Source organism: Aulostomus chinensis, chromosome 15 (genome assembly GCF_037954235.1).
Source record: "Aulostomus chinensis isolate RoL2024-O1b breed Wild chromosome 15, RoL_Achi_v1.0, whole genome shotgun sequence".
In the NCBI taxonomy this organism is placed as follows: domain Eukaryota; kingdom Metazoa; phylum Chordata; class Actinopteri; order Syngnathiformes; family Aulostomidae; genus Aulostomus; species Aulostomus chinensis.
The window spans coordinates 4,972,565-5,094,017 of record NC_141334.1 but is presented as its reverse complement, the minus strand read 5'-3'; the positions used below and the strand labels follow the sequence as shown (position 1 = coordinate 5,094,017).

The window sequence follows — 121,453 nt, the reverse complement described above, 5'->3', positions numbered from 1 at the left end:
AACATTCACCGGCTCTCTCAGCGCCGTCCTCCTGTTCTCTCCTCAGTGAAATTCATCTCCCTGCTCTCCCAAAAAGCCCAAACTGCTGGATGGATAGAATAAAGCCAGATTATGAGTGGGGTGACATGAGGAGTCTTTTTATAGAAAGAATGTGGAGGACTGCTCACTTTTGTAAAGCTGTTTATGTAACAGCAGACAGCACTGTTCCACATGAAAGCCCTGTTATGGCATCACATCACTCCTCTGCTGCTGCTGCTGCTGCTGCTGCTGCTGCTGGCGGCGGCGGCGGTGGCGTTTCACTCTCAATGTGAAAACACTTTGTGTGCTTTCTTATTTGCTGCCTGCGGGGACTTTATGACTTCCTGTTGATCCCGGGGGGGGAATGTTGATTTTCAAAGCCCTGGAGCCTGTTTGATTGGGTCAGATTAAAGGGTCAGCATGCAAACCTTTGCTTTATAGCGCACTCTCGCGTGTTTAGCTCACTTTTATAGTTTGAGAGTTTCAAGGGATTTTTTTGTTTTTTTTAAGATTTAGATGTAACATGTAGCTTGGTTAGCCGTCCTAGCTAGTTCTGTTTTATTAGTTCCAAAAATTTCTGGTAATATTACCACGCAAAAGTTCTAGTCATGCTTTCAGCTGGAAGATGATTTTTTTTTTAATAGTTTTTCTTTTAAGTACAAAACCCCAGATTCACCATAGAGAGAGAGAGGGAGGGACAAAGAGAGGCCACAAAACCAAACTTGTTCCTGCAGTTTGATTTGTGGCAATGAGAAAAAAAAGATAATTCTTCCCAATGCTTTGATTCATTTGTAGCTCCAAGCTACATCTCGTATGCACAAATTTCTCAAATTGTGGGAACAAGTCACATCTTGTCAACTCTTAACAGTCGTTCTATGCAAAGTTAATCTCGAATCTTGCATCTTTCCATGGCAACTCTGGAGCTCTGTGTGTCCACGGCTGGTTAGGGGAATGACGTGTGGCAGAAAGTCGGATCAGCCAGGAATTGAATCGGGGAACCCCGACCACCTGTTGCTCCATTTGTAAAATGATTAATTCATGTTCCCATTATGTTAAGAAAACATTTCCAGATCAACATGATCCCTGGTGGCAGGTGTGTGCGCTGTCGCCTCACACCAAGAAGGTTCCGGGTTCAAGTCCTGGCTCCAGCACGGGATCTTTCTGTGTGGAGTCTCCATGTTCTCCCTGTGCCTGCGTGGGTTCTCTCTGGGTACTCCAGCTTCCTCCCACAGTCCAAAGACATCAAGAGGGGACGAGGCTGATTGGACCGTGGGTGTGGCTGTGAGTGTTAAATATTTACTGGGTGAAACACTGAACTGTTTTGAAGGAGAAAACTTTGGTGCCTTTTAGAGACGACCATCCTGCAGATTTCTGAGGTTTTCAGCTTTGGTTTTACCTCCAAACTAATTGTGCTAAATTACAGTATAAACTATTGTGTAGAGCAATGGTGATTTTTATTTACAGAGCACCTTTAACAAAACAAGGATTCACACAGGGCAGCAAATTCAAACAATGTGAAAATCATTAATAGATTAAAAAACAACAACAACACTCATTGACAGTGAAAATAAAACACAAAGACTGACACACTCAGATCAATGTAAGTTCACCAGTTTTCCTAAGAGATCTGAACCTGCTTCAGTTTTCCTGAGTGTCAGTCCTGGTCTCAAACCTTCAGTTGTCAGATAAGCTCCTGCAGGAGGTTCTCCGGTAGCTGTGGAGATGCTGGTCTGGGACCAGGAGTTCTACCTGTCTGACCCTCTCCTGTCTCCTCTGATTCTGGTGTAGTTACGTCGCCGTGTTCCCACAGCTCTGCGGCTCATTTTAAGCACTTCCAAGGTGCCAAGAGCAATAATGTCCAGACTCTTGAAGCCTTTATCCTCACGCCTGAAAATAATAATTAGAAATGCAAAATCAATCCTAGTTTACACAACTCTTTTACACTCTCAGAATTCTATGGGAGTGGCCGCAGATGTACACCCCCCCAGAGTTTGATTAATTTATGGTGACTAGATATAATTTGTTCCCTCAGTTTGATAAATGTGAGGCCAGGAGATACGATACGAACCATAACCCAATGTTAAAGTGCTGTAAGGAAGTTTGTTAAAGGTTAAAAGTCCAAGTTTGTTAAAGTAATTACGGTGATGTGCTCATCACATTTCAAAATTCTTGTTTGGCATCAGTGGCAGCGTCAATGAGACACCAGAAAATGTAGAAACCAGGTATTTTTTACTGCAGTTTCTTTATACTTTATACTCCCCAGCTAGAGAAAAACTAATTTTGCAAACCTTTGAAGACTGAAGAGTCCTAACCGGATTTGTTTGAAGTGGTTAGAAAGTAGGAACAGGCACGGCTTTGATTATTGAATTAAAAACGTGTTTAGAATGTGGCGCCAGGACAGCAAAAAGGGTGGAAAGTTTCCAGTAAGTTTCCAGAAATATGAGAATCAGTGTAAACATATGGGAATTTATAGATTCACGCTCATCTGCTTATGACAATGCAAACCGTTTAGATTTATGTGTGTATATGACAAAGTAAACCCCGCTGGTATGAAGTGACCCACATTTCAAGTTAATTCCTGTTTATTTCAGTGGAAATTTAAACTTGGAATATTCCAGGTACTTTGCAGACTTGCATGTCACTGCTCTTATAAATGTACTTGGACTGCCAGTCAACCACAAAAATGTACCGACCCGACTAAAAGGATTCTGGGTAATTCCATCGGGGTGTCAGGAGAACAATCACGTGAAGAAAACAGGCGTCAGCCAAAAAACTTGGTCTAATCTTTATATACATGATAATTAGTCACCAGTTACAGTACACATATTTATATACTACAGGAACACAGATAATACAGGTACTCAACATGTGTTTTACAGATTTTTTTTTTTTTTAATCCTAACCTGCATGTTGAAGAGGAGTCAATCATGGGGTTTGTCTTCCAGCCTGCAGGGCAAGAAGAAGAGAGCTGGCCAATCACTGCCAGCCCTCTGGGATCTTGTCCCCTGCTGGCCTACATCTCAGCAGGCCGCTGAGGGAAGTGAGATGTCCTGCCTCCTTTATCGGGAATCTTAACTTTAAAAGAAGGTTCCATTTTCCCCACAGACAAGTTTCGGTTGATCCAGTGACGTCTCTGCGGGACGTTGTGTCATAACAGACATTTAAATTGGGCTGATGGGTTTATCGGGTTGTCTGTGGGAAACTGTGGCCATGAGTGCGGCAGGCAGAACCACACTTTTGGTGCATCCCTCAGCAGAAGACAAACCCTCAGAGAGCCTTTTAATGCAACATCATTATTGCTTACAGAGAGAGAGAGAGAGAGAGAGAGAAAAGCTTTTGTGTACATAGACACAGAGTGCAGGTTGATGAAGGGCCCTATAGTTAGACAGTGATTATGGGAGAGCAGAGTTGTTCTGCCGCTTGCTGTCGTCATCAGGGGAGGGAGGGGCGGAGGGAGGGAAACTCAGAGGAAGCTGCAGTGCATGAGCGAGGGACTTAGGGAGGGGATTTACCACGACGAATGATGGTAAACTATATTTATTGCTCGTACAGTGACAACATCTGCTCATGTTCAATACGGTGAGTAACACTGTACAGCTGATCCACGGAACCTTTGTTACTGCTGTGACACGTCTCTGCCTCCAGAGCTGTGGAACGACATCAGTGATTTAAAAAACAAAACAACAACAACCCAACAGTGAATCACAGGCGACGTCAAACTACCGCTGCACTTCGCGCCTGAAGGTTTCAGTGGCTCCAGAGAAGAAGGAAAAAAATAAAAACGCTAAAACTGTAAAAAGGATCTCCCTATTGGACCAAACATCTTATTACTTGTTGAAAACAGAAATGAAATCTTTTTAGAAGGAGTTGTGATTTATACGTTGGCCCCACATTCTTTAAAGATACTACAGAAGCTATAATAATAATAATAATAATAAAGGAAATACCATGAAATTGAATATGGACTTCAATAGTTCACCCCAACTTTTTATCAGTGCTGCATCCCGTCTTGGACAGGAGGCTCCAGAGAGATTTTTAATCTCAATGAGGTTTATCTTGGTAGAATAAAGGTCAAATACTGTACATCAAAAAGTAAAGGATAATCTCCAAAATCTCATATGTATCTCCTGATTTTGAAAAATATTTGCTCACTGATGAAATCCATCATCAACTGGAAGAATTGGCAAACATAGTTTCCAACTTCCACTGCTCCCCGTTGATTAACTGCTCTGATTTGCACGATTCCCACATTTTTTCCTGCAAGGTTGGACATGCGTTAAGTTACATTTGTTGTTTGTGTCGTTAACAAGTCTGAGCGACTGACTGTCATGAAAGGCATCACCAGGATAAACCTTTATTTATCCGATACTTTGGTTTATACGGAAGCCGAGAAGAAAATTAATTCTGCTATTGCAGGCTTACCACAAATTCTTCCATCCAGTCCTGATTTGCAGTTGTCAGCGTGCTTAGCTCAGAGTTTATAAGTTTGTTTTTGATTGCACTGAAACTGGTTCTTTTCCAAAGACCAAAAAAGAACACATGCATATCACAGCCTTGTTAATTTTTTGGGGGGGATACTTCTGATGATTCTGGCTTTGTGCGCAAGGGAGTTAAGGCCACAAATAATATGGTTTAAAAAAAAAAAAAAGGGTTACAGGAAGATTGGTAGGTCAGAGGAGACCCCCAACCCACAGCTCCGTCCTCCGAACAAGATCCTGAGAAGATCCTTTGTGTGGCAGGTCTGCTTGATCGCTGCATGATCTATGATTTAAAAGTCCTGCAATGCAGCTGCTCACTTTCACTATGGTTTCCAATGGCTAATTATCTAACGCTTGAATATTTGAAGGAACGTGCAAACTTTTTTTGGAAATATCTTCATCTGACATTCTCCCCAGAGCCGGACTCGAGGATAGATACCCTTCTTTCTTCTGTCCGCTGAGCGTAGCGCGATGGAATCCACAGAGAACAGCAGACCGGGAGTTGGCTTAGCGCAATGAATCAAAGTGGGTGGTCAGCGTTAGCGTCCCTCAATCTCGCCCACCCAGCTTCCAGAATCTTTAGTTCTTCTTCTGTGTTTTCTGGTTCTATAGATCAAGTTGAAGGTCTTGGTTGGTCCAGACGCAGTCCTCCTCATCCTCTCTAAAGTCATCAACAAACATTTTAATAGCTAAAAATTTGAGGTGCTGCATCAAATCACTGCACCCAGTCAGGAAGGCAGTCCCAGCACCCTGCGTCTGATTCCCAAATGACAATGTCATGGTTTTAAATTGTTATTTCATCTCTGAGAAGGATGGCAAGGAAGTGAATTTCCCCTCAAAAAAGTTTGCTTCCTCTCCTGAGTGGAATGAAAACTTACAAACTACTGATACAAATTGATTGGCAAAACGTTTGGTTAAGGCTGATATCGACTGTGAGTTGAAGCTGCAGATTGGTTACAGTATTTTACAAAGGTGATTAGTATTATTATAATGCTTTGTCTGTTGTCCCCAGATTTTTATATATCAGAGTGAGAGAGCAGGATGAAACGGTGACACTGCAACCCTCCAGAACCTTCCTCCATGTGCAGACGCCTGCTCCAAAATGTCACATTCTCAGGTGGTGAGTTTCAGTTCTATAAGAAACCCGTCAGGCCTCATGAAGCAGAGGAAAACACTGATTTACGAGACAGAATTATTATATGTACACTCTCCAGTACTCACAATTAGTACTCAATACACACACACACACACACACACGCCTTGGTAAATACTTGAAATGACAGTGATTTTTCATTGATCGGTGCCCAATGAGTGACAGATTTGGAGAGTGAGGAGGACGACATGTTTTGCTGTCAGGAGTTGGTGATGGATAGAGATGCCATGGTCAGTTCTGTCTCCACAAACATAATCTACATGACTTAACGTGTCAAGAGACAACGAATGCAGCGATGCCTGCTTCCATAAAACAACCCAGAGTTGTTGTTTTTGAGTGTGTCTAGAGTACATTCCTCAACGCCAGACATCCCCCAGAATGACAACGTTCTGGCATGTTGACGAGGAACCCTTCTTCCACAAAGTCGAAAAGGGGAATGTGATGGTTCTCAGTGTCGTGACCTCTGAGTGACAGAGCTAGGAAGACAGGCGGGATTCACCCAGCGAAATTCAGCGCATTCACCAAAGGAGGGACTTGGTGCTGGAAATGTTAGGAAAAATCTAACAGATCCAGATGAACGTAGCTTAGCAACTGGGACTAGTTGGCAAGCGGCAAATGTTAGAATGTTTGGATAACTACTGCACGACCCACTGTGGTAATGCTAACGTAGCAAACTTACAACTGAAATTAGGCATGTAGTCATACCAAACCCCCCCCCCCCAAAAAAAAACCCAACCGTGACTTTTTATTGTCTCAAACAGCTGACACAATCTTTCAGCAACAATCATCTTTTCCACAAACTCGTCAGTTCACCCGTGAACTGGAGGACTAAGTATTAAAACACTGTTGATAATTTGGAGCTACAAATATCTCACTGTTGTGTTTAAGTGGTGACAAATGAAAGGTCAAAAGGTGAACAAGGCTTCTGCTATGGTATCATAACAGCGTCATGTTTACTGTTTTCCTGAGAAGAATTCCTCCCTCTGGTGGTATTTATGATTTTGGAGCTCAGTTAATTGTTTGTGGACGTGACTTCCCACGTCACACACTCACACACACACACACACACACACACACACACACACACACACACACACACACACACACACACACACAAGCTCACAAAGTGTATTTGAATGGAGCATAATTGAACCGTCACTTGCTCCTACAAGCAAATTGTAGCCGTTTAAGTGTGTGGCAGGGGCATTTTTAAGAGTTTTCATCTAAATTAGCACAGTATTGCTGAGAGTGGTTTGTTACTGTAATGCTTTATTAAGTCTTAATGCTAATGACAGGAATATTTCATAGGCTTATTAGACAGGGATTAATATGCATATAATATTAAATATTAAATTTGGAGGATTATTATTTGACGATTATGCAGCTGTACGGTAATTATATTAGGTAATTAGCATTCAAGAGGAACCCTACTGAACTGACTACCAACTATATTTGGTGATAGGTTTGTGAAACCAGTATTTTATTTTATTTTTAGTTATTCTTTTAGTTAGGTGATATGGTGAATAACTGAGTTTGAACATTCCTATCTGTTGCAGACATGACTCGTGCTGATACTGTCATTGTCAGATCAGAGAGAGATGTAATTATTAGAGGGGGGATTACACTGAGAGGGAGCCATCTTGCTCCTGCTGAAGGTGATGACCAGGATGTTTGCTCTGTGGTATTCTTGCAGAAGGGAATATTAACGGCAGCATTTTATTCACAGGTAGAACACATTGCTCTCTTAACTACTGAGCTACAAATTGTGCAAATGATTCAGAAAGGAATAAATTAATATTTTAGGGGAAATGCTTATTCCCTTTCTTTCTGAAGGTCAGATGAGAAGTTTGATTCCACCTACACGTCTGTATTCAAGGAAACAACAGCCGGTTGGCTTAGCTAAGCATAGCTTAGCTTAGCTTAGCGTGAGGACTGGAGACAGGAAGAAACGGCTCGCTAACCTCATCATTTAAAATATTGCATCTCGCTTGTTTGATCAGAATTTTTCATCTTTTTATTGCACAAGCTGAGCTAGCTGTTCCCTGCAAATTTGATGCATTCATGAACAACCGGGGAGTAGGAAAGTTCCATCCGCAAAGGTGGGAGAACACATGAACTAAGTGTCACCCTCCCACAAGGAGAGAGGAAAGTTTAAGAGACTTGAGATGGCAGTGTTTACGGTGAAAGATGAATAATGTATTTCTCATTCTCTCTCTTCAAGTAAATCTTTTTTTGTTAATTTCGGTCACAGCAAACAATACTTCAGTTTACTTATGTAAATTTGTCATCTTCATGTAGCTTTTTTTTGTGTGTAGCAAATATAATGTTAGCCTTCTGGCTAGCAAAGCTACCAAACGGTCAATACTGTAACTGAGAAGAAGAAATTTGACCAAGTGAGCTTTGTTTCTTCTTGTTTATATTGCCTGACAGCAGAAATTGATCTATTTTTCTGGGGGCGACCGTGTTGCCTGTTTGTTGGTGTTATGTGAACGCTCGTTTCCCAAAAGTGATCTTCCCTGCTCCCCGGCTACATGAACACAGTCCAGCTGACTCCGAGCTGTTTATTCTACATAAGCAAAAGTGGTGTTTTCTCATCAAACTCTTGCAAGAAGTAACACACACGGAAGGCACGTGTTCTGCAGCTTGCAACTCTTCTGGCCTAACGTGGTTGTGCACAATATTCAGTGAGTTTTGCGTAACCGACTTGTAACTATGTGGCCCTACATGAACAAAATATTTACCACCTCCCCCCCCCAAAAAAAACAAAAACAAAAAAAACATTATCACATGAGTAGATCTCCATCTGAAATACTGGACTACGTGAAGCATTTATTCAGGTAAGAGACTGCTAATCTTTTATAATCCAGTGTTAAGTGCTTTTATCTGTAGACAAATTGCGGCTGGATAATGGCTGGGTCACTGACCGTATGAGAGGGGCAGGACAGCATGTGCCTTCAGTCCCAGAAACCTGCTGAACAACTGTTCTGGCCTCCCCTCTGAACTTCATCATCCGCCAGCAAAGGACTGCTTAGGAGACACAGAGGCGAGCTCGGCCATTAGAGCTTAATTGAATGTTTGGTCGCTTGACATCCTTGACAGTTCTCTCCAGACAAAAGCTATGTGTCACCTCACCCTACACTTGTACTTGGGGCAACGTTAAGTAGAAAGAATAAGAAGAAATCAGCGATGAAGCCGCCTGATCGCAGTCAAACACTTTCAGGTTTCCAGCTCAAGTGATGACACATAAAACAAGAACAGCCAAGGGTGTAGAGAGACCGATCATAAACCGTCCTGATGTGCGTTCAGACTGAAAGCTGAAAGTGAGTGGAGGGTTTTGCCTCTAAACCCTCGACCTTTTCCTCATTCACAAAGTCACACGATGTGAGATGAATGGCAGCTGTTTGCTCAAATATTTTTTGAGCTCCATACAGCAAATTATGTCTGTCCTTGTCCTTGTGGGGGTTTTCACCATCAGTCTGAAGACACCTGATAAACCTGCGCTCCGAGCTCTGCACGGTTTCATCCTGACTGATCAGTGGTCACGAGGGAGGGGATGCAGTTTTACGCTTCACCTACTGTAATAAGAAGCAGGGCTTGTGTTAACATCGAGAAACATTTCATTTCTGGACACAGGACCACTCTTCCCACAGAGATTCAATAATCACTTATGACTGCAGGAGCCACAACTACCTAAACTATCAACAAAAAAAAAAAGATGTGTTGTTGAAGGCAGAGGCGGGTGGGTGGGTGGGTGGGTGAGTGGGCTGAGGGTGCAGGACGGAGTAAATGAAGGAGATGGTTTGGTTCAGGTCACCTCTTCAGATGTTGGCGTCGTGGGGCAGGTGAGGCACGGCCACTCCAGGCCTCCAGTTGGAGGAGCGTTGCATGTAGGGCAGCAGGTGGCCCGGTGGTGACATGCCTAGCAGCTCTCTGAATCTGCCTGGCCATCTCCGGCACCACCTACGAGTACCGTGACCAAGCCTGCGGCTTTGCCTCACTGCCTGGCCCAACAGCATGGCTGTCTGGGGACACAGAGGGTCCGTGAAGCTAGCAATGCTGGACTCCTGAAAAGGGAAACAGGGCCTGCGCCTCAGTGGGCGTTGCTCTTGGGAGATGTAGGAGGTTGTGAAGAGGTTGGGGCTAAAGTCGGAGCAGAGCTGCTGAGAGCTCCGGGTCAAGGAGATGCGGCCTTCCAGCGAGGGCCCCAGAAGGCTGAGGCTAGTTCTGTCCGTGAACGAGTCCGTTCGGTCTTCGTATCCGAGGTCAGCGGGAGCTGAGCACTGCTGCAGGGGCCAGCCGCCACGACTTTTCCCCCCGATGTCCGCATTGCTGCCTCCCTCACCACCACTGCGTTCTACCCTTACTGCCTCCTCTTCCTCCTCCTCCTCTTCCTGTTCCTCCTCCTCCACCTCTGTAACTTGATCCTCCTCCACCTCTCCTTCCACCACACCCTCCTCCTCATCATCCTCAGTGCTAGTGGGTGGTGGTGAGCGAGGGTCCCGCAAGAACACCACTATGACAGTGATGTTATCACTAGAACCTGCATCACGGGCCGAGGCCACCAGCTTGTGGGCTACCATGGTGGTGTCACCGGCGTTTTCTTGGAGGTGGTCGCTAACCACCCGCACTGCCTCGTCTGGACTCACTGTGTCCCAGAAGCCGTCACAGGCCAGGATTAGGTAGTCTTCTGAGCCGTCCAATGGGAAGATACTATGGTCTGCATCGCCACAGATGTAGGGTTTATGCTCTGAGTCGCCTGTTAACAGAGGAGGCTGGTTGCAGTATCAGTCCAGTATAAATACACTACATGATGACTACCGAGTGTCAGTCTGAGCAGGTAGTTTACCTATCGCTCTGGATACTGAAAGACTGCCATTAACCCTCCATGTCCCGAACCAGATCACACAGCCTCCCAGAGCTTCGATCCTTTGCTTCTCATCCTGCAGACACACATGGAGCACAGTTGGCTTTAGAGGTGGCGATAATGTGTTCAAGTGCAGTGCGGCACTGCCATTTCCTACAATATCTGCTTTACTACACCATCCATCCATTTTCTACCGCTTATCCTGTTAAGGATTGTTGGGGTGGAGCCTATCTCAGCAGCCTTCAGGCGAGAGGCGGGATTCACTCTGGACAGGTCGCCAGTCCATGGCAGGGCCAACACATAGAGACAGACAACCATCAGCCCCCTAATTTAGTCTTCCCTCCTCTACCATGAAAGCTTTTGCATGCCCGGGTGATTGCCAGGCATTAAAAAAAAAATCACAACAGACATCAGGAGCAAGGCGCTGCAAATAGTCCCTGTCTGTAAAAGTAAACTGAGAACAAATATGAGCATGAGAACATTTCTCATGAGATTTCTCCCATCACGCTAGTTTACAAGGGAAAATAATTGGGACCAAAAAAAAATCAGTTTAAGACCGAATTTTATCAGTAAAATCACTTGCTGAAGAGCTTTCTTTGTGTTTACAGTGACATATGTTATACTGTATCTTGGTTGTTTAATGTGTTAAAAACATCTGAAAAAACATTTCAGGATGTGTTATCATTCACACTACTTTCTTGGTCACGATCAGTAATTTCCTGGAGTCTCTCTTTGTTGCCTGGCAACTGCTAAGAGCGTATCGTTTTACATCACCTTAAAAGCTCTGATAGCTCGTTAGTGTATTCAAACAATGCCAGAATTGTGCTAAAATGAAAAGCATTTTGGTAAATTATTCCCTGCACGGCTCCTTTATATCTTGGCTTCTAGGGATGATCAGCTTGTGACTTGGAAATTTGCTTCGGACGTGTAACTTTAACTGAAGTCTACACACACACACACACACACACACACACACACACACACACACACACACACAGCAACACACACACACACACACACACAGCAACACACACACACACACAGCAACACACACACACACACAGCCCTTTAAGAAAGGTCAACATTGCTGTGTTATGTCAAATTATATGGTGTGTATTTTATGTGTTTCTGGTACAGTGTGTTTTTTAACATTAAAATAGGCTGATATATTTTAATCAGAAATTCTCCTTTAAATTATGTATCAATTTTTTTTTTTCATGAGATTCCAACAAGTGACTGTGGATGGAATCATTTAAAAGAAACTCAAATTCATAAACTCATTCATTAATCAGGTTTTATTCGTAAATATTTACCAACACACCAAAATGAATCAGTTTTGGCCCAATTAACCAGATGTGTGTTACCTCTCTGTCTGGTTTGTGTGGCTTCATCAGCTCCACCACTTCTCCTCTCCGCACCAGAATGACCTGGGAGTCTCCCAGCCAGGCCACGTACAACGTCCGGCCCCGCAGGAACGTCACCACGCCTGTTGTGCCGCAGCGCAGGTTCTGTCAAAGTAAAAGTCACAGTATTTGTAGTAGTCGCAGAATTGATAGCAGTATTATTTGTAGCAGCAGCAGTAGTAGTAGTAGAGCTATGAAGTAGTCATGGCACACAGTACTCTGGCTTGTCCCAGACCAGGTAGACAAGAGTAGACGTGGTTACCTCTCGCGAGGCTTTCTTCACAAAGCGTTCATCGGTGACTTTAAAGGCTCTGCAGAGGGCCTCGGCCGGGTCCTGGCTGAGGGATTCCTGATGTGCTAAGTTGACGTGGAGATGGTTGGCGGCATAAATGGCAGCGTCCACCCCACCGTGTCCGTCAAACACGGCAAAGAAAGCCTGCTCTTCCAGATCCTGAGAAACCATGAAGGTTATAAGGTAGTTGTTTTTTTTTCTCTTTAGATTTCAGCATTTGTAGCATCTTGTGTTTGAAGAGATCTGAGATTTGAGAGGTGACTGCCAACTGCGCTGCCATGACACAAATCAGACCTGGACAAAATATGTGTGCGGTGTAAATGTCAGCGTAAACTGTTGCATTCAACAGCAGAGTCTGGATAAACTCGTGGTGGTGATCGTGAAGGTTAATTGTACCTGCGCGTTTGGATTAACCAGCACCAATGGATCCTTTTTAGAGGCACCTCCTTCATGTTATTTCAGGTTGATAGGATTAATTTGTCACGGGGAAACATTTTCATTCATTTTTGGTCTCTAAACTCCTGGAGAAAAACATCTGGCTCTGCAACTGCAAAATGTGCCACTGTGTTCACCTGCTGGCTGCTAACAATATCTGGTGCTGAGCGGGTAATGTACAGTGGCCTTTTCTCTGAAAATAACACAGTGAGCGCAGTGAGAAAAAGGAAAATGACGTCAATGCATACCCTATATTATTATTACTTGAAGGGCACTCTGTAGATTGCATGCCCCTGCGAAGGTGAATCTAAAGAAACTGCTATTTTTTGCTGTGTTAAACCCCCCCCAAATATAATGACTTCTACCTTGGCCCATAGTCGACTCCTCCCTTAAGTTTGTCCTGGTACAACCTGAAAAATTAAAATGATTAATGGCAACCTGCCACTCGGTGTTGCTAAGATGTCTCCACCTGAACGTTGAAGAGCGTGTTGAAGTCAGGGATGATGACATGCTTGTCCTCCATCTTGCGCCTCATGTTCTTGATGGCGTGGATGGAGGTTTCGTAGTACGGCTGCGGACGGCGACGGTAGGGCAGCTCCTTCATCCACAGGCAGCACATCTCAAACAGTCTGTTAAACACCAGCCTGGCCAATTTGACGGACTCCATTTCTGAGACACACACACACACACATAAATTTAAAAATTAGTATAAAGTAATTTAGGTCAGAATCTCAAGGCAGGCTACAACTTTTTTGGGGGGTTTTCATGTGATGAACAGCTATACTTTGGCACTTTTGCATATTTCAGGAAAATAAAAGGCATCGTAGAGATTCGATATTTTTCTGTTTGCCACCAGCAAATCTAAATCTGGCAAATTAAATTGCAGTGGTAAATGAGTTTCTACTTTTTAAATGTTTAAAGTTGCTTACATTTTCTACATCACTGGTTTCAGGTGGTATGAACTGCACAGATACTGTTTAGAAATATTTGAAGGAACAAATCACAATAAACCAGCTTCAATTACTTTTTTTATGCTGCGTCATAATTGAATTTAGAAAAGTCCCCGTCCCCGTGTGGATGGTGAGACCCCCCCAGGAGGCGTTTGACTTTTTCAGCAAAGCAGATGATAGAAACCCTCAATGAGAGTGCATTAGAGAAGTTGGTGGAAGAGAAAGAGCCTGGCGGGACTGTAAAAACCCAGACCAAGGCTGTGTGTACACAAGCCTGCCCGACCTAATAATCTTAGCTGCAGGTAAAATGGTCAGATACAGTGAGATGGATAAGAGAGAGGAAGAGACAGTCCGACCTTCGCCGTGTCTCATTTTCTTGAAAATCAAACTGTCGCAACACTAAACTTCACCTGCATTTGGCGACAAAGACCACCCAAAATACCTTACAAATACCTGAAGAACAGAAGGGCTGTTATTTTGAGCTAAAACTCTGTGGTTCTTCAAGTGTAGAGTTTGGGATTTCATGTTGTTCCTGGGTTGATGGTTTTTTTTCCCCTTGTGTGTCATCCATAGCTCTACCAGTGTATATTCCCCTGTCTTAGGTTTTGTATTCCTTACTTCCTGTTTTATTGAGGCAATTTTGATGCTCATGTGACACTTATTAGTTTGTGACTTCCTGCTTTAGGTGTTTTCCCTCCTTTTTCTGTGTCTTATCGGTTTATCTTCGTCTGGCCGTCTTTCTTTTGTCCCGCCAGCTCAGAAATGTCCTTGTCTCCTGTTACCTTATTCGTTCTGATGTATTTTGATCGTATTGTTCATTTCAGATCCTGTCTGGTTTGGCCTACTGTTGAAGCAGTCAGTTTAGTTTTTGTTTTTTTAAGGATTAAAAAGATGTCTCTTCCTCCTTGTTTCATTGTTCCCTCGAACTGCAACAGAGAAATTATCATTGTTATTGTGAAGCATCCTTTTTTTTTGGTTGTTTTACTCTCCAACACCTCCTCAAAAAATGTCTCTGCCTCATTCGTGTCCTAGTTACAGATCACCGTTCAGGTTATTCAAGGTCACCTTATATGTTAAATGTAGTGCAGGTTAAAAGCAGTTCTGAACACGTGTGTTTTGGTAGGTGGTTTTTAATTTTTGGACAGATTGCTACAGTGTGTTTGGGGAGGGAGTTCCAGCGGGAGGGGGCAGCTATCGCCCCAGGTCTTCTCTTTGGTCCAGGAGGTTGGCATCAGTGGAGCGGAGGCTGCAGGAGGAGTGTGGCAGCGGAGCCGGCCGGTTAGGTAGGAGGCGGTGAGGACAACTTTGAAATTGAGCCATTGTTGGATAGAGAGCCAGCGGAGGTTCTGGAGGACAGGGGTGACGTGGTCATGGGAGTGGGTGAGCAGGCGAGCTGGGGAGTTGTAGCTGTTCACATCATCATCTCTGAGGGGATGGTTTCAAACAGGGCTGTTGTTTTTAACTGCTTTAATTTTATGCCTGTTCCTAACAAAATGACGAGTGAGTGATCGCTGTCCTTGCTCAGATTTTTTTTTCATTCTGCCCTCTAGTGGTCAAATACCACTTAATGCAGCTTTGCGTGGGAGAAGTGGGACAAAGCCCTGGTGGCTTTATGCACATGTATGTGTGTGGGATGGAGTGAGAGAGAGAGAGACCTAATTTGTCTGTGCCTCTGAACGTGTGTATGTGTGTGTGTGTGTGTCTCACGGGACTCACGTGGTAATGGGTCAGCTCCATCTTCTACGGTCTTATTGAGGTGGTGGATGGAGAGGTCGGTCTGCAGGATGCTGTCTGTTGTGGCTCTGGCCAGGGCTGCAGCCAGGGAGCATGGACAGTTACTGTGGGAGAGAAAAATAATCCTGTGTTTTAATTGATATTGGAAGTGGGCGCTTCAGTCCTGATGTGAAAGCAGATGACATTCATTGTTGATCTACTATGCACAGTAAGTGTTACAATCACCAGGAGATTTTCACAGATGGATGAAGCAATCCCTGCGATTTCAAACTTCATACCACATTTCAGACTTCCCCAGCAGTCGCTGTTATCCTGCAGTGAACTGGTGCCAGTATTCTACTTTGACGGATGTGGAGATACCACACAGCTCTGTGGATCTGCAGCAGTAAATCTCCACATCTGGTCAGACCGCGGCGGATCTGTGGTGGAGGAGGCGTGTCGCTCAATAAGGTCAGCGTGAGTTGGAGGAGGAGGAGGGGTCATTTGAAGGACTGAAGACTTGCCGTACATGAGTCACAGAGATAACTAGGCCACCTCCAGATGAAGGTAACCATGGAAACTCAACTTCTCTATTCACCAGCTCAAATTAGGTTGGATATCAACCTGAACTGAATTCATGTTCGCTTATGGCCTCTAAATTACAGTAGGACGTGAGGGATGAAGTCTCAGGCCAGTGGAACAGTACAACTTTTACCTCCTACCTTCAAAACTTTCTGGAAGAGGGAGCCAGGGAAGAACCCACTACATTTTGGCGCAGATCCAAATCATGGCGTGAATAGATGAAGTGTTCCCTGCTTTTACTCCCCCCCCCCCCCCCCCCATTTTGCTTTTGCTTTGCAGACACAGAGCATTTAAGTGTGTGATGTCATAGAGAGTTGGAGGCAGTCGGGGTCAAGCTGGTCTATAAAATGTCAGTTGAACTTGTCGTCATGGCCACAATTTTCCTTCTTCACACAAAGATGTTTTCCTTAGGATGTAGGCAAATTTGTCCTCTTTCACACACTCACACACACACACACACACACACACACACACACACACACACACACACACAAGCGGGTATAATGTTCATAGATGTCCATGTCAAGAGAGAGCAGGAAGGTTTCATGATGGAAACTGAAGACTGGACTATTTTTTAATGTTAAGTTACTCATTTACAGGATTTTGGCAAATCTCCAACCAAGCAGTGCCCTCTGACTGCAGTTGAACCCTTGTCAGTGTAACTACTTTATGAAGTGCTACTCTTTAAACACATTCTTTAGCCCTGTATTACTCTGAGTGATGAGCTGCATTCCTGCCACTCATGCCGGTCCCAACGGTGGGATTAGCAACAGTCCGCTAATCATACAGATCGGTTAAAGAGCAGGTCAAGATGTATTCGGTTTCACAAAAATATGTTTGAGCATTTGTATTGATTTCTCAGGACGCCTCATGGACCTTGGCAGAGACGTGTGCACTTTCGGCTGATTAAATTGATGTCCAGAATGGGCCCCTCTCACGGCAGCCATTTTGACCTGTCGCTGCAGGAAAAGCAGGGGCGCGTATACTTACATCAACAATGGCTGCGTTCCGTTAAGAGTCCCAGTCAGCCATATTGTTATCAGGATCAAGATTTTCCTCCTTTGACCAATGTAGCAATCAGACCTCTATTCGTGAAGCTTGTCATTCAAACAGCAAAGCTCCCACACACATACATGTGCTTATAAACACAATATCTAATAATATTCACGGAAATCCCTCCAGTAGGTGTTGAGAGAAAGCCCGGCACCAGCCTGGCAAAGTCACCGGCCAAAACAGAGCCTGTACTTGAATAATATGGTGTATCCTTTCACAAAAACAGAACAAATCTTGTCTCCATTCAGGCCTTCACTTTGTCGCTTTCAGTTTAAAAGCTTCTCTCTGGAGGAGTGTGCGGTTGTACATGTAACTATAATAAATGTAGATTTGTGCTGCAGGAAATATTATTGCAGTCCATGTGCTGTTTTTTTTTTTTTCCTGTCATTTTTTTTTTTTAACTAAAGCAACCGACTCCTAAAGTTCGATGAAAACCTAACAGTTTATCAGGTACGCATGGAAGAGATGCAGTAGCTTCTGAGGATTTCAGCTTGAGGTTCTCTCACATTTGTGTAGATTTTTGGAAAGTTTCTTCCATTGACTTCATCTGTTTTTCATTTTTCTCCATAAATGCCATTTACACAACATGTTTTATATTCATAGTTAATAGACTAGCCTGTATGAGCCACTTCACAAGTTCACAGTTCAAAACAGCTGAGTAACTTTTTAAAATTGCATTTGATTTGTTGCCTGCTTCAGGATCCCAGCACGTCAAGCATTTTTCTCTAAAATACACTGCACTACCTTAACATAAATCTTATTTATAATCTAACCCTAATCTATGTCTATATACAGATAGATAGATAGATAAATATTGCTTTATTCTTGTTGTCTACAACAAACGGACTTTTTCTTTTTTGCAATTTCAATTTGCTTCTTCTATTCTTCTGCACTCAAGTTGGAATAAAAATGCAAATTTCCATTTACAACACCACAGGGAACAGTCCTGTTTCCATGACAACCACAGTAACCACAAATATCCTCACTGGCGATCAATCATCTTGCACTCATAGCTCAATGTATAAAACTAGAACTCCTGCATCGTGGCGGGTTACTGTAATATTAAATGTCCAGGGCGGCGGTGGCGGCATGGCTCGGAGGTGGAGTGGCTGAAGGGTCGCTGGTTCCATTCTTAAATCCCCCAGTTACCATGTGAAAGATCCACAAATTCTTTCTTTTAAAATTCTGATCCGACTGCAGTACACACCTGCCGGTACCGCTATTGATTCCTCTACCAGAGCTTTTTTAATTTTCAATTAAATTAATAATTTTTGCTGTTTTTATTGGCGTCATGAGCCAAATGCTTTAAATTGAAAAGTATTCCAAAGCAATTCATTTGAACTGTGTGCATGGAACAGTGACATGTCTCGTGCTACGTGAGATAGTTTCACAATCCCGTACAAATAAGTGCATGGCACACGTTTGGATACGTGGATTGGTGCAGTCATCCCGATATATAATCTTTGCATACATACAGCTGATTCATGAATAACGCGTCAGCACCTGACATTCCCAATCTGGTATTCATTTCAAAGCGCTACCAGGCAGGAGGGATTTTGTATTTACTTGCACAAAGAAGTCATGAATCATTCCACACGCTGTCAGAATTAACAGACACGTGGAACAACTGGAGCACAAAAAGGAAGTAAAGACAGACAGGGGAATGATAGCGACAGAAAGAGACATCCGCGTGCTGATGAAGACGGGGGTCGAGTTCCTGGTATTTGGGTTTGTCCATCTCCAGAGTCCTCTCCTCCATGTTCCCATTCATAGAAACCCACTACGTTCTCTCTCGCTCTCTCTCTCTCTCTCTCTCTCTCTCTCCTGACTCACTCCACCACTGGTGGCCCAGTGGGGGTGGATGCTGAGCGGAGGAGCTCTGATTGGCTGCAGGTTACACAGGAGAACATGCAGCACACCAATGACAGCTTCCACTGGCTTGTGCATCACGGTGAGGTCATGTGGAGCGGAGGAGGATTAAAGGAGAGCTTAATCTCAGTTCACAGCATTGCACTGCAACAACACGACTGCCCTGATAAAGCAGCACTGGTTAAACTGGTGATACTGGTTTAAAAAAAATGATGAATTCATTTGTAAAGTTGAGATGTACTGAAGGAGAACAACCGGCTCACCATATAGAGTACACAACTAATAATGTAGTACACCAGTACCACAAAATGAGGCCCAGCATGCCACTTCCTCTCTGTGTCTCTGCTTTGTATTGCAGGTGTGATGGTCACAATTGCAGACTTTGCTTGAAACAGAATAGTTTAGAAATGTACCAACATAATATCACAGTGACAGCAAAAAAAGGAAGTTAAAACCAGCAATTTGGATGTTTTTACCTCCCGGAGGTTACAGCTGCAGTTTTCTTTCTGTGCGTTACATGTTTATCACTTCAAACCCGTGAAAGTTCAACACTTTAGAGCATTTCTGATGCCGAATACTGACGAAGCTCACAGTGTCACCGGGTGTTCTCCATTCCAGAGAATGGGACAGACTTTCCACATCTGAAAAGTCAAGTAAATGTGCCTTAGAGCTGCACTGCGCTCTGAGAAAATGACCAAAAATCTAATATATTCCTTCAGTTAACATTTCTATGTATGTATGTATGTATTCCATCTATCAAGGATAGGTCTTAATTGATAGTTTCAAGTCTTCTTGAGTACGTAATGATGTTCATTCTTTTTATTTAAAGATGATTAAGCAGCCTGGCTGCGTATCAAATCTCTCCAGCTTCTCCTCCTCCTCCATATTGTCACCCCCAGTTGTGAAGAAAAAAAAGCCAAAATGGGAATGTCCAAACTTCAGGCCTTAAAACAGGAAGAACCAGTGGATGACATCACATCGGCTAAGATTACCATCCTCTTACTTTACAGAGAGAAGCATCCTGGTCACAGTAGATCTACCCAAACAAATCTGCTGGAGACTCAGAGGCCAAAATAAATCAATATTTGAACAAGCAACTGGGCTGCTGGTTTGCCTGAGACACTCAGTAAATCTTAGAGGCAGCTCCTGGAGAACCTGAGGGATGGAGCCCTGAGGGTCATTCAAACACAAAGTTTTGTCTCTTCAGTAAATGATGATCTGACTGTCAAAAGTGATATTTCTTTGAGACTACATGAATAATCTGCAGATAAGTGGAACCTGAGCATGGATTCTAAGAGACGTGTGGGGCACCAGGGGCGTATCTGAATAACAACGGTTCGAAATGTTGTTCCTGATAGGGATAATCAGTTAGAGGAATCTCTGGAATGGCAGGGCTCTCAACTCTCAACACAATAGTTGCATATGCGACTACCTTTCGTGAGTGCATTGATACACGATGATCATCTGCTTTGCTGTGCCTTCACCGGGGTTACTGTGCAGCATTTGTTCTACCGGACCTGGGCTGGTTCTGAAAACATGTCAGGGACTCACTGACTGAGTTAAAACAGATGTGAGTGTTGAGTACTGGTAAACCAGACTAGGGGGTCTCATCGTGAAGTGTTGAGATGATGGGAGTAATGATGAAATGAGTAGGGAGACCAGGGAGCCCCGTGTTATTATAGTGTTTATGTGTGTACAATTCACATGTGCTGAACCTTCGTTTGTGTTTTGGACGGTCCTTTTTTTTTTTTTTTTTTTTTACATCCGTAGAAGTGATTAATGAAAAGGTTGCGTAGACTAGGAGTTGTCCTGGTAGAACCTTTACGAACACCCTCACTTCTGATTTTGAGCAGCAGCAGGTCCAGATCTTTGTCTTAACAGAACTACATGCATGTATGCAGATGACGGAATACACATTATTACCAATGCTTTCGCTCCAGTGGTCCAGTGAATTGCAGGACAATTGAAAAGGTAGCAAAGAGGAATACAGGGTATTGTAAAAATAGATGAAATAATGCTTCGGACATCCTTTAGGTATGAAGTCAGTGCCTTCTCCATAACTATATCCACTGTGAAAACAACGTTTATGATTGTAAGAAAATTCACAGAGCACCTTTGACGGTGTGACTATGAAGATCAGCAAGAACAAGCAAAGCTGTGTTCATCTCCCAGCAAAGATGTAAAGATTGGACGGTGTTTATTGAGGCGATGGTACAGGTTAGTGATGTGGTCAGGAGCAATGATACTGCAGCTGATCCGCCATGATGGCAGCAGGGTCGGGAGATCGTGTTTCAGAATATGCTTTTGCTCTCTGCATAAACAAATGGAAATTCAAATGGAAACCAGAACACATCCAGTCTCCCCAAATCTTGCCTGCTGATCTGGAGTTTTATTTAGCAATATGCTTGACACAGAGGTGATCACCACCGTATCCCATGATCCTTTGTTCTCCCATGGTGTCTTCTCTGGCTGTGTTTAGCTAAAACCATGCAGGGAGCTTTGACAGGCTGCTCGTACTGATAAAACTGGAGAGCTGGGTTTGTATGTGTTAGCAGATGACTCATGCATGCAGCCATGTTTTTTTGTTTTTTGTTTTTTTCTCTCTCTCTCTCTCTCTTTTTTTTTTTTTTTTTTACCATTGCTTTCTACAAGCTTCTCTACAGATTTAACCCTGGAGTGGAGCAACAAGGTTGTTGCCATAGCAACACAGAAGCCATTGACTGACAGTCAATGGTGTCAGTTGTCCTGTTGCCAAACACACGGAACAAACTCCCACTTCATTATTCTAAATATTGAACCTTTTCTGTGCCAAGTGGAGGTGAGAGTGTCGATCCTCCGGGGCTCACGCAGCTCTCATGACATGTTCTGTTTTGGGCATCAGTCCCTTGAAACAGGCATTCCTCATGTTAAACCTAGAAACCAACAAAGCCTTTTCTAGGAACAGAGGGAAAATCCTCCAACTGCTTCCGTCCATCCATTTGTCATTTCTATCCGAAAACCAAATAAAAGTGGTCAAGGAGAATCTGATGGTGTTTCTAGCAGCTCGTGTTATGTGAACACACTATTCTCAAGAGGACATAACAGGATTACATAATTCACGGAGCGCCAGTAACCCTTAAATTGTGGCATTTTACGGCTGCGTTTCCCTTAATAAGGCTTTAAAATGACTTTGATGAATTAATTTGTTTCCTCAGACCACACACACCATGTGGCGCTTGAGTCTGTTGCTGGGCTCTCTGGTTTCTGATGTGAGTGGCAGGAAGACACTGCTGCTGAACGGCTGCAAATAGAAAATCAGTCTTTTTAAACTCAACCAAGGGTGAAAGTAGGGCTCTGCCATTTGGAAAGAAATGAGTTTCACCAAAATGTTTCAACATCAGAAGATCCATTTTGTCAAATTATCCAATTCCTGTTCATCACACTGGTCCACTATGGTAGTGAGATTAAAAATAAACTGACGATTCCTTTATCATTTGTGAACTATTCAGACATCAAAAATTGTATATTACAAGTTTAAAAAATATCCTAGATATGGTATGACACATTTAGTCAATAATAAATACAAGAAAACTTGACCCGACTTGACGTGAGCCACAATCTCTTGCGTGCCTGACTGTGTTGTAAAAGCGTTTCTCCACATCTCAGTAAAATCGGAACTGATTAGCCGACAGCTCCGCTCTGACCTGAAGACCAGCAGATGTCAACAAAAAGTGTGGTGTTTTGCTCTCTCAGCAGCGCTACCTTGTAACCTCAAGTACACCTCTGGGTTTTGTGTTTTTGTTTTTTTCAGAGCATTGCTGATGTAACGCTATGCACATCAAATAGCGTGGAAACGATGGACCAACAGCGGCTGCTGACATCACAAAGTGCTGCTGTATGCATTTGTGATGCCGTGTTCCACTTGCGAGGAAGCGCACAATGTTGGCTGCATAGAGGCATGTCTAATCTGGCAGGAAATAAACATTAAAAACCCCCATGACTGCAACATCAACAACCTACACATGAGTTTACTATTTCAGCGGGAAATACTAACAATCGCTTTTGTAAAGCCATGTGAAATGTGTGTGTCGTCGTCTCCAGATCAGCTTCCACCCTACAGAGAGGCCAGAGATCTTGCATGTAATTCCCTCTGAGGTTTTTGAGCAGGCCGCTCTGCACAAAGCCTTGAGGCGGTGTTACGTAATCTACCAGCTGGATTATCAGGGAATTGGTGAGAGTCTATAGGGGACCCACATCACGTCCTGACCTGAACAAACTCTGGTAGCTCCCTCAATTGATCAAATTTCATAAAATCAATAGCACTGTCAGTGTGTGAGTGTGTGTGTGTGTGTGCGCATGTCGTGTGCTTTGCTGCCACATCTTGAGGAATGCGGCGACGGACTCGCCACCTTTTGCTGTAGCGTCTAAAATCACTCAAATTAAAAGTAACAGCTCCATCTGCTTTGACTTGCTCTTCACCGACTGTTTCTTCAAGCCCCATTTCATGTTTCCATATTTAGTTCCTGCACTTTAGAGGAACATCTGAGCAACGTGAGAAGTAGCAAGTGGAACAAACGCTAAGCGACGGCATGACACGGCTGTCTGTTTTGTGTCGGTTCGTCACGGACACTTTCTTATAGATTGTGTATATGTATCTAATCAAGAGGGACAACACTGGCAAGCTGGCTGCAGCTGATCAATAGATGAAGCCAGTTTGCCAGCAGACAAATGTGCAGAAATAATTTACTCTCAGATTGATTGAATCAGATCACGGTAGTGATACGAGTCATATGGTGGTGTTTGTGTGAGGTTCTAAACAATCGATCAGCTCTTTCCAGATGCTTCTTTCACAACGGGAAAAGACTCGACCCTTTTTTGCCACGAAGCGAGGGGTCAGAGAGAGCATTTTCATTGGATGCAATCAAAAGATAAACCAACTGGTGGAAGTAGTAGACCTTCTCCAACATTTCTCCTGTTCTGTTGACAGGTAAGACAGTTGCTTATCTGCAGCGCCGCTGTTTTGTTTTGTGTTTTTTTTCCTCCATACCCACTTTTTTCATTGGTCCAATGAAATCTGAGGGATTTTCATTGATGCATTTTCACTGACGGTCACTCCAAAAATGGTCAATGTTGTAGTTTAATGCACAAAACAAAAAGGCACATTAGTTTTCTGAGGAGGTGCGGCATGGCTCAGAGGTAGAGTGGCCGTTTAGCAACCGACAGGGTTGCTGGTTCGATCCTCACTTCCCCCGGTGACCACGTTGAAGTGTCCTTGAGCAAAATACTGAACGCCTAATTGCTCCTCATGGCTCTGTGATGAACTGGTGACCCATCCAGGGTGAACCCTGTCTCTTGCTCAATGTCAACTAGGATAGGCTCCAGCCACCCCCCCCCCCCCCCCCCCCACCGTGACGCTTAACAGATAACCGGTATAGTAAAGGGATGGAGGGATGGATGGATGAGAGCGATATTTGTTTTATTCTCAGCTCTCTGGCTGCAGTTCTGCTTTTCTGTCTGCTGCCTTTTATTAAATCAACTTGAGGCGTTTGATTAATATCTTGAGCTGCACTGTAACTTTTACAGTCCTGTTTTATCTCTGACTCAATGTGAGCCCCCCCCCTCCTCTTGAACTCTTTAGAAATATATTTAAATGGATGTGAGATGTTGTGTTTTATGTAAAGCACTTTGATTTGCCTTGTTGACTAACTTGCGTGTGGATCAAATCTTTATCAGGCTTAGGATAAACTACGAGTAAATGTAATGGGAATGGTTGAATATGAAAGACTTAATAGATTTAACTAAGCCCCCTTCTATGCTGCCGTGTTGCCAAAAACAGCAGACCTGCATCTTTTCTCTGAGACTCATTTATCATTTATCATACCTTGATATTCAGTGATGTAACCCAGGACACTCAGGGAGATTTCCTCCGCGACAATACCGGCGAACCACTTCACGGCCGTCAAAAGGTACATGCGAGTCTGGACATGCTTGCCTGATCCGATCCTGACCATCTGTTTTCACGAGTATTGAATTGCATTGAAGATGAAATGCTGGTGATTGTGAAGCGCTCGCTGCACGCTGGCATGAAAGCAGCTGTTGTGAAACCGCTCCTAAGTAAATGTAACCTTAACCCTGTAATACTTTTATTACATTTAGAATCTTTCAATCATGAAAAAAAAAAAAAAAACTGAAGCAGCATCCGTCTTACATAATCTTTTCAGCGTTTTAGAGATTTTTCACTCAGCTGCACAGAACCAGCCTCACTGGCAGAGATGACCTCAGAAAACAGAGAATTCAAGGCGTCAACCTTTAGACATCAAAGCTTTTGATTGTTGCTAAGTACAGCATCTGAATTGTTAAAAATTCTGCTTGTTTTTGATGAAAATGCACATTGGTCGTGTTGTATTTTTAGATTTGGTGCAGTTTTAGTGAGCAACTCAACACTTTCACTTTAGTTTTCATCAGTTAATTTGATTTTCTTTGGTGCTTTTAGGTGATGACATTTACAGAGAAACACTGATGAGCTGCAGAGGATGTAATCTTTTCACTTCAGATCACATCAAAATGTCTTATTTAATTGTAGACTGCCAGAAAGGGTTATGTTCCGTTCACGCTTAAAATAGGCGCAGAAACAAAGAATTGTTGTTTTTTTTTTTGAGTTAGGAGATCATCGCAAAGTTACTCGTCAACAAGTTTGAGGCCTTACTTATTCGATTTGATCAAACATATAAAAATACAATATCCATGAACAAAAAGTCTCTCTACACAAGCGTATCGCCGTCCATATGAAGGTACAAACAGATTAGTTTGAGAAGGGGCAGATGGAAGCATAAGCTTATCTCGTCCTGTCTCTCCTTACAATTTTAATCATCATATGAATTCAAAACACCCAAAAATATCTTGCTCTACCTCTAAAGTCTTTTTTTTTTGCTGAATAATAAAGCAGTTTACGGACATCAGCTTCAGCCAACTGAATGACAAATTATCATCAACAAATACGGAATTATTAGCAGTGCGGTTTGGTAAGTGCGGCTGGTGTTCAGTGTTACGGTTTGTTGCATGCAGGTTGTTCCTCAGGCCTCGGATGCAGCAGACTATGCAGGCACAGGAGAAAATTAACATCTGTCATAGCATCGGTATGTTGACAATTTTAGAAAGTAAAATGCTGGAAAAGGAAAACAAAAATGTGTGAAATGTTTGGTCTAGCACTCATTACACACAAACACATCTTGGTCTTAATCATGAACTGAGAAAATCACGATTTCTGACCTATCAGTTCTGTTTTCCTCTACTTGTTAATGTACACTTTCCATTTCAGTGTAGTACACCGACGTGTAACTCTCTACAGAGATGGAGGAGGATTAGTGACCCTCAACTCTAGCCCAGAAAAATATGATGTTTCAGGGTTTTGTTTTGTTTTTTTTTATCGTTTGCCTTATAGGGGAAATGAGATGAGAGACTTTGAAGGCTGATGTTTGCCCGGGGCAACTGGGCAATCCCCAAAGCTGAGGCCCACTGCAGCCTCAGCTCACCCTGCTCTCTGATAGTCGGCGGCTTACTGCAAAAGCGTTTTTCAAGGTCAGGCAGGTAGGATTCTCGTCTATAATGTGAGAGCAACTGCTTTGCATTCAGTTTATCTGCCACGGATATATGACTCATCATTTGAATTATGGGCAGCTTGTGTGAACACTGAGGCCTGACAATCTGGAGCCTCAGCAGGCAGGAATAGCTTCTGCAAAAGCGGCCATAATGCTGTACGAGGGAAAGGAGGACACTGCACACTTTTGAAGGTCACTGCACTTCCAAAAATGGGGCCTCTCCAGAGCTGAAATTAATTAAGGCGCCTCTTTTAGAGGCATCAATGTGAGCCACTGCTGGAAAGACTAGTGATTCTCCATTCTTTACAGCCCAGCTTTGCACCCATCAGGCAACACCACCATGAAACCTGACTGTGGAACATCCATCTTTACTATTCTATTCATTTTAGCTTTAGGGAAAGCAATGCATACTTTATAATTGAGAAAATTTAATGTCCGTATTTCAACATTTTACTAAGCCACAATACAAACCATGCTAATGTGAAATACACATCAGCCCTGTCAATTTTTATTCTAAATATGGAATGATTCTAAGGTCAAAAACTGAAGCAACTATTCAAGCCATCTTTTAGTCCCCTTTTTTAAAAAATAGCTGTTGATCAATATGGGGATGTGAAAACTGATTTCCATAAGGTATTGGGATGCTAGAATTGAAAAAAAAAAATCCGAGTTATTGATCAGCAGTTAATTTTTCGATCAGTGGTTTGGGATATAATGCTTTAAAAATATCACTCACGATTTCATAAAGTACAAGATGACTTTGTTCATATTAAAAAAGTTCAAGCTTTAGAGACAATGTGCTCGTCGACATCATTTACTCTGATCAGGCTGAATACTTTGTTTGAGAAGTAGTTGGGCTTCTAAAATGTATTGATGTGGTACAATCTGCCTCATCGATGCCATTTAGTGAAGGAGGGTTTCTGTTAAACACTCACCTACAGTAGCCACCAAAGCAATGTAATGCTAGCTGTTAGCAGCTGCGTTTTAACATGTACACATCTGCTGTGGTTCCAGGTCAAAGGTCACGGTAATGAGATGAAGAACAGCGGAATGTCAATCACAATCAGTCTTTTGTCTTCTTGCCTTGTGTTAAAACATGTGTCTGTACCTTTTGTCTCGGTGTTGCGGTTCAGATCAGTAGTTTCACTTCATATCGAGCTACAATTGTGTTGCTACTCCGCCAATTGTCCGACTGATTTGAATGCACCAGCGTCCTGTCTTTTACCACTTGTATCAGTAGGTGGCACTGCTGCTCAGTAAAATTGCATTGTGTTAATTCAATTAAAGGAAAACATCTGTATTTAGATGCTGTAATAAGAGGTGATTCAAAACTAATGTGGCGTAGGGCAGGACAGTTGCACTCGGAGGAATTGGTTTCTTAGCAGGTAATTGTTTATTATGCTGGCATCACAGCGGGTCAAGGTCAAATTTATAATGTTATATATATGTATAATGTAATTCTGAGAACTACTTTGGGTTTTTTGTTGTGCAGATTGAGGTGCTACGTAAATATATCTGCCATGACCAGTTAATGGAACGCTGCGTAAATCAAATATTACTGTAGAGGCTCAACAATTGCCGGCAGCGTCGAAGGGCAGAAACTGAGGCTGCCCTCAGTGGTAATCCCAGTGAGACACTCTGATTAAGAGATTACTTCTGTGACTAATTTCAAAGGCTGGGAGAGCGGGGAGCACAGCTATAGGAGCCAGGAAGTTGTCTGGATTACTAAGGGAAACTACCAAGACAAGGATGGATTGATGAACTGAGATCCTACGCCCAAGGCATGATAAAGCTCTCACTATTTTTCCACCGTGGAGTTCATTTGGTCCGGACAATAGTCTTTTACAATATTACTGGCATTATTAGGCCTATGTTTTCTAAGACAGGATGACTCAAAGTCACAGACAAAAAAAAAAAAAACCCTTAGAGGAGAAACAGGGGCCTCAAAAAGCTAGAGTTTTCGAAGGTGCTCTAGAAAGCCGTACAGTGACTTCCCAGAAGCCTCGGAGGGTGTAGCTCTATCTCCTGGGGGATCAAATCTCTTGGCTTCACATTGCTCTGATTAAACAGTGAAAAGCCAGTAGACAGACAGATGGTGGCGTGGAAAACTGGGACTTTCAAAAACTCCACAGAGTTGTTTTTTTTGTGTGTGTGTGTGTGTGTGTGTGTGTGTGTGTGTGTGCAGGAGAGGCGTCTGTTGACAGTTATTTAGAGCTTTGAAGGCTCGACGTCATGCTTTCTCATGTGAACTGCTAGCATGACGGTTTGTTTCACTGCTGGTTTAACTACTTACACACTATGAATGTGTTGAAGAGGTGCATCTGTTGTTTCAGGTTCTCAAACTAGTTCAACTCAAAAGGAGGTCAGTTCATTCTGAGACAGTACATGTGGGACTTCGGTGGATGGTCTGATTTGTCTGCTGAAAAGTGACTACATCGTTTGCTCACTGCAGATAAAACCCATTTCGAGTGCTGGACTGCAGCTCAATGGTGGATCATTGCAATGGCGGTAGAAGATATTCCTCTGTGACACAGCAGCACCTTCCTGCTGCCTGTGACCTTTGATGTTCTAATTAAAAAGCAGAGAGAGGAACATATTGTCAGACATGCTCAAGAGTCTGTTCTATGAATACAGCTTCATCCTGCTGGCTCAATGCTAATGGACCTCTTTTATTAAATTAAAAAGCTCTGGGCATAAGGTGCTTACATTGAACCATGATGTCCCACAATGTGGGGGACCTTTGTTGCATGTCTTTTCCCATCCGTTTCTCTCCTCATTTCCTGCCATCAGTGCTCTACTAAAAAAATGAATTCCCCCGAAATAACACTTGGCCGAGGCAAAATCCCTCCCTCAGATCCCACCCTCCCCAGACACCCAGACCACAGTGATGAAAGACCTCACTGCTTCCCACCAGCGAACGCGACAAACGTCAGCAGATAAATAAGGATGAATCCAGTGCAAACATGATGATTCATAATCAAATTCAATGCATTTTTATCACGACTTTCAGGTGCTGATTAATCCGCAAATGGATGCCTCGATGTGTTTGAAGGGGTTGTGATTAACTTTTAGAGGATCAAATCAAATCGTACACGTAGTCATCCTCACCGCTATTTCCCCTCTGAGCGCAGACTGGGGAGGGATGGATAACAGTGGGGGTACTGTCTTTTGATTTGAATGGTGAAGACGGCAATGATGATGATGATGAGGAGGAGGAGGAGGAGGGTGGGCCCACATCAGAAACTAGGTCTATATTATTTTTGGTTATATTTATAGGGACGTCTGTTGTATCCATCACGTTCAGTTCAATTTATGAAAATCTCTTGTATTTCAAGTGTTACTGTTTTTTTGTTTTTTTTAATTCCCTATTAATGTTTAGTTCCTTTCCAGGGACCAATACAGTCGAGGTTGAGTCAAATCCTGGATCCTGAGGACTGCTGTAGGCCACTGTTGGTGTTTTCCTCCTTGGTGGGGGTCTCTGGGCGTTTTCTAGTTGCAGCCTATTACGGTGATACGTTTTGTCTGAATTTACGGCGTGTTTTGTAAATGCTGCCCGTGTGTTTTAAAATGATGCATTGTGTGCTCTTCATTAGCTTGTGTTTTGTGTGTTTCCACATGTACCCATGGGCTGGAACAGTCTTAACAATAGCAGCTGTCTTCAGCGGGACAATGAAAGTGAATTACTTTAATTTGAACTACAACCACATCATAAATAATGACAAGCTGTTCACAAGGAGGACATGAGACATGATTCATATTCCAGAGGGATGTTGAAGATAAAACTCACTCCTCTGTAACTAAGATATGTTTGCCAGCTCCAACTCACAAGAAGTGATTCATACGACATAACACTTTCTACTCATAAAACCAATTACTCTTTAATGACACCTCACACAAGTCCAGCTGAGATGATAGAATTCACAAGATGAAATAACCCAACTGCAGAGAAGCCCCTCGAAATAAAAGTCTCCTGCCTGCATGAGACCAAAGTTAGAGGACCAGGGAAAGTCCTGAAAATTTGAAATTGATTCAAAATGGAGGAGAATCACACGAGTGTTTGCTCAGGATTAAAAATCGTTTCACACAATCCCGGAGACAAAGTTCGCCGCATTTAAATTAATTGGTCACTAATCGTTATGTGTTTTGGTTTCATGCATCCACTTTTTATTCAAATATTAGTCATCACATTTACTGCACTTGAAATTTAGTTATTGCTAATCAACTGACCATGTTCATTCGGTGCAGCTCCATTTCGAAGGTCACCGCTATCGCCGTGTGGATGTGAAAAGAGTGTGTGGGCAGGTGCACTTTAATGCTGCTGAACGCTCCTGTATTGGCAGTATTTCCTCTCTCTTGTGCAGCATCCTACTTCTGCAGGACGGCCCGAGGGAAGTCCTCATTAATAAAGCCCTTGAGGTCTTTGCTTGTTTCCAACAAAGCAAGCTCGTCCTTGAACCAGAGGACGTGACTTTACAGGTTTGGCCAGGTGGAGGAGGGATACCAGTCAGTGACAGCTGCCATGACTGATCATCTTAATGAACCAGGAGAGGTATTATAAAGCTGTACGACCCCTTTTCAGCCAAAAATATCTATTTTTCATAAAAACAAACTGATTATCAAGAAATTTGCTTTCGTATTTGTAATTTCAGGATGTCGCCCCTGAGGTGGATCAGTGCAACGATGAAGTTCTCAATATACCTGACGTTTTCGATTCTAGCCTTGGCCTTTGGTCAGGACTTTAGACCAGTGACTGGGAGTGAGATTCTGGATACAAGCTGCTGAAATTAGTTCTCTGTGAAACGCCTGGGGTTGGTCTTACGACCGTTTACACAGCCTGTTTGAGTCTGTAATACTGTAGGATGACTAAGCCTCACTATCTGTTGAAGTGTACCGCGATGGAGCGGGGGGACATTTGACTGAAGGCAGAGGAACATTAAAAACCCAGCAGTTGTTGAGTTAAAATGTCGCACCTCTGTTGCAGAATGCTATTTAAATTCACATGCTTGAAGCAGCATTTTTGGTTCTGTGTCAACAACCGGGGTCATAATTACAAACACGGTGCAGAACCTCTGTGTGAAAGTCACTCTAGAGGTAGAGCGAGGAGCTCAGATTCCAGCCGAGGCTACTTTGCATCGAAGTGACTCACGATCGCCTCTTGTTTTTTTGTTTTTAAATTTATGAACCTTTACACCTGATTTAAACACACCTCCAGCAGTTCGGAAGATCACACGGAAGAGAACACGAACACACCGTCCTCCAATTATGCTCGTTGGATTTGCTGATGGGTTTGAAGCAGCCTCATGTGAGTTTAAATTGAATTTGCATGTTCAGCAGGTGCAGTCAAATCCGAAGACAATGTGCTTTTAGATATGACAAAAATCATGTTAATTATATATACATATATAATTCATATACACCGGTGTTGATGTTATACAGTCAGCATGAGCACATGACGGTGGATCCAAACGTCAGGAGGAAAAACCACCTGTTCTTCCACACTGTGGTCAGATGGTTGTCATGACTCCACAGAAGCTCCATCAGAGAGACTGACTCATCCGTGATGTCGCAATCGCTGTGTTCTTTAATATGTCTGTCACCAGCAGCTCCTCCAACACAACCGACTCCCCTAATTGTGTGTGTGTGTTTGTGTGTGTGTGTGTCGGAGGAAGCTGGATCTACCCCCTACGTCTCTACAGCTGTGGGAGACATTTCTGTTTAATGAGGTCTAGAAAGGCTCCCCCCTCAATTACTATCTTTCAGCTTCCACTGTGTGTGTGTGTGTGTGTGTGTGTGTGTGTGTGTGTGTGTGTGTGTGTGTGTGTGTGTGTGTGCGCATGTGTTTGTATCCTTGAGAACATTGCTAGTTTGAAAGGACATCTCAACAATTTGAAGATGCTGGTGAGTCCTCCACGCGTCAAAGGGCAATTTGAGGGTTATGTTGTGGTTTTAGGGTTAAACTTTGAATTTGGTTGAGAGTTGGATGCTTCGTTGTGAGGTGCAATTGAAGTTAGGGGCTAGAGAATGTGTTAGGTTAATACATTTCACTCTTTGTGTGTGTGTGTGTGTGTGTGTGTGTGTGTGTGTGTGTGTGTGTGTGTGTGTGTGTGGCCTACTTCATCATTATCAAATCAGCAGTCCATAGAAACAGCTTGTGTCTTGTCTTGATTCAGGATTATTGTTATTCTCTTCGTTTGTATGTAATTTTGTGGGCTATGATGTGATTTTTGCTCTTGTTTTTATCTCAAGTCATTAAATGTGACAAATCAAAAATAAATCATCGAATTTGCTTCATGTTAAACTTTTTTTTTTTCCCAAGGAAAAAGCCCGAGTGGCTTTTACGTACACATTTATTAAGAGTCTCCACTTACGTATTCAAAGGTTTGCTTTAATTTGTCGGCTGCTTGTGTAGAAGAGTATTTCCATTCAACAGTTTCTATGCATTTTTTTCTAATTTGCTCAATGGAAATATCACTGATTTTTTTTTTCCTAAACTTGGCTGATGAAGCAACGGCGGTTAATTGACAAAAGCAAAATGCGACTAAGTGCCATAGGAACACACCTGAAACATGCATGACGTCCGCTAAAAGTTCTGATCCACTAAGGAGACAAGAACCATAGCAGATACGGGAACATCAGATCCGCAACCTGACCTGACCCAAATAACACATTTAACAAAGATTACTGTATTTACAATGCTTCCATCACGTTTTCTACACAGTATTGTCCTGTTTGAGCCCTCAAAAAATTGTATCTTGCGTTAGTGGACATCACAGTTTTTCCTCAAAGACCAGGCTCTCTTTTGTGTAACAGCAGTCCATCGAAACTGATGTCACTGGAAGAAATTAATTGGGGTTCGTTAAAATTTTGCGCTGCATCCTGACGGACATCTGGCTTTTATTTACTCAGCATCATCATCATCCTTGCACCGTTTTAGGGTGACAGACTGCATCTTCTTCACAGATGTGATTCCCAGCTGCCTGAAGGGAAATGATTTAAAACCTGACGCTAACGCACATACATGCACACATACGCTCCGTCCACACCCCCAAACTCTTTCTAGCACAGCAAGTGCTTCACCCACCCCCTATTAACACACACGGAGGGGATCTCTCTTCTTGCTGAAGTCTATTATTAGCTGTTCAACCCAGAGACAAACTAATGACACGTTGGGATGAATCACCAGACCTGCTGCCTCCGACTATCATTACACTCACAGCTACAGCTACAGTAGACAGCCATGTAGGATGCTGGCCACCACACAAACAGCACGCACGCACGCACACACACACACACACACACACACACGCATGCACACACACACACACAAACAAACACGCAGTCTGCTTCAAGCATTGACAAGGGTTTTGCCAGAAGTTCACGTCATCAGGATTTCAATCCAAAAGCTGTTAACCGGGCATTCGTCGCTTGATTTAACAGACAACCGACATCAGTTTGACTGCAGCCGAGTGATGAGTTGCAGATCGAGAGACACTGTAAACGCGCTACCCAGCAGCGGTGCAGGCAGGCCAGCCATCCTATGGAGGAAACCCACTTCAGCCACAGTGCATTCTTTCAGTCACGAAAGCGCTGACCATTCGTGAGAATTGGAATATAAAGCAACTGACAAATGGAGCTGTGATTTGATTTTGGGAGTGAGTGAGTGAGTTTGAGGTGGTGTAACTCTTCAGTTTTGTTGTCCAAGCCTAAATGCAGACATGCCCTTTATGTTCAAAAAAAACAAAAAACTAAAAATGCACTAATACGTCTGTGACATTTTCACAAGTTGTTTGCGCTTCCCCCATGTGACTAAAAAACAAAACAAAACCCATAACATAAAAACATAAAACTAAGAATAAACATTGTCTTTCACGGAGGGAAAATCTTTGGCGATATCGGACACACATTTCACCATGAAGACATCCTGCTTCATCGATTTGCAGCATCGCCCCACAACCATGTAAAACAACCACATTAAGAGGGATAAAAGGGATTAAGAGGATAGTGTGCACAATATGAGGAAATATCTAATGGTTGACAAATTCAAATCATCTTACAGTGTTTATTGTGATGTTCCATAATTCTTAGGAGCATTAAGCCGCATGAATATACAGCAAAACAACTCCATTTAAATGTGTGTGTGTGTGTGTGTGTGTGTGTGGTCAAAAGCTTTGATATCTCACTGTCAAATAGACACAGCTGGTTGAATCCTGACTAACTCGCTGTTGAATGCTGCATTCAGACTGACAAGGGAAAAAAAAACAAAAAAAACCCCATCATTATTCTGTGCAAGGACGCCTGAGCTGTTGCTATAGCAACTGATGTATAGGATGTAAAGAAGTGTCAAACACACTGATCAGACCTTTTCACTGAGGACTGTGAGCTCGCGGGAGAGAGCCGCTTCCTTCCAGACGTTAACAGTGATACACGAGATCGTGCTGCAGATTTCAATGACGGCTGAGACGCGACCTGTGAGTAGGGGCCGTGTGAAGGCTCGACCCTGACCAGGTACAGCAGCAGCTCGCATAATCCCTGACACAGACAGAGGTGTCTGAGGTTTTGCAATCATAGTACCACATCATCCACTGAGGTCGTACACATGTGAATGCATACGCTTCCATTTTAATCCCATTTCTCCAATTCAGTCCTCTGTGTCCTTTGAGGAATTAGACGGGATCATCAAGGCTTTTGTGTTTTTTTCTCCTTTAGATTTCTGTGAATGCACTCTGCTTCCCAGGCTTCATTCCATCAGCTTCAACTGCTACTGGGATAATCACTGGCTCAAGAGGACGAGCTCATGTAACTCCAGTTCTGGCCTCACAGCACCAACTTCCTGCTCATTCACGTATTGATTTTTTTACTGCTGACTTTTAAGGCTTTTCACAGCCAGACCCCTAATTGTATTAATGATCCGATGACTCCTTATATGCATGGACACTCCCTTAGATCGACTGATGGCGGCCCCCGGCTGTTCCCAGACCACAGCCGGTGATGGGCGAGCGAGCTTTGGCAGGATAGTTCTTTATATTACAGATGGAATATCGACTGTTGGAATCAGGTGCTGATGCTGATGTTTTTCACATTTCAGCTGAATTAATGCTCAGATTGGATATTGAAATACTGGTGCCGATCCACGCGCTGAGCCGGATCCCATTCTATAACTTGTGCTGGATCATAAAATTAAACTTAAGGCATTTATATAATATATATTTATATATTCTGCTGTCTTTCATATGAAGTGCTTTGTAATGTATTGTAACCTCACAATGTGACTTTAAGCATAATGCCAACAAAAATGTTTTAATCATGACATTAAATAAAAAAAAAAAAATCTGCAGCATATGTGTATTAACATCAAACTGGAATTTGAAAACAATTAAAGGAGGAGCTGAGAATATAGAAGTTTATACTTCTTCACGCGCCCTTTCAAACATAATTACTCTTGTTTTGGTCTTGTTTTTTAGTCTGTGTTTTATTGAAATCGCTTTTAGTACAAACGACACAATTGAGACGTGGAGCGGAGAGAGTTAGAAGTGCTGGTGGGTGGATTATAGGTGCTTGCAGACAGGTTAGCTGTTCCCCTGAATCCCAGGCTTTTATACTCAGTCACATTTGAGTAATCCAACAATTACTTTCAAGATTAATGTACAATTAGAGCTTGCAGTTGTATAACTGTGCTAAAGAATTTAATAAAAGGAATAAAGCATATTTTGGAGAGACTGGAGTTATTCCAGAGAATGAATTTCCAGTGATAAACATGCCGTCTTCAATTACAATCTGTTTTTTTTGTTTTTTTTTCCAGTGGGGAACAGAGAGAGACCTTCGTCACAGTGCAACAACAATCATCTGAAGCAACAACAGTCCCCTGAAACTCACTATCAGCAGAACCAGCGAGCATTTGGTGGACGACCAGAGAAACAGGAGGCCCCCCTCCCGTCGTCATCCAGGGAGAGGGACGAAAGACTCATACGAGCACCTTGGCTTGCAAATCGGCACAACACATGAAGCTCTCTTCAGGAAGTGACTGTTCTCACATCCTTCGCTTTCTGCGGATCAATTTGGGTGACAAAACCGATTCTGATATAACACATAGTTGTAGCCAAGACAGTGGAATGTGCCTGACACTGGGATGTGACTGCAAAGACGCTACAAAACCTGGATGCTTAACAAACATCTTCAACCAGGCGGCAACTGGGCTCCATACACACTGATCAGCCAAAACATTAACACCACCGGCAGGTTTCCTATCGAGTACATCACAAACACCCCACAGTAGATCCCCCCCCACCACCACCACCACCACCTGAACCCCACCCCCACAAGAATTACAACAACAACTTCGCATAGGATGTGTTGGGAGAGGAGTTGATCTCTTGTAAAGGTCATTTTGAAGGTTGTGGTTTGTGGTGCTCTTGGACGATACTGGATGATACTGGGATCTGCTGCTCATACTTTGTCAGCTTAGTTCAAATGAACCAGACAAAAATATTAGATGCATCTATCAGGACAGTGGGAAAGTAAGCATGTCTCCCAACTACCTCACCTTCAACGACTACAGCTCCCATGATCCTTTGAGTGACAAATCTCTCCAATTTGACCAGTCAACATACTGAATGTATCAGCTAAGTATTTCCATGCAAAACCACTCCAGATGCACGACATTGGATTGTAGTGGATATCAGATATGCTGATATTTTAGAAATGCTTTAACAAATGGATGACATTTACCAATGCCTATGTTATCTACAGAAATACAACTTTAAATGATATTTAGATTTTTAGTTTTTCACAAACGTTGCGAATTTGAAAAAGTAACTTTTTTTTTCTCCTTTCAAAACCATTTGAAAAAGCCCACAGGTCATACATTTACCGTATTGTCTCCTTATCATGAACACCAGATGATGAGAAAACGAGACATTTTTGCAAACCTTGTGTAGATGCACGTTTTTAAAAACGACCGATGACGTGCCAGTTTTATCACGCATCCCTGAAACCCGCCTCTGCGCGCCACGAACAGTAAAAGCGCATCACGTCAGCATCAAATGTGACATTGTATAACTGCGAGTGTGTACTGAACCACCACTGATTCGTTGCAGCTCACACGCTTCCTGTAAGAGTCTCCCCTCTTCAGCCTGAAAGTGTGATTAGTGACACCTGACATCCATCCTGTCACCAACACATGCTCTCCAACACCACCCGAGTGCCCTCCTGCCTCTGAGGATGTACGTGTGTGTCTATGAGCAGAAGGACACATGTGCACACAGCAAAGTCATTTTTCAGACATGAATGCAAGCAGCCCCCTTGCCATTACGTGCCCTAGATGAGTCCTTCCACGCTGCTCTTCCCAGCACAGTTTCTGCACCTATTTTGGATTCTAAACCAGGCCAACAAGCAGCGTCTCAATTTTAAAGCTCCTGCCAGGTTCATCCATGCCACGCACTCGATACTGAGGATTTCGCTGTCAAAATTAAAAAAAAAAAAAAAAAAGTTGCATAATATCATTTCAGTTAATGCTGTATGAAGTCACACATTTTAAAAGCATTTTAATTAATTATTTCCACTTGCATGCATTTAACAGGAAGATTTGGCTGAGGGAGCGCAGATCAGCAGCCGCACTAATTCCCGTCTGTGGCAAATTGATCCTGGCTTGGATTTCAGAGTGTAACGATTGTGGCTAATAACGTAACCAATGTGGTTATTTTTAGCCTGCATGAAGACGCTCAGGAGTGATGGCGACGGCTTCCTCCCCCACTCCCCCACCCCCTTCTACGCCATGATGACGTCGTGCTGTTACGCAAAAGCAGGGGGTTCACCTTCTGAGGCGCTGCATGCCGGCGCAAAGTGCAACGAAATTAAATGAGAAACAGAAAACGAAAAAAGAAATATTGCACTCATTCTAGTTCAGGCATCTTGTTTTGTTTAAAACGTTTGAATTAAATAACAAAACAAAACAAACACACACGCCCGGCGTACCAGGGGGGACAGCGGGCATCCTGGGAGGCAGGAGCGGACATCTGAGCCGGGGTCTCGCCTCCACAATGCTCCCCTCAACATCCCCTCATTTAGTGTCTTCACACGCAAAAACATCAACATGCCATGGCACAGAGAGAGAGAGTGACACTTAACTATTTGTAGAGGTGTTGGAGACACAGGTCAAGACATTCCCCCTCCACCTCGTCCTCAGACACCAGGTCTGACATGGGGCGCATCGGCACCGGGTCGCTCTCCTGCAGAGGCGGTCTCATCTCCCGGAGAAAGAGCTCCAGGAACCGTCGGAAGGTTTTCTCCTCTGCTGAAGAGCCGGCCATCATTTCTCATTCCTGGACAGACAGAGACAGCTCCGCCCGTGAGTACTCTTAACTTGCCGGGCTACGATAAGTAGAGCCACTTGGGCTGACAGTTGGCTGCCGGACTACCTGGTGAGGGGGTCTACCGGAGGAGGAGCAGGACCGTCGGCTACCGGCGAGGTTGGGAGCAGCAGCAGACCAGGCTGGGTGAGTAGACCGAAGCGTCTACGGAGATACTACCAGACTAGCTGTCAGGAGCTGGACTGAGTCCCCATTCAGAGCGAAGCGAGAGCGCGCATCGCGTTATCAGGGATTTCGGCTGATCTGAAGGCGGTGACGTCAGAAGGGGCAGTTTACGCTGAGGTCATGAACGCGCACGCCGCCCCTCTGACGTCTCTGTCGTGTCTGGTCTGGATGTTGTCGTTACAATACAGAAATGCGCCTTAATATTTTTTTTTTTTTTTTATTCATTCACGATGGCTGATCATGTGACCTTGACTCTGGTCACATACATGCCTTCATTTCTCTCTCATTATCTCTATTTCAGTCGCGTACTCGTAAAACTAAAATGTATTTTGTTACCCTTTTTGCTGCCTGTTTGTTGGATGAGCACGAATCGGGAAAGCATCAGTTGATGAGTCAGTTGCTCATTGATCCACTGAAACTTGCCCGACAACAACCTGGCAAGTTTTACATTTGTGATATCTGAACATCTCCCGCTTTCAGAATATGTTGGCTTGATAAAACAAAAATAAATTCATGACAGAGAACTTGAGCTCTTGGGGCCTTTGATTAACATTAAAAACATATAAATGCACATAAGCCACCCAAATCAATCACATTTATTAAAATCAACAACAAAACAGCAAAATCCAGTAGTAGTGTGTATTGTTTTTTTTCTCAGAGGGCTGTAAAACTCTGTTCTATCGATAAGTAGAACAGGTTAAAAACGAAATAATTTAGATTCCGATGCACGAGAGGATCTCCAATTTGAGAACCTCCACAGAAGTATGTTGATTTCAAGCCACTTCTATGACATTTAAGATGAAAGATGTAACTTTTTTTTATTAACTATGTGAATTAACAAGGAGACATTTGATTGTTTTCTGACCTTTCAAAAAAAAAGTTTGATATTTATTTTGCATTTGTCAACTGAAGACTGACATTTTCTGTATTTTTTTCCAATGTAGAAATGAGTGCAGTTTAAGCAAAGTATAGCAGGGAAGTTGTACTTCTTTCAAATGTTCGTTCAAAGCTGTGGATTTTTCAGTTCATCTTAAAACATGAGGGAGGGGTTCTGTAACTTACTTTAAACTTTGTGAATGAATCTGTTTGTATATGCACCAAAAACTGATTGAGTGTCTGAAGTTTTTTACTGGTGTTCTTGCCACAGATAAACACGAAGTGTTTGGAGGCGACTGTCCTCATTCTTTCAGTCGTTCTTATTTAACCTTGTTTTTTATTCCCTCCCCCGTGGATGAGAACTTGGAGGGAACTGTGCAGATTCAGATCAGATCAGATTCGGATTCAGATTCACTTTATTGTCATTGTAATAAGCACAATGAAAGGTAAGGTGCAGGCTTTGCAGTGCAGAGAAAAAAATATATATAGCACAATATAGAAAATATTAAAACAATGTGAGAAACAATATACAATAATAAAATATACAGACTTACAAAGTTTGGGGAAAAGTCATATCCGTAAACATGGTTTACAAAATATATAAATAGAGAAGTGCAGTGCATCAGACTGAGTGTCTTATTCTTTATAAAATTAAAACCTTGCTTATGAACCAACAAAGCTTAAAATAAAGTAAGTTCTCCTTCTGTCATTTTGTCAGATGATTACGATGCCATTTGAGATTGTGACTGACATTCAAATACTAAGTAGGAAAGATGAAAATGATGTAGCACAAGCAATCTATTTCCTTATAATTATATATAGACTTTTGTTTGGATTTTTACATGATACCCTCTTGTTTTGAACATACATTTTTGATGATTTACTGAAGGAACTCAAACTTTGTACAGCCATATGTTGAAGAAAATCAGTCTAATATTAAGCACAATAATTCCATTTTCAATAACGAAGGACATGTACTCCCAAGTCTAAGTAATCAAGTACAGATTCTCAAATTTATACAACAATAAAGTCAGAGAACAATTACTCTAAATTTATGTCCTCCATTGCATATTTTAAAAAAAAAACTTTAAAAAATGTGTGCAGAGTTGTTGCATCTACTCGGACATTTTAGTTCAAGAACCCGGAAGTACACTTGGTGCGTCGTTGTTTTCATTCCCCTGCTTTTCCAACATGAAGGAAGCAAACATGGCCGTCCCTGTCAGTATGGCGTCTTTGCTACAGGCAGACCTCCCGGAGGATTCTTCGCACCGGGACGACGGACTTTGCGTTGTCGGTATTTTCGGGAAAAGCAACATGCAGGCCGGTCCGCTGAAGGAGTCTCTTATCAACACCCTTGCGGACAAACACATCTTCTCCCTGCTCGGCGGACCGGAAGACACAGGCGCCGCGGACTGCAACATCCAGGCTTTCTTCAACCAGGAGAACCGGGTGTTGTACCTGCAGCTCTCCTCCGTCTGCGACAGCCGGCAGCTGCTGCGGGCGTGCCAGTCACTGAGCGCCGGCACCGGCCACTCTGACGCCCACGACTTCTGGAAAGGCCTGGACAGACAGCACTGTCTCCACCTGCTCTACATGTTCTCGGTGTGCCATGTCCTCCTGCTCGTACACCCCAACCACACCTTCGACGTGACCTACGACCGGCTCTTCCGAGCTCTGGACGCCCTGCGACAGAAGGCGCTGCCTCTGGTCCGGGCTGCCATCAAAGACTGTCCGGTGTCCAAAGAGTGGAAAGTGAACTGTCGCCCCTGCCCGCCACGCCTGCTCTTCGTCTTCCAGATGAACGGCACCCTGAAGGTCTAGTATTTCATTAATTGTTGGTGATGTTTTTCTTTAAAAACAACCTGTAAGCAAGTAAGTGTTGCTTTTTTTCCGTTTACAGATAATTTTAATCTGTAAGAAGCAAAAACAGCTTTGATTTTTTTTTCCTTTATTTTTTTTATGTTAAACTGTCTGGAAAAGTTTATTAATTGATATTTCTTTAAGAAAAAAAAGAAGGTGAGCATATTTGCTTATAATCAAGCCCATCTTTAAAAAAAAAAAAAAAAAAAAAGTCTCATCTTGTTTCTTCTTCCAAAGGTCTCAAATGGCTCAGAGTCTGGCAGCCACCCTGACAAGCCCAAGAAGCACTCCCCCCGGAGGAGGCTGCAGCACGCCCTGGAGGACCAAATCTACCGCATCTTCCGTAAAAGCAGAGTCCTAACCAACCAAAGCAGCAACTGCTTGTTCACCGTTCCCACCAACCAAGCGTTTGTTTACGTGATACCAGCAGCAGACGAGGACCCTGTGGGTACTTTGCTCGGCCAGCTGCGTTCCAACTGCATCATGTGTGATCAAGACTCCAGCGCATCGGTGTTGGGGCCGAGGCGTTACCAGCAGATGCGACGGTCGGCACGTCAGCCTGGCTTCAATGGAGACTCAGGCAGCATGTCGATGGGTGGTCAGTTGGTGGACTGCAGCTTGAAGGAGTTCCTCTGGCAGCATGTGGACCTGGTACTGACCAAGAAAGGTTTTGATGACAGTGTCGGCCGTAACCCACAGCCTTCACACTTTGAGCTCCCTACATACTCCAAATGGGTCCAGGTGGCCTCCAGACTCCACCAGGTACTTATCAGCAACTCAGAAGAGGAAATTGCTGAGCTGGCAGCCAAAGTGCAAAGCCAGCTGAAGGTTTTGGAGGGCTTTCTGGATGCTGACACAAAGTTCTCGGAGAACAGGTGTCAGAAAGCTCTGCCTCTGGCTCATAGCGCCTATCAGTCCAACCTCCCACACAACTACACTACAACCGTGCACAAAAACCAGCTGGCCCAGGCACTGCGGGTGTACAGCCAACACGCTCGTGGCGTAGCCTTTCAGCGGTACGCGCTGCAGCTTCACGAGGACTGCTACAAGTTCTGGAGCAACGGCCACCAGCTCTGTGAGGAGCGAAGCCTCACTGATCAACACTGCGTTCACAAGTTCCACCTGCTGCCACAGCCAGGTGAGCGCCTCCTCCTGACGTCATTTCCTCTATGATCAGAGATCAGTTGACATTTCAGTCTGGCTAACGTGCAGGTGTATTGATCTGAAGTGGCCCCATCTCATGCTAATAACGCTTCATACAATACACACACAGGCAGGAGTTTCCTAATGTGTACGTTTCTGTTTGAGTGCTCATTTTTATCAGTACTGCATGGTTCATCCGTCATTTGCGTGCATTTTTTGATAACCGAGCAAGATTGATTGTTCCATAAATTTATACAGTCGATATGAAATTTGACACTGGTACCTGTAGGAGAGAAGCCGGACGTGGATCGGAACCCACCCGTCCTGAACCACAACAGCAGGGGACGCTCCACCAGCTCCTGTAACTGTGGACGGAAACAGGCTCCTCGAGAAGATCCCTTTGACATCCAGGCTGCCAATTATGACTTTTACCAGGTCAGGATTGACATTCTATACTCCAGACAGTTACCTCATATAGTCATAGTTCTTAAGCCTTTAAGCCTTAATTATATATATATATTTTAAGACATTTTGACACCATTGTTTATGGATGAAGGGTGTTTCTGGAGTTGATTCCATTTTCTCAGTTTATAGTGAGCTGAAGTCTATTAGTTTGCTGACAAAATACAAATCAAAAGTTAATGTGGAAGAAGTCCTGCTCATCCATTTACATGATTCAAAGGCTAGTTACCATCTTGTAAAGAATTTTAACTCTAATATTTTCTCTATCTATCTATCCATCTATCTATGTGTGCATGTATAAAAGGCTAAAGTATGTCTGGTCTATAACGCTGCTCTTGTGTGAATAGATGTTGGAGGAGAAATGCTGTGGGAAGCTGGAGCGGATCGACTTCCCAGTCTTCCAGCCTAGTACTCCTGACCCGGCTCCCGCCTGCAACCAGGTTCAGCGGCTCCCATGTGAGGCTTCTGGGTCCAGTGAGACAGAAAGGCTGAAGGAGCCGAGCACTGCCCAGAGCCATACTCCAGGAGACACCAGCCTGAGTCTGGCTCTCAGTCTAGGCCAGTCCACTGACAGCCTGGGGCCCTATGGGGACGGGGATGGAACTGAAACTCAAGTCCAGCAAAAAAGGCCAAGCCTGGTTGACCGACAGCCCTCCACTGTGGAGTACCTCCCTGGTATGATGCACTCTGGCTGCCCCAAAGGTCTGTTGCCTAAGTTCTCCAGCTGGTCTCTGGTCAAACTGGGGTCTGCCAAGTCCTACAACTGCCACACCGGTCTGGAACAGCCAGGCTTCCTCCCTGGCTCCTCCTTCCTCTTGCCATGGGACTTGGTGATTCGCTCTCGATCAGAGGAGGATGCAGGACTAGCAGAGCCTTTGGATGGTAGCACCTCCTCGTGGCCAGCCCCCAACAAGACCCTTGTGGGAAAGCGAGGGAGCACTGGCGGGTTGGGTAGGAGTCGCAGGAGGGAAGATATGGCCCGGGTCTTTGTGGGGTTTGAGTATGAAGACAGCAGAGGAAGACGCTTCATTAGCTCTGGGCCTGATAAAATAGTAAAGGTTCTGGGGTCAGGTGGTGCCAAAGACCCCGCAACCAGGGTGCTAAACACTGACATGCCACTATATATCCCATCCCCCTCCCAAGGCCGCAGCCTCAAGCCTCACTTTGCCCAGCTGACTCGCCTTTTCATCGTGGTACCGGATGCGCATCTGGAGGTGACCCTCAACCCTCAGGTGAGCTGCTGGATCTTTGATATCTCTTCTATGCTCAGACGGATTTTCTTCCCCTATGAGGTTTTATTACATCGCTGGTGATGAATCTACCAGCTGAGGGACATTTTCATATCTTGTGGCCTCAAAATAATGTGTTGGGTTTTTTTTTTTCTTCAAGCCCGCAAATGTTTCTTTCGTTTGTGTTGCTGCCCAGATCTCCACGGATGAACCGTTTTCATAACGTGTGTTTTCCGATGTGTTTTCAGGTCCAGCCTGGTCCTCCTCCCTGCCCAGTTTTCCATCCAGAGCAGGCAGATTTAGTGTTGCCACCTGATGGCTTTTGGGTGCTGCGGTTCCCTTATTCCTACGCAACAGAGCGCGGGCCCTGTTACCCCCCTAAAGAGAACCAACCTCTCAACAACTACAAAGTGCTGCGAGGCATCCTGAGGGCCGCTACTGCCAACCCTCCCCCACAATGAACTTCAGATTTCTTCACCAGGGAGTTGGTGTGTGATATGGTGACATCCTTACATTCACTCAAGAGTGTCACATGTTCAAGGTGACGTGATGTTCATTTTGTAGACGTGACAAAGAGGGGTATTCTTTAGGGCGTGGCTACATTGTGACGGACAAGTCGCTTCTAGCCCGTCACTCCCCTCCAGCCACCTATATATGGTCACCGCCCACAAGATACAGACCAAATCCAAAGTCAGACCTTCAAACTGGAAGTATATTTATTTAATGGTTCACATCCTGCCAGCTACATCCATCCTTTTATTCGGTTCATGAGACAACCGTCCCCCGTCACGCCTGGTTGCACCGTGAATGAGGCACCAGTGGTGGACAGTGGGGTTCTCATGATGTCTCGTCACCAACTGTTGGTGGAAATTTATCAAATCGGTTTCTGAGGTGAGCCAAGGAACTCTGCTGAGGGGCCAGGTAGTGATGTCACTCATCTAGTTCGGGTTATATTCATTTTTTTTTTCTTCTAATCAAACTCATCTTAAATACTTTTTGTGCACATCAGTTATGTTTTCTGTAAATAAAAATAATTATTGGTTATTCTTTGGCATCATTTTTTTAGGTTTTTCTCAGGTGTAAATGAGAAAAAAACAAAACCAACAAACCAGTCGTACTTTGATAAAAGCTTTGGATTACTTAGTTTATTTCCCCTTTATTTTACAAGTGATATTGCCGTTGAAAGAGAGAGAGAGAGAGAGAGAGAGAGAGAGTCTGTTTTAGAGGAGCTCCTTCCAGAAAAGTTTTACATGAAAGAAACAGCATTCTTAAAAGAAATGGTCAATTTAACACCAGCAGTGACAGATCAGTGGTCAGTGACGTGACACAAACTCTCAGTGGGTCTCAGTCCTGTTTTGTTTTTGTTTTTTAAAAATTTTGCTGCTAATGGCAGAATCGGAGATAACGGAGAGTACCTGCAGGTGATTAAAGTATGCATTCTACGTTTTGTCCACTAGATGGGGTCAGATTCAATCTGGTTTTACAAGCATGTCATGCCCAGGTGGAGATGAGTGACCCATTTAAAGTGGAGACCAGGTGAAACTAAAGCCCGTATCCAATGAAGATTTGTCCCAAATATGACAGTTCCCTTTGGTTTCAGGTCATATTGGCCTTAAGAAAATGAAGGAAGAGTAAAATCAGGACCCCGTTGGAAACATGAGCACACACACACTCGGATAAACCAGTGCTTTTATTGTGTCATACACACACACACACACACACACACACACATTTATCAGGATCAGAATGAACTAAAATGAATTCCCTACAACAGAACAGCTTTTCAATAAATAAAGAAGAAATTCTTCATGAAGATTATAATATATATATATTTTTATATATATATATATATATATATACACACATACACACACATACAGTATATACATATATACAGCTCTCTCTCTCTCTCTCTCTCTCTCTCTCTCTATATATATATATATATATATATATATATATATATCTCCTTAACATCAGTGTTATTGCAAATTCTTGTGAGGAACAAGGAAATCACTTGGTTTTATGACGTCTTTAGGAACACACGTAGGAATGTGGGTAATCACAATGAGGTTAATAAGAAAGCTAAGGAGTGCGATTCAAGGTCATACAGTGGAGCGACTGCTAGTCCAGACTTAAAGAGACACTTCACGTGTCACCCTTCAGCTGACTGGGTGACCTTCCATGTCTGTTGGCGGTTCCACAAGCTTTTACACATCATGCAATACTAATGATTTCAGTGCCTGAGCTCTTTCCACTAATTGCACTTAAAACTGTAGTTCGGCAGACATCCATTTGCCGTTTTTAAAATGATAGCAACTCAGCGAGGACTTCAGCTCAGCGGACCTCTTAAGAATCAGTGTCACTCGGCTGCAGGCTCAGAGCCGACGTGCTCGTGTCCTGACGTACACACTGAACAGCTTATTGGAAAACAAGAACGTCAGTGAAATCATCCGCAAGGTGATTTGTCCCTTTTATAATCTGAGTTTTGTGAAACTACAAGTTCACTCCCAGAGCGCGGAGCTCTGCAAAGGTCCGTGACATATTTCCTGTGATAATTATTGACAAGTGTCGCTACATGCCGAATATTAGAATGGAAATACAATATGTGTTTAGCTACTATATTTGCCCCTGTAAAGACTACCACTGTGTGTGTGTGTGTGTGTGTGTGTGTGTGTGTGTGTGTGTGTGTGTGTGTGTGTGTGTGTGTGTGTGTGTTAAGCAACAACAACCATAAATGGAGCAAAACAAGCGTAAGTGTTCTGGGTTGCTGTTCCCACCTGTAGACAGGTAGGGGAGGCGGGGGGAATAAAAGCCAACCCACATGCGGAGCCTAGTTTACAGTTCAGCTTTGTCTCTCATCTTCGCTCCATGCTGAATATCAGTGTGCCAAAGTTCAGTGCTCACAGCCTGGGACAATAGGAGAAAGAAGACACTGAACTAGATGTTCTGGGGCAGCTTCATTGTGACCCTGAGACCGTTTACCAAGGCAGCGAATGGTGAGTATAATGTACAGATTCATGGAGAAAAAAAAAATCAATGTTCATTGGAAGTAACACAGTGTCCTTGTTCTTTTAATGTTTCACTGAATGGTTACTTAATTAGCTATGAGAGGGAACTGCAATCTGGGAATTTTTGAAAGTTTGTTCTTCATCAAAACTGTTGCTTTAAAACTGTTTAATGTTACTTCTTACAATTTAGTGTTGAGTCCTTTACAGTTTGTCACCTTCAGAAGACAAATCTTGATGATCAAGATCAGACTGTTTTTAACATTTAGACCCTAGGAAACATACCCGCACAAATTCACTCTAATTGTTAGGTACAGCTAAAGAAAACTAATGGAGGAACAGCCCTGCGAGTGTTACTGATAAAGTATGGCGCGATTTGAGCAGTAACATTGAAACCAAATAATCATTTGTCACACAACAACAGTTAAACTGAATTGCAATGGCAGGATTGCGGTAACAATACGTATATGCTCACTGCTGCTTCACGTGCAAATAACTTGGTGTAAAAGGTAAACATGAACGATACCAAACACAACATACAGTGTGTGTGGTAAGAACTTCAGCAATTCATCTGATCACCGCAACTCTTTCACTTCCATCTTCTGGCAGTGACCATAATTACAAAACCGCACAAACAAGGTCAAAACCAACTGCGTGAACGTGTTTTTGTCACGATGCCTTCGTTTTTATTTTTATGTTATTGTTACATTATCAGCTCTAAATGATGCTAATCATGGCTTATTTTGGTCTTTTGTCAGCTCTTCCATGGGTGATGCCACACAAAAACCCAAGAATTCAGTTTTAAATTACTAAAAGCAACATGACCACCAAGAAAAGACAAATCCAGCGGAGGATTGTGTCTAAAGACGGCCACAACAATGTGCGGATTGACAACGTGGAGGGCATGGTCAAGCTGTACCTGCACGACATCTGGACCACCGTGGTGGACATGAAGTGGCGCTACAAACTCACTCTGTTTGCTTCTACCTTCGTCATGACTTGGTTCATCTTCGGGGTTCTCTTCTACTTCATCGGCATGGGCAACGGAGACTTTGAGTCTGGCCTGAGCTCCAACTATACCCCCTGCGTGATGAATGTAAAGACGCTCACTGGGGCCTTCCTGTTCTCTCTGGAGTCACAGACCACCATTGGATATGGTTACCGTTACATCTCGGAGGAATGTCCACTGGCTATCTTCACTCTGGTGGCTCAGCTCGTCATCACCGGCCTGGCAGAGATATTTGTCACAGGGGCCTTCCTGGCCAAACTGGCTCGCCCCAAGAAGCGAGCAGAGACCATCAAGTTCAGCCAGTCAGCCGTGATCTGCCGGCACCAGGGCAAGCTGTGTCTGATGGTGAGGGTGGCCAACATGAGGAAGAGCCTTCTAATCCAGTGCCAGCTGACAGGAAAACTCCTTCACTCCAACATGACCGAGGAGGGCGAGAAGACCCAAATACATCAGAGCTCCGTTGACTTCTGCATGGACTCCAGCGGGGAGTGCCCCTTCCTCATCCTCCCGCTCACCTTCTACCACGTTCTGGATGAGCGCAGCCCGCTAGCAGGCCTGAATGAAGAAAACCTGCACACTCGAGACTTTGAGCTGCTGGTGACCCTCAATGCCACCATGGAGTCCACTGCAGCCACGTGTCAGAGCCGCACCTCCTACATTCCCCAGGAGATCCTGTGGGGTCACGAGTTCAAGCCGGTGCTGTTCAGCACCGCAGGCGGACGTTATGTGGCGGATTTCAACTTTTTTGACAAAGTGCAAGTGAGCAACGATGCAGCGTTCCACGGCAACAACACCGAGAAGCTCAAACTGGAACAAGATTTCAAGAAAGAATAGGGGATGCATGGTCTGGACCGATAGATCTAGAGTACACATAGCAGCGAGAGTATAAGTGTATCCCCTAAGATATTTCCGTATCATCCCATGAAAGACAGACGAAAAAAGAAAAGTGAGCCTGTTGTTCATAGCAGAATGATGTTTTGTGAACCCAGTTTTCCAACAAATGTGGGCAATCTGACGTTAGATTGAAATATCGTCAGATTTTATTTGATATTGACAATTAGATATACTAGAGTTTGGTGAGTCAGATAATAAAAAAGGGTATAAATTCAAACTCTATCTGCAATTATAACCAATAACATGTAATTAGAGAGGAATATTTAGATAGATCGTCCTGGAATTATTGTATAAATCACATCCTCATCTGAATGTATAGGTCTGAAGTTTTTAAATAACAATAACAGCTCTGTGGCTCCTGAATGCTGAAAAAAGTGACAAAGACCCCAAAGGGTTAAAGATTTTCACTGCTAACTGGCAACTGAACATTTTTGTCCAAATCAGAAATGTCGGTCTTTGAATTATAAGTAGCTTGGATGAACACTGAAGAGTCTTGGTTGAATTAGTAATTCCTAAAACCAGATTCAAGCTGGCGGTCATGGGTTTATGTTAGTTCACTGTTCCATGAATAACACGTGTGTTACTAGCAGTAGATGGAATGATTCCTGGGAAGCAGGTGTAAATTTTACCACTGACATTTGACATATTTGCTCAGCTATATTGAAGTTTGATGGTTTGATGATATATTGGTGGTGCAAAGGGAAGATACAATGCAGAGATTAAAAGCTAATATCGATTTGTACATTTTACTTTATGCGGTGTTGTGTTCCTGTTTGTCTATTGGCGTGCGGGTCTGAGTGGATTGAGAGATGAATGGAAAGAACCTTTTGAAGGAGTAAAACTGGTTTGGCAGCCAGCTCAGCTGTCCTGGTTATCTGTTGTGGTCACTTCTTGTTGTGGCAACAAGCGAACGCTGGATAACTGTAAATGTATTTGGTCAAAACAATCATTCTATCCAAAGCAGCTGATAATGATGCACTGAAAGAAAAAAATGTTAATGAATAAAGGGCTAAGGAAGTAATACATTACTGTGTAATGAGTGAAAAGATGAACTCCAAATACAACAATTTTTTTTTACGTCAGCCTAAATTTTTTCAGCATTAGTTGCGTGAATATTGCTGAAAAAACTTTATGACTTCACTAAAATACTGAGACTTGTCTCCTGTTTGTATAAATTGTTTTTTTAAAAAATCCTTCCATAATGTGCTTTCAATGTGAGAGACGGACGACAGAATCCACTGACCTCTGTTCATGTCAAAATATATTCAAAAGCAAGGCTGGAAGTGAGACAAATCAAGGGGATCCTTCCAAACTTTCCCTTTTTGCATGTCTTTCACTTCCATTACAGATGCCTGACGATCGTCAGCTGTTCAAAATGAAACCTTCAGACGTGTAAAATAATTGGAAAATACGCTTTTACTTTGACATAATCAAGCCGGAAGTCTTCTGAAGTAAAATACGATGTTTTATTTTGAAGGAGTTTGACCCGGAACTTGTATTGTTGTTGCTGTCAGTGAGTACAAACCCAACCAGTTTGAGCTTAAAATCAGTTTATTTGTGTGTTTTTTGAAGAAGAAGGAGTCTGAGACTATTTTTCTGGACTTTGTGGCTGATGTGTGACGGTCAGAGATGAGCGTCACCTTAGACATACGACTGAAGAGAGCAAACAAAGTTTACCATGAGGGGGTAAGTACGATTAACCATAGCCAGCTAACAAGTTGCTTCTGCAATATTTAGCTAGCGAACCTTTCTGTCGCGGTATTTAAGAAAGCGTTTCGTTGTAGCGTAGCTTTAGCTAAGAGGCGTCGTCCTGTCACACGACGAGCAGCTGATTAGCTTGGAGTGACTGGTGTCCCGTAAAACCACCTATGGTTCAACCATTTGGAGAAACATTTGACACTGCACAAATATCGTGGAACCTCTTTGTTAATATATCAAGTTATAGACGTTTAATGACGTCAGCATTGCTTCTTTCTTTTTTTGTATGCATCTTGCACTGTTGCTGACGTTACTGCCGCCGTTCATAACCTCTTTTGCTAATAAAGACAACAACAACAAAAAAAGCAGCGCAAGTGTTGCTGTTTCTTTTCCCAAGTCTTCTGAATAGTGCTGATGATTTTCACATTGCCCCAGTGCCGCTGGCATCCTGTAGGGATTAAAACTAATCAAATGCTGATTAATTGCATGATCACTCACATTAAACACCGGTTTCGCAAGTTGGGACCACTGTTTGCGCTGAGTGGAGCACCACTGGTCTCTGTTGGACAAACCTTTTAACAGGTGAATTCTCAAGAGCGAATGTCTGCTGACTGTCTATTACTCTGTGATAAATGAATTCTGAAAAATATTTCAGTAACAAATGGATAAATATGTCATGCAACATGAATAAAATAGTGTAATATGGAGTGATAGGTGTTTATCTATGGTCCGACAAGCTCATCCCACAGCTCAAGCATCAGCTATGGTAGTGTTGAGAGCAGATCCAGTAGTGGAGAGACCCTCAGCAGTATTACTGTGTGTACAGGAAGTCGTGGCTGGTGTCATTGTGCTGGGGTGTAAGGAGGCGGTGCAGCATCATGGCATCTCTCTGAGCATGGAGGGACTGGTCAACCTGCAGCTGAGCTCCAAGAGCGTTGGTGTCTTCGAGGCTTTCTACAACTCTGTCAAGGTAAACACTTCCGCTCAGTTCCTCTTTGAGCACTGAGTCATGTTTGTATAAAGATGTCACCCATCTGGCTTTCGGATTAGAAGCAAAACCATGTGAATACAGCGAGGCGTCATAATGAGCATTCTTACTTGTGCTGACACACTCTCATATCTCAAATCCTTGACCAACAGACACTTGACACCAGATATACAGTAGCTCCTGTCATTCAGGCTGGACATTCACTTAACCTGTGGTCACATGTTGCAGCCCATCCAGTTGATCAGCTGCACCATTGAGGTGGCAAAAGCAGGGAAGATCCCAGGAGGCAAGACTGAAATCCCCTTTGAGTTCCCTCTGCAGACGAAAGGCAACAAAGTGCTGTATGAGACCTACCACGGTGTCTTTGTCAACATCCAGGTGAGTGCAGGCCTCAGTGCTCAAATCTGTTCTGTACTACTAAATGTCTGAGAGTACTAAAGTACTCACTAGTTGTTAAAGTAGACCCCACATTGAAATATCTGGATGTGTACATAATACAAAACAGTTGGATGTCAGTGTTTGTCTTTGCGTCTCCTCCTCAGTACACCCTCCGCTGTGACATGAAGCGCTCGCTGCTGGCCAAAGACCTGAGCAGGAACTGCGAGTTCATCGTGCACTGCCAGGTAAGGAAACACACAGAGTATAAATACGCCCTAAATAAGAAAGCCGAAAGTTTGTCTGTACTACTAGGTGGGCGTACTGCAGGTCATGAATCATTCACTAAGGATTTACTGGGTTTGCTGTTTTTGTCTTTGTGTGTTTTGGTTTTCTCTAACATGAAATGAAAATGTGCTTAAAACAGTGGAATGGAAATAAGCGTCATTGATCATTTATATTTATATATATGTGTGTGTGTGTGTAGTGTCTCAGTTGTTTTGTAATTGTAGTCTTGGTGTAATAATCTTGTAATAATTAATATTTTTTCATAATTTCAGTAATGTAGCACCTTTTCATGTCCCGTGCAGCTTTGACATTTTGAAGGTTTCAGTCTGATGTTTGGGGGAAGTTTAAACACAGGAATGTCCGCTGTATCTCACGCTGTGGAATCTGATGCTGTGGTTGATCTTTCAGCCACAGAAAGCTAAAGTTGTACCCACACCAGTCAACTTCACCATCACTCCCGACACCCTGCAGAGCACCCGCGAGGTGGGAAGAAAGCTTGACCCAGTATTTTTAATTAATTTTATGATATTTGTACTGAGAGGACCAATATGCTTCCCGTCCTCAGCGGACTGTACTGCCCAAGTTCCTAATCCGAGGCAATTTAGACGCCACCAACTGTGTGATCAGCCACCCGCTGACTGGAGAGGTGGTGGTGGAGAACTCAGACGTTCCCATCAAGAGCATTGAGCTGCAGCTTGTGCGAGTGGAGACCTGCGGTAGGTTTAGATTTAGAGCCTCAACGGTCTTTTGTAGTTGGGAACCTGCCGGTGTTTCTAAATGTGTCCTGACTTCAGGTTGTGCCGAGGGTTACGCCAGAGATGCCACCGAGATCCAGAACATCCAGATAGCTGAGGGCGACGTGTGCCGCGGCCTGCCTATCCCCGTCTACATGGTCTTCCCCAGGCTCTTCACCTGTCCCACCCTGGAGACCACCAACTTCAAAGTCGGTCAGTAAAGCCCTCGAGCGTCTTTTAAAGGAGGGGTAGGGGTCGCCTGATTTTCTTTTCTATTTTTTTTAGGTATTTAATTTTACAAAAGAAACACGATACACAAACAACATGGCATAAATCTGTCTAAACTGTTTTGTGAATCATACTCTGATCATGAGCCCTCCTTCCTCGCTCCCACTCGCCCTCCCCGGCAAACTATGTCACTAAATAGATCAGCGACCGTTACATAGCATTTTGTTCGAGCTCACAACCGACACTGACAATACATTACCACAAGTATAGCCTCTATAGCTCGCTAGCAACATTGGCAAATGGGTTTCTTAACTGTCCAAAAGAAAGGCTGCTACTTGCGCGTCTGTAGCTAAAAGTTTTGATTCTTTTAGCCTCCATCAGCAAGCAAATGCACCGAGCTTAACCCTGACCCGTGGGATCGGTGCTGCATTTTCTCAACACGGTCACATTTTCACACTGTATTTTTTTTTTCCCAGAGCTTTAATAACTGATACATTGATTTCAGCCTGTTGCTTGTCACAAATGGTTCGTGTTGACGTGTGCTGGTCCTTGAAAGATTGTCAATAAAAGCCCTAAACAACAGTATATTTACAGGTTTCAACATCCTTTCGACTTCCTCATCTGTCAGCTGATGATGAAATTGACGCTCATAACTTCGTCATTTAGCTTTGCTTTGCAGTTTGAATGTATAACAATAAGAATCGTGGTAAAATAGACCTGTTTATACTTTGCATCAAAGTGTTTTGAAATTATTTTTTTACTTTATTGAACATTATAGCATCATAACACAAGTAAAAAGTGCAAGCCGCCAAGGCTGCTGTCCTCAAGCGAGCATTTAATTATCTGAGAGCAAAGCAGAACCTCTAAAAACAATCATATTGAATATATAATGCACGTCTGCCCACGTCCATCATCCCTCAGTGACTTCACACCCTCAGACAGACACTCTACGGCTCCCATGACAGTAGTTTTCCTTCTGTCCCATCAGAGTTTGAAGTCAACATCGTTATCGTGCTCCACGATGATCACCTGATCACAGAGAACTTCCCTCTGAAGCTGTGCCGAGTCTGAGCCTGGAAGTCACGTCAGCGTTGAGAGAAGGTCGCTTAAGGGCCGCAGGGCGTGGCCCTCTGGACGACCCGGCCACGAACACTCGGCCGAACCCGGCCTCTCTGCTGTTTCACCATCAACACCTGGACTGGACTTCTGTATGTTTCAACAGCTTCTCTCGTGCCATGAAAATAATGCAAAACTTCAGTGGTGTGTTTGAGATAATTGCGTCACTGTAATAAATGTGATTTTTTTTTCTTCTAAAAGGGCATCTATTCATTTCTGTTTTTATAGCCACCATTTTATTGTATTTATTTGCTTTTGAATAAATGACAATTTTATTAATTCAATTATAGACCTCTGCTCTGCCTACTGAGGTATCACAGGCAGATATCTGTGGAGAATTATTCCGCCATACGGCTGTGTGATAGGATTTCTGACTTCAGATTCCAGCAAAACCTCAAATATTACCAAAAAAAAATAAAATTTTCAGTTAATCCTTGATTGAACAAATCAAATAAATTTGGAACTTATTATAACCTCTCCCTCCAGCCGGGATCGAACCACCGAACCAAGGATTGCTGATTTTAACAGCAACATTTAGAACTGAGGAAGACTTTCTGACAAATATGAATCACAACAAGGAATCCAGGGCTGTTCATTACAATTTTATATAAATGCACAATGAGATCTTGCATTTTCCATCATCATATTCTGGTGTTCTTGATCTTCCAAAACAGAAAAAAAAAAAAAAATCACTTTAGGGAGCAAACTGTCATGTCAGATGCTCTGTAAACCAGAAAGAACATTTCAATCATCATCATCATTATTCAGGATTCAAGAAGTTTATTGTCATGTGTACAGTAAAATCAGTACAATGAAATTCCTGCTGGCCTTTCTCCCTGCCCTCAAGAAAACTGTATGAATAACTGCAGCATCAGTAAGCTCGTATTCAGCTGGCGGTCTGTGGGTGGAAGCTCTCTGTAAGTCTGCCTGATGGCAACTGAGTGAAGAGGCCATGTTGGATCCTGTCCATGAAAATGTCGTGAGCTCTCCTGATGACATCATCGTGTTATATCGTCATCATTCCGGTGGTCTCTGGCTGGGACAGGTTTCAGCTGGACCTCCTAAATTAATCCTTGACTCAGTTACCAGCTCATCCTCAGGGCCCACTGCAATCTAGTCGACCGAAGTGTAAAGTCCACTGTGAACATTGCTGATGTTGCTGGAAGCTGGCATGCCATTTGCTGGTATGGCTCTTTTTAAACCAGTCTTTCTGTCCCTTTCAAGATGGTCCTTGTCACAGCCAAATAATAAGGGTAAGAGCCCAGGCCTTACACAGCAAATCATGCATCATGTTGCTCCTTGATTGAGCTTTGCTGATGTGTTTCTTCAAGTGTCGAAACAACGTGTCAGCAAATGATGGATCATCAGAAGCTTTGGCAGCTTCGAATAACTTCTCTGGTGTTTTAAAGTCTTTCAGGAGGTCCTTGGCAACTGCCTTGAGGGTCTTTTCCATGTTTTCAATGTTTTTTAAGGCCTTAAAGGAGTTGCTGACCTCCTCCGGCACCTTGCTGGACAGATGGTTAACAGTATGAATCATGTCCCCCATCTGCAGGGAGTTTCTACTTTTGGCAGGGAGGCGCTCAAACAGCCGTGCCATCAGAGAAGTTAGCAGTAGCCTGGCTCGCTCCTCTTGCACATTCTCAGAGGTGGTATGTGTTTTAGAGTTCTTTACCCCAGCCTCTGCTGGCGACTGGGACTCTGCGAAGGGGGACACCTCAGATGGTGACCCAGAGCTGGCATGCAGGGACACCCCAAAACATGGAGCAATCTCGCTGTCTGGCTTGGACCCGACTTCTAGATCCACTTCAGCTAAAGAAACTTCGCTCTCCAGCTGGGACCCGACTTGTTGATCCTCCTCAGCTGGAGCCGGCTTGGACTCCACATGAGGGACAGCCTGGGAGCTGGTATATCGGGAAGCCTCCCTTGGTGATTGGCTCCTGATGCTTGTATCCAGCTGGGGCACAACTTGTTGAGCCACCTCAGCTGAAGAAAGGGTCTCAGCATCCACAGGCAGCTGTGTCAGCTGCTGGTCTAGGCAGCAGGGGGGCACCTCTGCTGGTGACTGGGACCTGAGATGGAGCAGTAGAGGTCTTGGCTCCTGGAGTGGAGGGGACACCTCAACAGGTGAGCAGGACCTGTTATTGGCCGACCCACTTGCTGGCATCTGGCATCCAAGACGAAGAGGCATATGCCTTGGGCGCCTTAGTAGGGGGGGCACCTCAGCTGCCAACTGACAACTGTCTCGTGGAGTCAGATGTCCTGGCAACTGGGGCAAAGTTAGGGGGGACACCTCAGCTGGCGGATGGGACCCAAGACGAAGAGGCATATGTCTTGGGCGCCTTCGTAGGGGGGGCACCTCAGCTGCCAACTGACAACTGTCTCGTGGAGTCAGATGTCCTGGCAACTGGGGCAAAGTTAGGGGGGACACCTCAGCTGGCGGATGGGACCCAAGCCGAAGAGGCATATGCCTTGGGCGCCTTCGTAGGGGGGGCACCTCAGCTGCCAACTGACCACGATCTCGTGGAGTCAGATGTCCTGGCAACTGGGGCAAAGTTAGGGGGGACACCTCAGCTGGCGGATGGGACCCAAGACGAAGAGGCGTATGTCTTGGGTGCTTGCGTACAGGGGACACCTCAGGTGGCGCATACAGCTTGTGATGCGCTGAGGCGTCGAATGCCAAATGGCATCTCTCAGGGGGTGTCCGTTGTCGTGGCAACTGGGGCAAACTTAGGCGGGACACCTGTGATGGTGAACGGGACCCACACTGGACAGACACATGTCTCGGCTTCTGGAGCAGAGGGGACACCAAAGGAGGCAAAAAGGACCTGCTTTTGGGTGACACCTCTGTTGGGGACTGGGTCCTTAGACGCAGGGGCATAATTTGTGGTCGCCTTAGCAGGGGGGACACCTCAGCAGGCAAATAGGACCTGTGCTGGGTTGGGGACACCCCTGGGGGGCACGAACTGTTAGGGCGATCCATTATGTCTTGCTTGGTAATTTTCTATTAGGTATCTCAACTCAAGCTTGATGATCTGGTATGTGTTGATTGATAGCCTGGAGACAGTTGTCTTCTTCCAGTTGTCTGCCACACTACTTACAAAATGTTCTGCAGGTCCTGATACATGTTTTTTGTCTGAATGATCACAAAGAACTGATCTGAGTCATGACAGTCAGTCATGAATGACTGAGACGACTGACATGAGGGAATCTGATGTCTCCGTGAATCCTCTTTGATCTCAGACTTTAACCTGTTCAGTCTCTACCAAACAGATGAAAGTCTGAGATCAAAGAGGATCAAAGTTTCAAAACAAGCGTTTTTTTTCCCCCGCCAAGTATAACATGCGTGCAATGTCAATCAAGAGCTCAAACATCAGACTGGAGCCAACTGTACCTGGTGGTCCTAGTGGCCACGCCCCCATCATCAGTACACACGCACTAAAAGCCTAGCACACACACATGCACACACAGAGACAAGTCTGCTGCCCACGAGACACACACCACGGCAGCAGCAGAGGTGTCGGGTGGTCGTGAAAAGAGGGATGATTAAAGCATAGCTTTAGTCCATGTTAGGCCAGCCCTGTGACGCATTTTCTTTGTTTGTATTAAGCCTAAAGTTTGGTGGTGGTGGTGGTTCCACCTCCCTGTGGTGCAGAGAGCGCTTCCTAGTGCTACATGCTAAAGCTAGAATGAATGGGGCTGCCAGGAGCCCTGCTCATGATGGCTCGTTTAAACCAGCCCTTCTATTAATTTAGCGTGTTATGAATAAAATCCCTGTCCATTTGGGGATGGGTGGCAAGTGAAATGCTTTGACCCTTGTTTGTGGGACTGGGAAACACGGTCGTCTTCAGACCTGTTGTTGTTCGCTATCTAAGCAACACACGTGGATGCAGTTTAACCAATAATAGCAGCTTAAGCCAATATGTAGGACATATGGTCATTCATATGGAGGTCAAGTGTGCTTTTATTTTTGTTTAATCCTATTTTATTGTGATACAATAGTCATATTGTGTGTCAGCGGGTTGTCTGCATCTGTAACAAAATAATAAAAGTGAAAGATAGAGAAAGAAAGAGAGGGGAAAAACTCACCTTTGAAAGTTAGATCAGTTTCAGTGTGCTTCGTTCTAATACCTTATTGGCCTAATAAGTACATACGCATATCTTTTATTTGTAGGTATCTTTGATATTTGACTAAAACCTTTTGAGTTGTCGTCGACTAAAACTATCAAGGATAGCAATGACTAAAATGTGACTAAAACTAAGAAGCATTTAGTCCAAAAGACTAAGACTAAAACTAAATCTAAAATGCCTGCCAAAAACAACACCGCTCTACGTTTGACAAAGTAATCAAAGTAAAACAATAATCTACCGGAATTAGGCACGTATTTTTCAAAATAAAAATATCCTTCGGTATCATTTAGGTAAGTACGTGCTGTGTTTTGCATGTTTTGATAGAGTCTTTATATTGTCTTATGACATTTGTTGTTCATGTGATATTACACGCATAAGCTACAGTTCCTCAGGAAACGTAAGTTTTATTTTGTAGAATGAAACGGAAATGTCAAAGCGTTGTGGTCTAATCGGGTGCAACTTGACGTTTGAGCCGTTGGATAACAACAATGAGGAGCAGTTGAATTTAACTGTGCTGCGGTAGCCTACGAAGCGTCCACAAGGTACAGTAGCCGAGTGTGTTCAGAGCACTTCGCGACACGTTAGTGTTTTATGTTATTTGCTGTACATTTTATTTGTTAACAACGATAAAAAGTCTAAATGTGTGTGTGGGTGCATGCGCACAGCACAAGCTAACTATGGTGAAAGCTAGTAGCTAGCTAACAATCGCACTCGTGTCATTAAAACTTCCACGTATCTTGCTGTCCAGTGCGGCATTCTACATAAAATTAACCGATAAAGGAGACGCTGTCTTTCACGACCAAACCTCCCAGTAACATTAGATTGGTAAAGCCTAGTTTTTCTTATTTATTACTTTTTTATTTTTTAATTTTTGACACGCAAATGTGACTTTGCTAGCATCAACGCCGTATTGTTTGGTAGCTCGCGAAGTCAGACGGTGCTGGGATTTAAATGCTAGCAAACAGAACACCGCCTCCTTTGAGAGATGTTACGGCGGGTCCTGAGCACAATTGGGTTTTTGACCTGTTAAGCATATACGTGCATCATAATTCAGTGGTGTGTAGCACTTTTGCTTTTTTTTTTTTTTTTAAATTGAATATAGCATCTTTGTACTCTAGCGATGAATCAGTCCTATTTTCTGTTGTATTCAATACTGAATCTTGCTTATGATTAAATAAATGTTACTGGAGTGTAAACTTATCAAAAATATTAGGTAATTCTGAATTTTTTAATTAAAAAAAAAGGAATTGAGGAGTGTGCATGATTGGACTCAGAGAGAACCAGCAAGGAAAGTTCCATTAAATTCTGCAGTGAATTGATAGAAATTTAAAACATTATTAATGAAAAAAAAATGCGAACATAACTATGAAGCCATGGAATGGAATAAAATTGTTGGCACAGGGAGAAAAATATGTTTTGAGGCCACAAAATAGAAAATGTTACCTCAGTTTAATTATATATGTAGCAAACTGATATATCTGATTCCCTCAGTTTAGTTATTTTGTGGCTACAAGGTTTAATTACTTCAGTTTTATTTTTCAGAGGCCACTTGATGTTTTGTTTTATTTTGTGGCCTTCAGACACCACGTGTTCCCTCTGGCCACTTTATGGTTCTGCATATAATTAAGTCAAGCTGAAAGTTACAGATTTTTGAGCCTTTTTATTTTATTTTATTTTATGTTATTCTCATTTTACGTTTCACAAGACCAAAGCATTAATTACCGGTCTGACTTTTTTTTTAGGTTGTTTTTCTCCTTACCACTTTCTAACTGGATGCAGAAACCACTCATCTTATTAGCTCAAAGGACTGTGTGCAAAGGCCTCCAACATCTAAGATCACTAAACGGCTGTCAGCAACTCTGGAAAGCGTGTAGAGACTCTTCCATCACTTCATGCTTCAAACCATCTGTTCACTTTTTTCTTTTTTCTTGGGAATCACGCCATCTCTCCTTGGTACCCCGTAATCCCCGTCTCCTTCCGAACAATCCTAACCAGCTTTTCCTGCATCAGTGTTTCTCCGACCAGCCAGATATGGCAGAACAGAGGTTCCTCGTGGAATATGCCAAGCGTGGTACTGCAGGATGTAAGAAATGCAAGGACAAAATAGCGAAGGGCATTGTGAGGATAGGAAAAATTGTGCCAAACCCTTTCAGTGAGTCTGCAGGAGAGATGAAAGAGTGGTATCATGTGAAGTGTATATTTGAGAAGCTGGAAAGAGCTCGGGCCACCACAAAGAAGATTGAAGATATCACTGACCTGGAAGGCTGGGAGGAGCTGCAGGATGAGGACAAGGAGCTCATCAACAAACACGTTTCAGGTACAACACACACACTCACAACTCCCTTGACGTCCTTTGTGTGTGTGGACAGCCATACACTGTTTTGCATGTGTATTGAAAAGTACTAAGATTTTGTGATGTTTCACTCCATAGACCTGATGGCCAAAGTTAACGCAAGTCCAAAGAAGAAGGTGCAGGCCAAATTAAACACTAGCGGTCAGCTGAAGTCTCCTCCGCCTGACCCATCTGTCAATGCTCCACGCAAGTTCTCAGGCTTCACTGGTGAGACGTGGCATCTTAGGGTCAGAGCTGATCGAGTTTTGTTAAGACTACGTATCAGTTTAGACATACTAAACCTAACGGATAATCATGATAACTTAATCCTGACTTTGGTTTCACCGTCAAACCGTGCAGCCTTGTATTCTTGGTCAAGCTTTTCCTCTTCACTGTCCTGTCAGCTGCTAAGGCCGGTAGTTCAAGCAGCCCAGCACCATCCCCCTCCTCCGCCAAGCCTAGCCAGGGCAGCGCCCTCGCCACCCAGCTCTGTGACCCGCAGCACAAGGACTGCCTCTTCAGAGAGTTCCGGAAGCTCTGCGCCTTGGTGGCCGAAAACAACAGCTACAACGTCAAAACACAGACGATTGAGAAGTTCCTCAAGAAGGGTACAGGCGGAGGTGAGTGAGTGAGTCCAAAACAGGTTCATTTCAAGGCCAGGATTGTTGTACTGAAATCTAACATGTACTTTCTAACATTTCAGATAAGTTTCGTGGAGAACTGTACCTGACAGTGAAGCTGCTCCTGCCCGGGGTTGTAAAAAGTGTCTACAACCTAAATGACAAGCAGATCGTGAAGCTTTTCAGCCGCATATTCAAGTGCAACCAGGATGACATGGTGCGCGACTTGGAACAGGTCCGTGATCCATGTTCACATCACCTCTCATTAACATGCAAAAGTTTGTTGTACAACCAAACTCTCTCTCTCGCCAGACACTGAAGTGACTTGAACTCAGTTGTACTGATATCTTTTGAGAGAATATGCATTTCTCAGGGGATTACATTCCCTTGGCATTGTGTCTTCAAAATTATAACAGAGGAGCGAATTGTCAAATGACACCAAAACGATTTTTTTTAGGGAGATGTGTCTGAGACGGTGAGGATGTTCTTCGAGGAAAGCAAGTCCTTCCCGCCATCTGCCAAGAGCCTCCTAACCATCCAGGAAGTGGACGCATCATTGACCCGCCTGGCCCAGCTGACCAAGGAGGACGAGCAGCAGAGTGAGCTGGAGGATATCGCTAAGAAGTAAGACAGTTATTCATAATTTGTTTGTAATTGTGGGATTTCCCCAATTTCACACTCATCTTTGGGTCCCAACTTGTCTCGCTGGTAACCAACACAGTGGAGTAGAAGCTTTTCTTACTGTATCTGTTTAGCCTGAGTGGTATTTGCCTGATTGAATCAGTCACAACAAAGAAACGTCTCTTTGAGGAAGCGAATCACTGAATTTTGCTGTTTTTGTTTAGTGCATCAATTCATTGTAATAATATCTCTGATGGATCATATGCACACACACACACACACACACACACACACACACACACACACAGATCTTCCTCATTGACAGTGGGACTTTGGTGTTTTTGTTAAGCTTACAACAAACAGATAACACGTATCGCTTCACCTTAGATGCACCAGTAATGACCTGAAATGCATCATTCGTCTCATCAAACACGACTTGAAGATGAACGCTGGAGCAAAACATGTGTGAGTGTCCTCTGCCATGATGTCAACCTATTCACTATAATCTTTGAAGACTTTAAAGAAAGGTAGTATTATCATACCAACCCATTGTTCATAATTTCCTCTTCTGCAGTTTGGATGCTGTGGATCCAAATGCCTATGATGCCTTCAAGGCATCCCGTAACCTAGGTGACGTGATTGAGCGGGTGCTGCGGAACCAGCAGGAGGCGTCCAATGGTTCCGGACCCAGGAAGCTTCTGACTGTGGAGGCCTCACTCATGACCCCGGTTCAGCCCATGTTGGTGAGTACTAATGGGGTGTACTGCTGAAGTTGAATTACAGTTGAGATTGTTAGCTAAGAATCGTTATGCTGGAAACTCCCAAGTTTGCCCAAAATAATGAAGAATTGCCAGATAGAAGGAAAAGTTAAGCAGTTGAAAAACTGATTTATTAACCATTTAATTTGATGGGTTAATGTTATGGATAAAGAGTTTAAACCAAAAGGAAACAACTAAAAATGCTGAATTCAAGTGAATACATTTGGAACATGACGGTTGATATGTGACAAGACGTGATGGTGCTGTGGGTTTACGTCAGGCTAAAACAGTTAAGAGCAACTGTAAGTGAAATGTGAACACAGCTGGAATGTCCTGAGTGTCATTACACACCTGCTTATTGGTACAATGTTCATTTTACAGAAGGAAAGATGTTAAAAACGGAGTCAAATGAGGAGAAATAAGATTTATTGTTCTTGGTAGTTTTACACCGACGCTCAAGTTGAGAGAAACTTGCTGTGGTCACTGAGGCAACAAACGGACACATTTAATCAAATTAACTATTAATCGCTGAAAACTGTGTTTTCCTTTGATTGCAGGCAGAGGCGTGTAAATCCATCGAGTACGCCATGAAGAAATGCCCAAACGGCATGTATTCAGAGATCAAGTATGATGGGGAGCGTGTTCAAGTCCACAAGAACGGAGAAACCTTCAGCTACTTCAGTCGCAGCCTCAAACCGGTGTTGCCACACAAAGTCAGTCCTCGCTCGCATGCGCGCACACACTCAGTACTGATCGTTTTTAACCTTTCATGTGACCTACCCAGCTACACACGTACTTCCAAGGCTAATTATACATCATCATCCAATATCATCCATTTAATTTGGGTTCACAGTGGCCTTTATTGTCCTTGTCCTCAAGTTTAGATTTTCCGATGGATCACATGAAACACTTGTGATCCCTCACTCCCAAATGAAGGAGATGAGGTGTGTGGTAGCATGCATGCAGATCCACTCATCAACCAACTTTCTTCATCAACAATGAGCCTGCTTGTTTAGGCCATTGACAAGTGGCCCCCTTGTGGGCCGTGATGGTACTGCAGGTGAACCATGAGACTTTATTTACAATAAGTACAACATTTTCAGTTTTGTAATCCAGTTGGAAACCAGCACACAGGCTTAAAAATTCACAATTTACAAATAATTTTTTGCAATTGTTGCTCTACCACTGCTAACGTGTGGGACTGTGAAGGGATTATTAGTATTCAGCTCTGCTTGGCTGCAGGCACATGTTCACATAAAAGTTGTTAATGGATGAAAGAAAAACAAGATTTTACATGCATATCAACAAAGGTGGAAAGTAAAGGTTGTGACAGACAATTTTGGCACATTTTGCATGCCAGTTAATTGTTCCCAAGGCAACTGCTGCTCTCCTTGTGACCAGTTTTGAGAACGTGCATGCCAATATAAAAGACACGTTTGGCTGATAGTCACAGTGATGTAATTTGTTTAGGTCCTGTTGAAAGGGTTAGGGAAAGGGTGTTGTTTCAAATATTTCTTATTCCAACTTTAACTGAGCCGTGTGTGTCTGATGTTTCAGGTGGCCCATTTCAAAGACTTCATCCCTCAGGCTTTTCCTGGTGGCCACAGCATGATCCTGGATGCTGAAGTCCTCCTAATCGACACAAAGACCAGTAAGCCTCTGCCTTTCGGGACCTTGGGGGTACACAAGGTGAGAACATCACAACCAGCCTGCACTTTCTTCAGTCACAACATCTCTCTGATCCGTCATTGTCACACAGCACACGTTCCTCTCTCCTTCTTGTCCCTCAGAAAGCTGCCTTTCAAGATGCCAAAGTGTGCCTTTTTGTTTTTGACTGCATCTACTTCAACGGCGTGAGTCTCATGGAGAGGTAACGCGTCTTCTCCCCCTGTCCCCGTCTCAAAGCCACATCATCCCATCTGCTGTGGAAGAGAAACTGAACAGACACAACTGAAGCGTGTATTCATACCAATACCAAGCTGCTCTCTCCATATGGACATGCAAACACAGTTAAAATCACTGCTGTGTACTGTTATTGTCTGCAGGCCTTTGAGTGAACGCAGGAAGTTCCTGCATGACAACATGGTGGAGGTCCCCAACAGGATCCTGTTCTCTGAGATGAAGCACGTCACGGTAAGAACATTTGGAGTTCTGCTATGTGTGCTCATGCGCAGCAGCAAGATTGATGTCATGTTTTACATGTGTGTTTCAGAGGGCCGGCGATCTGGCTGACATGATAACACGTGTCATCAGAGAGGGACTCGAAGGCCTCGTGCTGAAAGACGTAAAGGTGAGCTGCTGCAAATAGAACACATGAAATCCACTGTATTTATAGATGTTGCCGGAACATTCAGTTGATGAGCTCCATGTTTGTGCGTCTCAGGGCAGCTATGAGCCCGGGAAGCGCCACTGGCTAAAGGTGAAGAAGGACTACCTCAATGAAGGTGCCATGGCTGACACTGCCGACCTGGTGGTGCTGGGGGCCTTCTATGGGAAGGGCTCCAACGGTCTGTAAAGACAAATTCATTACGTCCGTACTTTCGTTTTAGTGCCTGAACTCATTTGTCTGACTTCTTTTCTGTGCGTAGCCTCAGCACCTTCACACTGCAGGTAAAACTGGCGCGGATCAGCTTTTTATTGCTTTCATGACTGAATAAATCAGGCGGTATTAGTTTTGTTCTCGTCGTCTTTGGATCACCTGAACATGTTTGGGTGGTAAATCAGGCTGCTGGAGTTGCGCGATTGCTTCTTGTCTGCGTTTGTTTTGTTTGTCTTTTTCCAAACAATCTTTATCAACTTTTTGACTATGTAATAGTCAATCACAACTCCCATTCTGTCTACGTACATATTTTATCACATATATTGGCAGAAATATGAAATTGGATTTAGCGTCAGCGCTCATAAAAGCCTTTATCTGATCAGTGTCTTAACATGTCAGCTCAACTAAAAGCAGATGTTCAGTGTTGCAGATTTTCCTTTAATGTATTCAGACAAGAGAGTAACAATAATTCAACTCTATTACAATTTGAATCCCAAATAAATCCAGCCTATGGAAGGATTTCCTGTAAAAACAAGCAGGAGTGATATGGAAGCTATTGAGGCGACTGTGTAATGAGCACAAAACACAATGAAAGCATAACGAATGCAAAACAAAGGTATAAATCTCCAGAGCGCGGCGAATGAAGGGCTCTGATGCAGTGTTCCAACGAGCTGAGAGAGCAGAACCGAGAGATGGGAACATTTGTCACAACACACTGTGGGAAGACAAAGGGGTGGAATTCAACATACGTGAGAATTTGCGATTACTGGACTGTTGGCCGAAGTCACGATGTTTCAAGGAGAACGCCTAATGAATCCTGGAGCAGGAGACAGGGTGCGCTAGCGCCTGTCTCTTCAGAAAAATATAAATCAGGAGCTCCACTGAGCTAATTAGTGTACACAATTCTTCTTCTTCTTCCCTTCCATGATCCTTCTGGGCTCTGCACATCTGCACTTGGCAGCGTTTCCCTCTTAATGTCATGTATTCCTCTCTCCACCAGGGGGCATCATGTCCAGCTTTCTAATGGGCTGTTACGACCCAGACTCCAAGAAGTGGTGCACCGTCACCAAGTGCTCCGGAGGCTATGACGACGCCATGTTGGCCCGGCTCCAGAAGGAGCTGGATGTGATCAAAATCAGCAAGGTCAGAGTATAGATGCCTGCCCGGAATATTGAGCTGATGTTATAAAATTGCAAATTTGTGTGTGTGTGTGTGTTTTCCTGTAGGACCCGAGCAAAATCCCCAGCTGGCTGAAAATCATCAAGAACTATTACCCAGATTTCATTATTCGCAATCCTGAGGTGAGATTTCACTGTTCAGCACATTAGTACTTCCCTGTGCTCACAGCCAGCTGTATATCTGTAGCACGTTACAGGAAGTGATCATTTAAGAGCAGCTCTCACAGGAATTTCTCCAAATAAATGAGTTTAAGGCATATTGTTGTAGTGGCCATCTTTATTGCAGAGCTTCATTCAGCACAGGAAGTGCTTCGAAAACATTTGTTTCTGTCCACAAAGTACGATTTAGCAACAATATCGTTTTTGTGATTGTCCCTCTAGCGTGTTGTTGGCAGCATTTACGTTTCAACCGGCTTCTCTTGTTCTCTACGCCACAGCAAGCGCCCGTCTGGGAGATTACAGGTGCCGAGTTTTCCAAATCAGAAATGCACACCGCCGACGGCATCTCCATCCGTTTCCCTCGCATGACACGGATCCGTGATGACAAGGACTGGAGGAGTGCCACCAACTTGCACCAGCTTAAAGTACTTCTACCCCCATGTTGATTGAAATACTCCTGCCAGAACTTGTCCTGCATTACAGAGCTTCCTGAAAACCATCTTTTTAGATTGAGCTCTTTAGTGTTACATGAATAGGCTCCATGGAAAAATACTTAATTCTCAGCCATCAGTATACTGAGATTTAATGAGCAGGCATTCTTGTTACACATGATGGTGTGTGTGATGCGTTAAAGCTCATAGGAGTGACAGAAGTCTGAAGCTCATGTTCTTCTCTCTCAGGAACTGTTCCGCATATCCAAGGAAAACTGTGACTTCAAAGTGACTGCTGGACCATCGACGTCCAGTAATGACAAGGGCTCGTCAGGAGGCGACAGTGGAGAGAACTCCCCCTCGCCCCCCTCCCACGGGAGTGCTGCAGCCAAGAAGACCAGTGAGTACACAAACTACATCTCTCTAATCAAGTGGCGTTGGCCATATGGAAGAACTCGAGTGTGTGAGAGACAGTACTGTTGCGTGATATCGACATCACACCCACATGTGCCTCTTTACAGGCAACAGCAGTCCAGCCAAAGCAAAAGCTGTGAAATCTCAACCTCGCACTCCCGGCTCTGACGCCCCCACCGCAAAGAAGGTACCATTGTGGGGAGTGTAGGAGTTTGAAATGGTGGAATAACAATAATCACAGAACCGTGATGAGCGTCTGTGCTTCCTCACAGGCAAAGAAGAGTGAAAGTGTTCACAGCAACGGACAAAGCAAACCTAAGAGCACCTCTCAGCTGCTGGAGTGCAAGAATGACAAGGTTGGTCCAGAATGTTACAAGAAGTGAGCTGATTCAAGAGTTAGACTTTCACATTCAGCCTTTATGATTTCAAAAAAAAAAAAGATGCTCTCAGAATCTCTGAGTTTCTGGTGTAAGTGACAAAAATGGAATGCAGCCGTTAATGAGGTTTGATAGAGGAAAACTAGAGTTTTCATTTTTGCACAACAATTAACAGGAGCGCCCAGGAATCGATGCTAATAAGTGAGCACTAGACAACAGAACTGTACAATGTAGTGAAATTGAACGGAGACCAGGAAGTAAGAACAAACTAAGGAGGAGTTTTCTACTGCCAAATTTTTGACCCCACAGTTCTACAGGAGCGCAACAGCAAACCCCCAAAAACAGAACACAGTCAGACCTTCTGCAACTCTGTAGTGCACTAACAAGGTGAAGGAGCACAAAGCACCAAATGTCTTCTGGGTACAACTTTGTGTTTGTGTCTCCCTGCAGATGCTGTTGGACATCTTCAGTGGTGTGAAACTCTTCCTGCCCGTCTCCACACAGGACTTTGACAGACTGAAGCGATACTTTGTGGCGTACGATGGAGACCTGGTACCAGACTATGACGCTGCCTTGGCCACACACACCCTGAGTGCTCCTGAGGAGGAAAGCCAGGCCCAGAGAGTCTCACCCAGCTGGATCTGGGAGTGCATCCGCAAGAGGCGTGTCGTTCCACCCTGTTAACAGTGAAAGACACTCATTTTATACACTGCATTTACTCGTCCATGAACTAACGACTATCATCTTAATTCCCGGGGCCTGCTTACCTGTGTGATGGGTTCAACTGATTGACATGGACCACAATTATTCAAAACAGTGCCAATATTGAGAGAACGCTTGCATCGTTATTACATGGCAACTACTTGGCTGACAGTGCGTCATTGTTGCCACTGACGAGTTTAGATTTTTATTGAGACATCATCATGGAAAGATACTGCAGAGACAGACGAGTGTCTACTGTGTAACTGAGCTCTCCAAATCACACACTTCTCTTCCTTCACTCTGCTCCAGTTCACTCTGGCTGATTGAACCCTCACGCACATTGAAATGATCTGAGTACTCCTCCAGCTCCTTCTTACCACCTCTGAAATACGTTAACAGTAACTTGTTCTGCGCCAATGAATTTCAACATATTTGTGAAATCTCAAGACCCGCCACCCTCCAGGCACTGACGATAACAATTGGAGGCTGTCCGAGGGACGATTTGCAGTTCCAACAGTCATGAAAAACCTGGACAAGTCACCAAAATTTGCTTCACCAGTACCTGGATTTTAGAGAACAGGTTCAGATCGACTGACAGCTCTTCTGAATTTAGTTTAACCTATCAAAGCATGTAGCTCAGCAAGTTTAGTTAAATATACACTGGTAAATGTTGACAGAGAGCTCTGAATATTTGTTTGAGAATGTATATTCAACATTTACATAAAAACATGGAAATGTATTGTTAAAAATGCCAGATCCCTGATCATTGCATTTTGTTGCAGCTGTTTGTGGGTTTTGGTCATAGCATTCTCACTCAATACTTGGGGCTTATTCTAATAATTTTGGTCCTCAGATGATTCAGAATCAGTCGTTGGGAAATGGAGATGAGGTTGGAATAGAACTGGAATTATTCTTTGTTTAAGTGTAAGGGTACAATCAGACCAAATCAGGCACCGTGGCAAAAACACTGGCTCATTCATTTGAATGGGGATGGTGTGTTTTAGCTGCGGTGTGGCAGCCAGAGACCAGACTTGAAGATGTTACCAGAGCAACAGACAGATCTTCGTCTGACTGTAGTCAAAACAGCGATAGCAAGAGAGAATCGTCCTCTTCAGGCCACGCGGTGACACGCCCACATGACCTCCTGGTCTGAATGCTGCCTTCATGGAGGTGCTTGATCTTCATGATTTGGACACAAATGTTTGAAACTGATCACTGTATGATGCATTCAATGACACACCTCTCTCAGGTATTTTTTATCGTTTAAAGCCCTTCAGCAGAATGTACATGTAGACCGCCAGGGTGTGAGGTGTGTGTGTGTGGTAAACGGACAGGTGGCTGAGACAGTCACCTGTAATTAGTAATAATGATCATTTTCATTAAATGAGGTCTAAACAGTGGATGTCAGCAGTCGATGTCGAGTTTCTGTTTAAACAAAAAGGGAAGTCAGAGCTTCACACCAGGACAATAAATAAGCAACCAGACTTGAAGGAATATGCAGCCGAGTTAAGATGTGGAGGTTTATCAGCGTCATGAATTATTTTTACTGCCCGAGCGAGACACTGTGAGGTATTTAACCTCCGCTCATGAGTTCAGCACAAACAAATTTGTCTACCATTAAGCACACGCAAAATGCTGATAAAGATAATAAAAATGTCCCTGTAACTTGGCCATAATGCCATTTATTTACTGCAAATTGTACTTTGAGTGTGGCACAAATTTTACTGCAGACTAGATGCAGAAATAGTGATGGCAATAGAAAGATGATGGAGATGAATCCCTCCAGAATCACTGATGTCTAAACCCTCACCCAATGTAGACGGGTGGGAGAGACTTCAGCAGGAGCTTCCTCAACACATCTCGCTTTGATTCCAAAAAAACTCTTTGTACAAGACGCTGCAAGGTTTCTGCTGCAGCTTTCAAGGATAATTCAGCTTTACCTTTTTATCTCCGAGATACTTGAGGCTACAAAGTGGATTCATTAAATGTTTAAATGTATCGAGGAAGCAAAATCCACATGAACTTAGTCTCCTCCACCCCCCCAACCCTGCAGGCCTGACAGATGGGAGACAAACCGCTTTCCTGAAGATAATAAACCCTCTCGAAAGGTTAAAAATTAGGGATGCATTTTTTACACACACATATATATATACATACACACACATATATGTGTCTGTCATGGAACTTTACCTCCACATGTATCTCAGCAATCTGTGTTGCAGGTGAATTAAATTTGCAGCAGAGGGACAGCACGTCGCCTGAGCGGAGGCCTAAAATCCCAGGCCCTCTAGTGTTTTCTTTTGTATCTGATACAAACAAATGTTTACGCACATTCAGTGACCTATGATGAAGGGTTGGAGGCTAAAAGTTGTCATATTTACATCAGCTGGTGTCCAAATTGTAACTTAAGATGCTTCATGCGTATAAAAGGTGAACCTACAATAAAGGCTAGGCTAAAGGCTTCGCCTGAATAAGACACTGGCATGTAAACAGCATCGTCTAAGAACCTGAATAAGGCCGTTGTGGGACGAGTCAGACTAAGACAGGTGGGTTCTGATGTACCTTTGTTGAGACCTTTGAGCCATCAGGAATCCATCTGGTCCAGTTTCCTCTTTCCTGCGGATCCGTCTTTGGAGCGACTCCACCACTGCAAGTCAAACTCTTCTCTGATGTGACACGGCTAAGATGTAGAGCAGATAATAACAGAGTTAAAAAAATAAAACACTCCACTCCCACATAAAACATTCATTTTGGTTCTCTTCATTCTGAATGAGGATTAATGCATAATTAATGTTTTTGCAGATGAGGAGGAAAAAAGAGCAGCAAAACCTGCTTCAGGAAATAAAACTACTATAACTACTGACACAATAACAAGAGCAAACCATTCAGAAACCTACAAGCACTTTGAACAATGTTGAAATTATGTCAGCTGTCGTTTTTCGACTATTGCTGATGTTGTAACCCTCATCTATGACGCGGGGAAGCTTCAGTATTCGCTACGTCTCTTCACTCGTTCATTCAAGCAAGAAGTGAGGTGGAATAAGTTTAACAATGCCACTGAGAACTCAAACTCCAGCATTTAACGACAAGACATCTGAAATTTCAATGAAGAATTTTAATCAATACAATATATTTTATGCCAGTAATTTACCAGCCTGGTTAAGTGATGCTATGAGTGGGACTACAATCTGTGCCAGTGGTCTTTAGAATGACAAAACTAGTATGCTGGACTTTCCAGTTCCTCCCTGTTACTTTGTGTGTGAGGCAACGCCGGCGGCCGCACCTGTCTGGAGGACTTGATCAGCGTCGCGGAGCGTAAACTTGGGTGGCTGACGGCAGCTGTTCGCTCCAGCAGGACTCTGGTTCTGGGAACGTGACTCCACGACACGCCGAGGCCCGGCAGCACCTTGCCGCCACCACCTCTCGTTACATGGTTTGTTACCTGCCGGCCCAGAAAACATCACATGTATTCAGCCGAACCACCTCGGAGGAAGATCACGCCGTTTCTCCGTTCACGGTTGTCATAACTGAAAGCAGTGCCTCTTTTAATGAAGTGGGACCATAATTATCGTTAATCTCCCTTCAGCTGAGGAAGGTTTCCTGTGGAGCATCACTGATCAGATCAGTTCTCCTGTCACAACTCCATTAAGCATTCCTGGTTTGACTCATCGCCACGTTTCACAACAGCAGAGTTAAATCAATACTGCAAAAATGATTGAGATACTTTTTATCCACAATACTGTATCGATACTCCAAGCTGGTGTATCGGTATTGAAATACATCCCAATATTTTATTGTTTCGTGATATTGATACACTGTTGATAAATTTTTTTTTTAAACTATTAGAAACATAAACAGAAAAAAATGAATGAACGTCTCCTGTTGTCATGACAACAAGCTGTCTATTATACGTTGGTGTGTTTAAGAGGCACTAAACTTCTTTGTTTCACTCTGAGATGCTAAAATTCTTTTTTTTTAAGACATTTTTCTTCTCTTACACAGACGCTGCCATGCATCGTTGATTATCTGACTTGCAGTGCTGCACGTCACATCTATTAATCAATAGACATGAATGGTCATATTAATATTTTCAGCTCGATTTTGAAGTATTCTGTAACGTGTGCAGGGAGTAATATTGCCTCGTACTGCAGTATATTGTGACGTGTATCCCATCATGAAGTCCTTAACTAAAACACACACACACACACACACACACACACACACCCCGCCACCACCATCAGACATGACTACATTTTTATTTGCTTAAACATAAATAAGGTGGAAATATTCAAGGTCTCAAGAAAAGAAAACGGAGAACTTGAGGAAGGGTGAAGTTCCTCTCTAAAGAGTTTTTGCTGACATTAAGGACATCCTGCATTCAGAGTGACGCTCATCAAGGACTATGTCATCCTTACCAAAGCAGCGACGTTGAAGTCCTTTGCCATCGTCTTGAGGACTCCTGCCACTTGTATCATCAAGGACATGCCTGGGGGGAAGGAAGTTGTTGAGGGGTTTGTGCATGGACAGAATAATAATCTCAATGTCTTTCAATTGCTCTTTCCTCGCAGTTCCGCAGGAATAACTCAGATGACAGATATTAATGAGATATTCTTTCATATTCTCCTGGTTCAGTCATAATGGCAGCTACTCTTTGGTCCAGACTTAAAATTGACACCTCCTGGAGATAGGCCGTGAAAGTTGGAGCAGATATTCATTCATACCACAGGATGAAGTTTAATATTACATAAAGTGTATTATTAAGAGCGATCCTCTGATTTTAAACAGTGTTCACAAGCAGCTCGGAAGCCACAAAGTTCTGAACTCCAAGCTGAGAAAGAACAGTGAGCACCTGTCAAACCAGAACTTTCCTTCCTCGTGCAGCGAATGAAATGCAACTGTAACGGTTGCTGTGTCTCCAGCGACATGAACATCACCAATCAAAAAGCTGTTATCCTCTTTCCTCCACTCCAAAAAGAGCAGCTATGTTACTGGTTTGTTGTCAGGATGGGAACTTCCCAGCTGCAGGAAGGAACCGTGACATCTGATGCCTCAATCAACTTGGTGATGACATCACAACCAGTTCCAACGTCTGAGTTCTGGGGTAAAACAAACGAGGCAGGAGCTCAGGATTTGAATGTTGTCAACTTAAGCTGCTCATTCTGAACTTTTGTTTCCCAGTTTAGAAGAGATGGAAAATAATGCAAACAATGAATCATCGAACACACACACACACACACACACACATATTATATATATATGTATATATATACATATATGTATACATATACACATATACATGTATACATATACATATACACATATACATGTATACATATACATATACACATATACATGTATACATATACATATACACATATACATGTATACATATACATATACACATATACATGTATATATACATATACACATATACATGTATATATACATATACACATATACATGTATATATACATATACACATATACATGTATATATACATATACACATATACATGTATATATACATATACACATATACATGTGTATATACATATACACATATACATGTGTATATACATATACACATATACATGTGTATATATACATATACACATATACATGTGTATATATACATATACACATATACATGTGTATATATACATATACACATATACATGTATATATATACATATACACATATACATGTATATATATACATATACACATATACATGTATATATACATATACACATATACATGTATATATACATATACACATATACATGTATGTATACATATACACATATACATGTATATATACATATACATGTATATATACATATACACATACATAAATACATATGTATATACATATATACATATGTATACATATGTACGTATACATATGTATGTACACATATGTATGTACACATACATATACAAATATACGTACACATACCTACATATAAATGTGGATACATGAATGTATAAATATGTGTGTATATACCTACATACACATATACATACATACATATATAAACATATACATAAATATATGTAAATACAAATACATATACACATATACATACATATGTGTATATGTGAATAGACATATATGTATACAAATATATACACATACATATATGAACACGTATATACATACATACATATATACACATACGTGCACACATACATATTTGTATGTATAAATATACATAAGTATGTACACATGTATACATACACATACACATATGTATATATAAATACACATTTACATATATACATATACACACAACATACTTCTCTACACATACATACACACATACATCTATAAATATTTGCATACACATATGTACATAATATAACAAATACATATATACATAATACATATGTACACATAAATAAGTACACATACATGTATATATGTACATATGTGTATATGTATGTATGTATAAATACACATATACATACATAAACATTTAAATTCATACATATAAACATATGTACATAGGTACATATATACATACATGTATATATATGTATGCATATGTATCTTTATATGTATGTATATATACACATACATATACATGCGTATAATTATATATGTATACAAATGCACACATATACATACATATGTACATATAAACAAACATATATACACATACATATGTACATATGCATATGTATCTATTTACATACATGTATATATCTACATATATACATACATGAACATATACATACATATATGAATACATGTATACATGCATACATATAAACATACAAATATATGCACATAGATAAGTGTATATAACTACTATGACTACTTTTTGAGGGTCAACTCAGTGACAGATGAATTTTGCTGTCTTCACACGATAGGACAGGAATGTCAGCCAAAACATCTCTAGATTAACAAGTCCCTATTGAGCCCTACCACTTCTAACAGGGGCCTGCAAACTATCATGATGCCTTGGTCCTCCAAGTAAGACAAACCTGCATTCTTTCTAACATCCAGCAGGGGGAGACTCCAATGGTTGTTGAATGACGACTGCAACCCTCCTTCACGCTTGATTTCCTACCTCAGCAAACATTTGCCTGAGGACTTTTAAGCCTGTACATACCATAAAGTGACGGCTACTTCTGGCTAGCTATCGGCTAACTTGGATCAATACATCAGTATAATGTGGATTTTGTGGTACCTAACCAAATGGAACAAAGTCTGATAGGGAAATGGGTGAATCTGATCCATTGATTAATGACCTGGATCCATATATAACTGATACTCTTGTGATGGTTTTAGGCTTAACAAGACAGAACATCCTTACTCTGAGATGTTCAAACTTCCACAAGGACTCAAACTAACTCAAAACACGATGCCTCTAACCTGTGTTGTGAGGTTTATTTTGCGGATTCATGACAGACACTTGGAATTTCCAGACTCAGGTGTAAACACAGCCTCAGGTATGATGGACTACGATGGACCAGTGAAGAGAGATATCACCTTCATTTTGTTTGCCTCCCAGTAGAGGAGAGATAACAGCTGACACCGAGTCCACAATCACTGCCTTGACGGAGCCGCCGCCAACAGATGCCTAATGTAAAATGTGACAAAATTAGATCGCCGCAAATTTGATCTGTCGTCACAAAAGATTCCCCAGGTGTTGCAGGGTTGTCGGTATGTTTTCGGAAAAAAGAATGAAACTGCAAACGAACCTGCCGAAGCCCGCCACCGTGCAGACTGTGCAGACAGTCGAGTAGCGAAAAGACGTCAAACAAACGCAAGACATGAATCCTCTGAAGAGCTTCCATCTGTAAAGATGACAGGTTTAGGTTTCACGCTGTTTCATAATAAATCATGTAACGTTTGTTTGAGTCGACTTGCCTGCTCTTCTGTGCTGGCTGTTTGTGTTTGCAGCATCTGAAGCAAGCGGCCGGCAGTCAAACCTCCCGTTGTATCGATGTAGATGACACTTTGCTTCAAATGGTAAGAAATGTGCACAGCAATGCCAAAACACACCTCGAAGACAGAAAAATTAAAGTTTTGTTGATTATTTCTGTTGTTTAAATGGAAAAGTACATTTCAGTTCAGTTTCCTCTTCTATAGGGGATGGGGGGCGGGGGATTATCTGTGATGCGAAGGAATGAAAATGCTCACCTGAGATTTGCCACTTCCTGGGCCGCCTGTCAGCTCCGTTATCTCGCCTGTATACAATCCCGAATCCAGCAATTTATCCAAGCTGCAAGAAACAACGTTCGCGTCGTTACTCACAACTGACATGCAGGGTAATAAACTATTAAGTCCATTCAGAGGGGCAACAACTCGTGCGGCTTGGTAAACAAGCACGACTCTGGGGATGTTGGGCTGTTTCCTAATTTCAGCTGTTGGACTGTTTCTTATCAAGCTCAGATACCGGCTGCAACCATCCAGTTAATTTATCTTTGTGGACCTCCACAAGTCAACAGCAGTGGGCCGGAGATGTTCAGGTTGTCCGTCTGTTCCTGTGCCATCAATGCATTGCCTCAGGAACCTGACTTCCTTCAAATGTGGAACAAATGTTCATTTGGAGGCCAAGATGAACTAAATGTAATTGATAGTATAATTACACACACACACACACACACACACACACACACACACACACACCAAAGAGACGGTTGTTTAGTAATAATTTCTGGTACACTCGGAAAGTTCTACTACTATTTCCAACAGAGAAGAAGAGTTGTGGCTGAAAATACGCACTGACGTCTCATGTTAACGACCACACAAACTGATTTCTGGTTCAAAGTTTGAGAAAACATTTGAGGTGATTGTGGTCCAACGCATCATTCAAGGGTCATACTTTTTTCCCCCTCTTTTTACCAATAAACTTTCATGACTTTTCCACATCTGTGAGGAGAGTTTCCTTAACCATTCTCAGAAACTATTAACATGAACCAAGATAATTGTAAATGTATTAATGCATGTATGAAAGGAATTCTTATTTTTTTTAAATGTTAATGTCGTTTGTAACTCCAGTCATCGCGGTCTCAGACTGACTGGAGAGTGACGCTCACCTCCAGCCTGGTCAAACATGTTTCTTGGTTCTCTGATGCTTGCAGTTACATCTCCTGAGCTCCACCTTCATGCACCGCAGCTCCATTATATGTGACCTCTTCCCCCTCTGTGTATCCGGTCTTTTAATGTGGTCACATAGCATGAAATCTAAGCAATAAATCACCAGCGGTCCGTTCATTCCTACCGACCTGAGTGTGCGGCGGCTGGACTGTGGTGTCGATGTGGTCAAATATCATTTCTATGGCACCTGAACCTCAACCCGATAATCTGACTGACCTGTGACACCAACACTTCTGCTAAATGGTTTATTTACTGCGTCTCCAAAACTTTATACTGCAGTTACATTTTTTGTTGTTGTGTTTGCCTCATGAACACTTGCATCCATCTATTGATTGAAAGGAAGCAGAACAGACAGACTGGTTTTTCCATGTAATGTCAGTTTTTACATACAACTAAGACTGAATGTCATGGCGGCAACAACAACATCGTAGAATTCATGAGGGAAACAAAGTGCCGAGGGAAGAGAGCCGGGTCATGACAATGGAGGTTGATGGAGAAGGATGACGGACGCATCGACAAACTTCCAATCGCGCCTTCATGTCAGCAATAAAACTCCTACGATCCTGAATCAGTCAGTGAGGTGATCTTGCCTTCAAAGTAAAAGTACCAAAGCTTTGTTATTATTACTTTTGTACAAAGAAATGTTTATACTTTTTGATTATGTTGTTACCTTGCTGTTTGTAGCTAAGCTAACACCACTCTCTATGAGGCTCAGGGCTGTGCAGGACATCATTCGTTAATGTTTCCATTCAACACATTGCAGCCTTTTTTATTTCAAGCTGGCTGAGACTTTAATAAGTGCCTCTGACACAGCTGTCGCTCACATTCCTCGTTATGTCAGAGACCCCAAATTTGATGCAAAGAGTCAGAAGCGGCTCTGAAGGGAGGAGTGGGGTGAGGGTCCATTATCTCCAATTTAACCACTTGATTGCCAGAGATGCGACGAATTGGACCTCACTGTTTGTCTGAAAGTGATGTCAACCCTCATGATCACCCTGTCTAATACTTAGACCCGCTGATCATGTTTACCTGTGAGTTACTGTCATATGGGGTTTTATTTTGGAAATGTATCCCACCATGACAGGTGCAGTTGTGTCCTGCTAGCAGAGCTTCAACGTATTAAGAGTCAGCTCCAAATGAGCGAGAGCCGTTCTTAAACACTTACATGTTGATAATCGTTTTGACAGCGCTGTTAAATGTTCCCACCATCTGCTGTTTCTGTGGGGACGTCTGGATTTGACGCGTTAACATTCAGCCAGTGATCTGTGCACTCAGTGGAATCTCATCATGTTTGCCTGCACATGTGATGATGGATGTGACAGCGTTTCAGTTAAATCTGCACAGCCAAGGTCCTCCAGCTTGAAGGTGAAACGGCACTGTGAGCTCTGTGGTTGGTTGGTTGACGGTGGTTCTTGTCACTGGCAGCATGATTGTGAAGAGGAGAACTGGACCTTCTTGAATTACGCCTGCCCTCTGTGATGAGGGTCCACGCTGCTGCTGAAACATCAGGTTGTGTTGCTGTGAGAGCTCAGAAGTACGTTAAGTGACCGTCCTTGAAAAGACACAGATTCTGAATTTCCCGTCGAGTGCACTCAACGGCGTGCAGTCAGAACTGTGATGGGTATAGAAGCAGTGAAGAGCTTCAGGTTTGCTCTTGAGGACATTTTTCTGCCACTGAAGAGCTCAGTCAAGCACAGGTTTGGGTTCCTGTGCACAGATCATTCTTGCCAGTGTCCAATCAATGCCCTGACTTCTCAGATGGTTCTGTGACACCAACACTCTGATGCGTCACGTTAGATCCGAAAAGGTTGTACATTGAACTGCATTAAATCTCTGTTTACTGCTGCAATTTTGTTAGAGATGTCTGACACCATAACAAGCTCTTTTTCTCTCACCAGAAACAAATGACAACGCAGCGTCTCACCATATGATGCAGCGGAAACCAATAAATCCCACAAGATTGAGAAGAGACACGAATGACAAAGACTAATAGACAGACTGTGTTGGAGTAGTGCAGAAGTACGTGTTGCAGTGGAAAATATACTCGACTGGCTTATTCAGACGGTACAAATAGCCAAGCAAAAGCATGACAGGAGCTGAGCTGAAGCACAGACATATATCAGGCACCATCAAACTTTTTTCTTGCAATTGATATTTAACCATCCATCAATTCATCCATTTTCTACCACTTATCCTGTTAAGGGTCGCAGGGGGTGGAGCCTACCCCAGCAGCTTACAGGTGAGAGGCGGGGTTCACCCTGGACGGGTTACCAGTCCATGGCAGGGCCAACACATATAGACAGACCACCATTGTCTCTCCCAGCCACGCCTACAGTCAATTTAGAGTCTGGATTAACCTGGTCCCCTCTTGATGTCTTTGGACTGTGGAGGAAGCTGGAGTACAAGAGAGAACCCACGCAGGAACAGGGAGAACATGGAGACTCACACAGGAAGATCCCGTGCCCGAGCCAGGACTCAAACCCGGAACCTTCTTGCTGTGAGGCGTCGCAGTGGTCAGCACTGTGACGCCTCAGTTAATATGTATGTAGAACAGAATAGTGGGAGAGAACCAATGAGAGTTTTCGTTTTATCCAGAATTGTGCAAACCTAATTAAGTTTCATTTCAATAATACTTTTATTTGAAGAATGAAAAATACATTTGATGCAACACAACATCAATGTGGTTATAAACAACTTTGTGTTATTCATGTGTTCCACGTCGGTTTTTAATTGTGCCTTTTGTTTTGCTTTTCTTGTGTTTTCTTTTCTTGGTTTGATTTGTTTTCATGCAGTCTCTGAATAGCGCGTTCTGTTCCTGGCTTGACGAGCGCTTAACAAATCATTCTGAATTACATTTGTAATTGTTCTCTTGGGCTTTTCTTGGTTTTACAGTTGAGTCCATTTTAATGATGAAACTCCATCCGTGTTTTCTGCACTGCAGAATTCATGGAGGCTTTTAATAAATCCAAGGAAATCAGAAGCATCTTAACTGGGGTGGAAAACTCTGAATAGGCTGAATTTCTTATGCAGACGCTTTGATGGAACACAATCTTTGCCATTTGCAATGAGGTGCTAAGTGACTTGATTTGAGGCTTTTTATCACTTGGTGACACCCAGGCATTTCCACATTGGCCTACACATGAAGCTACAGTATCATTCTGTCATCACACTGTCATTTGTAGATAAAATATATTGTGTCGGCTACATGACACACACGCTGATGAAAGCTATAAACCATTATCAGCCATCATCATCCTCCCTGTTTGGATGAAAAATCACCATGGCAGCAGCAGGACTGAGAAAGATAATTTAGCGTTTCTTTCTTTTTTTTATCGTTGAGGCTAAAGAACGAATGGTTGCCATTTATTATTTGTTGAAAGTGACTATTACTGATTTGTATCTTACACGAGCTGTGAGGGAGGCGTGCGCGATTGAGAGATGCATGATGGGATGAGTTACAGATGACTGCGGGCACAATGACACCAACCCAGAGTTTCCCTTCCGATGCTGCAGTATTTGTATTTGATCGATAAAATGCCACATTAAGCCAGCAAAGACTTGCCTGATTAAAACAACACATTCATTTCATGCACTTCCTTGATTTGGGGGATTTTTGCATCATTAATATTGATGCCTGCTGACTGGTGGGAAAACAGAGTGAGGTTTTGTCCTCCATGACACCAGTTCTCTGCTGCCACTCTGATCTTCCAGGCTCGATCGATCAAAAATAAACTGCAATAACCAGTGTAGCAGATGCGTTCTACTGTATTGAAGCGCAACATTCAAGTATCTGTCCTTTACTTGTTTGTTCCTTTGGAGCCGTGGGTCTACATTTCTGTGTAGGTTTTTGTTACTTCTAAGAATGAAGCTTAAATGTGATGGACACAAGCTTTGCACCAATCACGGTATCTGCTCTCAACTGGGTTTTATTTAATAGTGGAGATACACCACCCAGATCTGTGACACCTGACACATCCAGTTTCACAGCACGTCACTCACGTTATCGCTGACTGCAGATAATGGCGACTCCAAACCAGAGCAGCCGTGACCGTATCTGAGGTCAATGTTTGAGACTTCATACATGAAAAATGATTCATATCCTTTCAAATGTTCATAGTGTTTAGTGTGAACCAGCTACATCTCTGCCTTCACGCGCTCGCCACCCACGCTGAGGTAAAGTTTTCACTCCAGATAAACATTTTATTTCAAACTGTCGGGGGTTTTAATGTCAGCGTGTGTGTTCTTATGCAGTTACCGAGGGACCACTCGTATGCCTTTACTGCGACTGACATCGTGAAATTTGAATGAACGGTAATTACTACTTCATTAATCTCAATTTCACTGGGGAAGAAAAAAATAACCCCATGATAAATGGGGGAATTTTGTGGGGATTTGTATCAAACGCAGATGTTCTCATAAGTCAACAGGCTACAGTACGATGCGTGCGCCGGACGTCTCAGCAGCACAACAGTTCATTTAAAATTGGATTTTTAAACACAACCAGACTTTAAAAAAATATCGCTCCTTCTCATGAATTGAAAAATCATCAATTTACGATTGATTTTTCTTGAGGGGTAAAAGTTCTGTGAATTTCACTCATGGGGGGGGGGGGGGGGGGGCCTCACATTCTCCACCACTTGGCACATCTGGTAACAGCACTCACATCTGTATCACAACATGAGACCTATTTCACAGAATTTTTTTTCAAATTTGAACACGGTTTGAAAACGGTCCACGTTGGATTTCTATCACTGCAAATGTCCCGTGGCAACTATATTGGACTATTGATTTTTATAAATCGTACACACGGCTCATTTGCACCATTATGGTGTCACTCGTGAGGGAGGAGGGTGGTTCGATAAAGGAGTGAGGTTGAGTGTGGTTACTTTGGGAAACGCCCTGACAGTTGTGTACAACAGACCATGTCCAGTGCAAGGGACTCACTCAACCCTGCTGCTCTAAGGAACGATACAGGAAATGGTTCCTTTCTACCACAGTAAGACTTCACAACTCCTCTACCTCTGTCAGAGCCACACTCACAGAACTGCACTTATCCTTCAGTCTACCTTGCACTGTCTTTGCACAAATTACATATTCTTATACCCACATTATTCATTGTATGTATATCCTGTACAGTCACGTATTTATTCATATGCCTGTGCTATATATCATTTTATACCACATTTGTGTGCATTTACTTATATATCAATATTTATACATTTAACTATATTATAGTAACAATTACATACCACCATATCATCAGTATTATTATCAGTATCATTTTGCCACTGCACCTCACCTACCTACTCATTTATCTTTTATTCATCTTGTGTTTTTTAAGTGTTTTTGCCCAATTCTTATTTTTGTTTTTACTCTTCTTCTACATCAGTATTCTATTCCATTGTATTTCATTTGTTTTTAATTGCATTCTGCTACGACGACATAATTTCCCTCCGGGGATGAATAAAGAAGTCTATCTATCTATGTCTAGTTTGTTAAGCTAATAGCAGGAAGTAGCTCTGTTTACTTATGAATTAATGTTCTGATATTTGTATTGCTGGTGGAAGTAACTGAAAAAACAAGTTCTTTTCGAGCCTCTTTGGTGCTTGTGTCAAACAGTTGGAAGAGGAGGTTGTGTTAGGCAGTTCTCTGCTTCAGCAGTCCTGACTCACTACTGGCCAGTAGACTAACAAGTCGTTAGCTGCTGGTTTTGACACGCAAAGCTTGTGCATGTTCACAGATTCAAACTTATAAAAGTCTTAACATGCAACACAACTGTCATTACTGCTACAGTTTTACCACTGCAGCCATTAGCACAACTGAGTCAATGCAGTATCAGGACATCAAAGAGCATCACTTCGTATTTCCACCAGTAGAGGGCAGCCACCACACACACACACACAAGTCACTCTCTCTCTCTTTATGGTGGATTCAGTTTCATGTCACTAATCCACAACACTGACTAATTTATGTGATTGAGACAGAAAGGGGAAAGAAAAATACACCTGAGGTTATTAATTATGCTGAAACTGTGAGTTTCACTGTAGAAAAGGCATCATCATATGAAATGCTGACCCATTTCTCCAACAGGAGATCCTCTCCTGTCCAAATATCTCCCTCTCCCTAAAAGTGCTCCACATTGTGCTTCATCTGCCTACAGAGATCCGGGAGGCTGCAGACACTCATTTAAGCATCACAGGATGCCACATCTCAGGCGCTGTAACATGACACCATGCTGTTTTGTCTTCTTTTACTCATCCGATTTTGATTTTCTTACGTAACAGAAATATTCAAGTGCTTATCAGCGGTGTTTCTTAGGAGCCGACATGAAGGCTGAGTTAATGCAGCTGATACATCGGAGGTCACTTCAGACGTCAAGTGCAACAACAAGCAAAGCAAAGAAATCCTCGTTGAAAATATTCCCTTTGTGTGAGCCTGCAGCCATTTCTCCTCTATGGCTCTGATGTCTTCACAGCAGCATCACTGCAGACATACGTTCCACTTGCACGGTTCAATGCAAACCCATTTTTAACAACTGAATTAAGTGAATTGACACAAGGGGCTGATGACAAGAAATCTGGTTCCCAAAAAAAGAAAATATCTTGGATGTTGTACAATCCTATTTATTTGACATGTTGGGCTTCGATTGTTGACTTCAAAAATACTGAAAAAGGACCAAAATAACTTTATTAATCCTCGAGTGTCAGCACACCTGAGTTTGGTGTACATTAAAACTCTAGGGGTGTTTGTTGTTACAAATCCACTGGTATTGTTAAGTACTTGATGGGGGACAGTTTTAAGGGTGCTTTAAGGGAGAACTGAACCCTGGTTCATTTGGGCAAGTGTGAACAGGAGCGCACACCAAAAGTGGACAAAACAAGTGGACTGAAGCATGTTGAAGAGGTGGTCTTCGTATGCTTCCCAGCTACTTCTGGTGCAGTTGCATTTTTGGATGCGTCACAGTGTCCAAACTAGAGTAGTACGCATAGAGGGAAAAAAACTAGAAGATACATACAAAAACACAGGACCTTCTCGCAGTTCTCCCTCCCCCTGAAGGTTCTCAGATTCTCCCTTTGGTTTTTGGACAGAATGTAAACGAGCCGATCACGGTGCGTAGCTGCCATCCAAATTAGTCTCCAGTGGTTTTTGGGGGGAAAGTTCCAAACGTACACTTGGAAGACTGTGGGCTTATATGAGTTGGAGCCGAAAACAATGTTTTCAGTTCACTACTTGTAGAATTACTGAAAAATAAAATACCATGAAATATAAAGATAGGGTTTTAAATCTATATTCCTCACCCCTACAACCCTCAAGAACTTTCAAGCCAAAGTTTTGCCTCTGCATGGGAGCTGATTTTTCATTCAATATGTGGAAAACTGTTCATAGTGTTACATATTTGACTTTGCAGGTGAACCTGCTTAACCTCTTGTGGCACTGAGCCCACCTTAAAATACTTCCCCGTCCCCCTCCCTTCCCCGTCCCCGTGGACAGAGCAGTGTGCTCTGCTGTGAGTGCAGAACGGTCTCTACCTGGGATTTCCGGTGGAGAGGATCGCTGTTGAGCTCAATAGTTCCTCGTACAGATCGGCTCCTGACACTGGGAATGCTGCATGCTGGGCCAGCAGCACTCTGCGGATGGCAAACAGAGCCTGAAACACAAAGGCAACAGCAGAGCTCACAGAACTGCAGCATGGATCAACCCAAACACATGCACTCTTCTACCTTGGCCAACATTGCCAGATTGGTTAGTTTTCTTCCCAATTACCGATTATAATTATACCCTAAAAGCGTATGTTGGAGAAAATGGGTTTGCTCTTTGTGTAATTTGGAGAATTATTTCACAATAATGTCAGCATGGCCAGGAGTGTCTGCTCTCTATACCTTTTTCCATCTTCAGTTGATTGCTAACTGATTACTTAAAGAAGAGGTAGAACATAGATTCTGTGTCAGTTCTTGGAGGCTGTTGCAGTTAGAACCCCACAGACAGATGGGACACTGTCAGCCTTCCACAGATACGGCAGTGTCGGTGAATACGTCATATGAGTATGTAATATGTAAAATATACAATCCGTTTGTTAGTATGTACTGTTTTAGTTGGAGCTACTTCAAGTATAATATGCTTACAATACATGTGTACTTGTACATATCTAGATTTCAAACAAATTCATTATTTCATCATTTTTGGAATCTTTTACTTCTGTATTTTTTTCCTGATCTGCGACCATTAGTTCCAGACGAACAGCGACCCACAACACCTACATACACATTCATCCAGAAATGCTGTGAACGTAAACAGGGTCGCCTCCCCACGATTAACAGTAATTGTTGTACGACCTTAACTGTCTCTTAGTATCTCTCAAGGATACAAAAATCATTTTCTCCTCCTGCAGAACTTCAGAATATTTTTGGTGAGTCATGGTGCATATGGGGGTGAGTACATCCATTTATCTAATCAAGTGTGATTTAAGCATCAGCTCACATGTTCGTGCTGACAGATTCACGTTCACTTAGAAATAAGAGGCCAGCCGAAGGTGGGCGTAGCCACGCCGACGTGACTTAAGTGGGAACGACGGCCTGAGGTAAACGAGGTGAGCTCCTCTGATGTGCAATCATGCAGATGGTGAGTGTATCGGACCAATCAGGTTGTGCTCCTCTGCACCATTAAGCTCTGAATTTCTGTTTGTAATAAATAAAAAGAATGCAAGGAAACTCTGAGAGCGGTTTCATCTAACAATGCCAAAACTACAGTCAGACAACATTAAGTGCATCCCACTGGATTATTCCAACTTCAGCAGAAATCCTGTAACATGTGACATGATGTGTCTAACCAGGCTGGGCTTTGATGTTTTATACCAAAAGAGATCAGAGGGGGAGATCATCAAATGTTAGGGAGTCTTGCTTTCTGTAGTGTTTCCCACAGGTTCAGGATTTAAATGTGATGGTGGGCGGTGTGGCGTCATGTGAGGCACTGCTGAAATCACTAGAGCCCAAAGCATGATCCAGCGTCTCCTCTTCTTACGAACAGAAACGCCTGTATGTCAAGAAAACACAACTGCGGGGTTCAAAACGCAGAAAATGTGTTTGAAGGTTAAATGAAAGACCGAAGTCATCATGAAATGAGCTGAAATCACATAATGACATTCATCAGGAGGTCATTCTAGACAGAAGCTAACACTGAAACGTGATAGTCAGGGTCATCCAGAACAGGAATCTGTTGTAGGAGTTTGAAGGGTGTTCTTTGTACCTCATGACAGGTTTCTGAATATGGTTGTTAATTAGGAGGAAGAGAGACACGCTGATTATCCCGGAGATGTAAACACAGGTGTGTGGAGAGCGATTGTTGTCTGAGTGGAAGGAGGCATTGATGGCGCATGTGAGGTTACTCTTCTCCCAACGTCCGTCAGGTTAACGAGCGCAGCGCCGCGGTGGGAGTAAGAGCACACCTGTTGTTTTTGAGTCGGGCTCCACGATGTGGATAATTGTCCCACTTTAAGAATGTTTACCTTTTTTCGTGGTGGACATCTGGTAGGGACTGCTTTGTTTCTCTGTTTCTTTTTTGGATCGATTCCTATAGGAAGGATGTAAAATGCAGCAGGCTGGTGTTATAGAGGGTTTTAAACAGTCTTTTTGGTAGGTGTGTATGTATATATATATATATATATATATATATATATATATATATATATATATAAAATTTTAAAATGAATTTACTTTAATTTTTTAGTATTTCAAAGAGAAAAATTGGTTTCAAGCTCTGCAAGTAACAGCAGACTGGGGTGTCAACTGTTAAGCTAAGCTCGCCAAATACTGCAGTTTTACGTGACTTCAGAGTACAACTGATATGTATGAAAATAGTGCGTCTGGAAGATTCTGTTTTTGCTGGGTTTTTATTGCTTTGTCAAACACATGTAATGTTTTATTCCCCCTTTTTCCTCTTTTCTGTGTATTGCATCGACCCTTGCTGTGAATCTTTCTAGTTTTAATTCCTCCTAAGGGTTTGTTGGACATGTTTTTGAAAATTTTCCTCTCAACAAAAAATCAATTACTAACTGTGAATAAAAAACCCACTTATTTACTTGTTTCTGACTCTTGGAAAGTAGTAAAAGCAGTAACCCCCCCCCCCACCCCCATAAAAACACAACACAAAAATCCTACTTTCTCAACCACACGTTGAAATAAATCATTGAGGCAGTTGAGCATGATGTCCTGTGATTATTATTCTTTCACCTCCATTCACTGAGCCCCCCCTGCAGGCCCCCTGGGGAGACCCGCCTGACACTTAGCAATGCTTTGGTCTTTACTAATTTAATTGGATGAAGACAACATGGAAAGAGAATATGCAGCGATATGAGAAAGTACAGAAACAGAAACAAATTTCACATTTTCCCAAAGAGCTTTTTTAAACTCTGGGATTATGAAATTTCCTCTGTGTGTCCAGACTGCCTGCGCAGACACTCTTGACAACAGAGGATTCACTATTGACCCAAGAGACCTCACTAATCTTTTACCATGGAGCGCCTGGGTTGACCTCCAAGCCCCTTCTACCCACACAATTATTCACTGATGCACTTATCTGAAAAGCTCTTCTGGGCCTTCTTCGTGATTATGTGTGCTCTCATACATCTCAAAAAAAAAGTTTTGTGGAAAACACTATTTATGATCTGAAAAACAGTTTCCTGTTATCTGCTCGTAAGGTCAGAAAGGAGTTGGAAAGAATTTATTTCCTGATCTCTGCTCTCTCTTCATTGTTCCTCGCTACAAAAACGATTAAAAACTGAAAGCGCTGGCCTCCCTTCATGGGTTCGAGCTGATAATGAAGGATTTTGTGGCAGACCCAAAAAGGATTTTTGTTGTTATAGTTTAGCTTCCCTGACAGTTGAAATCCTTAACACTGCATATGCCTCAATAGATAACGCTACTTTCTAATTTCTTTCTGGGTCCAATTTGCCATTTTTGTCACCAATATACCTGCAGGAAAAAAAAAACATAGCCTTGGCATGACTGCTAAAGGGGAAAAAATACAGTCAAATATACATGAAATGTATGTTCATTAGTATTGCACTCCAGCCGGGGGAAGAAAGCATTAATGGAGACTTTGTCGACTCTCAGTTACCTCACTGACAGAGCTCAGTAAAAGCTTTTAGCTTTTCAGCTCGCGACAAACCAGCTGTTTCCTCTGGAAAAAGACAACCCCCTTTACACCAAGTCTGAATTTACATCCACTTCATGCATCTTTTAATGAATATCTATATTTAATACTAATAATACTCATTTGATTAGATTGGACATGACCTGAATACTTCCATGTCATGAGCCTTAAAGGATGTGTTGTAACTTTATTTGAGGAAAATATTTACTTCCTGAGGATTTATAAGTTAATAATTCGTGGAACATTTCAGTTAATATTACATATGAAACACTTAATGGGAGTTAAAAGAAGACTGTACCATCATTTCAATATTTGATTACAGATTAGAAACGCAGAGACTGGTTTAGAGGCCAGGTGCTTCAAGCGAACCGTTTGTGGACTTCATCCCCCATGATGCTCTGAGCAGAAGTCACAAATAGTTTTTCCTGTTGACAGAGCCCCCGTTTGTTGTTCACTATAGTGATGTTTGAATTAAGAAATGTTTCATCTCGTCATTTGGGAGTTTAAAGACAAAACTACGACAGCATGTCCTGCAGACCACTTCAATCGTCCCCACTGCCTTCAAGGTCTGACGTGAACTTGCACACTTAAAGGACTCTTGTCTGTTTAAAAAAATCATAACCTGAAAAAGCAGCCAAAAACACGATGTACATGAAGTGCGATATTTAGCCTGATTGGGACGAACCTCGCTTGTTCACCAGACGACCTGATTTGCTGTGACCTTTGCAAACACATCCAGCGGGAGGTTTGCCCAAATCAAGGCAACATTTTTCTAATGGTCGTCCCCATGCAAACCACCAAAAACTTGGAGCAACTCACGCTGCGTGTGGGTGCAAGCGTGTCTAAAATCAACATGATATAGGTCAGGACCTGGGCCTCCCACTACTCGCTGTTAAATCTAAGATGTAGGTGTTTCTCATTGTCATTCTCTCCAACTGTACAAACCAGTTGGGAGTTTAATCTTGTGAAAGAAAACTATGAATTAGAAATTTTATTTTCAGTAATGATCTGTTGCAGCAACTTCTACGTTTGTTTTGATTGAGATCCGGCACTCTGCTGATGAAGTACTACGGTTGTCGTGTGTCTTGTATGTTTTTTTGGGAGGACCCAGTTTAGACCTGGTATCAAGATCCAGCCTGTGCAATCCAGTCACAAGTGGTCAGCCTTGATTACAGGCGCGAACACACTCAGTCTCCCCAAGATCCAATCATTACCGCCACATTAGAAGGTGGTCTGGACCACACTCCCTTAGCAGTGTGCATACATGTGCGTCCTGGCTCACACCAAAGGACGTCCTCATCAGCTGATGCCCTCTGCTTGAGCAGAAATACACACTGATAAGCACCAACAGCTGTGTACTGTCCCAACTTTGGTCAGGTGACATGCCCGTGTGGATGGATGGTGGACTGTCCTGAACACACTCAGGAAAAGATCCAATCTTTCTTATTTTCATCTCGACCTTTTCTGCTTTTAATTTCCTGCTGATAAACACGGTGGGAGTAACACCAGCGTTCCTCTCCCTCTCTTATTAGAAGTACACCTCGTTCACTCACCAGCTGCGCTCTCTCTCGCTCTCTGCTTTAACAAATAACAGACCAAAACAGATCATCACCCAAAACGAGACAGTGAGTCCTCACCCCATTGAAAGGTCGGCGAAAGACGAAGCAGACGTTTTGATTGACACGATCCACAGCAACAAATAAACATGTCGCGTTTTTGCACAAGTCGACACAAATACAACCGTTACGTCTCTCTTAATTTTGGGCATGAATGTCAGTAAATTTACAGTCCACACAGACAACAGGATAAATAAATATTGCCATAGAAACCAGGTTATGAGCTGGCTACTAGTGAAGCCACAGCATTGTTACAAACAATATAACACGACAAAATAACAGGGATTGTCCATTACAGGGGAGAAACTGCATGCATATGAGTATTCTATCAGTTGAGTATAAATACCTTATATGACACTGAACATTTCACAGCAAGTTCCTCCATGTCAGACGACACCAGGTCTTCCACTGTGGTAATAAAAAAATAAGAGCGAAAACTGAGTTTTCTGTTTAAATGTGGATGCTGAATAACCTGCAACACTGACACACAAACTTACTCACCTGTTCTAATATCAACCGCCCGCAGGCTGCGCACTAAATCCTCATCTAGTCCGGGACACATCCCCTCTCTCAAGACAACCATGGTCTGGCATTATCAACTACAACTCTATATATCATTTAACCCCAGGACAGCATATCCAGCCTCCATTTAGCACCGAAAAAGAAAGCGAGCTAGCAACTTCTGCTAATGCAGCTAACGTTAGCTACAGTTGTATTTAGCGTCGCTGTTTAGAAGTTTTCCACCCGGTCCCGACAAAGGTCCCGGTGACACAACACAATGTTTCCTGGAGAGACAAAAAAACAAACAAACTGGCGTTACTAAAAAAAAAAAAAGTGTTTTTTTTTTACTGACTCTCTATACTGGCGTCACCTGAGCACATGATCCATTCTATTAAGAATGAGTTTTGCCCTCGACACTTGCCGTAGTAAAGTGAGCTCGTGGTGTCTGCAGGGTAATGTAGGCTATGTAGTTGGTGGACGTACCTGTTGCTGGAGCAGCGTTTTAAAGCTTGAAAACAACAAAATACAAACATGCACACACACACACAAACACACACACACACACACACACACACACACACACACACACAAATACACTCACAAAAACTCAAGCAACAATAATAGATGAAATATAGAGCACGAATTGATAAAAACAATCAGTCACAGGCAAGCACTGGCACAAAAAATAATATTGTAGCGTATTTATAATATTAACAACAACAACAACAACAATAATAATAACAATAGTCATTTAACAAAAGATGTGAGGCTGCAACATGGTAGCGAAGTAAATGCTGTTGACTCACTATGATTTAGTACTTAATTCATATTACAGTATGTAATACATTCCTATTTGTTTCACAGACTCCATGGAAGATACTTTGGTCCTTCTGTATTTTTATTCCTGAATGTCTGACTGTCTCTGGTTAAATGCGTGAAGGTCTGTCCGTTGGCTTGTTTGTCCGTCCGTCTGTCCCTTTTTCAGTCATGCGATATCACCGGGCTGCCTGAAGGGTATTTCTTCTTAAAATAACCATTAATATGCTAAACTAAATCAAGCTGAATTAGAGCTGTGGATTACGACTTGATACTGCTTCACATGCATGTACGAGTGATGGAGCTGCACTTAAAAAAAAAAAAGTGGAGCTATGACAGAGGTGGAGCTTCTCGGCGAGCCTGTCAGAGACTAAACTACGATGAACTTCCACATCACCTGAAAGAGTTTCAGATCAGCAAACGGAAAATGTCTGTACATGACAGTTCGATTGCAAATGGTCCGTTTTTGAGTTTCAAATATGGGCTGCAGCTGAAGAAAAAAAACAACATAGATTCTTTTGTGGTTGAGTGGTGCGAAAACACAGGTGATGATTTTCATGGCAGTGGGGAAGCAAAGCGAAGGAATGTGATTTTCCTTTCACTGTTGTCAACGAGACAACAGCTGAATCCAGACTGTTGACATGCGGCTATTAGCAGAGTGAGAAGCCGTCTGTGGGGCCCATTTACCAGCTGTTAATGAGCGCTACACTGATGACGATACTGAGTGCTGGAGACCATATGGAAAAGGCTTTTTTGTTTCATCCATCCATTTTCTATACCACTTATCTGTTAAGAACCACAGGGGGGCTGGAGCCTATCCCAGCTGACATTGGGCGAGAGGCGGGGTTCACCCTGGACGGGTCGCCAGTCCGTTTAGGGCCATCAGGAGCAATTAAGGGTACAGCATCTTGCTCCTGGATGCTTGGACATGGTCACTGGGGGAAGCGAGGATTGAACCAGTGACCCTTTGGTTGTTAGACGGCCGCTCAACCTCCCAGCCATGCCGCCTCAACTTTTTTGTTTTAACAGAAGTCAAATATTTCCGAGCAACATCCTCTCATGAGTGATGGAACACTCCCAGGGTGATAAATTGGTTCTGTAAACAGACACAATAACTCATCCCACAAAAGTTGATCGGATGTTGAGAAGAGTGAGGAGGCAATAGTGCCACCCCTACACATGAATAACGCAAACAGCAGCAGGTGGAGGGGGGGAAAAAAAACAAATAAACAAACAAAACAAAACCAAAAACACTGATGTAAAACATAAAGAGGCCGGCGATCCATCAGCATCTCATCCCCACAGAGAAAACAATGGCTCCGTCACATTTTTTCCAAATTGAAGCAATGTCACTGAAGTCAACCCCACTTACACACAGCCTGTTTTCCCACAAACACAGCTGTTCCAGTCATCACACTCAAACCCAATTTCACACAAATGGGAGTTTCCATCTCGGAGTCTGAGACGGTGTCAGCTACCATCAGCAGACAACCTCCAACTGAGGGAATTCTTTTCTTTTCTCTCCCCCCCCCCCTTTTTTTTGTGAGGTAATGGTGTCAGATCTCTCTGGTAGGTGTTTTATTTTGGAAGATGCACTTTTGGAAATAGAATATCTCACTGGAAACCTGCAGGATGCACTTGTCCTTATGACAACAGCAGTTTTGGTCTGACTTCAAGAACAAGCTGGAGGGAATTCATATTGAATTCTTCCTAACACCAGATTTTATAATGAGTTTAGTTAAGTATCAAAAGTAAAAGTACACATTCTCCCTAATATTTGCGTGTTCTAATGATTAGGGGCATAAAACCCTCGAATGATTAATCGCTAAAAATAAAGTTTAAATTGTGCTTGTGGGGAAACAGTGGAAAGTTCCCTTAAACTCAAGTGAAGTGCAGATACCTCAACATTCTTCTAAAGTACAAGACGTGAGTAAAAAAAAACAACAACTTTCCTGCATGTTTTTCTTGTCTTTTTTTTTTTTTTTAAGTAATGAAAGTAACAAATTTATTTACTCTGACGAACTCCGTTGGAGACGTGTCCAGACACTCTGGGAGACTTTTTCTTTTCCTGGTTTTTACCCGTGAGAGAAGATAAATTGTTCCCGTCCACAATTACATCAAAACTACCAATGTCCTTAAAACCTCTTAAAGCCACATAATGCTTTCTAAAATGCTGGTACTCTGTTTCCGAAGTCTGTGTAGGGGAGTTAAAATGAAGTGTTGCCAAGTTTCCACGGGGCCTGATGGAATAAATGAGGAGCTGCCACAAAGAATAAATGATGAAGTTATTTGTAGTTACTGGTGGGAAACGCATCAACACTGCTCCGTGTAAAATATCATGACACGCGCTCGATTGTGTTGAAGCCGCTCGAGTCCCTAAAGTTATTTACCCTCTAAAGTGACATGGCGCTTCTCAAGAAAACAAAGATAAATAACAAAGATAACCCACCGCGCTTTAAAAGAACCCACGCCTGCACATTTCTCACACAACTCTTTTGAGGGTCCCGTCCCATAAAGTGAGGTTGTTTTTTTTTGTTTTTTTAGGTTTACATCGCCATGGTAACTGGGCTGAACACCAGTCCCAGCAGGCTCTGATCAGGCTATGAAACCTAAATGTGTGATAAGGCCCAGCGTTCACTGGACCCTGAGGCCATCTTAGAATAACCACCTTTATTGCAACAATTCCATCTCTGAAACCAGATTATCCCTCCTGTTCACAACAAATGGCACGAGTGATGAAAAGCGCTGCGCCGGAGGTCGCACTGAGTTAACGGAGACACAGAGTTGAGTTTACCTGCGTGATGATTTATTAAAGAGAATATAAAATGAATATTTGTTGCCATTTGTGACTGAAGATGTCCTCTTTAACTAGCAGGCAGCTCACAATGTGTGACGGCAGATATCAATAATGAATTAAATTTACTACCGCATGTTAAGAGCGTTGAAAATGATTTATTCATACCTCCACCATGAGGTTGTGTTTTTGGTGCCGTTCGTCTGCCAGCCTGTGATGAATTTCTTTGAAAACCACCGACAGGCTTTCAGTGTGTTCTCCCACCGTGGAGGTTGGATCTTCCTGATTCCTCAGCTGCTCACGAACACACAATGATCAGCCAGAACCCTTTCTTAAAGTTAAAGTGTATCATCTCTTCATATAAATGAATGTATTTCACAGTCAAATAACTGCAGCGAGTAGTACAGTACGTAGTGGTAAGTACATTTGTATTTCACAGTATATGGAGGTTTTGCGTGCTGCTGGGAGGACGCAGATCACGCTAGGGACTTCAGCCTCTTTTCCTACACATGAACGCTGTATGTATGAATTATATATGTCATACACGTGTATACATATGTGTAACTTTGAATTGTGCAGCTCCTTGTAACTTTCCCTGACATCAAACAAAATGGATCAAATTCTGGCGGTGAAACAAGTCCCTTCCCGGGGTTTATGTGACGCTAAACAACCATTTTCCCGCCATTTTACAGCAACAACGGTGACAGCGGCTACTTTGAGTTAGCTCTCTGCTAACTTGCATGAATCAGGCAGTTTCCTCTTGACATTCAAAACGTTATCAGACCAAATTGATCAAACTGTGAAGGTGAAAAGAACCATGTCATGGTGCTTTTGTTAACTCTGTTCCCAAAACACTTTATCCACTGTTTTGGAGCCGTGACATAAGCATCGGATCGCAAAGTTACATCAGAGCCTATGACACAATATTCCGCGCTATAACTTTCAAGTAAAAGTACCAATTTTTTTTTTATTCCCCCCCCCCCACACACACACACACACACAGTTTAATTGACATGTAACCACCGGCGTTAGAGACGTAAACATACTGGCGATGAAGAAGAACGTCACTGGTGACGTCACAAAATGAATGCTCTGAACTCTGGCGTTGCTGTGGAAAACCTGGAACATGTTTAAGTGCATGTCCTCCAAAGCAACAGAACCACTGCGATGCGTTTCAGTCCAGCTGAAGCCAGGCATTCTTCGACACAGATGAATCATGTATGAAGTATAAATTATGTAAGTCATGCCTTTGATCATTATGTAACATGATGGGCTCGCTCAGATTGTACAGCGCTACACAGAAGCGTGCCGTGATTTTACACGCTGGCTCAAGTGTTGTCTTCTTTCAGTTCAGGGGTGTCAAATTCCATCTCTAAGGGGCTCGAAATACAAATTCTGCATTTTTATTTATTTCAATGCAAATAAACTGGCTGTGATTCAAAAATACAAATGAGCCAAATAAGAAGAAAAATAAATAATATAGCCTACACTCGTTATACTGACGTTTTTAAAAAGAAGAAGGAGGAAATAAAAATGAAATTGTTGGGCCTAAGCCTGCGAGGCTGCTCTTCTTGGCTGAGTTCACCAATGTTTGAGATCAAACTCTGGCGATGGAGAGGAGGTGTCGGCTGTCACACGCGTCCCCTGGGATGGTTTGAAGAAGCAGTAGGATTCAGAACTGGAGTGCAAGTGAATTTATATCTACCTGGGTCTGCGTTGTGATGCTCAACATCCACCTGAAGGAACAGGAAGAAAAAAAAACCCACGTTTTTATGTTTGGCGACAGCCCGTCCTTCACTACTGGTGTGTACTCACTATTATGTACGTCTCCTTTGTGTAGCTAAACAAATGAAAGTGTGTTTCTTCAGTCACGTGGCAATCAGGCCACCGAGTTGTTCTGGTGATTAAAAATACCAATTAATTCTTCTCTCTGCAGTTTGTGTCTGTATTCAGTCTAATGAACTCTTTTGTACCTGCAGGATTTAACTTGTTGCCACAATGTGATTGATTTACGGCTACAAGATAATAAGAGAACCAGTTACCAGTTGCTCACATCTTCCAATTAATATTTCTTGTCACTGCACTTTATTGAACTTGTTGGAACCAGCTTTATCTGGTGGCCACAAGATACGTTCGTCATTCCCTCCGGCAGCTGCAGGGCTCCGTTTTACTGTACTTGGTGTTTCTGCTGCTTTTCGATGCGATGGAGTTGTTGATAGAAGATGGCTTTTTATAAAACATCAGACACAATCACACGGGTTTCAAGAAGAAAATATCATTTTGCTTTCTTTGCATTTCCTCTTGGAGGTCAGGCTCTTGCTGGTGATGAAGTCGGACATGTTGACTGAGGAAACAGCTCCGGGTTATCACCCTCTTGCAGAGGGCTTGCCGTCGATGGACCCTGACAACATGTTGACTCCTGCTGAGGCTTTTCTCAGCTATTTACAGGAGGCTACCAAGTTCCTGTACAGCCAGTGTGTGTGTGTGTGTGTGTGTGTGTGTGTGTACAGCACTGAAATGTGGACAGCACTCATAATGAGACACATATCAAATCCGTCATTTCAGCTACAACTGAGCCTTTGCACAGTTTGCAGCATTTAAAGCAACATACATTCAAAAGTCATCTGACAGCTAAATTTGAACTGAATCTACTTCACGTTTGTGCTTCTAATTAACAGAAATCACAAATGCACTGCAGCAGAATGTTGGAGTCGTTCAAGTAAACATTTCTAACATGCCACTTTGCAACACTTACATAATTCGTGACACTAAGTATGCGACATCGGAGCCAACACAGACTTTCAACATGACATGAAGGCATCGTGAGCCAGCCTCCAACATCAAAGCAGTGGGAGCTTCCCCGGCCTGCTGTGAAGGTGGCAATGGACTAAAAACACATTTGCAACGTCTGAGAGACACATTTGCATGTCATTTCACGGAGATTGTTGCATGGTCCAATCAGAAATGATTTCTTAAAAAAAAAACAAAAAAACGGTGCTTCTCCTGGCAGCCTAAATGAAGTGAAGTACGTCAGCCAGCAGCAGCTCTGTCAGGTTTACACAGTTCCTGCTGCGTTATTATAATATTGGGCTCGTTATTGCTGATATGACTCAGGCTTTAAGATCCACACAGGAAGTGATGAGAAAGGAGCAAGCAGAAAGACTTCCTCCCACCAACAGAAGGCAAAAAATAAAACGGAACCACCATCTCTTCAATTGAGAGCATATTTCACTTCACCCTGTTCTCAGCTGAGTAAAATAAAATGCATCTGTAATAAAAAAAAACAACAACAATAATCTGTATTCCCACGCTGCAGCCATGCGGACATAGATTGAAAATCCATACACACAGATTTGTAAACTCCTTCCCTCCTGCAATGACGCAGGCACAGGTTGAAAATCTATTTTTGTTAATATTCATATTTTCATCTTGAAGTTAACGGATACCATCAGGGAATAATCCACATCCTCTAAATCCAACTCTGTGTTTAATAATCCACAAACACTTTGATCTGAACTAAGACAAACAGGGGGAAAACCTTGTTTGCCACAACGGCGACGAGATGATGTGTACGTGGAAGTTTGAGAAAGTTTGAAAAAAGTTGTCTTGGTCAGGGAAAAACGGTGTTCCTGCTTGGAACACACAGACTCTCCGTGAAAATCAAGGAGCAAAACGCCGAAGGTCAAACGTTTGGTTCAATCACGTAGTGGTATTTAATGAAGAGGTGGTCGCCCTCATTTTAGTAGTTCAACTGCACCCCTGGACCTTTGGGCCTGAGAATCAAGTCAAGATTTCTGCCAGGCATGGTAGATGTTTTTCGTTATTGAGCTTTTTCCTCGGAGAGACTCTACCATTAACTCTTTCCCCCGCCAGCATTTTTGGAATATTTACACAAATCTCTCAAGACCCCCGGAATATTTCGTACTATGATTATGAAAGACCTGAACATCTCAGAAAAAAAGAGAGCAAAGCCTCAATTTTAATTTGAAAGATGTGTCCTGATAAGTGCAGCCAATCTGTCTTTCCCTCTTTTGTTATGGTCAACACTGGTCGGGTTCATGAAAAACTGTCATTTTTCAAACAAAAAGCAGAGCCGTCCGTCTTGCAGATGGAAGAAAATCTCATTATTGGTGGTGGAAGAGTTAATATTCAGACACTGAGGACCAGTAATCAGCAGCTGCAGCCACCAGGTTTCAACTCCTCACAGTGTCAGCAAACATGCAAGTTTTTCTCTCTCTCTCTCTCTCTCTCTCTCTCTCTCTCTCTCTCTCTCTCTCTCTCTCACACACACACACACACACACACACACAGTGGCAGGTGTCAGTGGCCGAAAGCTGGCTTCTTAAGCCTTGATGTTGGTTTCTGTTTTCTGTGCTACAAACTCCCTCACACTCGTTCGGTCACGCTGAGTGAAAATCGCTTGACGGCCGCTGGTGTCAGCATGACGACGTGAGTCCACACTGCTGTTGTTGTGCCTGTATAATCTCGTATAAATAATAGCTCAACTGTGTCCGCTAGCTTTTGTTTTCTGGCCATATAGGACATGTTGACAACTTGGTGTTTGAGTATTAAAAAAAAGAAAAGTTGAATTTTTCATTTGGCACGTCTTCGTTAAACATTTATGACTATTTGGTGTGTTGCGCTGCTCTGGAATTTAAAGCACCGGCTAAAAGCAACAGAGACTGCTAACACAAAAGCTTGTATGATTTTTGTTGTGCTTATCTGTTTTGTCTTTGAGGGCACACACAAACTTCACACACAAGAGGAAACCTTGAGAGTCTAATTATCTAGAGAGGGAACCTTCCCAAAGGCGAGCTTCCCTTCCCCTCATTTTTCTAGGCTTTCACTGATGAAGGCTGAATACAGGACATGCTTACAAAGGCACACCTTGAGCCTCAGTGTATCCTTAAACTGATGTCTGGCCCACCATGATGAATAATGGTTTTCTGGTCTCTGGTTGCAAAACTATCTTCTCACACAAAACCAAAAATACAGAGAGGTCAGAGCTCTGCCAAGGCTGATGGGGGGAAAAATTGCTGTTTTGCCATATCAAATGGTTCAGATCATTGACTGTATACCGTGTAGCAAGTGAACAGGCGCCTCTGTTTTTTTCTTACTTTAATAAAATGAAATAATAGGGTGCCCAGGTACTGGCAACCTCAGCGCCCCCCCGGGGGAAACCCCTCAACTGTCAGGCAAGAGGAAGCAGCTGGCGTCTTTGCACGTAGCCTCCTTATGTTGCTAGACGTGTGATGTAGAATCAGACACTTGCATACCTCTTCAACCAAACCCAAAACACAAGTGACAGGCATCACACCAGAAGTACCAGCTCAGGCCCCCGTAGTTCCCCCACCCACAAGAACAAACCTGCTCTGATACACAGCTATCTGGCGCTCAGAATGTCTCGGAACTCTTTGCCTCCTCACATATCGCACACACAACCAAAGTCGTTGATAAGGAGACAAATCTAATATAACCGTTCTTACTACACTGCAGCTTTTTGATCCTTCTTTCTAAGCAGTTTTCAAGAAAATTACTTTGCTGCTGTAAGACACCATTTTCTTATCTGAAACCCTCTCAACTTCCTTTTCTTATTATCCCAAGTGCAGACACTTACATGCGTTAGCTGGCCGTCCTGTATGTAATGCCACCCAGAATCACTGTGCTCTCATCCACCAGCTCTGTCGGTCCCCTTCAGGGAAACCTTCACGCTGCACCTCCCCCTTGACCTCCTCTCCAGCGGTGAAGGATCCTTGAGCTGGTTGAAGCCGTCGCTCTGAAGCAGATAAAGCACTTCCTATCTCAGTCATGATCACGACGTCTTCGGGGAGACCAAAGGCCTACATGACAAGGTCTAAGTTCTCCTGAGACTCCAGCTGGCACTTGGTGCCAGACGGTGAACATCCCTTCATACATGTTCCTCTGTAAAATTCGCAGGCAGGAAAGATCTTGTTGTATTCTGTTGTGATGAATTACATCTGTGCGCATAATCTAACGCTAAAAGCTTAAAAATGAAACAACTGCCTGACAAACGCCCTGATTTGTCTAATCTCCAGCTAATTTACTGCTGCTGCCTGTCCTTACTGACAACAGTGAGCCGTGTTAGCTAGCAGGAGCCAGCAGATGTCCATCAATAAGTGCCATGTGGTTAAAAAAAGAAAGACGCTTTGAAAATGTGCCCAGTTTTGCTCTAAGGGCTGTCAATCATGTTGACATCACATCCCACTTTTAAAACATCAGATAATTAATCAAAGCAGAATGAACATCAACTGTAGTGATGTACAAAAAGAACTGGATCTACTGTGGGAGGCGGGATCGTGCTTATCCTGATAGCTACCTGGTGGGGCATGAAGCAAGCACACTAGATGCTAGCCTTCAGTTTAGCCCCTGGCTAACTGTAATGAGGACACAATGATCTGACAACCCTCCAAATGTTCTGAGAACCGATCAGCTAATAAACACGTTTTGTGAGTGTTTAGCATTAACATTGGCTTGAACAACGGGTGAACTTCCGCTACCTTGGTCTTAAAAGGAAGTACTGATACAAGACCCATAAAATACTGATACAAGACAAATGAAGTACTGATTCAACCTATTTACTCTGGTAGAATTTAAAAAAAAAAGGACTCAAATGTACACAAGTCTTGGTAAAGTTTCCAGAACCTTCCCACTAAACTTGATGCTGTTTCTCCGTGGTCGAGCGTCACTCACTGGTCTGGGTTCTTCTTTTTAGTGAGTAAACATGGCAGATGTCTTCTTGATGTCTGGTAGACATCACCCTCTTTCTTCTTTTGCACATTTTTGTGAAAGTGTTCACCAAATTTACATGAATTACCGCCACTTGTGTTGGAGAATGAAGCATGTTATCTGCAACCAGAGAGAAATTTCTGGTAGACGAAAAATGCCTGGCAGAGGTAAAAAACAAACCAAAACAGCCGCTGGTAGTTCTGCACAGCCAGTCCCTTTGAAAAAATAACAAAATGGATGCTGGAATCATTTGAGTAGAACAGCAGGGGGCCACATTGCTTTAGTGAGCTCGAGCCAAACGCTCCACAGCAGCCTCTGATTACACAGCATTTATAACGGTGACTCATGTTGGTTTAGACAGGAAGACCCCTGGCACAGAGCAGCGACCGCAGCTCCGAGATGTCACCATGTGTCAGAGGACGCAGCTTGTTTTGATGCCTCCTGCTTTTTAATACAAACTAAGAGCATCTCCTCCACAAACGCATTCATTTTGACCCAAAGAGCACCATCGTTAACAAAAGCTGCTATTGTGGATTCCATCTGTCTACAGCGCATCTTGTAGTTTAAGGGTAAATGTTCAACATTGGGCGGCACGGTGGTGCAGTGGTCAGCACTGTGCCCTCACAGCAAGAAGGTTCCGGGTTGGAGCCCCGGCTGGAGCACAGGATCTCTCTGTGTGGAGTCTCCATGTTCTCCCTGTTCCTGCGTGGGTTCTCTCTGGTACTCTAGCTTCCTCCACAGTCCAAAGACATCAAGAGGGGACCAGGTTAATCCAGACTCTAAATTGACCATAGGTGTGACTGTGAGTGTGAATGGTTGTCTGTCTCTATGTGTTGGCCCTGTGATGGACTGGTGAACCCCGCCTCTCGCCCAAAAGCTGCTGGGATAGGCTCCACCCCACCCACCCCGCAACCCTTAACAGGATAAGCAGAAGAAAATGGATGGATGTACTGACTAAAATTATACTTTTACAAGAAGATGTAAGATGTAATTCTACCTTTACAAGATAATGTGGTTTGGAGTCGATTTGGAGGAAAACTCCAGCAAAAATGAGGCATTTCTGGACTCATGTCTTTCTTTCTTAGAGTTTAATCCTGCATTCACCAGGGCATGACTCTCACTAACCTGTTTGTTTGTTGAGCAGTGAGAAAGTCTGACTCTGAGAAGGAACACCGCCACCTACTGTTCCGGAGTTGGACCCACGTCTGTGAATAAATGGATTCTTTGCTGCCCAGGTATACAGAGACAGTGACATTGAACCAACTCAATGACCTATTTGAGCTTTAACTGCTCAGCTGCAACTGTGCATGTCAGCTCTCTGACTGTTTATGATTGGACCGTTTGTTGGGCGCCGAGAGAACACAGCGGTCGCTTTTAAATGGAAAAAATGTCCGTACTAAAAAAACAACAAGAAAAAAGATCTCCTTTTAAACATCTGCAACAAAACAACATCCCTGCTGGTGTCACCAAGTCCATTAGCTTCCAGAACCTGAAGCGACTCAACGTCCTACACTGGTATGAAGGAAGCATCATGCCAGGGAACACGGGTCAGTGTTTTGAAAAGAGAAATGGCAGCATGTCATGTTACACCAAACCACAGAATGTACTTTAGTAAGTAAAGTAGTCAGGAGAGGTGACTCTTCATTAAAAGAAGTTTTCCAAAAGGAAAAGAGCTCCCTGCCTACGGTTTTTATTCATATATAAACTGGTTGACAAGCTCGATTTTAGGGGCACCTGCTGGAGTTTTCTGCTACTTCATCTACTTGCACAGCAAATGTTTTCACTTGTCATAGCAGGAAAAGCTCAGGAGAGAGCAGCAGCGTGAGGGATTGTTCATCTGTCTGAGTCGCCAGGATGAACAAAAGCGTGACTCGCCCATGTGAGTGAAGCGCAGCCGCAATTATCAATTGGGTTAATTCCACCGGAAGAAGTCAAAATGGCTCCTGCCTCATCGGGCGATACAGAGATCCACTATGTCCCCTCTTTGAGTAACGCGCAAATGAACATCTGGTTAACCTGCCGTGTCTCCGTGTTGCTGGCCGCTGGGAGGGAAGATGCATGTATGCAGGACCCATTTGTGTCGCACTCACCTGTAATCTACTGCCATGATGCTCAGACAAACAACACCGGAGCATCTCTGATAGGAACGCGCCTCCTCCGGTTTGACATGTTATTTCTCTTATGTCAGTGGCCTTTCAGCGCTGGAATAGATTCCTCTCAGCGGCCATTTGTTTCAGTAAGAAGTGCAGAGGTGACTATAAGTGAATCAATCTGCGGGACCTCGGCGAACGTGCCGGACCATTGACGCCCATCTAACCTGTAATAAAGGATCACTTCTACAGTCGGCGGCCTCGAAAGGAACCCTTTCAGAAGTGTTCCATCATTTTTGTATGTATGCTTCACTTGCTCCACATGAAACAAGCACTTGTTGTGATAAAACTCTGGTCCTGGTTTTGTGCTGCTACTTTATTCCTGTGGATAAGAGGCCATCACGGAGACTGGGATCTCACGCCGAGACATTTCCCGAGCAGCTACAATGAAGCCTGACAGCAGAAATATCTTTAACTATATAAAACATCAGCGGTAAATGTCAGGCTTTGGTGTCAGTCCTTCCGAATCAAGGAGAGAAGCTTCTTCCAGACTCACCATTTTCACAGGCGCTCAGCAATCATACAGGGAGAAATCCATCATAGAGGGGAGGCAGAAATAACGGCTTCGCTCTGACAGCTGCCTCCATAGACCACAATGCAATGCTGAGACAAGACACACACACACACACACACACACACACACACACACATATATAAATAAATAAAGCAGGTACCGGCAAACCAAGTAGACATTGTAGTGGTCGACAAGGTGCGGGAGAAAGCAGCGGTGATCGATGTAGCAACTCTGACAGCAGCGTCAGGAAGACAGAGAACAAGGCGCCGGAGAAGCAGCTGAAGATGGACGGTGAAATCCATCGTCGTGCCAGTGACATGATAGCAACACTGGAGGCTGTGACCCCCAAAACCCAGAGACGGGCTCCGGGAAACTTGCCGGAGGTTCCGAAATAATAAGAAACAACTCCAGAAACCTTACCAGCGCAGACGCTTCCACACAAAAGCCACAATCGTAGCCCTTCGGAGGCACAGTGTTTGGGATATTTGGGTCATTTTGAAATACTTTGTATTCTGCCTCTGTAACAGAAACGGTTGGAGTCCCAACATCAAACTACACTATGGCTTTTGAAGCTACAGAGAGGAAGTTTTGGGATCCACCGACCACTGATGCAACAATTCATTATTTGGCCAGTTGGGATTACCTCTCCACCAAGGAGGCCATGAGATCATCAGCATGTTCCTGCTAGAATAACTCCAAGATTTCAGGAAGTATTTAGGCAGAATCTGTTTGAATGATAAATGTGGTTTTCGGAGTAATTCATTCGATTTTGTCATCGACCCAGATCTGATCTCACCTGGGCAGAGGTGCCGGGTGTCCCCTTTAGTTTAGCGATGAATCCTTGTAAAATGCTGTATAATTTAAATAAGATAAAAAAAATATAATTAACAAAGGGGATTTAAAAAAAAACAAAAACCTGAAAGACAGCCCGCTTGTAATTGAATGAGTTTTATTCATCCAGACTGGACCATTGTAAGCTTTCATAAAACAGAATTTGGAGCTATGAGGAGAGTGCTGGCAGTTTATGGAGGAGGAGGGATCAGTAATGAACGACTGTATTTCAGCTCTAAAAACAATAGGACAGCAGAACACTACGACTCTCTGTCGTCATGCGCCTAAATACTTTTTCATTTTAAGACACTTTTCATTCAGCATTTCTGGGGTATCTGGATTATATATGTGATGTCTCTGTACGCACATACATATAAATGTATATAGGCCGTCACACTCTGTAATGCTAGTAAATAACTTGGAGGGGGAGAAAATAGAAATTGTCCCAGAAAAGTAATTTACATGCAAATAAACTGAACACACAAACAAATAAAGTCATAGTCTATAACCAATAATTGACTGGAATCTCGTCAACAGAAGGAGCAGCTTTGTCACCCAGATGTGATTCTGGTCGTCACAGAACTCGAGAGGTGAAGACGTGTGTAAACTCTGTTATTTTCTCATTTATTATGCAAGTCTTTGTGGCTGGCTGTCCAATGTTGGCATCTGTCTCCTCAGTCCCATAAACTCATTTTCTCGCTCCTAACAACCTCTGTGCCTCAGCAGAGGCTTTGATCTCTGCTGCCGAAGCCAAGTAGACGAAAGGTGTAAACACCCCAGACTTCAAAATAACTCCTGCGTGTGAGGATGCTGTGGACGGGAGATGCTGTGCTGCGGTTAGCACCTCCGTCTCTCTGTGCCGTCACAGCCGGGGGAACTGAGCGTGATGGGAGGGCCGTCAGACCGAGCACAGCCGGGGAGAGGAACCGCAGCGATCCACCGCCTCCAAACCCTTTGGGGGACCTGATCCAGGATCTGATCATCCCTGGTCAGGACACGTGTGAGCTACATACTTGAATTTGACCAACCTCCTTGATGTTTTCTGGTCACACCGTTTAGTGTTCTTAAATATGTTGCCAAGTGAAACTTTAAAAAAAAAACAAAAAAAAAACACATAAACAAGTCACGATAAACTGTAGAGGGCATCTTGCCAGAAAATGTATAAAACATAACTTTTATACAGCGTATAAATCAAGCACGCCCGCGATGCTGGTTTCAACCCTCCAGTGAGATATTAAGCAACTTATGAGCCAAACTCCTTCAAGGTCGGAGTGTTCCTCCGTATACAGAACCACTGAGGCTGAAATCTTTGCACACACGGTAAACATCATGCTGATTTAAAGAAAAAAAAAGTTTGAAAAACACATTAAACTTTCACACACTTGTTTAATAAGCATCATATCTGGCTGTATATGAGGGTTATATGTAGGCTGATATCATAAACTTCAGGGTTTGCTGCTGGAGATTTTATGGTTCGGATATAATCGCAAGCTTTCTGTCCCTTTTTCGGTCCCAGTTAGCTTGATGTCAGCACCAGTGTCCCGCTGGTCTCTCTACTGGTTCCCACTTCTTACAGTCGTCCTGACGTTTCAACAACAGGATGCTGGTGTTTGTGTTCTGTTGGCACACTGCTGTGAGATGCGCGTGGATTAATTCTTATAAAATCCATGTAATGAACAGTTGCAGGTGGTGGCTCATAACTGGACATACGACTGTACTTATATTAATTAATTCTACTGCATCATACTCATCTGTTACTGGGCCAGTCTATTGAGTCATGTTATAACTGATTTATAAACTAATTTGATCCGTGGAATGATAGATTTAACCCCTCAAAACTGGTCGATCTTAATGTATCCTTTTTTTTTTTTCTTACACTGAGGATTGTTTACACCTCTGACCGTCCCTGCAGAACTTCAACTGCTATTTTGTTCCATGCGATGAAAAGATGCTTCATGTTAATATTAAGTGACAAGACAAGAGTTGTTGTTTTTTAGCCGCATGGCATCGGTTCTAATAGACTGATGAAAAACTTGCTGGAAAAAAACACAAGCAGTCATTTGGATGAACGACGTTTTTTGGGGTGAGAGTGTGTTCGCCCTGCGCAGGTTGAAAGCTCCTCAAGGAGCATTCCGATTTGGGATTTTGGACTTTAAGGAAACTTCCGCAGGTTGAAAACAGAATAACATTCGTGAAATACTTTAGGTGAGAGGACTGAACATTATTGACAACCTGCATCTTCAAACTGACATTATGATTGAAAACAGAGTGAGAGAAATAAACTGGGAAGATGGTACTTCCCACTGAGCGTTCCGAGAGAAGGGAGTGTGTCTGGGGAACAGGCCGGCCGAGTGAACACCTGAGAACTCGACTAAATCTTATAAATGTCCTCCGAGGAAAATGTATTTTACATCAACACCGGAGAGGAGTCACAATAACTCAAACTAGAAATACTGCACCACAAATCCTATGCCCCTGTGACGCGCGTCTGTCACACTGACCTTTGACCACCAGAACATTTTCAGTTCCTCCGCCTCCTCCTTGTGGATGGTTGCTCCACATTTGGATAATTTTCCTCGAGGCATTTCTGAGATACCATGATAACGAGAACACAAAAACATTATGCTCTTGCTGACAAAGAGGCATAAAAATTATAATTAAGATGAAGTGCAAATGCATATTTGTACGTGTTATGTCCTCAGGGGACTGAGGAGGCACAGATTCAGCTGAATGGCCCAACAACAGTTAAAAGGAGGCAAATAAGGCTGTAAATCAGTGTTGAATTTGAAAAGCGTGACCCCCTCCAACACTGCTGGTAAGTGAAGTACAAATGACACACCCTTTGTGTATTGCATTTTCTTTAGTACTTTACATATAACGGGAAAATACAAGGATTTATTTTCAAGAGAATACAGGAAATTTAACAGTGCTCTGTACATGAACATATTATAGTCAGTGGTGGTGGTGGTGGTGGTGGTGGCGGCGGCGGCGGCGGCGAGTAAGTTTCTAGTAGCAGCTTACGGAAAATATCATCACACTGTCACCAAAGCAGCATTACAAAAGAAAGGCCTAAAATGGATGTAGGAAAAACAAACAAACAAACAAACAAACAAAAACCCCCAACAACCCAAAAGTCTGGAGATGCAGCATGTACAACATATTTACATACCGTATGGGTGAATCGTCTGGGAATAACTGCAAGGAAACATGTGGAGCTGCTATTAGATACTTAATCTGTCATAGTAGTGTCACCAGATTGGGCTGAGGAGCAAATTTACACAAAACAGCCAGGTTTATTCCCCTACGTTCATCCTGAGAGACCCTCGTGTTAACTTATAAGGGAGACGCTTCCATCTGGCTGCTCGTGGCCAATCGTGTGGATGCTGCGGCTGGAGGACGGGCTCAGACCGTCACAAACAAAGCTTCATCTTTCCTCTTAGATGTTAACGCAGGTTATCAAACACTAGAATCAGGTCGTTATTCATTTCACCCACATGAAACACAGGGCGGGCATGCAGTAAACCAAATCCTTAAAGTCCCAATCCAGGATTTATGAATGAATCAAATGTGGGTCTATATACATGACAAGTGTGGATTACTGGTGGAATATAATCTCATGGCAGATAACTAGAAAAGCGAAGCCTGACTTTCTCCCAAATATCTGCCAGTTCACATTTGTTCAGCTGTCACATCTGGTCGTTGAATAAGGAGCTCGGGAGGAAAATGTTCTCAGTAAATGTATGAAACCTTTAAAGTGATTTTTGCCCTTCATGTACTCACAGTTGTCTCGAGCCCAACAACGCCTTCTTTCCCCCCTCCCTTTGTGACAGTAGGAGCCAGCACCGTATTGGTTATGATGACGCGAATGAGGACTGACGGCAAACAACGGCGACACAGACAAAAACATCAAGTTTGCAAACTTTTAAGGTGCATCACCTGGCACAACCATCCAGCCGTACGCTAATCAAGGTGTTTTGTGGATGACACTGTGTGATGCTCTTGAGAGTTTGTAAACAGTTAACATTTTGGGGTACTTTTTCCGAATCAGCCTCCGTTAGCTTCAAGCTAAACATTCGTGGCTGGCTCTTCCTGCGTTCTGAAGTCACGGGGACGTAAAGCAGGAGGGAAAAATACATCTGCGTACTTGAAAGGCAGAATACACTTCAAGTATCACTTGAAATTAACATCTCCATCCGTATAAAGCTGGTGTTTGTATAAGAACGCTACCACAGGCAGAACAACTCTGGATCGGGTCATTAATGAAACCATGACAACAGGTAGGGTGTTGTATCACTTGAGTGACAGTTTCAAGCATACGCTGGCTACCGCCTCAAAGGGAGCATGAGAATCCTCATCAGGATCAACAAAACCAGTCGGTTCACATGGAAGAAAACTCCAAGCCCTTAGATGCAGGACAGAATTAAAGAAATGTGACACAGAAACAGTTTTTTTCTTTCATCTCATGGTTGCTTCATTAGTCTTGAAAGGAGCTTGTTTTATGTGAAATCAGAGCTTCAACAACATCAACTTTCAAAGTCGTCCCCAGTACTAAAAAGCCTGCGCTAACAGTGCGGCCGCAATTAAAAGTAGGATTAGCTCTGCTGTCATCATGCTCATGGTAACTGCCGGGCTGCTTCACCAGGATTCAGTAGAGATATCATATGATCTTTGTAAACCCGTCAGATCTTTTCTTTTTTCCTGCTTTGGTGTCGTCTCATGAAACCTTCACAAGTGCAACACATGGATCTTGCGAAACAAAACTGGTGACTGAACCCGACCTCACAGACGTACATGAAATGACCACGAAAACATCTGAACGCTGTATTACACAGCGGAGGCGCTACATCTGTTATAATGATGTGCCAGAACCAGAGAAGCAATCAGTACAAAGTCAATTAGGATCCATCTGACGTTGTGGACACTGGAAGTCCCAATGTAGGCATCTGGAACGTGTCACTGCCGTCTGGTTGGGTTTGGCACAAAAATCACTTGGTTTGGAAAACATCTGCTAAGGCCAAAATGCACAGCCAGTGAAAGCAATTGTTTTATATTTCCAAACACGGACTCAAAGATTTCTGAGATGCACCACACTGCCTTGATGTCTCCTTGACCTGGTTTCAGTTCTGTAGACTCTAAGGGGGACCCTCCAGCTGCGACTAAGACTCGTTCTTCAGTCGCTGCGCCCGGTTCTGGGGGAGGGTATTTAAAATCCGAAGCATGCAGTGCACCATTGGGGCGTCAAACAACACACATTTTTTTTCTTGCTCGCTATGTTTTCGGGGCTTAAGATTCTTATCGTGACACACAACGTTACAAACAGGACTTGAAAGAGACTCAACCACTTTTGTCCTGCAAAGTCAGCAACCACAGAAACGATACCTGTTCAGAAGCAATTCTGGTTCTCTGCCTGAGCACTGGAACGCTCTGGCTGGCAGTTCTTTAAACGATAATTTTTTAAAAATCTCGTTCAAACCTTATCAATTACGTTAACATAGACTGCTGCTATGATACTATTCGGATACCTGGGACTTGGACGGGCCTTGATTTCGCTGCGTTTGCTGGTAAGAACCTACTTGACCTGCCGGTACTGCTGACTGGTGTTTTAACACCGCCCCCCCCCCCCCCCCCCTGCTGCCTGTTGTGTGGACGTTGTTGAACCAAGGAATTCCTGTTCTCACCACAAAAAACACGGATCCTTTTGTGTGATCAAAAAGTTATTGATCGCACTGGAGCACGAGGAGTTTGGAGTCATTTCACATATTTCCTCTGAGATCTTCCTGAATTTCTCATCTTCGGTATCCAGGTTGGACATGATTCTATCTCACTGCCTTTACACCTGACATTAACATGCGTCTTCAGTAGCCTCATTAAAATGCGGTCGTCCTGTTCAGCTTACACTGCTGCAAAAGAAGAGGAGAAATAGACAAAGACCGCAGCCATCCGTGAAGGCTACGACATGGGCTTTTGCTTGCTTTTCAAAGCAGGAGAAGAAGCTGTCTTAAACAACTGGAATGTGCGTAATTACGTATTTCTGCTGGTCCCTCCAGAGGTGGTTTGGCTGATCTGATCAGAAATCCGTCCTCCGCGTGGCAGTGCTCTCATTTAGCACTATCCGACCGCACTCTGATCATCCAAAACACATTTTAACATCAGGTGTAAACGGGGTCCGAGCAGGATGTCATCACAGCCAATCTAAGCCTGAGATACTTCATCACGTGACACGACGGTCGCATCTGCACAGCTCGTGTCTCGTCTCCAGTTGTGTCTATCGAAGTCAGACAAATCTATCTTTTGACTTGCGAAAGTGATTCGACAAAACTGGGACCACGCACGCGGCGTGTTTGAAAAACAGCACAACAACATGGGGTGATTTAAATAATGGAGCAAAATCAATAATTTATTCTGTAATCTTCTTTTCTTTTCTGTCAGATTTACTCCAACACTGTGAGCCGTTTTGATTCTCCTGAGGACTGACGGCCAGCCAAACACCAGGAGGGTCGATAACTCATCAATACATTAGATGTGTTTAGCAAATCCTCATTTTAACAGTCAAATATGAGTTAAAAAGCTACAGATCTGCCGTGACGTTACCGCAGGGAACCTTCTACTCACCACGAGACCATGACATTTTCAACTGACTTCCTACTGTCTGAGAGTAAGGTGCGTCTGGCTCCATATATACATGTACTAGAGAGGAATGTCTGCATGTAGCCTTACACGGCATGTGTGTGATGCATAACATATTTACTTCAGTAGTGTGTATGAATGAGTATATTATTACAATACAAACATTTACAAATTTGGAAAAAAAGTCACTGATTGTGCCTCACGATCCCTTTCCATGCAACGAATGTTAAGAGATCCTCACAATACACAAGCTCGTTTCTATTTATACCTCATGCTGGAGATCAGTCGTAGTATTTTACACTTGCTCTTACTACACTGTCTCTAGCCAGAGTGAGAAGACAGGGTGTCCGCGCTGATATACGTGGTGAACTGTGACCGTTGTTATAAGGCATTTGTTTTGTTATAGGGGCCAGAAGGACAAGTAGGAGGGCTTCGCGTTCGACTACCTATGAAATGTAGAAAAATGTAATGAGTACAAATCATGAGTGTGCTGCAACAAGAACAATGACCGCCATTAAAAGAACAATTTCCTACTTTGGCAAAACCAAAATGATTTTAAAATAGCTTCCATGAGAGTCTTTGACAGTTGTTTTGTTCATCAAAGGCCTCTTTGTTTGGAGTATACAACCCCTTTCACACTCCTGTCACTATCAGGCGTTCTCTCCAATCAAATCCTGAAAACGAGAGCCGCTCTCGCACGTGGCCTCGGCTTCCCAGTGAAACATGTTTCCCGCTGCCAAGATTTACAGATTTCTCTCCTGTTTCAGATCCTCTGGTCAGGTCTTTGGCTTCCTTGTTTTTCTCTCTCTCTTTTTTTTTTTCCATTCTGAGAAGTGAGAGCGTGTATAAGATTACAGCACTGTGCAAACTAAATTGAACAAATCCTAACCAAAACAACAGTTGGCCTTTCAGTCTGTGAAATTTTTATCTTTCACGTAGGTGAAAAGGGGGGGGGGGGGTCAGAAAGGAGCCTTTCTTTAAAAAGCTGAGAGCGGCGCTTCACTATGCACCTCTTATCTCAAGCTATTTCTTTTATTCTGCGCATGTAGTCGTGCAGTTCCTCGGGGTCTTGAAAGCCCATATCCTGACAAACCCACTGAATGTCCTCCTCGTCTGCGATGGGGATGGAGTTGTAGGGCAGCTCCTCTGTGGGAAGGGTGGTGAAGGTGGTAAACTTGACTCTCTTGCGCTTGGATGTTGGCGAGCTGGCTTCCTCACCATTCTCCTTGGTGGAGCCCCCTGAGCTGCCGTCGCCCCGTCCGTGTACTTGGCTTTGCACGCTAGTTTGGGAACTGCCACTGCTGTGGTGGTCTCCATGGCAGCAAGTCTGTACTCCCTCCAAGGGGTTGCTGGGGCTTTCTACCTGCTGTGGTGACAGATCACACTGGGCCCTGAGGGGCTGACCGTTCCCCAGGAACACCCAGTGGTGGGAGTGGTCCATGTTGGCCTGACCCTCTGGTGGGATCCGCTTATGGCGGTATTTAAGCACAAAGACGATGCAGTTGATGAGAAAGACTAAGATGGCCAGACAGAAGACTCCAAGTAGAGCATACATGCCAATCTCAAGGTCGGTCATGTTACGAGGTGAATGTACAAAGTCCTCCTCCTCTTCTTCATCGCTCTCGGTTGGTCTCTCCTGGTTGCTAATGGTGGGGAAATTGGTGTAATCAATTGGCACACTGGCAGGCTGCTCATTAGATGTCTCATAAATTCTTCCACTGATGTTTGGATCAATGATTGGACGCCTGGTGATGGGAGCCAACTCAATCTCCCCCTCAGTGGTCACCTCTTCCTCCGAGTCTTCCTCTGGACCGAAGCGAACCTTGACATAAACGGCAGCAGATGCGATGATGCTCTTGCGTTTGGTCTTCTGGCAGGCCTCACAGATGGTCATCTCGACACGCACCATCTCACCAGACCCCTCTCCTTCTGCCACCACCACAGGCCACCGTTGCTGAGGCTCCTGGGAGACCGACACAACTTTGTCATCCAGCGTGGAGGCATTGAAGTTGTAATCTTTGGGATCAAAGTAAGTCAGAGTGGCGGCTGTGTTGTCGCTGAACAGCATCCAGACAGACAAACTGGCCTCCTGTCAGGAAACAGAGAGAAGTGGTTAGATTAAACACCACCAAAAGACGTCTTTCTTCTTCAATATCAAAGGAAATATGGTTACAGCAGCATGAAAACAAACTGCACTCTGTAAAATGTGGAAATGTGAATATTTGCTTATCTGTCTGTTAGAAACGTCTCATCATGGTGTCTCTGACCTACTTTTAGAATCAGAAGTAGACTGACTACAGCTATATGAAAGAATTCCTCCATGGAGTTTGATTAGCAAAAGTTTTGCAAGTCGTTACAGAAATTTACACGACAGGTTCAAGAGCAACAACAAACGTGGGAGTTTTCTCCATTTTTTTTTTTTTTTGCTATCTCTTTTAAAATGTGTGTGACTTTTTTTAATCTTTATTGAAAGCGAAGAACGAAAATTCAACAAAAATAAATGTCATTTCCGCTTTAAAATAGTAAAAGAATATTACGTAATAAATGTGATTCACATTAAATTAGTTTAAAGAGTAGAATATCAGAAAAACAAATAAATTGTGTGATAAGTTTTGCCAGTTACTCAGTTAGTTCAGTTTTAGATTTTCAGAAGCATTTAAATTTATTTCTAGTTCTGTATTTTTGAAATTTTTACAAAGAATGTATTTTTTTTTTCAGTATAATCTTATGTGTACTGTATTTTGCAAGAATTGCCATTTAACTGACATCATACCCTATTTAAGTGCAGAGAAACTCCAGAAACAAGGGACAACCAGGGACAAATTTTGTAACTGGTTTGATTTAAATGTATGAGTGTCAGCCAAAAGGTATTAAAAAACTCAAGTATTAATGGATGGTCTGGATGCAAATCTGTCACGTAGAAGTCGGTAGGCCTGTTTGATCCAGCGAAAGATGTCTTTTCTGGGCATTACTGCCTTCATCTGACAGCTGAAAGCTCAGATATATAAACGCCTGGAAGGAGAGAGGCATGAAGTGTCATAAAGGTCCATGGCTTTTGTGGCTCTGTATCAGCAGGCCACTGAGGCACTCCAATCCAGCTCATTAGGATGAAAGATGAAGGCTGGGTGGCTAATTGACCAATAAAAGGAAGAAAATGTGGGGATGGTGCAAACAATCTGGCAAAACATGACACTCCTAATTTCATAGAAGCATAGAATAAATCACACCATCAGACCTCGACACACCTCACATAACAAAACATGACCAACAAAATGTCATGGTAGCATAAAAGAGTCCAGCAGGAAACCAGAGAAGCTTACAAACACCGTTTAAGACCTGCTGTCATGTGATCGAGAAGCAGCATGGCGACCGGGAGGAAAATCAATGTTTTTGTTCCCGACAGCAAGTTTCTACAGCTAAAGTGAGAGAAATGATGAGCCCAAGCCAACAGGGCGGAGGTCAGCTGTATGATTGTGAGAGCAGACACGGTTTGCAGTCTAGATATGAAGATTTTGACAGGCCGGGCCTCCCAGACTGTATGAGGTTGCTGCTTCCAGAGATTGGGAGCTCGGCAGGAGAACCCTCTCCTGCCTGCTGATGTTTTCTGAGTCAGGGACAGTATGATAGCAAGCATCCTGTGCTCAGAGGGCCCGAGGGGGAATTATAGGGGATAATGAGCTCCGACAGATACCGTATGAAGGTGCGAGCCCAGGTAATGACTTAGAAGCTCCTGAAAGTCAGATCTGGCTGGCATTGTGTCCAGCAGAGGAAGATTAGGTCTGGAGTAATGTGGACAAATTTGGTTGGTTCTATTTCAAACATGAGACCGTGAGGCGGTGCTGTTCGGGATCATCTGATATAAAAAAAGGTCACCTGTACAAGATAAGAGCCGTCGGTACGTAGCAGAATCAGCTAATGGCTCTTATCATGGCTCAGTGGGTTGAAGGCTTCAGCATCTACTGTTCTAAAAGAGGGCAGGTGTTTGAGATACGGCGAGGGGGGGGGGACTAACTTAGGGTGCTTAAATTAAAGTCAGCGGCTACTTTTTTTTGGTGCATTATTTCATCAAGTCTGGTTCGTGCTCAAACGACGGCAAACCAACATTCGAAAATGACACGTGGTCACTCAGGTGGCTCGTCTATTAGAGCGAGCGCGATGGAAAACAATCCCACCGAAGCAGCAATTGCCTTCGTAGCTTTAATTATCTCATCACAGTATGTTGCTTGAATTAAACTGCAGACAGATCAACTACAACATTAAAACAACATTACTGACTCAATTATGCTTTTTTTTTCTTCTTCTTGTTTTCCAAAAACCTTTTTGGTGTAATTAATGAATCATCTATTTTCAACCCACGATGAACTGTTTTTGTTCACTTCCTCTACAGACGCTACAAACTAGCTGATGACACTGAAGTCATGTGCCCGGGACATACAGCAGTACATGCATAGCTTAAAGACTGTATTTCTGTTTTAAAAAAAAAAGAATAAAATTGGTGTTTATTTGTGATAAACAAGGAGATTATTCATGGCAATGACTGAAAATTCAGTGGAAAATCCCCACTGGCTTGTGGTCAAGGGAACCCATGGTGAAGAGCCTCCAGGTCGGCCAACAGAAGTACCTCATCCCCGGTGATCGCGTTCTACCTTCAGGCAATCAGAACAGTAAGTCCACTTGGTGATGGGCCGAGCTGAGATTTTTTTCAGGAGGACCCTGGTCCAGTTGTTTCATCTCTTGTTCCAGCAATGATCAGGACCCAGGTCCAAGGAGGTTTCACTCCTATAATTTTGATTCAGATCAAACTGAATTACAAGACAGGCCACACCAAGGGTCCTCAGCGAGAGAAAGTCAAAAGTAAGATCAAGGTTTTTAGTTTGCGGAGTTCTTGATAATTATTTAATCCCCAAGAGTTTAAGGTCTGCAACAGCTGAGTTTTTGGACAGAAAACTCGTATGTTTTGGCAGTTAATCACAAAATGTTGTGTGACAATGATGAGGCAAACTTTTAAGATTTGTTTTTAGGGCAGTGGAAGAATTACATGTAGCTTTACATTTCTGCAAGTTAACTTCATGTTGTGTTCATATCAAAGTAAGAACAGAGCCAAATGCTGCCCTGTTTAAATGTCTCTGAAGACTTCTTCCGTGGTTCAGATCCCATTCTTTCATGGCACTGACTTTGATTTGAATATCTGTTCCCAATTGAGCCTTTGAAGTTCTGGCCTTGCTCCAATCCCAAAATCTCCTGGGCATTAGCGAACATCCTCGGCGCCCTGTCTTCGCTGTGTGCCTTGACACGCACACAGACGGGCCCGTCTCTGATGTGCACACCAGCGGCCCGCTTTCAAACATGGAGGAGGACGGGATGGCAGGGACGGCTGCATTGTCCTGAAGGCTACAACACATCTCTGCTCTGCAGCAAAGGCAGATAAGGCACCAACAGCTGCAGCATTTGCTTTGAATGATGAGCTCTGGTCCGTCTGGTCATATTTGTTGTGTGTGATCTTCTCATTTTAGATTCTATTAATCTTCAGTGTCTCTCTCCCATTAAGAAGCCAGATAAAATGACTCAATTCCTGCTTTGTGGCTACTCGACAACACTGATCTGCCACAGAGGAAACCTCAACACTGGTGTCCCTGCAATTCAGGCAGCAATGAATGGTTCTTCTTTTGTTCACAGCTGACACATGAAGAAACTAAATCCCTCAAACCACTTTTTTCAGTTGAGGACCAATCAATGCAGAGGGGGTGTTTAGTGTTGTTGATTAATTCAAGTCCATATTTAGATACTTTTGTGCTACGTCTGGGCTGCACGGTGGTGCAGTGGTCAGCACTGTCGCCTCACAGCAAGAAGGTTCCGGGTTCAAGCACCGGCTCCATCACAGGATCTTCCTGTGTGACTCTCCATGTTCTCCCTGTGTCTGTGTGGGTTCTCTCTGGTACTCCAGCTTCCTCCCACAGTCCAAAGACATCAAGAGGGGACCAGGTTAATCCAGACTCTAAATTGACTGTAGGCGTGACTGTGAGTGTGAATGGTTGTCTGTCTGTGTTGGCCCTGTGATGGACTGGCGACTCGTCCAGGGTGAACTCCGCCTCTCACCTGAAAGCTGCTGGGATAGGCTCCACCCCCCCATGACCCTTAACAGGATAAGTGGAAGAAAATGGATGGATGGATGTGCTATGTCTTTGAATTCTACACGTTAATACCAATCATGACTGCCCACTAGTGGCAGAAATGTGGCTGTTGATATTGATGAAACTATTAGCCCCCTTCCCCACCCCTCTGATCAAACCAACCTCTCCCACAACAACTTCCAAAATTTGGTGTGTTCCAGTGGCCATTGTTGAAAGCACAAAAACAAACTCAACACAGCAGCATGGATCCTGCTGCCAACTAAGCGAGCCAGCAGGACCATCGCAGAGGTATTAGAGCTACCCTACGGTGTAGGGTCCATGTATATTTGACGAAGGAGTATAAAGCAGGGTTTATATGATTCCTGCTGTGATAATTCCAGCACTTATTCCAGTGATATGACAACAAACACTAATGGGACCACTACAGAAAATTGCAGATGAGCATTTAAAATTCAGGATTTCACATAACAGACACACTAACTGAGCCTGTGACAACCGGACACATTCTTAGAACACCGACCAACCGCGTTCAAAATTATGCGGCGGGTGACGCTCAACTCAGACTACTAGAGTTTATCAATCATCAGATATAACCCAACAAAACTTTGCATTTTGCTAAATACTGTTGCTCCGCCTGACTTTTCAAGACAAGAGTACCTTTCGTCCAATTTGGGGAAAAAAAACAACCCGATTAGTAGTCAATAGAGTTTCCCAGCAGCAGCTGTCCTGCTATCACATCAGCATGACGGACTGAAAGAAGCCTTTGAAATGGGAATGATTTAAATAATACATTGAATATCTTGTCTTGTGTGCTGAGTCTGCAACATAAAATCTCATATATGGGAAATGTGGGGGCGTATGACAGTGTTGGCTCAGGTTCTTTGCTGGTCCAATACAGGAATGAACAGAGGAAGACAGGATTTTTTTTAGCCTAGGATAAAGTAGTGCCAAAAAAAAAAAAAAAAGACCCCTTTTCATTAAAAACAGCTTGAGCACGGAAGACCTGATGAGACCCAGAGGGATTCATTTACGTACTTTCTCTGATTTGTGCTTTATGGCAACAGGGAATATATGAAGATGTAAATTGGACATAAACAGCTTGGATAATGAAATATGCAGAAAAACACTCCCCTGGAAATATTATTCAGAGACATTTGCATCAACTTCAGATGTAATAATCCTTCAGTTTCATAAACACATTATTGAGTTGCTCATTTATGCAGCAACAGCAAGTAGTAACGGAGATGGTTTATGATGAACCTTCGAGTTCTGCAGCTTTTCACTTCTGAGAGGATTGTCATGTGGAAAAAAGAATCACGCGAAGAGACCTTGATTGTCCAACTCTCCCCATCCTTTCTTTATACGTTTCATTCATTTCAAGAGTAATAGAGGACATTTAGAAAGTTTTCCTCTGAAACAGAATCAAATGGCTTGAAATAGCTCCAGTACTCCTCTGAGAGCTTGGGCAGCAGAGGAATTGGCTGCCTTTTATGGCCCCAGCCTTGGAGAGCACTTAGGACAATACATTACAATAATTAAATTTCAAGGTGGCCAAGGAGCGGAAAGCACGAAAAATTGGAATTTAATGCTGGCTTCTCTCTCACTGATGCTTGATGTGGTTATCGTTGCCATTTTAGCAACTTGAGGGCCAATGGAATCGGAAAAAGAAGTCTCTCTCTGACACACACACGCGTCTCTAGGTGAAGAAGGCTGCCAATTAATTCTTTGCAGAGATTTGCAGATCTATCCTCCTGTGTGACACATTTTCCTTGGTTTCACTCTCTCTCTCTCTCTCTCTAGCGCACACACACACACACACACACACACACACACACACACACACACACAATCTCACTTTAGCAATAAAATCAATTTTGGGAAATGTATTTGAGCGTATCAGAAGTGTTTTGCGAAGCTCGGCTAATGTGGAGGTTGTAATGAAACAGCACCAAAGACACCTATTTGTTCTCTGCAGCTGCCTTTATCTGGTGTCCTTGCAAACAATGCTGGCTGGAGCTTAAAAGATTTACCACAGAAGTCGTGTTATTACTCAGAAGTGAAACCAGCGCCTGCTTGTTGATTTAGAACCACAGAGGGGATTTGCAAATAAACTTAATTTTACCACTCTGGACACAAACAGAAGGAAACTCAGTGAAGGGCAGATGTGCCAATATGTTAGTGGCCATTTAAGGCTTAACTTTGTCCAATGTGGACCAGAAAACATGGTATGGTGTCTGAAGCTGGATTCTGTCTGCCACTAGAAGGAGAAACGAGCACCGAAGCTGATTAGGTAGCTTATTCTACATGTAAAATGGGGGAAGGTGCACGTAGGATGGGTGTGGAATACATGTTTGATGATTGAAGAGAAGAAATTTGTGTGTTTCAGGCATTCAGCTCAGAAAGTCAGCTTAAAATTAAAAATACTGCATTGCTACTTTTATTTTGAAGGCTGCATTGGGATGTGATTTTGCTTAATTCCACAAACAACTATACTTTGACAACCCTGTATCTAACATGTATGTGTACTCACTCAGTCACTCACTCACTCTCACACACACACACACACGCACACACACACAAGCCCATATCAGTACGTCTTTATACCTGTCCTAGGAAGCAGCTTGAGGAAACAGAAAAACACCAGGCTGCATTAGAAGTAATCTCTCTTTTCAGCAGTGAGTCATAAATCATCTACCTGCTTGGGAGTGGTGAGCGTCTGCAGGCCGGTTGCTTTAGCCACCATGGTGTGGCTGTTGCCTGGGCTGGGCTGTAGTGACAGGGTCAGGCCTGAAACGGCGTGGACACGCAGCTCTGTGATGGAAACCTTGTCATCTGTGACGGAAAACGCCGACTCCCCCAGTACAGCATCCACAGCCAGCGGAGACTCCACCTGCAGAGAAAATGATGCTTTTTTTTATTGTTTCTCCACATGACAGAGGGACATCATTGGAGTCCAGAATAGACAACAGCTTTATTGTCTTTGGTGAAGCTCATAAAGCCCATGACAAGCCAATTTTGGATTAAAGTGGTTTGAGCAGTTGTTTGCTCCAGTGTGTGTCTCAGATCCATGTGTCAATACCTCTCTCTGTCTATCACGGAGGAAAAAACAAACAAAAACAAAAAAAAAAACCCCAACCCAACCCACTTGAGACGGAATCCATCAGCAACCAGACAACAAGGTACAATCCGAAGCAGCCGCTTTCAAAGTGACAGTTAGCAGAAACACTTGTGCCCATCTAAGTGTCACCACATGAAACGGCAAAACATTCATCGCCGATCACCGCAGCTCTCGGGGCAATCCCAGCCTGTTGACAGGCTTCACCACCCACTACTTTGAGCACTTTTAAATTACAAGCAGAGGTCATGAGGGACTTGACAAAGTAAAG

The 121,453-nt window shown here is 43.1% G+C and overlaps 7 protein-coding genes across 10 annotated transcripts in view; 4 read left to right on the top strand and 3 right to left on the bottom strand.

Annotated features, from left to right (window-relative positions):
- Positions 1-6,369: 6,369 nt before the first annotated feature.
- On the bottom strand, positions 6,370-38,991 carry ppm1e (protein phosphatase, Mg2+/Mn2+ dependent, 1E). Its single transcript, XM_086225698.1, has 8 exons — positions 38,801-38,991; positions 38,511-38,704; positions 15,310-15,431; positions 13,113-13,312; positions 12,179-12,367; positions 11,878-12,021; positions 10,496-10,589; positions 6,370-10,405 (listed from the first exon to the last, which is right to left on the bottom strand). Exons 2-8 carry the CDS (start codon positions 38,693-38,695, stop codon positions 9,468-9,470), a joined length of 1,872 nt encoding a protein of 623 aa, XP_086081824.1. The 5' UTR covers positions 38,696-38,704; positions 38,801-38,991; the 3' UTR covers positions 6,370-9,467.
- A 1,950-nt stretch (positions 38,992-40,941) lies between these two features.
- Positions 40,942-45,531, top strand: smg8 (SMG8 nonsense mediated mRNA decay factor). The gene is made up of 5 exons (XM_086225886.1): positions 40,942-41,608; positions 41,891-42,791; positions 43,086-43,231; positions 43,606-44,490; positions 44,736-45,531. Exons 1-5 carry the CDS (start codon positions 40,985-40,987, stop codon positions 44,946-44,948), a joined length of 2,769 nt encoding a protein of 922 aa, XP_086082012.1. The 5' UTR covers positions 40,942-40,984; the 3' UTR covers positions 44,949-45,531.
- Positions 45,532-47,324: 1,793 nt separating this feature from the next.
- kcnj15 (potassium inwardly rectifying channel subfamily J member 15) lies at positions 47,325-50,379 on the top strand. Its single transcript, XM_086225887.1, has 2 exons — positions 47,325-47,483; positions 48,251-50,379. The coding sequence occupies exon 2, from the start codon at positions 48,313-48,315 to the stop codon at positions 49,333-49,335; it is 1,023 nt and encodes a 340-aa protein (XP_086082013.1). The 5' UTR covers positions 47,325-47,483; positions 48,251-48,312; the 3' UTR covers positions 49,336-50,379.
- Positions 50,380-50,886: 507 nt separating this feature from the next.
- vps26c (VPS26 endosomal protein sorting factor C) lies at positions 50,887-55,183 on the top strand. Its single transcript, XM_086225888.1, has 8 exons — positions 50,887-51,081; positions 51,920-52,063; positions 52,310-52,459; positions 52,624-52,704; positions 53,153-53,227; positions 53,310-53,460; positions 53,539-53,691; positions 54,695-55,183. Exons 1-8 carry the CDS (start codon positions 51,025-51,027, stop codon positions 54,775-54,777), a joined length of 894 nt encoding a protein of 297 aa, XP_086082014.1. The 5' UTR covers positions 50,887-51,024; the 3' UTR covers positions 54,778-55,183.
- A 4,190-nt stretch (positions 55,184-59,373) lies between these two features.
- Positions 59,374-71,205, top strand: lig3 (ligase III, DNA, ATP-dependent). Its single transcript, XM_086226002.1, has 21 exons — positions 59,374-59,492; positions 60,693-61,267; positions 61,382-61,510; positions 61,687-61,902; positions 61,986-62,137; positions 62,360-62,526; positions 62,911-62,988; positions 63,098-63,266; positions 63,839-63,994; positions 64,839-64,970; positions 65,072-65,151; positions 65,327-65,414; positions 65,494-65,571; positions 65,665-65,788; positions 66,821-66,963; positions 67,047-67,121; positions 67,436-67,582; positions 67,838-67,988; positions 68,110-68,189; positions 68,275-68,358; positions 68,830-71,205. The coding sequence occupies exons 2-21, from the start codon at positions 60,724-60,726 to the stop codon at positions 69,061-69,063; spliced, it is 3,027 nt and encodes a 1,008-aa protein (XP_086082128.1). The 5' UTR covers positions 59,374-59,492; positions 60,693-60,723; the 3' UTR covers positions 69,064-71,205.
- rad51d (RAD51 paralog D) lies at positions 63,532-91,866 on the bottom strand. 2 transcript variants are annotated; one of them, XM_086226004.1, is made up of 12 exons: positions 91,828-91,866; positions 91,458-91,741; positions 91,303-91,364; positions 85,722-85,840; positions 77,233-77,314; positions 76,960-77,094; positions 76,791-76,886; positions 76,579-76,669; positions 73,497-73,567; positions 72,365-72,523; positions 71,644-71,761; positions 63,532-69,056 (listed from the first exon to the last, which is right to left on the bottom strand). In XM_086226004.1, the coding sequence occupies exons 2-11, from the start codon at positions 91,537-91,539 to the stop codon at positions 71,666-71,668; spliced, it is 993 nt and encodes a 330-aa protein (XP_086082130.1). In that variant the 5' UTR covers positions 91,540-91,741; positions 91,828-91,866; the 3' UTR covers positions 63,532-69,056; positions 71,644-71,665. The 2 variants fall into 2 exon arrangements, with proteins under 2 accessions (XP_086082130.1, XP_086082129.1); XM_086226003.1 differs by having other exon boundaries at positions 91,458-91,855.
- A 14,818-nt stretch (positions 91,867-106,684) lies between these two features.
- tmem132e (transmembrane protein 132E) overlaps positions 106,685-121,453 on the bottom strand; it is a 372,909-nt gene continuing 358,140 nt past the window's right edge. For all 3 annotated transcript variants that reach the window (XM_086226000.1, XM_086225999.1, XM_086226001.1), the window contains exons 8-9: positions 120,763-120,957; positions 106,685-114,025 (exon numbers count right to left, since the gene is read on the bottom strand). In XM_086226000.1, the coding sequence (XP_086082126.1) occupies positions 112,955-114,025; positions 120,763-120,957 (1,266 nt within the window). In that variant the 3' untranslated portion in view covers positions 106,685-112,954. The remainder of the gene's footprint in view (positions 114,026-120,762; positions 120,958-121,453) is intronic.

Coding starts and splice junctions, on each gene's coding strand:
- smg8 (XM_086225886.1), top strand. CDS start 40,985: ATGAAGGAAGCAAACATGGCCGTCCCTGTCAGTATGGCGTCTTTGCTA. Junction 42,792..43,085: donor CCACCTGCTGCCACAGCCAG/GTGAGCGCCTCC, acceptor TGGTACCTGTAG/GAGAGAAGCCGGACGTGGAT. Junction 44,491..44,735: donor AGGTGACCCTCAACCCTCAG/GTGAGCTGCTGG, acceptor ATGTGTTTTCAG/GTCCAGCCTGGTCCTCCTCC.
- lig3 (XM_086226002.1), top strand. CDS start 60,724: ATGCAGAAACCACTCATCTTATTAGCTCAAAGGACTGTGTGCAAAGGC. Junction 61,268..61,381: donor CATCAACAAACACGTTTCAG/GTACAACACACA, acceptor TTCACTCCATAG/ACCTGATGGCCAAAGTTAAC. Junction 61,511..61,686: donor CAAGTTCTCAGGCTTCACTG/GTGAGACGTGGC, acceptor CTGTCCTGTCAG/CTGCTAAGGCCGGTAGTTCA.
- ppm1e (XM_086225698.1), bottom strand. CDS start 38,695: ATGATGGCCGGCTCTTCAGCAGAGGAGAAAACCTTCCGACGGTTCCTG. Junction 15,432..38,510: donor CTCCAACACCTCTACAAATA/GTTAAGTGTCAC, acceptor TCTCTCCCACAG/TAACTGTCCATGCTCCCTGG. Junction 12,022..12,178: donor TGAAGAAAGCCTCGCGAGAG/GTAACCACGTCT, acceptor TTACTTTGACAG/AACCTGCGCTGCGGCACAAC.
- vps26c (XM_086225888.1), top strand. CDS start 51,025: ATGAGCGTCACCTTAGACATACGACTGAAGAGAGCAAACAAAGTTTAC. Junction 52,460..52,623: donor GTGTCTTTGTCAACATCCAG/GTGAGTGCAGGC, acceptor TCTCCTCCTCAG/TACACCCTCCGCTGTGACAT. Junction 53,228..53,309: donor CCCTGCAGAGCACCCGCGAG/GTGGGAAGAAAG, acceptor TCCCGTCCTCAG/CGGACTGTACTGCCCAAGTT.
- kcnj15 (XM_086225887.1), top strand. CDS start 48,313: ATGACCACCAAGAAAAGACAAATCCAGCGGAGGATTGTGTCTAAAGAC.
- rad51d (XM_086226004.1), bottom strand. CDS start 91,539: ATGGTTGTCTTGAGAGAGGGGATGTGTCCCGGACTAGATGAGGATTTA. Junction 91,365..91,457: donor GGCGGTTGATATTAGAACAG/GTGAGTAAGTTT, acceptor TTATTACCACAG/TGGAAGACCTGGTGTCGTCT. Junction 73,568..76,578: donor GGGAGGCAAACAAAATGAAG/GTGATATCTCTC, acceptor CCTTCCCCCCAG/GCATGTCCTTGATGATACAA.